Below are 144,179 nucleotides of genomic sequence, written 5' to 3'. Positions count from 1 at the left end.
GTCTCCCGCATTGCGGGCAGACACTTTACCATCTGAGCTAGAAGAGATGATTAAATAGAAACCAGACAGGAATCGGTGAGGGCAGGGCTGATGAAGAAATTTCAGATGAATTATGAACTCATTCCTGCTATGGGCCTGGCCTCACCTGAAGGGCAGTATATAAGTCCACTGCAGCAGGTTGAAACTCATGCTGTAGGGGAAAAAGAATCTGCAGTAACTGCAAACCTCTCAATGGGACGCGCTACCTCCCAAATAAAGCTGAGGCAGCCTGCCAGTGGGCATCCAGGCTGATAACCCAGCAGCTGACCCTACCAATCTAACTTGTCCTCAACCACAGTTCAGTCAGAAAACTCTCCTTCAGATGGCCGGCCTATCCGGGTGTGACTCATTTCCTCTTGGAAAATGCCCTCTAAAATGGCACAGTTCCCCTTTTCCTTCGGGGAGTGTTCTATCTGAACCGTCTGCAGAGTCTGGAACCATCCAGGCCACACCCACATGGTCTCACAACTGAGTCACAGGCTTCCACTAGGAGAATCCAGGAGCCCTTTGTGCTAACCACGCCCTGAAGAAACCTCAAGGGAGGGAAGCGGGTGGGGTTAACATATTCCAGAGTCTGGCCCAGGGCTCCGTGGTGCCTGGCACGGGGCTAGCTGCTCTGCTGGCCCCTCCACCCCTGCCCAACAAGGCAGATTCCAGGTTTCAGTGAGGTGGAGACCGCCCGAGGCTGGAGAGCGCGGTATTCAGGTCTGGGGCGAAGCACCAGTCCTTTGCCAGGCTCAAATTGTGTCCAGGTACCAACAGCTCATTCTACTGTGCCAGGTTAATCTGGGGTGTTAGATCCTTTATTAAACTTGCTCTTCCTCTATCTCTGTATGGTTCCACTTGTTTAACTAAAATAGCAAGAAGGGAACCCTTTCAGTACAAAACCCACTTCAGTGGTGGCTGAAGCTGGTGGCTTCCCCCCACCCCCTCAGCAAAACTGTGTTATAAGGAAAACAAATAGGACCTTCTTCCCTCCGTTGGTAGAGAGAAACTTCTCGTCTAGAATTCTTAATTTTCAACTCCAGCAAATGAAGACCCTGAAACAAAACTGAAAACCTCCTAGTGGTACTTTCCTGGTAGTCCTGTGGTTAGGACTCCTTGTTTGCCCTGCAAGGGGTGTGGGTTCGATCCCTGGTCAGGGTACTGACATCCCATATGTTGTGTGGCCAGGAAAAAAAAAAAAGACTCTCAAAAACCTCCTATTACTGCTGTTTTTATAAGAACCAAAATACTGAACAAAAGATTGTTACAAACCAGTCTAGCCAGTCTAATTCCCAAGACCTCCTCATTCCCATTGATGGGGCCTCCAAGGAGCTATAGGAGCTCTTCCCAATCCTCCCTCTTAATCAGTTTAGAGACACCACTCTCCAGATTGGAAATGTATCTCTCTGTCCTTACTGACCCAGAGCTACCCTCTCAGTGCTCAACCAACTACTATAAAGCAGCCCCTGCCTCAGAACACTAAGACAGTTCAAAGAGTGAGGATCCTTAGTAAACCTCCCCAGGTTCCCATCTCTAAACCTGGTCCCTTTTGTTGAGGTCTTCTGAGAGATACACACCTTTTTTCTTCTTAGTTCCTCTGCTCCTATTCATTTACTAGGCTGAGGCTTCTTAGAAAATTATCATGCTGGAATTTCCGTCTCCTAAAAGGCAAAAACAATGCTAGAATTTGACAGCAGCAATAGCAACCAAGTGAACTGAATGACGTTTCACCATCTTTTATTTGCTTTTATTTTTGTTGCCACTATAGCTGGATATGGGGATGCTGGTCATTTATCTCTATTGGATCAGCTACCACCCTCTTTATGGGAAAAATCTTCAAGGGATATTTGTAGAATCCACAGTGCACCTCCTGTCAAGATTCGAATAGATCCCCCAAAGCCTCTCTTCAGAATTAACACCCTATAAATAAAGGAGTCCTTCAAGGCATCAAGCCATAATAGAGGATTACAAGACTCAGAGCCTCATTACCCTCTGTTCTAGTCCCTGTGTGTGTGTGTATGTGTGTGTGTGTATGTGTGTGTGTGTGTGTGTGTGTGTGTGTGTGCGCATGCTCGGTGGCTTCAACTGTGCCCAACTCTTTTCTACCCTATGGACTGTAGCCTGCCAGGCTCCTCTGTCCATGGGATTCTCCAGGCAAGAATACTGGAGTGGGTTGTCATGCCTTCCTCCAAGGGGATCTTCTGACCCAGGGATCGAACCTATGTCTCCTGTACTACAGGCGGATTCTTCACCGCTGAGCCACGGGGTAAGCCCTCTAGTCCCTGTAATACCCATTTTACCTGTAGGAAAACTCAGTGGCCCCGATTAACATTCAACCAGAACTTACAAGCAATAAACAATTCTTTCATCCCTTGACACCCTGTTGTTCCCAACCTCCACACATTACTGACATCCAGTCCCACTGAAAGCACATTTTCACTATAATTAATTTATGGAGTACATTCTTTAGTATTCCAGTTGATAAGGCTAAACAACACCCTTTTGCGCTCACTTGGAAAGAAAGGCAATAAATTTGGACAGTAATGTCCCTGCATTTCACAGGAAGTTTGCCTTACTTTTCACAAATCATGAAGGTTGATTTGGATGGTGTAAAGTTTTCTGCAGGCTCTACTTTGTTATAATATGTGGGTAGTTTGCTTCTCTGCTCCCTTTTTCAAGCTTTTTCACAGGAAGACAACATTCATGTGTTAAAACTGTTGGCCTTAAAGGGACACAAAGGGACATAAAGTCTCCAATTAAAAACTGCTGTTTGCGCAAACTCAGGCTTGATATTCAGGCACTTCTCAGTCTTTTGAGCTAGTCACAGCACATCCAATGCACCTGGCCTCTGCCTCTGTTGATCAACAGCTGATAAAAAGGAGATAAATTTCATTATCATAGAGGCCTAATCGCTTGTGTTAAAAATAACCATGCTTTGGTAGAGCAATGCTTTCACAGCATGCTCCCAGGAGGCAAAGACCCTAAGCATCACACTTTGCAGCCTGCCTGTTGGAAAAGACGTCTCCAGAAAGACTCCCTTCAGCCTCGCTGGAAAGCCCCTGTTAGGTACTGCTAACCATTCCTTGTGCTGTCAAACTCTACGAAACAGACTCTTGGATTCAAAAAGCAATTCTTCTGGTATTCCCAAATAACCCCATTTTTGCTGCTAAAATATTACTGCTTTATTTTTAAGGTTCAGTTCAGTTCAGTCGCTCAGTCGTGTCCGTTTTAACAGTGTTTAATTAACTTCACTACAACTGAGATCTTATTTGTATACCATGTGTATCCATAGTCCCTTACATGTTAACATTTTTAGATAAACTTCACAGGATAGAAAAGGGATTCTATTATAGGGGAAAACTTTGTGAATAACTTCTTTTCCTTATAGTAACTGCATAAATGAAGATATAGCTGATCTACATGAATTAGGTGTTGCCGTGATATGGGAAATTGGGCTTCCCAGGTGGCTCAGTGGTAAAGCATATGCCTGCCAATGTGAGAGATGCAAGAGACACAGGTTCGATAACTGGGTCAGGAAGATCCCCTGAAGGAGGAAATGGCAACCCACTCCAGTATTCTTGCCTGGAAAATCCCATGGACAGAGGAGCCTGGTGGGCTACAGTCCATGGGGTCACAAAGAGTCGGACACAGCTGAGCACACACGCACATGATATGGGAAAGAACCACAAATTTTGACAGTTCAGTTTACTAACTAGATTAGGTTGGTTTCTTAGAAGCCTGTGATATAAAAAAAAGTCAATATTTATGTACCAAATGAAACACTACTTGATGTCAGTAACTATACCACAAAGTGTTACAACATTGGAAAGGCAAGAGATCCAGAATAGCCAAAATGATCTTAAAAAAAAAAAAAAGCCGGAGGACTCAGATATAGGTTTCAAAATGAAAGAACTGTAGTAATCAAGACAGTGTGGTACCAGCATAGGATAGACATGCAGGTGAATCAAAGAGAATTGGGAGTGAGAAGTAAAGGGTATCATGTATGGTGCACTGACTTGACAGAGGGGCCAAAAACCAGTTTAGTGGGAAGTCTTTTCAACAAATAGTGGTAATAGGACAACTGGATTCCACATGCAAAAGAATGAATTTGGACCCCTACTCCCCAACACACAGAAAAAGTAATTTAAAGTGAATCACAGGCATAAGCATAAGAGCAAAAACTACATAACTCTTAGAAGAAACACAGGAGTAAGTCTTTATGATCTCAGATTAGGCAATGATTTCTTAGCTACAACAGCAAAATCACAAGATTGATTAGCAGAACATCATTAAAATTAAAACTGTTTGTGCTTTAAAGGACACAATCAAGAAAATGAAGACCACCCACAGATAGGAAAATATTTGCAAATCATGTATCTGATAAGGGATTTGTATCTGGAATATATAAAGAACTCTTACAACTCAACAACACAAAAGTTGTTTGTGTCAAACAATAAGCACAGGAAAAGATGCTCAACACTTAGTCTTCACAGAAATGCAAATTAATATCACAGTGAGCTAACGTATCACATCTATTAGGATGCTATAATCAAAGAGATGGACAATAACAAGTGTTATTGTTATATTATTATTGTTATTATGGCAGAGAGAGATTGGAACCCTCATACTTTGCTGGTGGGAATGTAAAATCACACACCCACTTTGGGAAGCAGTTTGGCAGTTTTATCAAACTAGTCAAAGCTAAAGGAAATCAATCCTGAATATTTATTGGAAGGACTGATGCTGAAGCTGAAGCTTCAATACTTTGGGCACCTGATGTGAAGAGCCAACTCACTGGAAAAGACCTTGATGCTGGCAAAGATTGAAGGCAGAAGAAGGGGATGGCAGAGGATGAGATGGTTAGATAGCATCACTGACTAAATAGACATGAGTTTGAGCAAACTCCAGGAGATGTGGAGGACAGAGGAGCCTGGTGTGCTACAGTCCATGGGATCACAAAGGGCATACAACTTAGCAACTGAACAACAAGAACAAATGCTAAACACAGAGTTACCATATACAACACTACAATTCTATTCCTAGGTATTTACTGAAGATAACTAAAAACATATGTTCACACAAAGACTAGTACATAAATGTTTCTAGCAATATTATTGAAAATAATCAAAAGGTGGAAACAGTCCAAAAGTTTATCAACTGATGAATGGATAGACAAAATATAATATACCCATACAATGTGATATCATTAAGCCACAATAGGGAATGAAGTATTGATATATGCTACAATATAGATAAATCTCAGAAACATGCTAAGTGAAAGAAGCTAGTCATAGAAGACCACATACTGTGTGATCCTATTCATGTAAAGTGTCCTGAATAGGCTGCTGCTGCTAAGTTACTTCAGTCGTGTCCGACTCTGTGTGACCCCATAGATGGAAGTCCACCAGGCTCCCCTGTCCCTGGGATTCTCCAGGCAAGAACACTGGAGTGGGTTGCCATTTCCTTCTCCAATGTGTGAAAGTGAAAAGTGAAAGTGAAGTCGCTCAGTCGTGTCCGACCCCTAGCGACCCCATGGACTGCAGCCCACCAGGCTTCTCCATTCATGGGATTTTCCAGGCAAGAGTACTGGAGTGACTTGCCATTGCCTTCTCTATATAAATAGAAAGTAGATTAATGATTGCAGAAACCTGGGGAGGTGATGGCGGTCTTTTTGGGGGTGCTAAAAATGTTTTAACATTAGATTAGGGCTATTGGATAAACCTGTAAATATAGTAAAAACCACTGATTTATATACTTTAAATGAAATCTTAGGGAACTGCCTGGCAGTCCAGTGGTTAGGACTCTTTCATTGCATGGGAACACAGGTTCAATCCCTGGTCAAGGAAATAAGATTACACAAGTGGCGTGGCAAAAGTAAATAGATAAATGGGGGCACTTTATGGTATTTAAATTATATCCTGACAAAGCTGTTAATTTATGTTCTGCTTAATAATACAGACTTTTTCTGAGATTTAGAGACATCATGGTTATCTTAACTCTTCCCTAGGATTTTGGTGGTAAATTTTTATATACAGTAAATATCACTAAAGACAACTCCAAACCAAAGAACAGGGCTAAGAAAACGCCCTTTGTAAGTTCATCTGCTGTTGGTAGAGGAGTTAATTTTTAATCTCAGATTGATTTCTTGCTATCCAGAATGTTTTAATTTGCTGTGAGTTGCTTTCTGAAGTGCTCACCTGTCTACTGCCCCCACCCTCTCATTAAAAATAAGAAAAGATCATATAATTATTTCTTTAATATGTTCATTTTATATATTAGAATGAAAGCAGATTAAAGATCTGTTCCATAGCTTACAGCTGTTTATACTACAACTCATTACTTCTCAGAGTCACAAGTCTTAACAATGAGCTAGCTGTGCGTATCTAAAGTGTAAATTCCTGGTGTTTTTACACTTTTTACAGTGAAACTTACCCAGATTTGTCTACAGGAGCTATTTCTGTTTGTGGTACACTGAGAAAGAGCTACATAGGATGAAAAATGAAAGGTCTCTTGGGACTAAAAATGAAATATCTTTTACGGCAACTTAAAAACCTTACTATCACTACTTGGGCTTTCCTGGTGGCTCAGTAGTAGAGAAACCATCTGCCAAAACAGAAAACGCCGATTCGATCCCTGATCTCAGAAGATCCCACATGCTGGCAACAACTAAGCCCGGGTACCACAACTATGGAACTTGTGCTCCAGAGCCTGCGAACAACAATTACTGAAGCCTGTGTGCCCTAGAGCCTGTGTTCTGCCACGAGAGAAGCCACAGCAATGAGAAACCTGTGCACCGTGACTAGAGAGCAGCCTTTGCTCTCTACAACTAGAGAAAAACCCACGCAGCAACGAAGACCCATCACAGCCCCAAATAAATAAAGAAAGTTAAATAAAAAATGTTATTATCACTACTTGCAGTAATTACAAGTTTTTCTTCAGAAAAATATTTTGACTCACAATCAGTTTTTAACCTTGGGACAACTTCTTGTTATCAATATATGTCTTGTACCTGAACACACGGCTCAAGAGCCACTAGCAGCCACCCCACTGCAAGAGATGTAAACTAACTCAGATTTAACCTGATCAGAATTCAGAATCTGCCATTAAAATACATATTGTGTATTTTGAAGAAAAACAAGTCACTTTTAACTATATATGCTCTGGGAAATTATGGGTAGACTTGCTTATTCGTATATTTTTAAAGATTACCTTTTCTCCCCTGCATACCCAAGTCTCCATTTTAATCCTTTGCATTCAGTCCCATGGGTTTTTTTCTTTCTAAGAATCCAGGAATATTTGCAAAAATATTGTGTTTCCCTTTAAATTAACAAGATTAGGAGGTATTGAAGCTAAGTGATTCTAAATTCTATGCCACCCTCAGGTATTAGACATGCAAAAACTGTAAGAGGTACCAAAATTCACTAGGGAAGAGAAAAAAATACTTTGAAGTTTTTTTGACTATTTTTAAAATTGTGTTTAAGAATACTTTGCAAGCCAGTTTTGACATTATCCAGAACATAGCATCTAAATACTATGAGAGAAGTTTTTTTCCCCTGCATCTTCAGAAATCACCACAACTTTATAATCCCTTATCTGAAGCCTTATTTGGCCTGATATGTTTCAGAATTCAGAACATTTATCAGAAAAGTGTGTCAGACACATATTATATAACATCACTAGCAAGCACAGAAGATGCACTGCAACCAAACTCATTCATATTTTTGTAGCGAACTTACAAATACTCATTTGTATCCTCAGTTTCCTTCTGGTCAGATTTTACAGAGTTAGGAAAAGATTGGGACCTGGAACGGACATGTTAATTTGAAATACAGTTATTTATATTTGATATCTGGTTCACAGTCACTGTAAACTACTGGCCTTTTCTTTCACAAAAATGAAAGTGCATTTAAAATGAAAACTGAAACAGTCTATTCCCAGGAGTAAATGTAAAACAGATTTGCTTGTGAAGCTATGTTAATTGTATTATGATCTTTCTCTGCTGCTGCTAAGTCACTTCAGTCGTGTCGGATTCACCAGGGCCCCCCGTCCCTGGGATTCTCCAAGCAAGAACACTGGAGTAGGTTGCCATTTCCTTCTCCAATGTGTGAAAGTGAAAGTGAAGTTGCTCAGTCGTGTCCGACCCTTAGCGACCCCACGGACTGCAGCCTACCAGGCTCCTCCATCCATGGGATTTCCTAGGCAAGAGTACTGGAGTGGCTTGCCATTGCCTTCTCCGATGATCTTTCTCTGCTGCTGCTGCTGCTGCTAAGTCACTTCAGTCGTGTCCGACTCTGTGTGACCCCATAGACAGAAGCCCACCAGGCTCCCCCATCCCTGGGATTCTCCAGGCAAGAACACTGGAGTGGGTTGCCATTTCCTTCTCCAATGTGTGAAATAGCACTTGCCTAATTCCCTCTGATTAAAAACTTCGTTTCTTGGTGCGACAGTAGAAGGCATCAGGTCAGCCTGAAGCTTGCAGTGAGTCCCTGCGCGCTTCAAGGACCTCGAGCAGCAGGAAGACCTGTGGGAGGGTAGGGAAGCGCCGACAGCCCAGCGCTGCAGGATGTCTGCTGCTGCTGCTGCTGCTAAGTCGCTTCAGTCGTGTCCGACTCTGTGCGACCCCACAGACGGAAGCCCACCAGGCTCCCCCGTCCCTGGGATTCTCCAGGCAAGAACACTGGAGTGGGTTGCCATTTCCTTCTACGCTGGGCCAATTTCAGCCTCAGTGGATGAAGCAAAAGAGAGACCAAGCGGGGATTTATGTGGTTACTGTTCTCTTGGTAGGACATGGAGGGAAGGACAGTATTCCTCCTTAAGGCACTGCTATAAATTCTTCCTTGGGAGTTACAAAAAGTGACAAGGAGGTCCTCACTTTGGGAAGAGCGGCTGCTAAGTAGGAGCTGGGGCTAGAAGAGGAACAGTGCAGCGAGTCTTGCACAGCTTGCGTGAAAATGGGCCATTTGTTCTTACACTGGTTCCAGAGAGTCAGGTACCTGAGCGGAGAGCGGCCGGCCCTCAGCTCCAGCCACGTTCCGAGTGAGGCGCTGTGGTCCACCGGCTGCAAGCAGTAAACTACTGCCAGGCTGGGTTCGGACTGTGGCCCTTACGGCCCGCGCGCCAGGCCTGTCGGCGGCGGGCAGCCTAGAAGGCTGTCCGGGACCAGGAGAGCGCCAGAGGCGGGGCCAGGTCGCTAGAAAGCGCAAGCCCGGCCGGCCCTCCTCGCCTTCAGGGGCGGGCGGGACCCTCACGGCATCCCAGCCAATCCCTGCTTCCCGATGGCCGCGGGGCGGGACCCTCACGGCATCCCAGCCAATCCCTGTTTCCCGATGGCCGCGGGGCGGGACCCTCGCGGCTTTCCGTCCAATTCTCGCTCCTCTGGGCTTGAGGGGAGCAGGCCGGTGCAGCTGGGGGCTGCGGCGGAGTTGGTGAAGCGCAGTGCGGAGGTCGGGGCTACTTGGCTCGCGGAGTGCGCGCTCCCTCCCTTTCTCCCCTAACAGTTTGGGGGTGGGGAGAAGTTAAGGACAGAGTTAAATGGTGTAGAGCGGCAGAGGTGTCAGGACTCGGCGGAGACGACTTCGGGCATCTCGCTGGCCCGGGTCTGAGAGGTACTCCTGAAGCTGGGCCGCTGGGCTTGTCCGCGGTGGTGCTTCCTTAGACTGCTGTCACCTGATGGCTTTTAGAGTGTGCGGAGCTGCCTTTGCTTTGGTGGGGGGCGTCTCCGAGCTCTCATCGCCTTCTCCTCCTGTCTCTAGAGCCAGGCTTTGAACTTGCAGCCCTGCGATAAATCGCCAGCACCAGGTCCCTGGGCACCGGGAGGTACATTGTTGTCGGGGGCTTATCTAACGGAACTGAGTGCGGTTGTCTTAGCAGTTAACCTAGTTAATCCGTGTAGTAATTTTTATCTAGCTTTCTGGCAGATGGACTCTTTTGCGTGTGTTTGCTGTGAGTTCCGAAGGGATGAGACTTGGCGCCTCCCAACTCTTCAGTTGTATGTCTTCCACCCTCTTTTACTAGTTTTTGTTAATTTTTTACTCCTGCAATTGTTAAACTTGTTTTCGTCCTGCCCACAGTTTACCAGCTCAGTTCACACCCCTGTGGTTCCTGAACAGAATTGTTGCAACAAGCAGTTGGCAGTCCTAAACAACTCGTCTTGGTTTACCGGTATGCGGTAATCTGCTCCTTTTACTTGTTTTTCCTGATTCTGCTTTGTACTCAGAATTTCCATCTTACTGCTCCCAGGTGGCCCACTGTGATTAAGTCCGGCATCATCACTTTCCTAAAGCATTTATTTATAGGTTCTTTTGGAATTGTATTATTCAGTCTTTGTGATTGAGAGTTCAAAACAATCCTCCATGAAAGAATCTGATAATTCATATTTTTATTGTGTACCTCTTGCTGAGTTAAGACTGCAGTGAGTACGGAATTGATCATCGTGGTCTCAGATGCCTAGAGTCTAAGTGGCACAGATGTATACAGAGAATAGCTTGTTTTTCTACATAGGTGTATTAGTTTCCTATTGGTACATAACAATTTATCACAAACCTAACAGTTAAAAAACAAATTTATTAACCAGCATCTCTGTAGATGCAAAGTTTTGGTAGGTTTAGCTGGGTTCACTGCTTAGTGTCTCACAAAGCTGAAATGAATTTGTTGGTTTGGGCTTTCTGAGGGAGAATACATCTTAAGATTCGTCGAGGTTGTTGGTAGAATTAATTTCCATCAGGACCAAGATTCTCATTTCCTTACTGGCTGTCACCTGGGGCCTCTCTCGTTTCCATGGGAGCATGTGCATTTTCAAAGCCAGACAGCACCTTCAACCCTTTTCATACTTTTAATCTCCCTGACTCATCTTCTGCCACCTCTTGGAGAAAGCTTTCTGCTCCTAAGAGCTCAAGTGATTAGGCCCACCTGGCTAATCCCTCTCCTTTAAGGTCAATTTTGCAATAACACCATCACAGTCCAAGAAGTGATAATCTCATATTCACAGATTCTGAGTATTAGAGGAGGCAGAATCAAGAGGGCCACTTACAGAAATCCTGCTTAACATGATGTGGTTATCTCAAAATTAGATTATTTTTATAATTCAGTTTCAAAAAAATTAACCCTAACAACGACTCTGATTGAGTATCCTCTCTACAGATAAAGAAATTCAGGTAAAGTTGTTTGTCCCAGGGCATGTGAGTAGAAAATGATGAGTTGGCATTTGGACCCAGATCTGCATTTCCTTTAGTCCTAAAGCCATGTTTATGGATGGTCACGGTGAAGTGCAGTCAGTCATTTAGACAGGAAAAAGCTGAGGAATTGGGATATTTGTTGTATCTCAGTTTTGGATTATCTCTTTATGTTAGTGGTGTAGGCTAAGCTCTTCTTCCTTAACAAAGAAAGCCAAACTACAGTGGCATAAGTAAAAGGGTTTTTTTTTGTTGGTGTTGGTGGTGGTTTTTTGTTTGTTTTTCTTATACACCTAAAGGAAGGAGTCCAGGGCTAATAGGAAGATGCTAACAGCCTCAATACCTGTCTCCTATAAATGGGTCCAAAGTGTTAGTCCAGTTGGCACTTTCCTGCTTGGCAGTGAGGAGGAGAGAAAGCAGAGAACACCTGTAGTTCCTTACAGGGGCGTGATCTGGAGGCAGCATGTACATCCAAAAGCCATACCGAGCTCCAAGGGGAGTAGGGGAGATACAGCTGTGTGGCCTGCTACCCAGCTGAGACTCAGGATTCTGCTAAGAAAGGACGAGAATTGTACTGGCTTAAAGCACTCTTTGCCACACCAGTGTTTTTTTTTTAATGTTTTATGCTGTAACTTTCTGTGAGTGGGATATACTATTTGACTTTGCTATTAGTTTTAACAAGTAGTATTTGAAAGGAGAGGAAATTCTTAATCAATATTACTGTTCCTTGATTTCTCAGCTGCTATTTTAATATATAATTTTAAAGGCTTCTTTAAGGAATTTCTTTTTCTGTTCACATTTTGTGTTACTCTGATTTCTCTGAAAATTAATACATCTGGAAAACGTTCAAGATTGCTTTAGGATACTTGATCATTCTGTGTAGGCCTCACTGTCATATGACTTATGCATTCTGTTGATTTATGCATTCCATAATATTTTGTAAATTTATGGTTTAATGACTCTTCCATGCCTTTTCATACTTTCCTCTTGAAATTTCTTTCTCTCAGTCCATTTTCCTTTTCTACTCATCTGCATTCTACCTGCCCATTTAGATTTACTGTAAGTCCCCTCTCCCACTAGCAGGTATGGGAGGAAGATTATGGTCAGACAGATATGCATTTGAGTCATTGGTTTGATCTCAGGCAATTTACTAAATCTCTAAGGTTTGACTTCTTATGTAAAATGGCAGTGAATGCCATTTTTCATAGAATGAAGATGAAGGAGATGACATGTTTTCTATCACACTTACTGCAATACTTGGCCAGTATTCAGTGCTCAAAAAAATATAGTGATCTTGAGGATCACTCCTTGACCTCTAACAATTTGAGTCTTTGTTGTTTGTTTTCTTAATGATTTTCTCTCTCTGACAAATCTGTGAATTTCTAAGGCCTAGAGCCAAGTCTTAGATATACTGTGATCCCTAAATATTGACATAGTGGGTTGAAACTAGTACCTAAAAGAATACTTACGGGAGTTAATTATGAGGGCTTTTTTCTATAGTGTTCCTATTGTGACTGCATCATGGAAAATCAACTGGCTAAATCAACTGAAGAAAGGACATTTCAGTACCAAGATTCCCTTCCATCACTGCCTGTTCCTTCACTTGAAGAATCATTAAAAAAATACCTTGAAGCAGGTATGTTTGTGATCTTTTAATGTATGTTGATATTGCTAGCAGCTTAACTGTGAAATTGTCAGAAGTTGATGAGGGTCTAATTGTTTTGTCCTCTAGGCTCATGATAATGAAAAGTATCCTTAAAATGTCCAAAACATTTCTGTCTTTCTCTCATGTTAATTTTTCCATAGTTTAAAACGCCAGGTAGTACTATTAGGTTTACAATAAGTAGTAGTCCTCTGCCTTGTTTCCCCCACTGCATTTTCAAATATCTACTTCTGTGTTATCTCCAGATTTAAACTAACATTCGTATACAACTCTTTCTTAGATTTTTTTTTTTTTTAGTTGTAGATATTATATGTTAGTTCCTAAAAAGATGAAGATTTAGCTCTCCTACACTCATCTAACCTCCACCTTCATTTCTCAACATTTATGCAATCTAACGTATCACATTTTCCCTCTAATTTTCTCACTGTTGCCCAAAATCACCATTTGCAATTAAATTAGTGTTCACCTGATTTAAATCTGGATTTACCCAAAGTAATTTATCAGACCATTGAGGGTTTGGGGATATGCAGTTATTCACAAGAGAACCATTCAGTGTACAGTACTATAATTACCTTTTTGCTGCATTTTTAAATTTTTCCTCATTTTTCATTTGCTTGCTTTGCTTTGTATCCACAACTCATTCACTCCAGATATCTCACTACACCTAAAATCCCTGAATCCGCTTAAATACACAAGGTAGTCACTTGGTTTCATTTCTTCTTGGAGACGTCCCGCCTGGAGCCCCGTACCTTCTTGTTGAAATTAGTATTTACTTTTCTCAAGATGGCTGGAGGTTCTGTAGCCATCATTCTGGCAGTTCTCTTCACCTCTCTCTCCTGTATTTGATTCCCTGGTTCCTGGATTTTGTTTTCCTCTTTCTGTTTGCTCATTTTGAAGTGCATCTTTAGAGGCTACTTGAGAAAGGGTGTCTGGGAGGAAAAGAATGTTTTTATGCTACTCATGCTTGATTGTTTGGCTGAGTATAGAATTCTGGGTTGGAAATGACTTTTCTAAAGTTTTGAAGGGACTGTCTGTTTTTCTTGAGAAACCTGATGCTGTTCTGGTGTTTGACCCTTTATATGTGACCTGTTGTTTTTCACTCCCTAGATGTGTTTGGAAATCATTTCTTTATCTCTGTTATGCTGAATATCTCAGTGATGTACCATGATGTATAGGTATTATCATTATTTCTCTGAACATTCAGTGGGTCCTTTCTGTTTAAAAAGTTATGTTCTTCAGTTCTAGGAAATTATTCTTTTTTTTAATTAGAGGAAAATTGCTTTATAATGTTGTGTTGGTTTCTGCAATACAACAAAGCAAATCAGTCATAATTGTATGTATATCCCATCCTTCTTGAGCCTCTCTCCCCCCCCCATTCCACCCCAGAAATTTTTAAAGTACCACTTGTTTTGTAGTTTTCTCCTCTCTTTTTTTCACTCTCTTTCTGAGAGCAGCTCCTATCACTTGGATCTGGTTCTTCTGGGCAAAGCTTTTAATTAAAAAGTTGTTTTCCTTTCATTGTATTAGTGAAAGTGAAAGTATTAGTCACTCAGTCATGTCCGACACTTTGCAACTCCATTGCCTGCATCTCACCAGGCTTCTCTGTCCATAGAGTGCTCCAGGCAAGAATACTGGAGTGGGTTGCCATCCCCTTCTTCAGCAAATCTTCCTGACCCAGGGATTAAACCCAGGTCTCTGGCATTGCAGGCAGATTCTTTACCTGCTGAGCCACTTGTCCCTTTTTGGTCCATTTAATATTTGGTATCAGTCCTTTTTTGGTCTCCTACGTGAAAGGCTTTCCTCTAATATGTGGCAATCCTTTGTCATTCACATTTGAGTCAGATCCTGACAAGCTTATGGGGAGCTCTGAGTGTGTGGGTAGACCTTGGTGACGTGTGAGCCTTATAATGAGCCATGAAGGGTAATAGGGCAGAGATCTAGTGTTCTATTGAGACATATCCAAATGCCCAAACTCCTTTCTCTTGGATTTATACTTTCCCTGAAGAAGAATTCTCTCATCTTTTGTTAAGAAGGCAGAAGCCTCATGGCTAGTGTTTGGAGAGCTGAGTGGAGGAAGAGGCAGGAGGGATCATTGTTCTAGTGTGCACTTTCATTGTTAACCCTCTTTTTAAAATGTGAGCTGGAATCCATGTATTATGCTAGTTTGGTACAACTTCTCCTAAGGGTAAACCTTTATATTTCTAATGCTATTGGGAGGGAGGAAGTTGTCTGGCTTTCTGGAGTGTAGGAGATTCACAAGGACGAGTGTGGATGGGGTGGTTGTCAGCTGTTTTTACAGGCATTGAAGCAGTCATACTGTTTTCAGCCTCATATTGTCCCTTGTCTTTAGAAGATTGTCTTGAATTCTTGAACCTTCCTAGAGTTCCACTGCAGGACTTGGCTTGTTTGTTGGGTTTTCACCAAACCCTCCTTACCCTCCCACTTCCTTCTACTCCCTAGGCTATGGATACTTCGTCCATTCTGTGGTCAGTCGCCATTTCCCCACAAGTTTTCTAATTTGTAAAATGTTAACCTCTCTGCTGTCCTCTCCTTTCATGTTCTTTGTCCTTATAAACTTACACCTTTTTAGTAATTGTCTTTTAGTGGGTTACTAGAAGTGAAGATACATTTATGAACTTAGTTCCCTTTGTTTAACTGGAAGACCTCTGATTTTTTTTTTCTTTTTTTCTCACCTATTTTCATCTGGGAATTCTAGTTTCTTTTTTAAAAAAACTTTGTGATTATTCACTTGTGCTCTCTGAATGCAACTATTTAAATTAACTTTAAGATTTTGAGGAGGCAAAAATAAATCAAAAGGAAGATATTAATGTCCCTTGATTTCTAATTAATGGATTTCTACTTTCATCTATAGCTTAATTTTCAGAACACTTGGTTTTCATGGACTAGGCACCTTGTATTCTGTGTACATGTTCGTAAAGAAAATCGTTATTGGCCACAAGCGATCCTAAACTGCTTGGGGAAGGCTTTACACTTAAATCTACATATATGCTGCATTTACATTCATAGTGTTTAAGCCTCTGCTTGAACATTAATGGAAAGAAGCTTTAATTTCTCACAGTAATGGCTAAACAGGATTTACTTTCCTATTGGACTAATAACTAGGTGATAGTCCTACGTGTCATTTTAACTATCATTGTCTAGAATGATTTTAAATTAATTTTGGGAGAAATAGTCATCAGATTACATAGTATCCACTGTTTTATTTTTTGAAGTAGTTTGCATTATTGCTTTTCAGCCATTTTTATATTATAAACTCTAATTTAGTGGACTGCTCTAATATATACATAAGTGTTTTATGTAACTGAGTCAGGATTTGTGTAAGTAATAATAATTGAGGTGAGTTTGTGGTACTTGATGTCTAAATACTTTAATGCATATTTCTTCCTTTTACAGTAAAGCCATTTGCAAATGAGGAAGAATATAAGAATACTGAAGCAATTGTCTGGAAATTTCAAAATGGTATTGGAGCAAAATTGCAGCAGAAATTACTTCAAAGGGCAAAAGGAAAAAGAAACTGGGTATTTATGTTATTGAATTTATTAGAATATTAATATTCTAATATTCTTAATGAAAAGTAAATGCGTATCTAGCTTTCATTTTTAAATTATTACTGTAGAATATACTGTAGAATACTATTACTGTAGAATTACACTGTAGAATCCTTACAGTTACTGTTGTCTTTATCATCCAAAAGAATGAATGAATTGTTTAACTCTGGGGAGTTTTAAGTATTGTGTTTGGGTTCCTCTCATTATGTGGGAGAACTTGGTAAAATGCAGAATTCCTGGGACCAGTGATTCTAATTCAGTATCTCTGGAAAGGGTGCCCAGATATCCTTATTTAACTACCCTATGCAGTTCTGATGCAGGTCATCTTTAGACCATGTTTGAGAAAAACATTTTGTCCAGAGAAGCATGGTCTAAAAAAAAGCCCAAAATACTAAAATAGATATCACATTTATGGTGTGTAAATATTTATACAGTGCATAGGAGAAAAGAGCCATTAGAAAACTGGAGTGAAGAATGCTTATGAGTATTCTGTGTTTCAGTTGGATAGATTGAGGAAACATTGGTATAAGGATCTCAGTAATTTTTCACAAGGAATCTTGTTTGATTTTTCATCTTCACTACTCTACTTTTGTAGGATGAGTTTTCGTAATTTAAGATACTGCCTTAGTCTAGAAATAATGTTTGTAACTATCATTTGGTTTTAGAAATAAAAAGCAAGCTGATCTTTTTATTGTCCTTTAGATACCTATAATGGAGTAATACAAGTTTATATGTCTAGATTCCTTTTTTCTCAGTTTTGAGCCTTCAATGACTTTAAATTAGGGTAAAGGTTAAAGAAGTCATTATTCTGCCTGTATCTTTTTCACTTGTATTTTTCCAAATGACTGACTGTAGTTTGTAACATCAAATTCTTCAAAAAGAGCTCCAGGTAATTTGATGAGATCCACTTACTTACACATGAAATTCAATTGCAGTTGTGAACAGGTACTCTGAGAAAACACACCTAGAGTGCTTTGTTGGTTATTGGTAATTTTAATATGCTCTGTCTGAAGGTGTTTCTTTCAGTGCTTTCTTGTTTCACATTTTTGATAATGTAGTTAAACTTGAATAGTACTTAATTCAGATCCCATAATTCCAAAAGAAAGAAATGATCACAATAGCATTTTTACTATTTGTAATGATTTAAAATGAAACATGTTTTTAAGTGTTGAAAAGTAATTAAAGAAAAAAGAACAAATAGAGCTTTTTTTTCATTCTCAGCAGTTACACCTTCAGGTATTGATACTATCAATAGCATTAGGCTGATGTTCTTAATTTCTTTTAGCTGGAAGAGTGGTGGCTGAATGTTGCCTACCTGGATGTTCGTATACCATCACAATTGAATGTCAACTTTGGGGGTCCTGCAAGCCATATTGAACACTACTGGCCTCCAAAGGAAGGCACACAGTTGGAAAGAGGAAGTATAAGTCTTTGGCATAACTTGAACTACTGGCAACAGTTAAGAAAGTAAGGATAGTTGTGTCAATTCAGTTACATATTTGCCCAAAGTCTCTGGTGGCAAAATGTTAAGAAGCTTAATTTACTCATTTGGGGATGAATACTATAGGTGTGACTGTTTGGTTTAAAAGTTTTATAATGATTTCTTGGCCAATATACTTTTGTTTGTTTGTTTGTTTGTTTTAACAGAGAAAAGTTAGCTGTTGAAAAAGTTGGAAATACTCCTCTAGATATGAATCAATTCCGAATGCTGTTTTCCACCTGCAAGATTCCAGGAATTACTAGAGATTCAATTATTAATTATTTTAGGACTGGTAAGTAGAAAACGTTTGTACTTTTTCTGGTGGAAGCATTGGGATTTGGCCAGACTCTTGAGATTGATTTGTTTTCTGCATGGCTGTCCTGGGTCTCTGTTGCTGCACGCGCTTTCTCTGCCTGTGGCGAGTGGGGGCTTCAGTAGCTGCAGTGCACGGGTGTAGTTGTTCCTCAGCATGTGGGATCTTCCCGGACCAGGGATTGAACCCCTGTCCCCTGCTTTGGCAGATGGATTCTTTACTGCTGAGTCACCGGTGAAGCCCCAGGATTTGGGTAGTTTTGCTGCAGTTTTTCTGTGATGCTGTGGAATGTACTCTTTTTTTGGCTGTGCCATGTGCCTTACGGGATCAATGTTCCCTGACTAGGGACAGAACCCAGGCTCACAGCAGTGAAAGTGTCAGGTCCTAACCGCTGAGCTGCCAGGGAATTCCCATGATGTTATGGAACGTACTATTTTGAAGAATATTACTTACTGGATTTTGACTAGTTTTATTGGATTTTGACTTGGACTAGTCATAGAAAGACTAGACTTTCTATGAACCTTCTTTCAGCCATAATGATTTAGCTGGAAATAATTTATGGGAATGGATTTTTTTGAAAGTGTGTCTTACATGGTTCAATACAAACCTAATGCTTGCATTGTATCATTTCATAGTTTGAAATGGTCATTTTAGAAAATGGGAAAAGCACACATTCTGTGCAAACGTAGAGTACCTAAACAGTGTTGAAATGTGTGTTTATGAGTTTAAAGTTTTCTTAAACAGCAGCAGTGGAAGAGGGAGTGCAGGATTTTTTCAAGGGAAAAATTATAATATTGGATATGGAATCTACTCTGGTAGGAGAAAATTGAAGAAATTATGTGTTGATGGGGATAACAGCGTGCTAGCCACTGCAGCTAAGAGGCTAGTCTCAGTAAGGAAGCAATAATTAGGACTGGTTTGAGGTTTTTACTGTTTTTTGTTTTTTTGTGTGCATGCTAAGTTTCTTCAGTCATATCTGACTCTCTGTGATCCCAGAACTGTAGCCCTTCAAGCTCCTCTGTCCATGGGATTCTCCAGACAAGAATATTGGAGTGGGTTGCCATTCCCTCCTCCAGGGGATCTTCTGACCCAGGTTACTTACCCCTGAAGTGACAATTAAGGCTAATTCAGTTTTGCTTTTCATCCTGTCACCTCATTTTGCCCAAGAAGTTGAGGACTTTGAATGTCATCTCTTGTCATCTGGATTCATAGCGCAGTGCATAACCTAATTTGACCCAAGTTTCTCACTGCTGTGCCCCACCTTCCACTACTTCCCTAAACTCTTCTGCTGTACTTCATGGAACTCATGGTCAGCAAAATCCATTATATCCTCCTCCTTTTCTCTGAAAGCTCCCCTTTCCTTTTGAAAGCTGCTGTTTCTGAAACCTGGTTGTTTCTCTTTAGACTTTTGCTGTGACCATCTCAAATGAAGGCTTTGTTTTTCTCTCATGCCTTTGAAGGGCGAGCAGAAGATGTTGGTGTCTTTATTTCCCACTGCACTTTCCATTTTATCCTTTTCCTTACAGTTTGAGCTTTTGAAAAAAAGAAATGCTAGCAGGCTATGTCACCCCTGCGTGTTATTGTCCCAGTGATGTCCTTTTTGATCATTTTCCTTCATTCATTGATTGGTTTAGCACCAGTCTCACTGTCTGTCTCTCCATTACTACCTCAGTCACATCCTTGATGACTTCAGCCTCCATGTGTGGATGACCCATGGCTGCTCTTTTCCTTTCTTTCCTTCCTCTAGGAATCTGTACTCCTTCTCAAGCAGCCACCACTACCATGGCCATGCCCCAAACTTGCTTAAAATAAAAAACTCTCTCATCTCTGACAGTACAGTTGTAGGCATCTCACTCTGACCTCCACTTTCTCTTCACAACTCACTTCCTTTAGGTCTACCTCAGTCATTTTTTTGACATCTTGACTTAAAATCCAGTGACTCTGCAGTTCTTCACTTTCATTTCTCCCTCCCCACTCCCAAATCGTCACATCTTTCTGTGTTTCTTTACTCTTACCACTCCCTATCATATATTAAATACATTCAAACCTTTGCTCACCAGCTCCCTCCTCATCTCCAGCCCCACATCAACGCTGTGTAATTTTAGTCTTCTGCTTTTACTCCACATATTAAAGACGTCTACCCTAGTAGTTTTCTTGGCCAGAGGAATCCACGAAACATCACTTTTCTCAGTTAACCTCAAGTGGATCCAAAGCACTACCTTGCTGTATTTTGTCAGGATATTCTGTCACTTTCAGAGAAGACTGTTTGATGGCTTTCTCCATCTTTATTCCTAGCTAATGAACTCTCTTACTTCTCAACAAATGTAATGTTTCTATCATCAAAGTTGCTAACCTGTCTGGCAGGTAGACTAAATGATCTCCAGAGATGTCCACTTCCTAATACTTGGAGCCTATTGAATGTGTTACCTTAAATGATAAAGGGGAGTTAGATTGTGAATGAAATTAAATTTGCTAATCAGTTGAGCTTGAGATAGGGAGATTATCCTGGATTATTCACCTGGGCCCAGAGTAATGGCTCGAGTTCTTATAAGTGAAGAAAGAGAAAGCAGAGAGAGCCAAAGGGTAGAAGTGTGAGGAAGTTACGATCCTCCCTTGATGGCATCAAAGATGGAGGAATGGAAGGGATTCCCTGCTGATCCAGTGGTTAGGACTCAGCACTGTTACTGCCGGAGTCTGGGAACTAAGGACCCTGCAAACTGTGTAGCACAACCAAAAAACTTTAAAAATATATATTTTTAAAAGATGAAGGGATGGAGCTCTGAGTCAAGAAGGAATATGGGCAGCCTTTAGAGCCTGAAAAATCAAAGGAAACAGATTCTCCCCTACAGCCTCCAGAAGGAACCCAGACTCAGGGACAACCGTCATTTTAGCCCAGAGAGACACATTTCAGACTTGTAGCCCCAGAGCTGTAAGACAATAAAATTTTGTTGTTAGTGGTGATTTGCCACAAAGTTAGTGGTAGTTTATTACAGCAATCATAGAAACATGTTCATTCAAATGTTAGCCCATTTTGCAGCCCCCTTGCAGTGCACTATTACATGTTCATATACTTTGTCTTCTCTCTATAAAGATGGATGAACTGTTCTGATTCCTAAGGATAGCCCTTCTGCATGATGTCCTGGGCTCCACCACCTCTTGTTTAATCAAGGGCCTTGCTTTTGCATTATCTTTTTCTCTGTGCTGCATTACCAATTTTCCCTCTTTACTGGGTTGCACAGATTTGTAATATCTCCCATCTTGAAAAAATTGACCTCTTGCTTTCTTTCAGTGTCACACCCTAGTCAAAGCCACCATCACCTCTCTGGTTGTTCCCCACTGGACCACTTCAGTTACCTCCTAACTGATCCTGCTATATATTCTCTTCCCGCTTATAATCCCTTCTTCATATGGCAGCTGGAATGCCCTTTGTAAAGTATTAATTAGATGGCATTATTACTATCCTGCTTAAAACCTTCCATTGGCTTCTTTTCCATTATTTTTTAAATTGCAACCCCTTTCTAAGGCCCATAGGATGTGGCCCCAATTTTTTCTGCCATTCTACTCATTTCTCTCTGCTGCAGCTGCACTGACCTTTTTCTCCCTCTAAGCAGACCAGCTCATTTTGCCCTAATGCCTTTGCACTTGCTGTTTCCTTTGCCTGAAGCTCTCTTCCTACACATATTTCTGTGTTAGCTCTTTTACTTTACTTTGGTCTCTGCTCAAATACCACCTCTGATGCTCATCCTTAGGTAACACCCTCTGTCCTCCTCTCCCCAAGTATTAACTTGGCCTCAGGTTTATTTCCTTTTTACAGCCCCAAATTTTAAGTAGTAGAGGATAATAAAAGGTAGTGATGGTAAATGTGAAAGGATATGGAGGTTTGTGAAGGGGAAGAAATGGTTTGGAAATAGCCAGAGGGACACAGAAAATACATACCCCAGCTCCAGGGAAAGAGGACTTAAGGAAAGTGGATATAAGAGGAAAAATAATAGTGCTTTCAGGAAATAGTTCTTCCTCATAGCTAATGAGTAGATATCATGAGATAACATGTGTAAAGCATTTAGCACATTTCCTTGTACATATCAACCAATAAGTTTACTTCCAATGGCAGTATTTGTCTTTCCTAACTTCCTTCCTTCCTTTTTTGAGAGGGAAGAGGCAGAGATCGTATAGGAAGACGCTCGTCAGAGCCTAGTACTTGAAAAATGGGACTAAGTCAGAATAGTCTGTTATTTACAAATCTCAAAAACAAATAGTTCCTGGGTAATTAAGGTGTGCCAAATGAGTCATACAGTCAATTGTCAGTGGCTTACCAGGTGTTATCAGAGCCTTAGGTAACACTACAAATTGGGCAAAATTCTTTCTCCTTGCCACTCAAGCAAAAAGTACCCTTATTCTACTGAAAAATATTTTACTGAGAAATCCTAGCTAGATATTATTGCAGTTTAATAATCTGATGATCAATCAACAGTAATCCCCCAAAGAAACTTAAATAACTCTCCTCTTGGACTTCTCTGCAACCCTTTCCCCCTCCCAGCTTATCCATAAATTAAACTAGAAAGCTCTGTAGTAGTATGGAATTTATATGATTCTTAAAGTATACAGAATTTGAAACATGAAAATCTAGATGTTTTACATAGAGACATTTCAAGAACATGTATTTATGACATATTAACTGAAATTTTATCACCTTATTAAAGTGTTTTTATTCATGTGACATATTTGAATATATGATAAAATATTGGAGGAATGATTTTTTTCTATTGGATATAAATACGCAGTTTTACTCTTGCTTTCAGAGATTTGAGTCTTGTGTTTTCTTTTTTTTTTTTTCCAGAGAGTGAAGGACATTCCCCAAGTCACCTTGCAGTGTTGTGTCGAGGCCGAGTTTTTGTCTTCGATGTAATGCATGAAGGATATCTGATGACTGCACCAGAGATTCAGAGGTTTTCAAAATACTTTCTTGAGTCTCATTAGGTCTTAAACTTTTACTTGAATTAAAAAAAAAATGTTCAACATTGCCATTTAAAAAGTGACAGTAAGCTGACAAATAAGAATTTTATATATGCTAATTTTTAAAAGCCTATTTTTATTTTATTTTTAATTTAAATTAGTTTTTCATTTTACTCATTGTATATGTATATGAATAAACTCTCCTTGCAGAAAAGATAAGCATTACAAACATGACTCATCCCATTCACTGCCCCAAAATTAATCACTGTTGCTAGTGTGGTGTCTTCTGTCCTTCCAAACCTATTGCAGTGAATTTACATGCACGTACAGATTTTTTTAAAAGAACATGTATATGTATATTTTACATATAGTATGCAGTATAAGTGAGAGTTGCTTAGTCATATCTGACTCTTTGTGACCCCATGGACTGACTGTAGCCTGCCAGGCTCCTCTGTCCAAGGAAATCTCCAGGCCAGAATACTGAGTTGGTAGCTGTTCCCTTCTCCAGGTGATCTTCCCAACCCAGGGATCGAACCTAGGTCTCCCACATTGCAGGCGGATTCTTTACCATCTGAGACACCAGGGAAGCCCATAGTATGTATATTTTATATATATATATAGTATGTACATATAATAGTGTATAAGGAAATGGCAACCCACTCCAGCATTCTTGCCTAGGAAATCCCATGGGCAGAGGAGACTGGTGAGCTACAGTCTATGGGGTCACAGAGAGTTGGATACGACTGAGCTACTAAACAGCAAGCAGAGTATTATTTTGGATGTTTATATTTTTAAAGTTAGCATTATGGAAAATTTTCAAAGGTAGAGGGAATTATATAATGAAGCTACTCCATGTAGTCACCCCTAGATTCAACAGCTATTATATTAACTCCTAGCTTCAACAATTATAAATTCATTGTCTTATTCAGCTATACCTCCTTATGCCCCTCCAGTCACTCCCCCATAGATTATTTTAAAGAAAATCTCAGACGTGATATCCTTTCACTATAAATAGTAAGCTTCTCTAAGATAAAGGACTCTTAAAAATAATAAACATAAAAAAACATTATCACACCTAATGACTTGCTTCTCCAAAAATATTAAGAATTCTTTAGTATATTAATATACAATCAGTTATTCAGATTTTCTGATTTGTCTTCTAAAATTGTATGTGTATATATTTTAAATTATTTTTATTGAGCATTACAAACCTGTACACAAGCACACACAGAAGTCTACAGCTAAATATTCATGCATCTACCACCCAGGTCAAGATACAGAACATTTCCATTATACCCCTTATACCAAAATCCCCCTTCTCAAGTGTAATCACTTAGCTTGCTTGCAATTTTTATTAATACGAAAAGTGCTGCTATGAAGATTCTTGTACGAGTCTTTGATGTATACATGCATGCGTTTCTGTCTCATTACACTCAGGAGAGGACTTGGGGAATCATAGATTATGTGTCTGTTCAGCTTCAGTGGTCATGCCAGTTTTCCAAAGTATTTGTGCTGATAAACACTTCCCACTAGTGTAGGAGTGTTGGAGGAGTTCCTTATACATTCTCGATATGAGGCTTTCATTGATTTCAAAGTGTCTCTTTGATCATCAGAAATTCTTCATTTGAATGTAGTCCAGTGTATCAATATTTTGCCACATGGATTATACCTTTTGTGTACTGTTTATAAATTATTTTCTAATTTAATTTTTTTAAATTGGAGTATAATTGCTTTACAGTGTTGTGTTAGTTTCTGCTATACAGTTGCATGAATCTACTATATTTGTACATATATCCCCTCCCTCCAGAATCTCCCTCCCTACTCCTACCCTTCCATATCCTCATAGAGCACTAAGCTGAGCTCTCAGTGCTATGCAGCAGCTTCCCACTAGCTATTTTACACTTGGCGTGTATCTGTGTCACGGTTATTCTCTCAGTTCGTCCCACCTCTTCCTTACCCCCTCTGTGTGAGTAAGTCCGTTCTCTGTGTCTTTGTCTCTGTTCTTGCCCTGAAGATAGGTTCAACAGTACCGTTTCTCTAGATTCCATATATATACGTTAATAAACAATGTTTGTTTTTTTCTTTCTTATTTCACTCTGTATGACAGATCCTAGGTTCATCCCCATGACTACAAAGGACCCAATTTCATTCCTTTTTATAACTGAGTAATATTCTATTGTGTGTGTGTGTATATATATATATGTGTGTGTGTGTGTGTGTGTATACACACCACATCTTTTTTATCCATTCATCTGTTGATGGACATTTAAATTCCTTCCATGTTCTGGCTGTTGTAAATAGTGCTGCAATGAATACTGGGTCCATGTGTCTTTTTAAATTATGGTTTTCTCCGGATATATGCCCAGTAGTGGGATTGCTGGGTCATATGGTAGTTTTATTCTTAGTTTCTTAAGGGACCTCCCTACTGTTTCCCATAGTGGCTGTATCATTTTGCATTCTTACCAGCAGTGCAAGAGGATTCCCTTTTCTCCACACCCTCTTCAGCATTTACTGTTTGTAGATTTTTTTGATGGTGGCCATTCTGATTCGTAAGGTGTTACCTCATTGTAGTTTTGGTTTGCATTTCTCTAATAATTAGGGTTGTTGAGCATGTTTAATGTATTTGTTGGCCATCTATATGTCTTCTTTGAGGAAATGTCTGTTCAGGTCTTCTGCCCATTTTTTGATTGGGTTTTTTTTTTTCGATATTGAGCTGCATGAGCTGGTTAGTTTTAGGGGTTAATCCCTTGTCAGTTGCTTTATTTGCAAATATTTTCTCCTATTCTGAAGGTTGTCTTTTCATCTTGTTTATGATTTCCTTTGCTGTGCAAAAGCTTTTAAGTTTAATTAGGTTCCATTTGCTTATTTTGTTTTTGTTTTCATTATTCTAAGATGTGGGTCATAAAGGACCTTGATGCAATATATGTCATCTAGTGTTCTGCCTAGATTTTCCTCTATGAGTTTTGTAGTATTTGGACTTCCATAAAAAATTCTTTTTCCTAACACATTGTTAGAAAGATATTTTATTACATTGTGCTCTAAACTTTCATTCTTTTATCTTTCACATTAAAAGTCTGCCTAGAATTGATTTTTGTATGTGGAATGAGGAAAGGGGTAGTTTATGTATTTGAAAATAGTTTTTTAAAAATGATTAATTAGTCAATTTATGTTTGGCTGTGCTGGTCCCATTCTAGTGTTTACTTCACTTTCTTCATGGTTGCTTGTGAAGGGCCTACATTTTAATTTTGATAGAGTTTAATCTATCTATTCCTCAGTTATTTGTACTTTTAGTGTCATATCTTAGAAACTATTCCCTGATACATAGTCATGAAGAGATACTTATGTTTTCTTCTAAGATAAGTTTTGTCTTAATTTGTAGGAAGAGGTCACAGAGGTAATTTTTAAATGTATATTTAATTTGGAATGTTGGCAGAAATTGAGGTGGATATATCCAACAAGCATTTGGAAATTTGGTACTAGAAATTTAGAGAGAAAATAGGGTTAAAGTTAGGGATTTGGTTGCCTCTTTAGGTAAAGGTGATAATTGAAGCTATTCAAGTAGTGGATGAAATTACCAAAGAAGAAACTTGTAGAAGAGTTTGGGAGAGGCCAGTGAGGGGAAATTTGGGAAGACACACATTTGATGGTGGATAGAGAACAACAGTCAGTGAAAAAGACCAAGCAGTCAGTGAATTAGAAAGACCACAATGTAACAGTGCTATAAAAGCCAACTGAGAGAATTTCAAGATTGACTCCTGGGTGGTAAACGACTTTATAAAGAGAAAGACAAGACTGAGATAAAGCTGCTAGATCTTATGGGATGCCATTGCTAATACAAAACCCGATTACAGTAAATTAAAGAATGAGTGGAAAGTAATGAAGGCAGAAAGATTTTGAGGAAATATCAGGATAAAATATTTTAAGATATGTATGATTCTGAAATATAAATATTGTTAATACAAATTTTTGTGCTTTTAAATATCAAAAATTGCATGTGTACTGAAAACAAGTCCATAGATAGTCAAATTGAAGGAGAGGAGGGGTAATTACAGTTACCAAATCTATACCTCTTTTTACAATATGAATAGAGAAGTTATTTTAAACCATCTTTGAGGTATGATTGACATACAAAGCTGTGCATATTTTTTCTGTACAACTGGATGAGTTTGGAGATAAGTATACACTGATTAAACTATTACATAATGGATACCATAAACATATTTAGCACCTCCAAAGGTGTCTTTCCCTCTTTATTTTTAAAAAAAATTTTGGTGGTAAGAACACTTACCTTAAGATCTACCCTCTTAGCAAATTTTTAAGAGTACAGTACAGTATTATTAACTACAGCACTATGCTGTACAATAGATCTCTAGGACTGACTTATCTTGTATAACTGAAACTTTGTGTCACTTGACAGTACTGTGCTTAGTCGCTCAGTCGTGTCCGACTCTTTGTGACCCCATGGACTGTAGCCCACCAGGCTCCTCTGTCCCTGGGGATTCTCCAGGCAAGAATACTGGATAACTATGTAATACATGGTTGCCATGACCTCCTCTCCAGGATCTTCCCAATCCAGGAATTGAACCCAGGTCTCCTGCATGGTGGACAAATGCTTTACTGACTGAGCCACCAGGGAAGCCCAAGAATACTGGAGTAGGTAGCCTGTCCCTTTTCCAGGAGATCTTCCTGACCCAGGAATCGAACCAGGGTCTCCTGCATTGCAGGTGGATTCTAATGCCTCCTCATTTTCTCCTTAGCCCAGCCCCTGGAACCTGCCATTCTTTTCTGCTTCTAAGAGTTTTATCTATTTTAGATTCCACATATAAGTGATACCATGTAGTGTTTCTTCTGTGTTTTAGCATATTTCATTTAGGATAGTGTCCATCAGGTTCATTCACGTTGTTGCAAATAGTGGAATTTGTTTCTTAAAGCTGAATAAAATTCCATTTGTATATATATACCACATCTTGTTCATTCATCCATCATTAAATATTTAAGTTGCTTTTGCCTCTTGGCTATTGTGAATAATACTGCAAGGAACATGGAAATGCGAGTGTCTCTTTGAGACCCTGGTTTCAGTTCCTTTGGATATGTACACAGAACTGGGATTGCTAGCTCATATAGTATCTCCATTTTTAATTTCTTGAGGAACCTCCATAGTTTTCTATAGTGGCTGCACCAATTGACAGTTCCACCAGCAGTGCAGGAGGGTTCTCCTTTCTCCACATCATCATCAGCGCTTGTTACTGCTTGTCTTTTTGATAATAGTCACTCTGACAGGTGTGAGAGGATATCTCATTGTGCTTTTGATTTACATTTCCCTGATAATTCGTGATGTTGAGCACCTTTTCATGTACCTCTTGGCCATTTTCATATCTTCTTTGGAGAAATGTCTGTTCAGTTCCTTTGCCCATTTTTAAATCAGGTGTTTTTTTTTTTTCGAATTAAATTATGAGGGTTCCTTGACCTCTTACTAGATATATGGTTTGCATATATTTTCTCATATTCTGTAGTTTGCTTTTTCACTTCACTGTTTCCTTTACAGTGCTAAACCTTTTGGTTTGATGTAATCTCATTTGTCTATTTTTACTTTGGTTGCCTATGCTTTTGGTATCATATCTAAGAAATGATTGCAAAAGGTTAATGTCTGGCAGCTTTTTTCCCATATTTTCTTCCAGGAGCTTTATTGTTTCAAGTCTAATATTTAAGCCTTAAATATATTTTGAATTGATTTCTGTGTAAGGTAAAAGATAGGGGTCCAGTTTCATTCTTTTTATGTGGTGATTTTCCCAACACTGTTTACTTAAGGGGCTGTCCATTTCCCATGTATTCTTGGTCTCCTTGGCACCTCAGTTGACTGTAAGTGGATTTATTTATAGGCTTTCTGTTCAGTTCCGTTGACCCGTATGAGTGTCATTTGTGCCATATTGTTTTGATTACCATAGCTTTGTTTGGATTGGCCAAGATGTTAAAATCCCTAATGAAATTTTTGGTGAACCGAGTGTATTTTTGGAAAACTCAGCAGTGACTACAGGACTGGAAAAAGTCACTTTTCATTCTAGTCCCAAAGAAAGGCAATGCCAAAGAATGTTCAAACTACTGCACAATTGCCCTCATCTCACACACTAGCAAAGTAATGCTCAAAATCCTCCAAGCCAGGCTTCAACAGTACATAAACTGTGAATTTCCAGATATTCAAGCTGGATTTAGAAACAGCAGAGGAACGAGAGATCAAATTGCCAACATCCACTGGATTATCGAAAAAGCAAGAGAGTGCCAGAAAAACATCTATTTCTGCTTTATTGACTATGCCAAAGCCTTTGACTGTGTGGATCACCACAAACTGGAAAATTCTGAAAGGGATGGGAATACCAGACCACCTGACCTGCCTCCTGAGAAATCTGTATGCAGGTCAAGAAGCAACAGTTACAACTGGACATGGAACACAGACTGGTTCCAAATAGGGAAAGGAGTACATTAAAGCTGTATATTGTTACCCTGCTTATTTAATTTCTATGCAGAGTACATCATGAGAAATGCTGGGCTGAATGAAGCACAAGCTGGAATAAAGATTGCAGGGAGAAATACCAATAACCTGAGATATGCAGATGACACCACCCTTCTGGCAGAAAGTGAAGAGGAACTAAAGAGCCTCTTGATGAAAGTGAAAAAGGAGAGTGAAAAAGTTGGCTTAAAACTCAACATTGAGAAAACTAAGATCATGGCATCTGGTCCCATCACTTCATGGCAAATAGATGAGGGAACAGTGACAGACTTTATTTTTTTGGGCTCCGAAATCACTGCAGATGGTGACTGCAGCCATTAAATTAAAAGATGCTTGCTCCTTGGAAGAAAAGTTACGACCAACCTAGACAGCGTATTAAAAAGCAGAGATATTAGTTTGCCAACAAAGGTCCATCTGGTCAAGGCTATGGTTTTTCCAGTGGTCATGTATGGATGTGAGAGTTGGACTATAAAGAAAGCTGAGCGCCGAAGAATTGATGCTTTTGAACTGTGGTGCTGGAGAAGACTCTTGAGAGTCCCTTGGACTGCAAGGAGGTCCAACCAGTTCATCCTAAAGGAAATCCATCCTGAATATCCATTAGAAGGACTGATGCTGAAGCTGAAACTCCAATACTTTGGCTGCCCAATGCAAAGAATGGACTCATTTGAAAAGACCCTGATGCTGGGAAAGATTGAGGGTGGGAGGAGAAGGGGACGACAGAGGATGAGGTGGTTGGATGGCATCACCAACTCAATGGATATGAATTTGAGTAAACTCCGGGAGTTGGTGATGGATAGGGAGGCCTGGCGTGCTGCAGTCCATGGGGTTGCAAGCAGTTGGACACTCTGAGCAACTGAACTGAATAGTTTTTATAATGATTTTAAGTAACAATGGCACATGTGAAAATATTTAAAACTATATGGTATTTCTATTTTGGGGATTAAACTCAAGTATTAATTGGGTATAGAATAAGTCCTCTGTTAATATATTTACATAGTTTTTAGTTAGATAAAATGTATATGATATTTGTGAGATTATGTACCAGAATATTTTTAAACTTCTCCATTATGCAGGGCATTTACTTGGATCTTGGAAGTGCATGTACCTTTTGAAAGTATAAATTATATCAAACGGAAAATTTATTTACTTAAGCTCTTGTCAAGTGTATTGATATTAATAGGCACATAATCACTGCGGGAGAAAAAAAAAAAGGTGTAGGAGGATAACTCCATTGCTGTAGAGACCATAATCCCTTTCTTTAGATAATACAGCAAAACATTTAAATACTAATAAACTTTGTAACCTACGAAAGGCCAAAGTAGCTAGTGGTCCTGCCTGTGCTCTTTTTGAATCTTCCTTATTTAATCTTCCAAAGGCAACTGACATACATCCAAAAGAAATGCCACAGTGAACCTGACGGACCTGGGGTAGCAGCGTTAACTACCGAGGAGCGAACTCGATGGGCTAAGGTTATAATTTACGTTTTTCTTTTCTTTAGAGGTACAATTGACTTACAGCATTATATTCAGGTATACACATAAGGAGTCAGTATTTGTTTATACTGAGAAATATCACAGTAAATGTAGTTAACATCCATCACTGTACAGAAAATTTAAAAATATTTTTCTTGTGATGAGAACTTTAAGATCTACTCTCTAGCAACTTTCAAATATGCAGTACAGTATTATTAACTATAATTTAGACTTGGGGAGAGGATATACTATTATTTTGTTTACATTTAAACTTCAAACACTCAGCTCAAGGACATACTGGCCCTTTGTTCAGACTTTGAAATAAAGATAAATGGACAGGCAGGTTTAAGCTTTAAGCAGTTTTAAATACATTGTACACTATCGAACAATCAGAAAATCTAGGGGGTGGCATAACTTTATGTGTGCTTAGTCACTCAGTCATATCCGACTTTTTGTGACCCTATGAACTATAGCCCACCAGGCTCCTCTGTTTATGGGATTCTCCAGGCAGGAATACTGGAGTGGGTAGCCATTTCCTTCTCCAGGGGACCTTCCTAACTGAGGGATCAAACCTGGGTCTCCTGAATTGCAGGCATTTTCTTTACTGTCTGAGCACCTAGGAAAGCGGGCATAACTTTGTACCTTTATACATTTTGTAGCACAAGTGTAGGGACTAGACATGCTATTAGAGAAGAAAACCTGTTCAGGACTCAACACAGAGGTCCTTGAATTTACACTTTTCTTGATGAACCTTTTCTCTTAACTTTTCAAAAACCTGTTGAGCTTTCTGGCTATTTTATATTTAACTTTTAACATTTTATTTTTTCTCCTTGCCCTTTAGGCACGAGAATATTTGATTAGTCTTAATCCAGAGAACCTGACTCTGTTAGAAAAAATTCAGAGCAGTTTACTGGTATTTTGTTTAGATGATGACAGTCCACATGCTACACCGGAAGATTATTCTCAGGTATTCACTTATCTTGTTCTGTTATTTCTTTCTTTCTTTTTTTTTTTTTTAAGAATTTATTTATTTTTGGCTGTGCTGGGTCTTTGTTGCTTCGCATGGGCTTTCTCTCTAGTTGTGGCAAGTGGGATGTACTCTCCAGTTGCGTTGCGTGGGCTTCTCATTGCAGTGGCTTCTCTTGTTGTGGAGCACAGGCTCTAGGGGCATGGGCTTCAGTAGCTACCACTCATGGGCCAGACCTCTGTCCCCTGGGCTGGTAGATGGATTCTTAACCACGAGACCACCAGGAAAGTCCCTTGTTTTATTTCTTCCCACAGATTTTTCTGGATAACTGTTGTGTAAATTGAACATAAGAAGAATTTTGTTACATGCAGGCTTTTTTTTTAAAGAATTACTTTATTAAGTATAATTGACATGCAAAAAACTGTATATATTTAATGTATACAGCTTAGTTTGAAGTATACACCTATAAATACCACCTTGAAACATAATCGTGAAAACAATTGTTTCCTAGATTTTGGAAACATCTTTTATCTTAAAATGGGGCAGGTAAGTAAAGAAAGCACAAATACTAAGTCATAAAATATGAATATTTTGTGCAAACTTTTAAAACATTTTCTTAGCTACACACACACGTATTATAAGATTATGCATAAATAAATAATGCTTTGTAAATCCTTGCCACATTGTTCAGCTCTGTTTAGAAAGAAAGAAAGTGAAGTCGCTCAGTCATGTCCAACTCTTTGCGACCCCGTGGACTGTAGCCTCTGTCCATGGGATTTTCCAGGCAAGAGTACTGGAGTGGGTTGCCATTTTCTTCTCCAGAGAATCTTCCTGACCCAGGGATCAAACCTGGGTCTCCTACATTGTAGGCAGACGCTTTACCATCTGAGTGGCAAGGCTGTTTAGACAGGTCTTATATGTTATTTAAAGAAGTATGAGTATTACTTGCTTATCACGTGGCAGTGGTTCCCAACCTTTCCACTGATTATATATACAGAAAGTTTGCATAAGGCATGGGGCAAAATGAGCTTTTCACACCAAAGGAGACATGAAAACCTACCTATAGCCCACAGCAGTGGGCCTTGATACCTTAGTTGGTGAGGTCTGTCCTAAGAATTACATCACTCTTGTGATTTATTTTATCATTTGGTTTTATAGAACACACTGACGTTAGTGAGTTTTTTTTTTCTGGGACATTACCATTTCCTGGGGAAAAAATAAAAGATAAACAGTTGTATTTGTAGGAATCTTAGAATCCTTGCATCCATCAGTATTAAATGAGAGAAATAAATAATATTGGATTGAAAAATCTTGTAGCTTGAAAACAATTTTTCCATCTTTAGCTGCTTTTTTAAAAGTAGAATCAACAAGCTTCTTGAGGAAAAATATATTTTAATTAAATGTTGCTCAGACTTTTTTGCTGCAACCTACAGTTAGACATATTTTGATTGCAGCTCATTAAACACACACACATGTGCTCACACACACAAATACATACATAATAGAAGTTTCACAAAACAGTAATTACTTTGACTATCTGTGATATACTCTGATATTTATATTCTATTGTTATTCTTTTTGTAAAGATGTTTACAGTGATTTCCTGACTCACTTATTGCCAAAACCTACCATTTGAGAAACTGGCTTAGTGGGATATGAATTCTTGAAATATTTTGCTTGTAACTAGATTTTCATGACTAAACTTTAATCAGTGCTTCTTATCCTGTTAAAGTTGCAAATACCTTGTCCTTTCACTTTGATATTCTCTCAACATTCATGAGTATTGTCCCATCCTCTTTTCTGGTAGAATTTCTTGGATTTTGAGTATTTAAATAGTTAGGACCTGAATTATTATTTCTTGAGAATAGCTATTATTTTATTAAATTTGGTTTACCTGAAGAGAGGAAAAGTGGGTTCATGTGTGTTTGTGTGTATTTAAGATACAAACACTTAAAAACCAATATTAAGATTCTTTTAATTTGAAATGATAAATTTATTGTAGGTTTCTGCAAAGATTCTTAATGGAGATCCAACAGTACGCTGGGGTGACAAATCTTATAACTTGATTGCCTTTTCTAATGGAGTATTTGGCAGTAATTGTGATGTAAGTAAACTACTGAAATTACATTTTCCTTTTACTCTTTTCACTTAAATGAGTGGCAGTAATCTTCAATATTAGGCTGTCCTGTGGCAGGATAATAAATCATTTTTTAGCTTTATGGCAGTAGAGTAAAAGTTTTAGTTATGAATTCTCAGTGGAAACAGTACAGGACAAATTATTTTCATCTGTAGTTAGGCTAACAGTTTGGTGTGTGTCTGTAACATGGAATTTGCATGTATCTTTATGTAGTAGAAGCTCTTTTAAAATCTACTGCTTAAAAAAAAAATCTACTGCTACTTATTGAAAATTACAATACATTTAAAAAGATACAGCATTATGTATATGTTCTGTGCACAGAGAAATGTATGTAGCTATATTTGTACATTTACCTACTAATTTTGTAACCTTGTTAAAAAAATGACACATGATCTTTGAAACATTATTGACTTCTGGATATTAAAATATCTGATCCTGGATAGCATTTTTTTTTACCTTCTTTATAAAATATATATATACACAGAACTTGTTTCTCTTCTATTCTCCTGTGGTTGTCTTTATCATCTCTACCCTGCCATTTTCTGATGGACATTCAGGAGGTCTATGAACCAAGAAAATGAAGAAATCAACCTAAGTCAGAATTGCAATCTATACTTATAATCTTATTATATAACTTTTCATAAAGTATGTGACTTGGTATAAAGTAGTATGAGTTAGGTTTTTTTGTTTGTTTGTGTTTGGGGGCTTTCCTCCAAAAGATTTAGTGACTGTAAAATACTAAAAAGACCTGTAACGTTGATCTGGGTTCAGTAGTTGTATTAATCGGTAATTTTTTTCAGTTTTAGGTGATAGAAACCTAAATCAAACTGTCATTACCTTACGGAGATATTTATGGCATGGGGTACAGCTAAATTTGGGTTAGGCTGACTTGCAATGTCCAAAAGCTTTCATTAGAAATTTCTACATTTTTTGGCATCACTTTCCTATGCTCAGCTTTATTTTTAAGTAGACTGTACCATATGATGGTTTTACCTACAATGTCATGTTTTCACAGCTATCCTAGTAGGTGGTTGTTCTCCATGGAAATAGCCAGCTTTTTTTTTTTTAACTCCTCTGGTTCCAGCAAAAGACCTGAGAATAATGCTTGTTGGTTGTATCAGCCTGTGTGAATCTTGTGCACATTCCAGGGAGTCCACCTGGCCTGGGTCACGTGCCAAACCTTGGGACCCAGCTAGTAGAATCACTCACTCATTCAAACCACCACACAGATGTGCGCTGGTTGCCTAAAGAAAAATTAAGTAGTTGTTACTGCCAAAGAAGGTGGAGTGGTTTTGTGCAAGTAATAGAATGTCTGTTAACAGCTGTCTTTCTTCTTCCTTAAGAGTCCCCTGTTGACAAAAGATTTCTTGTTAATTGCCTCAGCTTTTTTCTCTTCAGCTCCTTGTTTGATTCTTCTTAACCTCCTCAGTCTGGTTTATAGCCTCACTATTCCCTGGAAACTGTGCTTTGTAAAGTAGTTAACAACCTTCTGGCTTCTTCCTTCCATCTCTCCGTGACTTGTCAGATGCAGAGGATCTCCCTCTTCTTCATGCGCGTCTCACATTGCCTTCATCCTCCTAAAAGTCTCTTCCTGTCTCCAGATTCTAAAACTGAGCTTAATATTATTCATAACCATTTTTCCCCTCTGCCTGCTCTCTCTTCTGGTTTGTTTGCACTTATATTTTTCCAGTTTTTACTTGGTACTCCCATTTTGAGAGTTTTGTTTCACTGTATGTTAAATTGTCCAAACCAAGTGTTACATTGTTATGTAAGGGTTAAGTTACTCTCATCATCAAGAGCTCATCTTCTTGCTTTCCTCCCTCACTCCCAGCCCCCTAAAATTACCACCTTGTACTACTTTGATTTTTACTGATGGCACCAATATCCTGCAGTTTGCTCAAATTCAGGAGAAAGTAACTTTAATCATATTTTCTATTTTGGGATAAAAATACTGGTCCTATAAAGAGCATGTGTCTTTGTACAACTGAGATGCTTTCTTGTAGTAAAGTGTGTGGACACATTTTATGTGTATGCATTATCCCCCATATATTTATAAAATTGACCTGATGGTCTTCACTAGATAATATGCTTTCAAAATTCCATGTAGGTTACTCTTGCAACCCAAAATGATTACCAAAAATACTATTTAACCTATATAAAACATTATTAGTAAAGCATATATACTGTAAAGTTAAGTTGCTCTTAATCTGGAGTCATGTTGCTGCTCTGTTACGTTGGTACTTAGAATAAAGAATATGTGCTTTATTGATTAGACTACATAATCGCATTTCCCTCTCGGGATTTAAAATCCTGGCATCAACTGTTCTGTCTTCTCTTTGTTAGAGGGTTTTGTGGAGATCACGTTTGTTGTTGTTCAGATGCTCAATCGTGTCCGACTCTTTGCAGCCCCATGGACTACAGCACGCGAGGCTTCCCTGTCCTTCACTCTCCCAGAGCTTGCTCAAACTCGTGTCCATTGAGTCAGTGATGCATCCAGCCATCTCATCCTCTGTCACCCCCTTCTCCTCCTACCCTCAGTCTTTCCCAGCATCAGGGTCTTGTCCAGTGGGTCAGCTCTTCGCATCAGGTGGTCAGGGTATTGGAGCTTCAATGCTGCTCTTCTTACTGCTTGCGTTTAACACGATTGTCTCAGTGAAATAATATATGCAATGCTTGTGAACATTCGTTGTAAAGCTACAGAATACTATGCAGCTGTGAGATGCAGTTAGACCCGTGAGTCTTGTTACCTGTGCTGTCACTGGCCCCTCCCTCTGCTTTTTCATAGTGCTCTCACCATTCCTTAACATTTTACCATTGTATATGTATATACCTCCTTTAACTTCCAATACAAATAGCAATTGTTTTCTCTTTATGATTCCTATTTACTTTACATCCCTTCCCATTACTTCAAGAGCCCTGATTAGGTGCTTCTGACTTTAAATATTCGTTCTTTCTCAGAAAATAAAATACATCAATTACTCACTATATTGTAGAATATCCCTATCTTTATCATCATGAGGTGAGGCATATGAGAATTCTGCTCATGTGTGTTAAGAGTGGGCCAGAAGTGAAAACAAAATACTGGGTCAAGTCTTAACTTACATAAAGTATTCAAAATCTTGTATGTTTTCATTTTAGCATGCTCCTTTTGATGCAATGGTTCTAGTAAAAATCTGCTATTACATTGATGAGAACATTCTTAGGAATGAAGGAAGATGGAAGGTATGTTAGAACAAATGATTTCCTGCCTTTTCGCCTCATATTTTTATAGATACTGTATTTTTAAGTTTTCCCTATTTTTAGGGCTCAGAAAAAGTACGGGATATACCGGTTCCAGAGGAGCTTGTTTTCACTGTGGATGAAAAAGTATTAAATGACATCAACCAAGCTAAGGCCCAGTATTTCAAGCAGGTAGATTTTTCACATTTCTCTTTGACAGTTAATACTTTATCTTTTAACTACTGTGTATGAATATTTGGCTATCATCCACGTATGATGGCATAAAACATTTAAAAGTTATAGCGTTTAACACCTTTATTTCTGTTTTATTCGTTTAATGCTACTGATAATTTGGTTATCTTTGGGGATATTCTCCTTGGGTATATGTTCACTCTTTCCATTTAATTCTGTTTGTTAGGCAGCCGATCTCCAGCTTGTGGTGTATGCCTTTACATCTTTTGGCAAAAAGCTAACCAAGAAGAAGCAGCTTCACCCTGATACATTTATTCAGCTGGCACTTCAGCTGGCCTATTACAGACTTCATGGACGGTGAGGACCAATCCTTCTCTATTTTCAGAGTCTGGAGGCCGAAGGGGATATCTTTACTTTAACTGTTCTACTGTAACTCCCCAGTGTTTCCTCTGAGGTTTTTTCCCCACTTGGCACTGTGCCCTAATTTGTACTTTGATCAGCAGTGTTGTTAGGTTTCCATCTGTGACACTTTGACAGTCTTTCCTTGTTTTTCATTACCTTGATACTTTTGAAGTACCTATTCTCATCTTACAGAGGTTTGCCATGCTTTGGAATTCAGATCACTTGGGCCTATTTTCAAATGGGTTCATGAAAAGATATAGTTTTATGGAGTCTAGTCTACTCATTTTTAGGATAAGAGAGATGGTATGTTGTAACTTTCTACATCCTAAGCAGAAGTGGAAGCTTCTTGATCTTTTTAAGATTTTATCTGAGAATATGTATCTTTATGTTTTTAAAATTTATTTATCTTTGGTTGAGCTGGGTCTTCATTGTTGTGCATGGGCTTTCTTTAGTTGCAGAGAGCGGCGGCTACTCTTCACTGCTGTCCACGGACTTCTCATTGCAGTGGCTTCTCCAGTTTTCAGTGTACATGTATTTTTGTCTCCTTGGGTAAACTTAGTCCTAAGTGTTCTTTATGATGCTATTGTAAATTGTTTTCTTGATTTACTTTTCAGATTACTTATTGCTAGTGTATAGAAATGCAACTGATGTTTGTATGTTGACTTCATACCCTAAAAAAACTGAATTCATTTATTAGCCCCAACAATTTGTTTGTGGATTCTTTAGCATTTTCCATATATAAGACCAGATATCTGTGAATAGAGATAGCTTCAGTTTTTCCTTTCTGATTTGGATGCCTTTTATTTCTTTCTTTATAGCTAGAACAGCCAGTACTATGTTGAATAGAATTGGCAGAAGCAGGCATCCTTGTCTTATTATTCATCTTAGCTGGGAAATTTTTGGTTTTTCATCACTGAGTATGGTGTTAACTGTGGGTTTTTCATAAATCTTTATCATACTGAGGAAATTCCTTTGTTCACTTTTTATTATGGGAGAGTGTGAGATTTTATAAAAAGCTGTTTCTGTATCAATTGTGATTATCATATGGGTCTTTTTCTTCATTCTATTAATGTGGTGTATTACATTGATTTTCATATGTTGCACCATCCTTGCATTCCTGGGATAAATCCTACTTGGTCATGGTATATAGTAAATTCCCTACATACAAATGAGTTCTGTTCTGAGTGCTCCTCTGTGAGTCCAGTTTGTTAGTAAGTCCAACAAAGTTAGCCTAGGTACCCAACTAACACAGTCAGCTGTGTAGTACTGTACTGTAGTAGGTTTATATATTTCACACAAATAATATATAAAAAACAAACACAAAAAATAAAACATTTAATCTTACAGTACAGTACCTTGAAGAATACAGTAGTACAGTACAACAGCTGGCATTTGGAGGCTGGCATTGAGTGAACAAGCAAGAAGAATTACTGACTGGAGGAGGCAGAGGAGATGGGGAGAGGGTGGAGCTGAAGGATCATCAGCAGTAGGAGATGGAGGGCAGTTTGAACAACCACTTGCAGGGGATGCATGCTCATGACAATGAACACCAGACACTTGAACTAACTTACATGATTGATGTGAACACACGTTCACATCTTTGAAAGCTGGCAACTTGAAGGTTCATTTGTAGGAGACTTATTGTATCATCCTTTTAATCTGCTGTTAAATTCAATTTGCTAGTAAATTGGAGAGGATTTTTGCATCTATTCCCTAATGGCTCAGCATGTAAACAATCCACCTGCAATGCAGGAGACATCGGAGACATGGGTTTGATCCCTGGGTCAGGAAGATCCTCCAGAGGAGGAAATGGCAATCTACTCCAGTATTCTTGCCTAGAGAATCCCATGGACATAGGAGCCTGGCAGGCTACGTTCATGGGGTCACAGAGTCGGATGTGACTGAGTGATAATATTTGGATTTTGGACATAAGGAATATTGGTCTGTAGTGTCTATTCTTACAGTGTTTTTGCCTAGTTTTGGTGTCTGGGTAATGCTGGTCTCATTTTATGAGTAAGGAAATTATCCCTCCTCTCTAGTGTTTTTGGAAGAGTTTGAAGAGTTTGGAAGAGTTTGGTTTTTTTAAAATTTAGAATTCGTCAGTAAAGCCATCTGGTCCAGGACTTAACTTTGTAGGGAGGTTTCTGATTGCTGATTCATCTCATTACTTGTTATATGTCCAGTAAGATTTCTGTTTTTTCTTGAATTAGATTTGGTCATTTATGTATTTCACAGAATATGTCCATTTCATCTAGGTTATCCAGTTTATTGTAAATGGTTGTTCAAAATGTTCTTACGATGCTTTTTTATTTCTGTAAAGTCAGTAGGAATGCCCTCTCTTTCATAGTTGATTGTAATAATTGATGTCTTCTCCCTTTTTTCTAGTCAGTACAGCTAAAAGCTTATCAATTTTGTTGATCTTTACAAAGAATTGACTTTTGGTTTAGTTCACTCTCTTTGTTTTTCATATCTGTATTTTGTTTATCTCTACTGTGATATTAATTGGTTTTTTTCGCTGGCTTTGGGTCTAGTTTGCTCTTCTTTTTCGTAATTCCTTAATGTGTACAGTTAATTTACTGACTTGAGATTTTCTTCTTTAATATAAATATTTAGAGCCATAAATTTCCCCCTGAACATTGCTTTTGCTTCATTCCATAAATTTTGGTAAGTTCTGTTCTGCTTTTCATTTATCTCAGTGTGTTTTCTGATATACCTTGTGATTTCTTCCCTAACAGTTGGTTAAGAGTATGTTGTTTTATTTCTACATATTTGTGAAATTTTCAGTTTTTCTTCTATTGCTTTTTAGCTTCATCCTATTGTCATTGAAGAAGATACTTTGTATGGTTCCAGTCTTTTTAAAGATATTCTATGCCCTAATATATGGCTATCCTGGTGAATGTTCCATGTGTACTTGAGAAGAATTTATATTCTACTATTTCTTAGTGGCATATTCTCTATCTTTTGCACACGTGCATGCTAAACTGCTTCAGTTGTGTCTGACTCTTTGTGACCCTATGGACTGTAGCCCACCAGGCTTCTCTGTCCATAAGTTTCTCCAGGCAAGAATACTGGAGTGGGTTGCCATGCCCTTCTCCAGGGGATCTTCCCAACCGAGGAACTGAACCTACATCTCTGCATTGCAGGCGGATGCTTTACCGTTGAGCCACTGGGGAAGCCGCTGTCTTTTAGGTGTAGCTGTTGTTCAGGCCTTGACCAGTGTCGTTCAGGCTGTCTCTTCCCTTGTGTCTACATATTTTACCCGTTATTGAAAGCTGGACATTGAAGTCTGTGACTGTTCTTGTAGAGCTAGTTTTCCCTTCAATTCTGTTAGAGTTTGCTTCATGTATCTTCGAACTCTGTTGTTTGGTACATATAATTTTATAGTTGTTATATCTTTCATCAGTATATAATGTCCTGTTTGTCTCATTCAGCTTTTCACTTAAAATACAGCTTGTCTGATGATAATACTGCCACTCCAAATAGAAAAAAAAACAAAATCTGTAGCCACACCAGCTCTCTTTTGGCTACCATTTTTTTCATCCTTTTATTTTTAACCTAATGTGAAGTCAGGTGGGCCTTAGGAAGCATCACTGAAAGTTAGTGGAGGCGATAGAACTCAAGTTGAGCTATTTCAAATTCTAAAAGACGATGCTATGAAAGTGCTGCACTCAATATGTCAGCAAATTTGGAAACCTCAGCAGTGGTCACAGGGCTGGAAAAGGTCAGTTTTCATTCCAATCCCAAAGAAAGGCAATGCCAAAGAATGTTCAAACTACTGCACAATTGCACTCATTTCACGCGCTAGCAAAGTAATGCTCAGAATTCTCCAAGATAGCCTTCAACAGTACGTGAACAGAGAACTTCCATATGTTCAAGCTGGATTTAGAAAAGGCAGATGAACCAGAGATCAAATTGCCGACATCCGCTGGATTATCGAAAAAGCAAGAGAGTTCCAGAAAAACATCTATTTCTGCTTTATTGACTATGCCAAAGCCTTTGACTGTGTGGATCACCACAAACTGTAGAAAATTCTGAAAGAGATGGGAATCCCAGACCACCTGACCTGCCTCTTGAGAAACCTGTATGCAGGTCAGGAAGCAACAGTTAGAACTGGACATGGAATAACAGACTGGTTCCAAATAGGGAAAGGAATACGTCAAGGTTGTATATTGTCACCCTGCTTATTTAACTTCTATGCAGAGTACATCATGAGGAATGCTGGGCTGGAAGAAGCACAAGCTGGAAACAAGATTGCTGGGAGAAATATCAATAACCTGAGATATGCAGATGACACCACCCTTATGGCTGAAAGTGAAGAGGAACTCAAAGGGCTCTTGATGAAAGTGAAAGAGGAGAGTGAAAACGTTGGCTTAAAGCTCAACATTGAGAAAACAAAGATCATGGCATCTGGTCCCATCACTTCATGGCAAATAGATGGGGAAACAGTGGAAGCAGTGAAAGACTATTTTCTTGGGCTCCAGAATCACTGTAGATGGTGACTGCAGCCATGAAATTAAAAGGCACTTGCTCCTTGGGAAAAAAGCTGTGACCAACCTAGATAGCATATTAAAAAGCAGAGACATTACTTTGCCGACAAAGGTCCATCTAGTCAAGGCTATGGTTTTTCCAGTATAAAGAAAGCTGAGTGCTGAAGAATTGATGCTTTTGAACTGTGGTGCTGGAGAATGCTCTTGAGAGTCCCTTGGACTGCAAGGAGGTCCATCCTTAAGAAGATCAGTCTTGGGTGTTCATTGGAGGGACTGATGTTGTAGCTGAACCTCCAATACTTTGGTCACCTGATGTGAAGAGCTGACTCATTTGAAAAGACCCTGATGCTGGGAAAGATTGAGGACAGGAGGAGAAGGGGACGACAGAGGATGAGATGGTTGGATGGCATCACTGACACAAATGGACATGGGTTTGGGTGGACTCCGGGAGTTGGTGATGGACAGATAGGCCTGGCGTGCTGCGGTTCATGGGGTCACAAAGAGTCGGACACGACTGAGCGACTGAACTGAACTGTTTTTGTATCTAAAGCAAATCTCTTGAGAATAGTATATAGACTATGTTTTGTTCATTTTGCCAATCTCTACCTTTGGAGAGTTTAATATATTTAAGATAATTACTGATGAGGGAGAATTCTGCCCTTTTGCTATGTATTCTGTGGATCTTATGTGTTTTGGTTCTTCAATTCCTTCCTTCCTGCCTTTTTTGGTATCTAGTTGATTTTTTTTTTTTTTTTTGGTAGTGTGCCAGTTTGATTTCCCTGTTTTTTTTGTCTCTATTTTTTAAGCTGTTTTCTTTATGGCTACCTTGGGCATTACGTTTAACATCTTAAATATATAACAACCTAGTTTGAATAATACCAGCTTAGTTTCAGTAGTACCCACTGTGCTTTTGTCCATCATGGTGCTGTCCTCTTTATTTTGTCACAGATTACATTTTTTTACATTGTGTATTCATTAGCATAAATTTTTATTACTATTTTATATATTTGTCCCTTAAGTAAAAAAACTGTTAAGCATTGTTGCTCTGTCTCCCATGTTTCCTATAAACTGATAGTTAGATTTGGAAACTTGAAAATAGTAATCAGTAAGTTTTATTATTTTTTTATAACAGTAAACCAAATAGTTCATCTTATTTGTTTCCTATCATATCCTGTTCAGTTGTTAGCCAACATCCATTATAAAGTTTCTTCCCTGATATTTTAACCTAATGGTTTTAGTGGCCATTGATGATATTACCAAGGTCTCTATTATTTCATTACAAGTTGCTGAGTAGTGATATTTTTTCATTCATTCTTACTGCCATTATTTTTAATTTTTTTAAAAGGTTTTTTATGTGAGCCATTTTTAAAGTGTTTGTTGAATTTGTTAGAGTATTGCTTTTGTTTTGGTTTTTTGGCCAGGAGGTATGTGATATCCTAGCTCCCCAACCAGGAATTGAACCCACACCCGCTACATTAGAAGGCAAAGTCTTACCCACTGGACCAGGAGAGAAGTCCCTAGATTGTTACTTACACTTTCTCATTCACATTTTGAAAAGATACTATTTCAGCTCAGGGAGATAGTCTTATAGAAACACTGAACAAGAGGAGTCCCAATAACTATTTGAGGGAATTTCTTGGTGGTCCAGTGGTTAAGACTCGGCGCTTTCACTGCCATGGACCCAGGTTTGATCCCTTGTCAGGGAGCTAAGATTCCACAAGCTGTGTGGCATGACCAAAATATAAAAAAGTGTTTGACCCCTTTTAGTGCCCACTTTCAGACCTTTTACTCTAATTCCATTTGATTGCTTTAACTCTGAATTCCTATCACCAGGAAAGAGAGCTTTGTACCGAAAAATGTTATATCATTTATATCATTCTCCAACCCAGGAAAATAGTCATCATCTTTAGGCAGCAGTTCCCAACCTTTCTGGCATCAGGGATGGGTTTTGTGGAAGACAGATTTTCCATAGGGGGAGGGTGGGTTAGTTTCACCATGATTTAAGCACATTACATTTATCATGCACTTTATTTCTAATATTACATCAGCTCTACCTCAGGTCATCAGGCATTAGATCCCAGAAGTTTGAGGACCCCTGCCCTAGGGAACTTATTAAATAATGCTTTTACTTAATTTTACAGTCATTCAAGCTCTATATGAGGGAACTAAAGGCCAAGCACTCTGTATTCTCTACTGCTGTGTAACAAATTACCCAATATCTTAGTAGCTTAGAACAACAAACACTTAACTGTCATCTCACATTTTGTCTATCAGAAATCTAGGCGCAGCTTAGCTGGATGCCTCTGACTTCAGTTGTTATAGTCAAGGTGTCAGCCAGCGCCATGTCCTCATCTGAAGGCACTCCTTCAAGAGGATCTGCTTCTAGTCTCACTCACATCGTTATTAGTAAGGTGCCTTTCCTCCCAAGATGTAGTCTAGAGGCCTCTGTTTCTTGCTACCTGGGCCTCTATACAGGGCAGCCCCCAGCACGGCAGCAGGCTTTCCTCAGAGTAAGGAAGTGAGAGTGCATGAGAGAGCTCATTTGTAACTTGATTTCAGAAGTGACTTCTCACTGCTTTTGTCCCGTTCTTTTTGTTAGAAAGAAGACACCAAGACCATCCTACACCCAACGTGAGGGGTTATACCAGGGCATTAGGAGCAGGAAGCAGGGACCACTGGAGGCATCTTAGAGGCCACCTACCACAGACCCCAAAGCATATAACCTGATGGCGGCCACGCCTTTGAAACATTTGTTATACCAGGCCTGAGTAGCTTTTGCTCTTGGCTGTTGAAAATAGCCTCTTTGTTGTTGAAAATCTCAACTGCAGTCTATATCATAGAACTTAATCTCTGACCAAAGCCAGCTTTCCTAGGTAAACTCTTTGTAGTAACATTATAGTGTTTTCTTTCATGATACATTCTCTTTCATTTTCATTTTCTCTTATAGTCCCGGTTGCTGCTATGAAACAGCTATGACAAGATTATTTTATCATGGCCGTACAGAGACTGTGCGACCATGTACAGTAGAAGCAGTCAATTGGTGCCAAGCCATGCAGAATCCTTCTACCAGTGTGAGTATTCAAAAAGAAAAAAATTAAGTTGTTTGTTCTAAAGGAAACTTGACCCTTGAATAACTAACTTCTTCAAATCCCTGAATCAGTAAAATATGTTCAAACCTTTTTTTCCTGGAAACTGTCAAACATTTCTTCATTTGCCAGTGACATATGTACTTGGAGAGAGTGAGAAACAGGGAAGACCTGATAAGCCCATTTGCGTCATCTTCTATGCATAGTAATTTCCCACACCTTGAGTATTTCACTACTGTTAATCTGCCTTTAGATAACACCCATACAATGCAGACTCTTCCCAAACGCCTTTACAAGGAAACTTTTCTTGATGTGGTCGAACATTTTTGAATTGAGTTTTTTAAAAATATTAGAACCAATATAGCTTTATAAGTTTTGTTTTGTTTTATAGTTTTAAGCATTTACCACAAAACGGTAGTACATTCTCACTGCTGTTTTGGTGTTGCATTTGCTTCTTTAGCCTTGATAGACATAGTTATATATTGTTGTTGTTTAGTCATTGTCGTGTCCGACTCTTTGCGACCCCATGGATTGTAGCCCACCAGGCTCCTCTGTCCCTGGGATTTCCCAGACAATGGAGTGGGTGACCCATTTCCTTCTCCAGGGGATCTTCCTGACCCAGGGATCAAACCCCTGTCTCCTGCATTGCAGGCGAATTCTTTACCACTGAGCCGCCAAGAAAGCACCTAGTTATATATGTGTTCAGTTCAGTCACTCAGTCCTGTCCGACTCTTTGCGACCCATGAATCACAGCAAGCCAGACCTCCCTGTCCAAAACCAACTCCCGGAGTTCACTCAAACTCATGTCCATCGAGTCAGTGATGCCATCCAGCCATCTCATTCTCTGTCGTCCCCGTCTCCTCCCGCCCCCAATCCCTCCCAGCATCAGAGTCTTTTACAGTGAGTCAACTCGTCACATGAGGTGGCCAAAGTATTGGAGTTTCAGCTTTAGCATCAGTCCTTCTGATGAACACCCAGGATTAATCTCCTTTAGAATGGACTGGTTGGATCTCCTTGCAGTCCAAGGGACTCTCAGGAGTCTTCTCCAGCACCATAGTTCAAAAGCATCAATTCTTCGGTGATCAGCTTTCTTCACAGTCCAACTGTCACATCCATACATGACCACGGGAAAAACCATAGCCTTGACTAGACGGACCTTGGTTGGCAAAGTAATGTCTCTGCTTTTTAATATGCTATCTAGGTTGGTCATAACTTTCCTTCCAAGGAGTAAGCGTCTTTTAATTTCATGGCTGCAATCAGCATCTGCAGTGATTTTGGAGCCCAAAATACAAAGTCTGACACTGTTTCCACTGTTTCCCCATCTATTTCCCATGAAGTGATGGGACCAGATGCCATGATCTTCGTTTTCTGAATGTTGAGCTTCAAGCCAACCTTTTCACTATCCTCTTTCACATTCATCAAGAGGCTTTTTAGTTCTTCTTCACTTTCTGCCATAAGGGTGGTGTTATCTGCATATCTCAGGTTATTGATATTTCTCCCGGCAGTCTTGATTCCAGCTTGTGCTTCTTCCAGCCCAGTGTTCCTCATGATGTACTCTGCATATAAGTTAAATAAGCAGGGTGACAATATACAACCTTCACGTACTCCTTTTTCTATTTGGAACCAGTCTGTTGTTCCATGTCCAGTTCTAACTGTTGCTTCCTGACCTGCATACAGGTTTCTCAAGAGGCAGGTCAGGTGGTCTGGGATTCCCATCTCTTTCAGAATGTTCCACAGTTTATTGTGATCCACACAGTCAAAGGCTTTGGCATAGTCAATGAAGCAGAAATAGATGTTTTTCTGGAACTCTCTTGCTTTTTCCATGATCCAGCGGATGTTGGCAATTTGATCTCTGGTGCCTCTGCCTTTTCTAAAACCTGCTTGACCATCTGGAAGTTCACGGTTCACATATTGCTGAAGCCTGGCTTGGAGAATTTTGAGCATGACTTTACTAGTGTGTGAGATGAGTGCAATTGTGCGGTAGTTTGAGCATTCTTTGGCATTCCCTTTCTTTGGGATTGGAATGGAGACTGACCTTTTCCAGTCCTGTGGCCACTGCTGAGTTTTCCACCTTTGCTGGCATATTGAGTGCGCACTTTCACAGCATCATCTTTCAGGATTTGAAATAGCTCAACTGGAATTCCATCACCTCCACTAGCTTTGTTCGTAGTGATGCTCTCTAAGGCCCACTTGACTTCACATTCCAAGATGTCTGGCTCCAGGTGAGTGATCACGCCATTGTGATTATCTTGGTCATGAAGATCTTTTTTGTACAGTTCTTCTGTGTATTCTTGCCACCTCTTCTTAATATCTTCTGCTTCTGTTAGGTCCATAGCATTTCTGTCTTTTATCGAGCCCATCTTTGCATGAAATGTTCCCCTGGTATCTCTAATTTTCTTGAGAATATCTCTTGTTTTTCCTATTCTGTTGTTTTCCTCTATTTCTTTGCATTGATCGCTGAGGAAGACTTTCTTATCTCTCCTTGCTATTCTTTGGAACTCTGCATTCAGATGCTTATATCTTTCCTTTTCTCCTTTGCTTTTCGCTTCTCTTCTTTTCACAGCTATTTGTAAGCCCTCTTCAGACAGCCATTTTGTTTTTTTGCATTTCTTTTTCATGGGGATGGTCTTGGTCCCTGTCTCCTGCACAATGTCACGAACCTCTGTCCAGAGTTCATCAGGCACTCTATCAGATCTAGTCCCTTAAATCTATTTCTTACTTCCACTGTATAATCATAAGGGATTTGATTTAGGTCATATCTGAATGGTCTAGTGGTTTTCTCTCCTTTCTTCAATTTAAGTCTGAATTTGGCAATAAGGAGTTCATGATCTGAGCCACAGTCAGCTCCTGGTCTTATATTTGCTAACTGTATAGAGCTTCTCCATCTTTGGCTGCAAAGAATACCAAGCACTGCATTTCAGACTCTTTTGTTGACCATGATGGCTACTCCATTTCTTCTAAGGGATTCCTGCCCACAGTAGTAGATATAATGGTCATCTGAGTTAAATTGACAGAATGTGGTCCACTGGAGAAGGGAATGGCAAACCACTTCAGTATTCTTGCCTTGAGAACCCCATGAACAGTATCAAAAGGCAAAATGATAGGACACTGAATGAGGAATTCCCCAGGTCGGTAGGTGCCCAGTATGCTACTGGAGCTCAGTGGAGAAATAACTCCAGAAAGAATGAAGGGATGGAGCCAAAGCAAAACAAATACCCAGTTGTGGATGTGACCGGTGATAGAAGCAAGGTCCAATGCTGTAAAGAGCAATATTGCATAGGAACCTGGAACGTTAAGTCCATCAATCAAGGCAAATTTGAAGTGGTCAAATAGGAGATGACGAGTGAACGTAGACATTCTAGGAATCAGTGAACTAAAAAATATGTGTTACATTATTTTAATTTCATGGAGCTGCTTAATTATCTTTTGTACAACTATGCTTTTGTTTTGAAATCGTAATTGCTTTTGTCTTTACACTTGTTAATATCACTTTAGTGCTATCCACAAGTTCCTATTTTCTTGTTCTGGAAAGGAAATAAGTTTCAGAGCATATAGGAAGGAAAAGGCAGTGGAAGGGGGTAAGAGTTAGGGGGAGGGATAGATTGGAAGTTTGGAATTGACATGAACACACTGATATATTTTAAATGGATAACCAACTAGGACCTGCTGTAAAGCATAGAGAGAGGTCTGCTCAGTATTCTGAGCATAATAACCTAAATGGGAAAAGAATCTGAAAAAGGATGGATAAATGTATATGTAGAACTGAATCACTCTGATGTGCACCTGAAACTAGCACCACATTGTTAATCAGCTATACCCCAACACAAAATACATTTTTTTAAAAAGGCAATAGAAGAAGTGCGGGAAAAGGCACAAAAATTATGTGTCTCAAGGTCTTTCTTGAAATCTTTCTTTTTTTCTAAATTACCCAATTTCTAATTACTTTGAGCTCAGGTTTTTCTGTTTGGTTTCTGTAAAGTTTGTTATTAAAGTATCTCTTGATTTTTAATACAGCTTCTTGAGCGGCAGTGCATGATGTTAGAAGCTTTTGCAAAACATAATAAAATGATGAAAGATTGTTCAACTGGAAAAGGTACTTACACTGGAATTATCACTCAAAAAAAAAATTATCTTGTGTAGGAAACTCTTCTAACTTCAAGTTTGGGGTTCTATTGCAGGATTTGACCGTCATCTTTTAGGCCTCTCACTCATAGCAAAGGAGGAAGGCCTCCCTGTTCCGGAACTCTTCACAGACCCCCTCTTCTCCAGGAGGTAACATAAAGCAGTGTCTTGTCACCTCAGCAATTCTTCTTCCTGGATGTTAAAAGCTTTTCAGAAACAACATAAGCCTCTGTAATCCTAGTAAAATATCCTTTCTTTGTGCCGTACAGTGGAGGAGGTGGAAACTTTGTTCTCTCAACCAGTCTGGTTGGTTATTTAAGAGTCCAGGGCGTGATGGCTCCCATGGTGCACAATGGCTATGGATTCTTCTATCATATCAGAGATGACAGGTAAGGCGGCTCTTTTTTATTCTTACTGTGCTCATTTTCGTTGTTTGAATGTCTTCCCTGAACTATGATTCTGATGTTATCATCTGTCACTTGCTCCGTGGGCAGTTATTTTTTACCACTTAGGTGTTTGATGCATAATCAGTCTCTCTTTCCTGCTTTTGAGACTTTTGTGAAATCAGTCCTTGAGGTGTTTTGTGCACAACACCGTTTCAAGATTGACTCGGTGACCATGTCATCATCATCCTCCAAAATCATCCTCAAAATATGATATATTACCGTACTTGTTCTTACCTTGATGCTAAGTTCAGGTAAAAACTGATGTTCTATACGTATGTGGTTGTTAGTACAGTCATAGATAATAGCAATGATACTAAGACAAGAGACAAGGTAAATTAATTTACATTCATAAAAGGATGGTTTACCCTTTCATATGCATTTCACTTTTGTTGTACGGGGTTTGACTTAAATTTTTGGAAAGAGTGAGAAAGAAAATACTAAAACCTGGCACGAGAAAGTGAGGTGGAGAACATGATAATCAAGAATTGACAGACTTGGAAGGTCCCTGTTCATAGAGTCTGGCTGTCTCTTCTATAAGAGCTTGGGTCAGGGAATTAAAATAATGGGGCTACATTTAGCACTGTGTGAATAAGAAGAGAGCAGGCTTAGAGGCATTTCAGGTGGAATGTAAAAAATGGAAATAATGGTATGTCTGACATCTTTCACTTTCTGAAATACTGTTTTTCTACTTTTCCTTTTTGAAAGAATTTAGTCAATATTATTTTTTCAAAATTTTATTATCTGCCTCCATATCAAGCGTGGTTTGTGTATACCCGAGGTGCTTGTGTTTGTTGACATCTAAGTCTTAAATGACATATTCCCATAGTCATATTTGCAGTTTCTATACATTAATTTATAAATTAATGATAAAGCTTAAACATGGATCTTATTATCCTTTTTTGTAATAGAAGTCAAAAATCATCACGTACAGAGAAAACTGAAGATTGTAACATATTCCTGGCAAGTCATGGATCTCACCTTGCATGCAGGGTTAAGAGTTTAGGCCAGATATGCCTCAGGTCTTTGACTTTTTGAAAAAATACATTTTTCATGATCCTGGGACAGAACTTCCATTCACTCATTCAGGAAATATTTAGTGAGAACTTACAATGTGCCGAAGATTGTTTTGGGTACTCAGGACACAAGACAGACGAGATCCCCTCTCTTGTAGATTGTACTTTTTACATGGGAAATAGGAACAAAAGGAAACAAATAAGTAGGGTGACTGCAAATAATGATGAATATTGCAGAGGAAATAATTGAGTCAGTGTGGTCATAGAAACAAACTGGCAGGGAGACAGAGCACTGCTTTGTATAGTGTGTGGTCAGGGGAAATGTCTGAGGGTGGGCTGATGAGGCTGAGATGTCGAAGATGTGAAGGAACTCATCATATGAATCGCTAGGAGGACAGCCCTCCATCTGGGCCCTACTTGCCCTGCAGCAGGGCCTCCGTGCTCTTCTTGCTTTCGCCTTTCCTTCCCTGCAGACCATTCTCTGCGCAGCAACCCTGATGGCCAAATGGAACCCAAGTTATAATCTCCTACTCAGAACCCTCCAAGGGCTTTTCCCTTCAGTCATACAAGATCCAGAGCCCTCCTGAGAGACCCTTATGATCTTGGCTCTCATCTGCCTCTCTGACCTTGTCTCCTGCAGTGCCTCTGATTGCCTCCACTCCAGTCACAGTGGTTACCCTGTACCTGCCAGGAAAGCACTGTCCTCGAGGCCCTCACAGTCATGATTTCCTCCCCTTAGTAGTCTCTTCCCTGCAATATGTGCAAGGGTGACCCCTTTATTTCAAAGGCTCTCATCAGAGAGGCCTTCCCTAACCACCTAAAATAGCAGTCAAATACACACCTGTTGTATTTTAACATTTATAAGCACCCAGTGTGTGTGTGTGTTATCTATCTTTACTTCCTAGAATATAAGCCTGCAAGAACATGATTTTAATTTTTTTGAATCTTCAGCTCAACATGGTGTGCTCATTCCTATTTTCCAGTGACTGTGGTTTAATAGAAGCACACAGTCTGAAGCTAGGGAAGAGCTTGGAATATTAAGGGGCAGTGTGGCTATACATTAACGATTGAGTGGGAAGGTGGTAGGTAGAAGAAGAGATAGAAGAGAGGGAGACCAGAGCTAAAACTGGTAGGAAGGGCAGTGTTCTCAGCCCTGAGTGCATCTGAGAATCACCTGGAGAGCTTTAGAAACAGTATTCCTGGAGGTACTGATTTGGTTGGGGTGCTCCATTGATGTAGGGCCTGGTAACATGATAAGGACTTTGGATTTCCTCTGAAAAGTAACGGGAAGCATTTGACCAATTTTAAGTATGAAAGTTACTTGTTTTATTTACTTGGCTGTTATATGCAATATAAATTAGGTAGATAGTAAAATGAACAAGAATGAGAAGAAAGAAATCAGAAAGCATGGATGGTATGTATGTTGAACAAGGCAGTTGATACTGAAGGTGGAGAGCAGTGGAGAGGTTTAAGAGATGTTTTGGAGGTAGAATCAGGAAGACTTATTGATGGATTACTGATTCCAGTGGTGGCATTTACTGGGATGGAGAAAAATAGAGGGGAAATGGGCATGTTAGGATCAGTTCAGTTCAGTTCAGTAGCTCAGTTGTGTCCGACTCTTTGCGACCCCATGAATCACAGCATGCCAGGCCTCCCTGTCCATCACCAACTCCTGGAGTTGACGCAAACTCATGTCCATTGAGTCGGTGATGCCATCCAGCCATCTCATTCTCTGCTGTCCCCGTCTCCTCCCACCCCCAATCCCTCCTAGCATCAAACTCTTTTCCAGTGAGTCAACTCATCGCATGAGGTGGCCAAAGTATTGGAGTTTCAGCTTCAGCATCAGTCTTTCCAAAGAACAACCAGGATTGATCTCCTTTAGAATGGACTGGTTGGACTTCCTTGCAGTCCAGGGGACTCTCAAGAGTCTTCTCCAGCACCACAGTTCAAAAGCATCAATTCTTCAGCGATCAGCTTTCTTCACAGTTCAACTCTCACATCCATACATGACCACGGGAAAAACCATAGCCTTGACTAGACGGACCTTGGTTGGCAAAGTATTGTCTCTGCTTTTTAATATGCTATCTAGGTTGGTCATAACTTTCCTTCCAAGGAATAAGCGTCTTTTCATTTCATGGCTGCATCTGCAGTGATTTTGGAGCCCCCAAAAATAAAGTCTGACACTGTTTCCACTGTTTCCCCATCTATTTCCCATGAAGTGATGGGACCAGATGCCATGATCTTTGTTTTCTGAATGTTGAGCTTCAAGCCAACCTTTTCACTCTCTTCTTTCACTTTCATCAAGAGGTTTTTTAGTTCTTCTTCACTTTCTGCCATAAGGGTGGTGTCATCTGCATATCTGAGGTTATTGATATTTCTCCTGGCAATCTTGATTCCAGCTTGTGCTTCTTCCAGTCCAGTGTTCTCATGATGTACTCTGCATATAAGTTAAATAAGCAGGGTGACAATATACAACCTTGACGTACTCCTTTTCCTATTTGGAACCAGTCTGTTGTTCCATGTACAGTTCTAACTGTTGCTTCCTGACCTGCATACAGGTTTGTCAAGAGGCAAGTCAGGTGGTATGGTATTCCTATCTCTTTCAGAATGTTCCACAGTTTATTGTGATCCACACAGTCAAAGGCTTTGGCATAGTCAATGAAGCAGAAATAGATGTTTTTCTGGAACTCTTTTGCTTTCTCCATGATCCAGCAGATGTTGGCAATTTGATCTCTGGTTCCTCTGCCTTTTCTAAAACCTGCTTGAACATCTGGAAGTTCACGGTGCACATATTGCTGAAGCCTGGCTTGGAGAATTTTGAGCATGACTTTACTAGCGTGTGAGATGAGTGCAATTGTGCGGTAGTTTGAGCATTCTTTGGCATTGCCTTTCTTTGGGATTGGAATGAAGACTGACCTTTTCCAGTCCTGTGGCCACTGCTGAGTTTTCCACATTTGCTGGCATATTGAGTGTGGCACTTTCACAGCATCATCTTTCAGGATTTGAAATAGCTCAACTGGAATTCCATCACCTCCACTAGCTTTGTTCGTAGTGATGCTCTCTAAGGCCCACTTGACTTCACATTCCAAGACATCTGGCTCCAGGTGAGTGATCACGCCATCGTGATTATCTTGGTCACGAAGATGTTTTTTGTACAGTTCTTCTGTATATTCTTGCCACCTCTTCTTAATATCTTCTGCTTCTGTTAGGTCCTTTCAGTTCAGTTCAGTTCAGTCGCTCAGTCGTGTCCGACTCTCTGCGACCCCATGAATCACAGCACACCAGGCCTCCCTGTCCATCACCAACTCCAGGAGTTCACTCAAACTCATGTCCAAGAGTCAGTGATGCCATCCAGCCATCTCATTCTCTGTCATCCCCTTCTCCTCCCGCCCCCAACCTTTCCCAGCATCAGAGTCCTTCCCAGTGAGTCAACTCGTCGCATGAGGTGGCCAAAGTATTGGAGTTTCAGCTTTAGCATCAGTCCTTCCAATGAACACCCAGGATTGATCTCCTTTAGAATGATACCAAAGATTATATTCTTTGCAGCCAAAGATGGAGAAGCTGTACACAGTTAGCAAAAACAAGACCAGGAGCTGACTGGCTCAGATCATGAACTCCTTATTGCCAAATTCAGACTTAAATTGAAGAAAGCAGGGAAAACCACTAGACCATTCAGATATGACCTAAATCAAATCCCTTATGATTATACAGTGGAAGTAAGAAATAGATTTAAGGGACTAGATCTGATAGACAGAGTGCCTGATGAACTCTGGACGGAGGTTCGTGACATTGTACAGGAGACAGGGACCAAGACCATCCCCATGAAAAGAAATGCAAAAAAGCAAAATGGCTGTCTGAGGAGGCCTTACAAATAAGTATGAAAAGAAGAGAATCTAAAAGCAAAGGAGGAAAGGAAAGATAGAAGCATGTTAGGATAGAAGTAATAATTTCGTTTTGTACATGGTCACTTCAAAATTTCTGCTAATACAGTAATAAATTATAATTTGTATTTATATACAAGATAATATGCCCGTAGGCAGTTGGATCTTTGAGTTTGGAGCTCAGAAAACAAGTCAGAGCTCAAGGTGTACTCAATTTCTGAGTCATTACTGTCTATATATCCCAAATACATGGAAATTCTCTGAAAGGAATTTTTCATTCATTGTTAAGCTTGAAAATGTATGACCTAGAGAAAGTTTATTTTTGAAATAGCATTTTATTTTATGTGTACTTCATGCTTATTGTTAAAAATATTTTGTAAAACATGGAAAAATATAAGAACAAATTTGACATTTGTTATGACATGACATTATCTTTCTAATCTATAATGTGTGTATATTATAGCGTATACTTTTTTATAAATGTAGATCATATTATAAGTATTTTAGCATCCTTTTTGTGAATTACATTCTCAATATTATTTCAGCCATTTCTCAGTGCCATTTTAAATATGCTTTGAGGTATTTTTGGTTGAGTAGTATTTAGTCTTGTTGTTTAGTCACTAAATTGTGTCTGACTCTCTGTGACCCAATGGACTGCAGCATGCCAGGCTTCCCTGTCCTTCCCTGTCTCCCAGAGTTTGCTCAAACTCATGTCCTTGAGTCAGTGATGCATCCAGCTGTCTCATCCTCTGCCGCCCTCTGCTTTTGCCCTCCATCTTTCCCAGCATCAGTGTCTTTTCCAGTGAATTGGCTTTCCGCATCAGGTGTCCAAAGTATTGGAACTTCAATATCAATCCTTCCAATGAATATTCAGGGTTGATTTCCTTCAGGATTGACTGGTTTGATTTCCTTGCAGTCCATGGGACCAAGAGTCTTTTCCAGCACAGTTGGAAAGCATCAACCTACTTTATGGTCCAATTCACACATCTGTACATGACTACAGGAAAAAAGACAGATTTGGCTATACAGACCTTTGTCAGAAAAGTGATGTCTCTGCTTTTCAATATACTGTCTAGGTTTGTCATAGCTTTCCTTTCAAGGAGCAAGCAAGCATCTTTTGCTTTCATGGCTCCATCACTGTCTGCAGTGATTTTGGAGCCCAGGAAAAGAAAATCTGTCACTGCTTCTACTTTTTCCCCTTCTGCTTGCTGTGAAGTGATGGGACTGTATGCTATGATCTTAGTTTTTCGAATGTTGAATTTTAAGCCAGCTTTTTCACTCTCCTCTTTCACCTTCATCAAGAGGCTCTTTAGTTCCGCTTCATTTTTAGCCATTAGAGTGATGTCATCTGCGTATCTGAGGTTTAGTCTTGTGGATTTCCATAATTAAACCACTTTCCTATTTCCGGTTTTTCTCATTACAAATGATAATATGATAGTGTTCCTTATTTTATCACATCATATGCAACTTTAGGCATTATAAAGCAGTCTGTACACATTTTTATAGGAAAATATAACCTAACCTTAATTCATATGAAGCAGAACATTTTCTCTTTGTTTATTGGCACCTGTGTATATTCTTTGGTGAATTATGCATGTAGGAATGATGGTTCTTTCTATAGTTTAAAAATATAACTGGATTTTTTAAAAAATTTAACACATAAATAGAAATTGTTACTCTTTGCACAGAAATACTTAGCTTTTGCTAAATATTTGAGAGGTGTATGTACAGTATAGCTGGAAAATGCCTACTGATCATGAATCACCAGTGAAAGCAAGGCAGGACTTTCTGTAGGTTCCTGTATATCTTTCAGCAAATATAATCCACTCAAACATTGGTTTCATTATTATATACTGGGCCAAAACATGTTTTTATTTCATTCTGCTTAATCTAAAGTACATGTCGAAGATACCTACTTTCCTGTCTTAATTTTCAGTGATGTGAACATCGCATGGTCATCCACAAGATTTATATTATACATTTTGACTTTAACTTGAGCATAATGCATGTTTTGGTGTAGAAAATTTGTGTGTCTGTAAAGGGGAAAGCTAGTTCCAAGAGAATTAATTAGTAGCCATGTTTCTGCTCTGAGCCCTCAAAGAGCCAGGCTTTCTTCCTATTTATTTCAGCTTCCTGGGGCCACCTTTATCAGCTACTACATAGGGGATTTCTTCGCCAGGAGCTTCTAGAAGAACATAGTGTGGAGGGCATATCTTGGCTTAAAGAAAGTTTCTCTGGCTTTTCTAGAAATAGCCTTTCTCTCCTTTTACCCTTCTTTTTCTATTTTATTATTTTTGTTTACTCTCTTCAAGTATTCTTTAAAAATAGTTCAAGTTTTATTGCAGACAGTGGCATGAATTCATTTAACTCATCCCATTTGTGGCATGTTAGGAAGGTTTTTTATAGGAAGAGGTGAGTTTATTTAGCACATTAAGACCTAACTCCAGAGCACCCTTGAGCTCTGACTAGTTTCTTGTTCCCTTTTGTCCTTAGGGTCTAGTTACAAGGTAAATTAGGTATTGTGCTATATCTCAGAATGTGGATTTACTTTCTGTTGTGTCAGGTTACATTTACCCATAGTGATCAGGCAATCCTGTTTCATATGTGAATAGCCAGGTGGAATAAAGGTCATGGCTTTCTTCACTGTCACCACTGGGAGCCTTTTCACATTGTGCTGTACTTAATCATTTATTATTTGTACTTTGCAGGTTTGTTGTGTCCTGTACAGCCTGGAAATCATGTCCAGAGACTGATGCAGAGAAGCTAGTTCAGCAGGTTTTTCATGCTTTTCATGATATGATGCAGCTGATGGAAACGCCTCATCTCTAGAGACTGATCATTTATTAAGCACTTACCAAAATATATAATTGGGTGCCGGGAGTGGGTGGTATTGTGAGATAGGAAGGGATATTGACTGAAGGAAACTTGTTAAATGTAGAGACAGTAGAATCATGCTCTCAAAATTTATCCTGACATAGAAAGTAGAAATATTTTTAGGCTTCCTCTGATGCAGCAGCAATGCAAATTACAATATGACTATAGAACTATGCAAAGTTTAATGTCAGCCTCAACAACGCAAATCTACAGATTTTAACAGTGCAAATCTAACTCTTAAATATCTTTGTTGGTACCTAAGTAGGTAATAAGTCTTCTCTCTGGACATCATCGCAGAGTCCATCTTTCAAGCACTTTAACATACTAGTTGCCAAAGGATATGAAATACATGATTGGATGCTAACTTCCTTGAAATCAGTGGTTCCACATTCACCACAGGGATACAAGCCTACTATGTTTGGTAAAGACCACTACAGTTTAATCTAAAAGTTTATGTTGAACAGACAGAATTAGGTTGTAGTAAGGAGGTTTACACCCTCTGACACATAGAAAAAAACCCTCACAAATTTATTATATCATTACATTGAATTGCCCAAAGTTTGTTTGGGTTTTTCCATAGCATCTTATAGAAAAACCCAAGTGAACTTTCTGGCCAACCCAATAATTAGTTTTGTGAACAAGAACTTAAAGCACTTATATTTAAACTTAATGACTTTAAAAGGATTGAATACGAAATCAGATTCTCAGGATTTCTTTTTCCTTTATCCAGTTTTGTAGTTTTTACCCTCAGAAAATAAAATTTTCAAAATCATAGCTTCCTGTTTTGTGTTTGAGTGATTCATTCCTCTGTGGCCTTCTACTTTCTGATCAGTTGCATATTTGTTGTCTAATAACCCCCCGTAATAGCTGTCTTACAACAGTTGGTCATCTCATGATGTGTCAGTGGACTGTGCCCACTCACATGGCTGTGCTGCTGTCTTGCCTGAGTTACAGCACTGCCTGTACCAGGCAGGTGGGTGAGGCTGCAAAGTCTGAGACAGCCTCACGCCTGCCTGGGGACATGGTGGCTGGGACTTGTCTGCATGGGCTTTGAGCATTCAGGATTCTAGCCTGGACTTCCGAACTGGGCAGTGGGAATGTTCTAGTAGGGAAGGGTGGAAGTTGAAAGACCTCTTGAGGCCTAGGCTCTGAAGTCACGTTGAAGTCACATGATGTCCCTTTTGTGTGCACTTGGCTGGAACGAGTTGCCGGAGCAGCCCAGGATCAAGTGGAGGGGGAAAAAGGTTTTACCTCACCGTAAGAGGAGCAGCAAAGTAATTTGTAAATGATTTGGTAAATGTAAATGAGTGGGCACAAGAGGGCATGGTTTTTTTGGGGCCATTTTGTAGCAACCTACCACAAATATTACAATACATTTAGTGCACTGGTTGTAGAATATATATCCTTTGTTGGTTACATTTTCATAGGTTCTGGTTTTGGTGACTGGTTGTCATTGTTATTCCTTTGTGAAAATATTCAGATTTGGTTTCTATGGCACTTGATGTATCCTTAAGAGTTAATATAGAGAAGCAAAAAGCAAAGGAGAAAAGGAAAGATATAAGCATCTGAATGCAGAGTTCCAAAGAATAGCAAGGAGAGATAAGAAAGCCTTCCTCAGCAATCAATGCAAAGAAATAGAGGAAAACAACAGAATAGGAAAAACAAGAGATCTCTTCAAGAAAATTAGAGATACCAAGGGAACATTTCATACAAAGATGGGCTCGATAAAGGACAGAAATGGTATGGACCTAACAGAAGCAGAAGATATTAAGAAGAGGTGGCAAGAATACACAGAAGAACTGTACAAAAAGATCTTCACGACCAAGATAATCACAATGGCATGATCACTCACCTAGAGCCAGACATCTTGGAATGTGAAGTCAAGTGGGCCTTAGAGAGCATCGCTACGAACAAAGCTAGTGGAGGTGATGGAATTCCAGTTGAGCTATTTCAAATCCTGAAAGATGATGCTGTGAAAATGCTGCACTCAATATGCCAGCAAATGTGGAAAACTCAGCAGTGGCCACAGGACTGGAAAAGGTCAATCTTCATTCCAATCCCAAAGAAAGGCAATGCCAAAGAATGCTCAAACTACCGCACAGTTGCACTCATCTCACACGCTAGTAAAGTCATGCTCAAAATTCTCCAAGCCAGGCTTCAGCAATATGTGCACCGTGAACTTCCAGATGGTCAAGCAGGTTTTAGAAAAGGCAGAGTCACCAGAGATCAAATTGCCAACATCCACTGGATCATGGAGAAAGCCAAGAGAGTTCCAGAAAAACATCTATTTCTGCTTCATTGACTATGCCAAAGCCTTTGACTGTGTTCAGTTCAGTCGCTCAGTCGTGTCCGACTCTTTGTGACCCCATGAATCACAGCACTCCAGGCCTCCCTGTCCATCACCAAATCCAGGAGTTCACTCAAACTCATGTCCATCAAGTCGGTGATGCCATCCAGCCATCTCATTCTCTGTCATCCCCTTCTCCTCCTGCCCCCAATCCTTCCCAGCATCAGACTCTTTTCCAGTGAGTCAGCTCGTCGCATGAGGTGGCCAAAGTATTGGAGTTTCAGCTTTAGCATCAGTCCTTCCAGTGAACACCCAGGATTGATCTCCTTTAGAATGGACTGGTTGGATCTCCTTGCAGTCCAAGGGACTCTCATCACAATAAACTGTGGAACATTCTGAAAGAGATGGGAATCCCAGATCACCTGACCTGCCTCTTGAGAAACCTGTATGCAGGTCAGGAAGCAACAGTTAGAACTGGACATGGAACAACTGACTGGTTCCAGATAGGAAAAGGAGTACATCAAGGTTGTGTATTGTCACCCTGCTTATTTAACTTGTATGCAGAGTACATCATGAGGAATGCTGGGCTGGAAGAAGCACAAGCTGGAATCAAGATTGCTGGGAGAAATATCAATAACCTCAGATATGCAGATGACACCACCCTTATGGCAGAAAGTGAAGAAGAACTAAAAAACCTCTTGATGAAAGTGAAAGAGGAGAGTGAAAAGGTTGGCCTGAAGCTCAACATTCAGAAAACAAAGATCATGGCATCTGGTCCCATCACTTCATGGGAAATAGATGTGGAAGCAGTGTCAGACTTTATTTTTTGGGGCTCCAAAATCACTGCAGATGCTGATTGCAGCCATGAAATAAAAAGACGCTTACTCCTAGGAAGGAAAGTTATGACCAACCTAGATAGCATATTAAAAAGCAGAGACATTACTCTGCCAACCAAGGTCCATCTAGTCAAGGCTATGATTTTTCCCATGGTCATGTATGGATGTGAGAGTTGGACTGTGAAGAAAGCTGATTGCCAAACTGTGGAGCTGGAGAAGACTCTTGAGAGTTCCTTGGACTGAAAGGAGATCCAACCAGTCCATTCTAAAGAAGATTAATCCTGGGTGTCATCGGAAGGACTGATCCTGAAGCTGAAACTCCAATACTTTGGCCACCTCATGCAACGAGTTGACTCACTGTAAAAGACTCTGATGCTGGGAGGGATTGGGGGTGGGAGGAGAAGGGGACGACAAAGAATGAGATAGCTGGATGGCATCACCGACTCGATGGACATGAGTTTGAGTGAACTCTGGGAGTTGGTGATGGACAGGGAGGCCTGGCGTGCTGTGATTCATGGGGTCGCAAAGAGTTGGACACGACTGAGAGACTGAACTGAACTAAGAGGTAATATAGACTACAAAGATGAAATCTGAGTCAAGACCTTTATACTCACTAGTACAAGTGTGGAGTTGATTGTCAGCAAACTTAGAATCATTTTTTTTTTCTCTTTTTTAAAAAAATATTTAATTGGGGGAAAATTGCTTTATAAGGTGTTGGTTTCTGTAGTACAACAACATGCATCAGCCATAAGTATACATATATCACTTCCCTCTTGAGCTGCCTTCCTCTCCCCACATAGTGGTTGTACCAACTTACATTTTCACCAACAGTATAGGAAGGTTCCCTTTTCTCTACACCCTTTCCAGTATTTGTTATTTGTAGAGTTTTTAATGGCCATTCTGACTGATGTGAGGTGATACCTCATTGTAGTTTTGATTTGCATTTCTCTAATAGTTAGCAATGTTGGGCCTATTTTGATATGCCTGTTGGTGATCTGTATGTCATCTTTGGAAAAATGTTTAGAACTTCTGGCCATTTTTTGATTGGGTTGTTTGTTTACCGAGTTGTAGAGCTGTATATTTTGGAAATCAGACCCTAGTTCACATCATTTGCATATATTTTCTCCCATTCTGTAAAAGCTTGTAAGTTTGATTAGGTCCATTTGTTTATTTTTGTTATTATTTCTGTTGTGTTGGGAAACTGACCTAGAAAACACTGGTATGGGGACTTCCCGAGTGGTCCAGTGGCTAAGACTCCATGCTCCCAATGCAGGGGAGCCCAGGTCCAATCCCTGGTTGAGGAACTAGGTCCCACATGCTGCAACTAAAAAGATGCTGCATGCTGCAGTGAAGATAGACGATCCCATGTGCCACAAGTAAGACTTGCTGCAGCCAAAAAAAAAAAACTGGTATGAATGATGTCAGAGTGACAATTACCTATGACCCCTTCTAGGGCATCTCACGGTATAATGTTTGTGTTTAAGCCATTTTATTTTCAATTACAGTGTGAGGGAGTATTCTGACTTCATTGATTTATTTACATGAAAGCTGATTTACCAGCTTTCCCAGTACCACTTGCTGAAAGAAACTGTCTTCTCTCCATTGTATATTCTTGCTTCCTTTGTCAGAGATTAATTGACTGTAGGTGTGTGGTTTTACTTCTAGGCTGTCTGTCCTGTTCTATTGATCCTTATGTCTGTTTTTGTGCCAATAACATGCTGTTTTGATTAGCTTTATGGTATTGTCTGAAGTCTGAGAGGATTAGGCCTCCTGCTTTGTTCTTTTTAAGAACTGCTTTGGCAATTCTGTGCCTCTTATGGTTCCATATGTATTTTAGGATTATTTCAGTTCTGTGGAAAATGTCATGAATAATTTGATAGGGATCAGATTACATCTTCAACATACAGTTTTATATACCTAAACTTTTTACTGTCTTTTTTTAATTTGTATATAGTTGATTTACAATGTTCCAGGTAGACAGCAAAGTGATTCCATTATTTTTCTATTTTTCAGATTCTTTTCCATTATAGATTATTTCAAGATATTAAATATTGTTCCCTGTGCTATACAGTAGGTCCTTGATGTTTATTTTTATATCTAGTAGTGTGTTTCTGTTGATCCCAGATTCCAAATTTATCCCTCTTCCCCTTTCACTATGTCTGGTTCTTTTCCTGTTTTGTAAATAAGTTCATTTGTATCATTTTTTTTTAGATTCCATATGTAAGTGATATTATATGGTATTTGTCTGTCTGAGAAACATTAAGATAATGACTGATTTTATTAAGATAATCTTTAGGTTGATCTATGATGCTGCTGATGAGATGGCTGGATGGCATCACCGACTCTGTGGACATGAGTTTGAGTGTACTCCGGGAGTTGGTGATGGACAGGGAGGCCTGGTGTGCTGTGATTCATGGGGTTGCAGAGAGTCGGACACGACTGAGCAACTGAACTGAACTGAACTGATGATGCTGCAAATGGGTGTTACTTTTTTTATGGTGAGTAATATTCTCTCCATACATTTTTGGTAACTCAGAGCCAGGCTGTTTTCATACTGCATCAAGCCAGATGTTACTTTTAACAACTAAATTTCAAAAGTTGTAATAAAAACCCCAAATTGGATGTTCCAAGTTGGAATAAGATATGCCTGCGTTTTATGGTGACTTATAAAAGAAGTCTCTAAATCAGAAAAAGTTGTCGGAATTTATTTTTAAGATACACTATAACAAGAGTTCATCAGTTCTGTGTCCCAGCCTGGACACTGACCATAGAGAAATAGATGCCTCGCTGTGCCAGCAGCTGCTGGTGTGTGCCGTGCTCCCTGACTCTGCCATTCTCAATCACCACTATCAAGTCTGCGTTCTGGATGGTGGACAAGCGGTGAGCAATCACGATGCAGGTGCGGCCTTCTCGGGCTTTGTCCAGGGCTTCTTGGACAATCTATTAAAAAATCAGAACAGCAGCCTTACCTTAAAAATTACAGAAATAAGTTTTAAAAGTAAAGGAAATCCAAATATTTTACCATCTATACAAAAGAAAGTTACCTTTCATTTCTTGTGTCATCTTTGAATTTTTAGCTTTATGTATTGAGTTTTACATAGTCCATCTTGCATACAGTTATGTTCTTTATAATAAAAATGTATTCTCAAACTAAATAATCTTCACAAGATTAAATAATTTTCAAAATCTTTAAATTTTCTAACCAGTCACAAAATAATTTTAACTGCTTCAATTTTGAGTGTTTTATTTCCCAGTTTTTCCATTATTAATATGCTAAAGCATTCAAACAAAAAGTGCACTAAAAGTACTTTTTGTGTATAAAATGTAATCATTTTAGAAAATTTGGAAAATTCTGGAAGGAAGGGATGAAATAATATTTTACCTCAAAATAACTGCTGTCTACATTTGTTTCCTTTTTTCTGTGCTTACCTATCTTTTAAAAATGTTATTGAAATACAGTTTACAGTGGTGTGTTAGTTTCATGTATGCAGCAAAGTGATTCAGTTACATATATCCTTTTTCATATTTTCCATTATAGACTATTACAAACTGTTGAATAAAATGCCTATACTATATAGTAGGTTCTTGGTTATCTATTTTATATATAGTAGCATATATATTTTAAAATCAAACTACTAATTTATCCCTCCCCTCTTTGATATGTTTGTTTTCTATGTCTATGAGTCTTTGTTTTGTAAATAAGCTCTTTTGTATTATTTTTTAGATTCCACATTTGCATGATATAATGGTATTTCTTTTCGGTAACCTCTAGGTCCCTCCATGTTGCTGCAAATAGCATTATTTCGTTCTTTTTATGGTTTATTAGTCCATTGTTTATATGTACCACATCTTTATCCATTCCTCTGTCAATGAACATTTAGGTGCTTCCATGTCTTGGCTATTGTAAACAGTGCTGCAAAGAACACTGGGGTGCATATATCCTTTCAAACCAAGTTTTTTTCCAGATACATGCCCAGGAGCGGGACTGCTGGATTATATGCAGATTTTACTTTTAGAATTCTATACTGTTCTCCATTGTGGCTGAGTTTACATCATTCACCACCAGTGTGGGAAGGTTCCTTTTTTCCACACACTCTCCAGCATTTATTATTTGTAGACTTTTTGATGATAGCCATTCTGACTGGTATGAGGTGATACCTCACTGTAGATTTGATTTGCATTTCTCTAATAATTAGTGATGTCGAACATCTTTTCATGTGTTTGTTAGCCATCTGTATGTCTTCTTTGAACAATATCTAGGACTTCTGTCCATTTTTTTTTTGCCAGAGTTCTTTAAAAATATTGAGCTATTTGTGTTTATTTTTTTCATGATTGCATGAAAAAGTTTTGTTTTATAAATTACATGGGACATGAAGTGGGAAGCCATACCTTCTCACTTTCAGTATCCAGTGCTGACGTAGCTTCATCCAGCAGTAGGATGCGGGGGTGTCGGATGAGGGCTCGGGCAATAGCAATCCTCTGTTTCTGTCCCCCGGAAAGCTGAGTCCCCTTGTCTCCCACTCTTGTTTCATATTTCTGCAAGTTAGCCATTAATAAAGTTAGTAAAGTTCTAGTTTATAAAAATCCTAATAGTATATTGAATAAACTTTTGCTTCTTAACACTTGACAGTTTTAATTATAGGGAAAAATACATAATAATAAAGTTTCTATAACTATGACGTTGTGCATTTACTTTTTTTAACATGACATTCATTTTCAAAATCAAACTAGAATGTTAATAAGCTTAGTTTTCATTTCATTTCATATCCTGCAACAAACTGTCCAATTCCTATCATTATCTGAACATCAGTTCCCTTCTCCAGGGGATCTTCCCAACCCAGGGATTGAAGTCTCTTGCATTGCATGGGCTTCCCTGGTGACTTGACGGTAAAAAATCTGCCTGTAATGCAAGAGACCTAGGTTCCATCCTGAGGTTGGAAGATCCCCTGGAGAAGGGAATGGCTACCAACTCCAGTATCCTTGCCTGGACAATTCCATGGACAGAGGAGCCTGGTGGGCTACAGCCCATGTGGTCACAAAGAGTCGAACACAACAGAGCAACTAACTCTCACTCCTGCATTGCAGGCAGATTCTTTACCATCTGAGCCACCAGGGAAGCCTCATCTGCTGTCACTGGAGTCCTAAAATGGTTATATGTCAATGTTCAACATTTTTAATTTAAAATATTCACATGACCCACACAGAGCCTAATTTATTCTTTTTAAAATTCATTCATTCACTTAAATATTTACTGACTACCTATTATGGTAGAACTGTGGGAAGTCTAAAAATGAATCTGCCTCTGTTCTTACCCTTAAGGAATTTGTAATCAAGAGAAAAAAATGCATATATAGCACACAATACAAGATTAAATTACTTGTAACAGAAAATTGTGTCAATGAATTCTTACCTTAGTTTTCAAATCCATATTCATCTCACTGCAATTTGGCTATAGTCACAGCAGCTAAAGTAAAGTGAAGTCTCTCAGTCATGTCTGACTCTGCGACCCCATGGACTGTAGCTTGCCAGGCTCCTCCATCCATGGGATTTTCCAGGCAAGAGTACTGGAGTGGGCTGCTGTTTCCTTCTCCAGGGGATCTTCCCAACCCAGGGATCAAACCCAGGTCTCAAGCATTGCAGGCAGGCGCTTTACCATCTGAGCCACCAGGGAATCCCCAAGGTTGTGTTGCCTGCCCGTTGGGGACTCGAACCCCAGTCTCCCGTGTGACAGGCGGGGATACTCACCACTATACTAACGAGAACGGCAGCTAACAAGGATATATACTATGCATATCTATATATACTATATATATACACTATATACTAACGAGGAGATAGCAGCTAAATGAGGTAATAAATAGGGAGTGTTGGGGACTGGAAATTGGAAAGTACAGATCCTCTCCAAAGAAATAAAACACTAAAGAAAAACAGTCTTATGACAAAGTTAAAGTGGCTAATGAAATTAAAACTAAATTGTAAAACCATAAATTTAGAAAATAAACAGTGGAGAAAATCGTTAGGACCAAGGCCTAGACAAAGAGTTCTCAGACTTGACATCAAAAGACAATCTGTAAAAGGAAATAAAGGATGAACTGGGACCTCATCAAAATTAAAAACTTAAGCTTTGCAAAAGACCCTGTTAAAAGCATGAAAAAAAACCTACAAACTGGGAGAAAATATTTGCAAGCTACGTTTCCAACAAAGGACTTACTAGTAAGTAGAACATATAAAAATCTGTCAACACTCAACAGTAAAAAACAATCCAATTAGAAAATAGGCAAAATACGTGAAAAGACATTTCATCACAGAGGAAATATAGATGGCAAATAACTATATAAAGTGTTCAGCATCCTCTGCCATTAGGAAATGCAAATTAAAATAACAAGATATCACCGTGTATCTATCGGGATGGTAAAAAAATATTGTTCTCATACGTATAGAAAAGCCTCCTTTATGGGTTTTCCAGTTTACTGTAATTATTATCCAGAAGACATAGTGGAAGTTTTCTTGGGTGTACATGTAGAGTACACCACAATGAGAAGTTCTTTAGAGAAAGACCCGTCATCAGCAATAACCCTCATTTTTGTAACTGTGAAAACTTGAACACGAGTGATATTCTTAAAGGTTTTCTAAAGTGAGAATCGTCTCATAAAGCCTTTTATGTGAAAGTTTAAAATTCTAAAGTTGTTAATTAAATGTCTAATATAGCCCAAACATGTTGACTTTAGAAAACAAACTGAATTTTGCAAAGGAAGGCAAACTTGAAAATAAGCCAGCATCTTAGGTGTGGAATACAATTTGACCTAAGTAGTTGTTTGAAAACTGGCCTCAATCAGTTTAAAAGCATTGTTAGGCCTGTTGTATAGAAGTACATATTGAATTTTACAAATTTTAATTTATTGGTTAAATCACCATGCATTATCCAGGTGATCTTATTTATTTTATATACTTCTGTCATTTAGAGTAGTTTTCATTTTACTTAATTGTGTTGAAATTATGCATGCCTCTATTTCAGTGCCTTAAAGTATTTTGAAAGCAATCTTGATAATGGTTAAAGAACTGTTGTCTTAAAGATGAAACACTGTTCATTAAAAGGATCTGTGAAATAAATAAAGAAAAAAAAAAACAGTTGCAACAGCAAATGCTGGCAAAGATTCAAAGAAACTATATCCCTCATCCCTGCTGGTGGGAATGTGAAAAGGCAACACCACTTTAGAAAACTGTTTAGCCATTTCCTATAAAATTAAACAACCAACCACCATATGGTCTAGCAGTTATACTCCTGGGCATTTATCCCAGAGAAATAAAATTCAGGTTCACACTGAAACCTGTACACAAATACTTATAGCAGCTTTCCTCTTAAAAGCCCAACTGGAAACGATCTCAATACATTTCAATAGGTGACTAGTTTAAAAGGCTGCAGGTCATACAGTAGCTTTAGTATAAGGAACCACCATACTGTTCTCCATAGTGGTTGCACCAATTTACATTTCCACCAACAGTGATAGGAGCATTCTCTTTTCTCTGCAAAACAGAAATAGAGTTACAGATGTAGAAAACAAACATGGTTACCAGGGAGGAATGGGGCGGAGGATGTTAAATTAGGAGACTGGGATTGACAGATACACTCCAGTATATATGTAAAAGAGAGAACTAATTATGACCTACTGTATAGCACATGGAACTCTGCTCAATATTCTGTAATGGCCTCTATGGGAAAAGAATCTTAAAATTGAGTGGATGTGGAGACACATATACATAATGTATAATCATATATATATATATATATGATTCACTTTGTGTATACCTGAAACTAACACAACACTGTAAACCAACTATACCCCAATAAAAAATTTTAAAAGTTGCAGGCCATCCAAACCATATATCCATCTGATTCAGTAATGAAAAGGCATGAACTACAGTTAACACACAAGAGCTTCAGGGAATTACGCTGAGTGAAAATGCTAATCTCATGTGGGTATATACTGTACATGTCTTTATATAACATTCTGAAAGTATGACAGAAATGGAGAAGTTATTTGTTGCCAGGTGTTGTGGAGTGTGAGGGTAAGGAGGAGGCGGGTGTGTACAGAAAGGTAACTTCAGGAATCTGTGGTGATGAAAAGTGGAGCAGTGGATGTGAGTCTACACATGCACTAAATACACATGTATACACACAAAACGGGAAAATTCTGAATAAGGTCAGCGGGCTGTATCAAATTAGTATCATAGTTGCAATACTCTATCACTTTTGCAAGATGTCATTGGAGAAAACTAGGTCAAAGGTACATATGATCTCCATATTCCTTATAACTGCACGTGAATCTACAATTACCTCAAAGTAAAATGTTTCATTAAAAAAGAAAGTGACATAGGGGATAAAGCCAACAGGGCTACAGTCCAAATGCAGCCCACAACCAACAGTTCGAGGTGACTTAACAATTGCCTCATTTGCTTCCCATGACCTTGGTACAAGATAAACACCACACCTCATAGTTCCATTTACCAATAAGGAAACGTGGTATCCTGGACTTCAGTGTGTAGTCCAAGGTCACAGTGCTAGTACAGAGGCCAACTCTGGGACCTGCTGGAGGAGGAACACAGTCTGCAGTTGATTCTGACCTCATCCAGGAAGTCACCAGCTCACTTACGTGGGGCAAGGTCTCAATGAAAGGATGGATGTTGGCTGCTTTGGCTGCGCTCACAATTTCAGGCATGGTTACGGGCCGACTGTTGTCCCCATAGGCGATGTTGTCGGCAATGCTGCAGTCAAACAGGATGGGCTCCTGGGACACGATTCCAAGTTGGGCTCTGAGCCACTGGATGTTGAGTTTCTTTGCTTCGTGACCATCTAGGAGCTGAAAACCAAACCCTACAAACTGTAAGAAGGACTTAAACAAAAAAACTGAACGGTATGTTACTAAGAGGACTGTGGCACATGGACGTCGGCAGCTTGTGAAATAGCAACCCTCACCGCCTGTAAGCTCTTACACTGTAAGAGCCTGTGAGACCCACACAGCCAACAAAAAGATTTTTTTTTATGGCGACTCTTTCTTGTTCTACCTGGGCCCTATCTTTCCACCTTACTCTCTCTGTTCCTCTCTGCCTTCATCCAAGCAAGTGTACCATCCTCTGCCTTCACCACAATATTGTAAAGTAATTAGCCTCCAATTAAAACCAATTAAGAAAAAGAAGCAAGCAATTCAGTGTCCTACTTGTATCTGCTGTCACCCGAACAGCTCTGACCTTTCACCTTGACACTGTGCCCCTTCTCCAGGCACACTAGGAAGAAAAGCAGATCAGTAGCAGGGCCCCACATTCTGAAAGCTGCTTATCTCCTGTCTTACCCCCCTCACCTCTCTTTCCCCTGAGAACTAGCAGTCTTCACCTACCCTCACTGTTGGCTAAGATGGCAAAGAATCTGCCTGCCAATGCAGGAGACTGAAGTTCAATCCCTGGGTCGGGAAGATCCCCTGGAGAAGGGAATGGGAACCCACTCCAGTATTCTTTCCTGGAAAATTCCATAGAGGAACCTGGTGGGCTACAGTCCATGGGGTCACAGAGTTGGGCAGGACACAAGGACAAGAGTTCAACTGAAAGTGGACAAGCTCAAGAGTAGTATCTTTATCTTTGGTGGTGGTTTTACTTTTTGTTTGTTGGAAGCAGGAGGCCTGATGCTTCTAGAGGTGCCTTGTGTTGTGCTAAGTGAGGATACAGCTTCCACAGTGCAAAGGACATGGTGAAGAAATACACACGAGTCCAACTAGTCTTGGCCTTTTAAGAAAGAAATCCCCACCAGAGGATTAGCACAGCATATCTGCAGAGCACTGTTGAGCTGGTTTCCCCATATTCATATCTTCATAGTAATTGCAATAGTGGAAACGTAAGATTTCCCCCCAAAGAAACAAGGTTTAACATTCTGGTGACTGTCTACATGGGGGTTGGCTCCCTGGGCCAGGTCGGTGGCTACCATCCCAAGGTAATGGGAGATGCAGGCATTATTGGTAAGAGCCACACTTCCGCTCGAAGAGGGCCAGGGGCTAGACACCAACAACATCAATGCTAAAAGTCAAATGTTAGAGGCCTGGAGGTAAGGATCAAAGAGAGCCTCGAGTTCAGGGTTAGAGAAATGGCCAAGCAGAGGGAGGGGAGGGAATCTGCTCAGAACTCTGGCAGGAGTGTGTGGTTACCTTTATAACCCAGGAAGCGAGTGTGTGTTCCACACAGGGGGATCCGGCTGGCACAAAGGGCCCAGGGTAGGGTGGAGATCAACGTCATACTCAGTCCTCTCTGAATGCCACTCAGTTCCAGATATTCTACCCGACTGTCCCCATATATTTGTCTGACTGTGGGCACCAGTTTGGGATCCACAGGATGTGGTCATATTTTCATTAAGATTATAGGTCTTGTCCGATAGTGCCTTAAATCAGATTACTGATCTCAGAAAGCATGCTCACCACTGTGCCAGCCAAGGGGTCATAGAACCGCTCCAGGAGCTGGACGACCGTGCTCTTCCCGCAGCCGCTGCTGCCCACCAGGGCCAGCGTCTGGCCCTTCTTCACCTCCAGGCTCAGCCCCCGAAGCACAGGCATGTTTGGCCGGGTGGGGTAGCTGAACATGACTTCATTAAGTGTCACATTCCCTTCAAACTTATCCTAAAAAATAGGTATGTTTATGTTGCTATTGGTCTGTTAAATCACTGGAATAAAAAGTATAATTTCAAGGAAGCTTTAACAGACACTTCAGCAGAGTAACATAAAATCCGTGTTCAGTACAAGTAGTGGCACCAGTTAGTATTGGCAGTAAGTTGTTATAAAATGAAGATGGGAACCAGGGCTACAGGTTAGAGTAAAGACAATCATAGCGTTGTTGTCTAAACTCAAAATTTCTGGGTCACTGAAGACAAACATTTAGTGTTCCAAAATGATAATTTTGCAGCAGGAGCCAAGTCAATGGCTCAAGGCCCAAAGGCGTGGGGATTTAGAGCAGTCTCAGTCTAAATTAAGGGTCGCAGCCCTTAACTCAAGCCCTGCAGCCTCTTTCACTCACTCACTTGGCACAGTAATTTTATCAGAACAGGAATTACATGATAAAGTCCCAAAAATGTTGCGTAAGTCCGCATCTCTTTACCCACGCTGCTTCACATTAGAATGTGCAGTGGCTTGTATTATACAAAGAACACCGAGAGCTAAGCCTGGAGACAGTAAACCCTTATTCCTCCTACACTGAATAAAGAGGCTGTCTTACCATTTATAATGTAGTCATCACACCAGGTAATGAAAGCCAAATTGCTAATGCTGTGACTCACAGAATTAAAGCCACATACCTTCCCTGCAGAAATGACTCAAAATTTTCATGGAGATTATTTAGTTCTAGTACATCTGGATATTTGTGGGTTTTTTTTTTTTTACTTTTGATGTGCTCAACTTCAGAATCCTTGCAACCCCCTATGAAATTTGAAAATGCCAGGAAAAGTTGGCCAAATATTATTAGCCCTGTAACTATCACAAAGCTGGTGAAGTCAATGTCCGCGTAATCACTACAAATTTATCCTGTGGTTACAACTGCCACTTGACATCTGCCTCTCATCTACAAGGGCTAAGCCACAAACTGCTGCAGCCTCTGACCTTCTACACCCCCTGAAAGGGGCTCAGGGCAGAGATCAGGGATGAGGCACCCTGAGATCTGGGAAAACCCTGGCAGAACAGGCCTGCAGATGGACATTTTCAGGAGAAAATTTTATGAACCCAGTTTCTTGCATCGTTTCATAACTAGAAAAGCACTAAAATCATTAGCAGAGACATCTGTTACTTGTGACTAGCAGAAAACCTCTGCCAAAATGTGTGCCTGAAGGCAGGTACCCCCTTCAGTAAAGTCAAATGGAACACTGACATTCCCCTCATCTCTTTGGAGCAGAGAGAGCTATCTCAGAGCTATCTGAGGTGCTGTCTCCCAGCTATTGGCCTCATTTTGCCCCAAATAAAACTTAACTCACAACTCTCACATTGTGCTTTTTTTCTTTTTTTCCAGTCGACATGATCTAGCAGACAGAAAACTTTGAGGAAAAAATTAACCAAGTGCTCATGAGACAGCAAGGAACTCACGGGCCTCAGGCCTTCTTCACTGTGGCTGTCAATCAAAGGTTGTCTTTCAAACAGCTGGAATAAGTGGGCTGCAGACAGCTTGGCTTTAGCATAGTCTGGAGCAAAGGAACTAGCATGTCCTAGAGCCACGGCACCCAACACAATTGCTGAGAACACCCTAGACGGAAGCAGAGGAATTTTGAAAATTAGTTTATTTAAGAGCTGACTCATTGGCAAAGACCCTGATACAGGCAAAGACTGAGGGCAGGAGGAGAAGGGGATGACAGAGGATGAGATGGCATCACCGACTCAATGGACATGAGCTTGAGCAAACTCTGGGAAGAGTGAAGGACAGGGAAGCCTGGCGTGTGGCAGTCAACAGGGTCACAAAGGGTTGGACACAACTAAGCATGCTCTGGGGAGAAGGCAATGGCACCCCACTCCAGTACTCTTGCCTGGGAAATCCCATGGACAGAGGAGCCTGGTAGGCTGCAGTAAATGGGGTCACAAAGAGTCGGACACGACTGATGTGACTTAGCAGCAGCAAGCATGCTCTGACTTCCTTCAGGACTTCTCATTTCCTCGATTTCATGGAACTTTGTAAAGTCCTTCTCTCTCCAGAAGTTGCTGATCAGAGAATCAGAGTTGTGATCTCAGGTAATTCTACTGATTAGCTGCATACCCTGTTTAGAGTTGAAGGAACTGGAGCTCTGGGTGCTGAAGGAACTTGATCAGGACCAGATCAGAAGTGAGACTTCCTCCTGACTCTACAGCCCTGACCTCCAGACAGTGGCTTCTACACCCCTACTCCCCACCTCTCCGCGGGGCAAACAATAATCCTTGGCACTATGCTTAAAGAATTCTTATTAGGCAAAATAAGCCTTTACTACAAACAGCTCTTCTCTTATAAATAAAATATCTGTTGCTACAACCCTCAAAAAGCAGTCATCTTAACTTAAAGGTCTATTCTCCGGTTAAAAGAATGGATATGGATGATAACATCTAGGAAGAACCAAAGATTCTGAGATCTGTGCGTGCATCCTCAGTCGCTCAGTCATATCCTACTCTGTGACTCCATAGCACACCAGGCTCCTCTGTTCATGGGATTCTCAAGGCAAGAACACTGGAGTGGATTGCTGTGCCTTCCTCCAGCGGGTCTTCCTGACCCAGGAATCAAACATGCGACTCTTAATGTCTCCTGCATTTGCAGATGGGTTCTTTACAATTAGTGCCATTTACAAAGCTATTTAGTTCTGGCATCAGAGCTCCCCAAAGAAAGAGGAGGGTAGGAAGATCTCTAATAATAATGGAGAACTTAAAAAAAAAAATTCCCCCAAACTTCTAAGGGTTTTTTCTTTTTTTGAAGCTGTTTATATTGTCTCTTTGAGCTACATTCAAATAAGTGAGACTAAAGTTTCACAAGCTTGAAAAAAACCTGAATCAAATTGAATCAAACTCCATGCACTGAATCTTCTCTGTTTTGCTACTGTACCCTGATACAAATTAGATAATTCTGGGCTGGGTATCATGGCACTCGGCTTCTTGTTTTGGTTTGTAAGTTAATTTTTTTCTATTTTTAAATTCTTTTTTAAAAATTGAAGCATAGTTGATTTTACAAGATTGCGTTAATTATTGCTGTGCAGCAAAGTGTAAACCTAATTATTAAAGTGTGTTTTAAGTACACGAGGCTGGGGATGGTGGGTGGAGTATTCACGTAAATACCTGAGAAGGTTGATTACCAAAAATCAAATTTTCAGAGCGAGATGAACAGTTCACCCGTAGCTAGCTGCCTGGCCTTCCTATAGAGCCTGCAATGCAGCCTTAGTATGAAAGACTTTAAAGGCTATCTTCCAATTACCCAGAATTTAACATTTTAAAGATAAAAATAAGACAGCTTTCAAAAGCAGGGCCAATTTCTTCAATGGTATTTTTCTAGACAGTATGTGGCAACCCACTCCAGTGTTCTTGCCTGGAGAATCCCAGGGACAGAGGAGCCTGGTGGGCTACCGTCTATGGGGTCGCAAAGAGTCGGACACGACTGATGCGACTTAGCAGCAGCAGCAGCAGCATGCATACTCCAAGTGGGAATTCCCAGTTGGCTGTTTGCGTCTATCTCTCTGAAACCACTTTCTACTCTCCAGCTCTACCCGACACCATCCTCCTTCCTCTGTGCCCCAGAGGCTAACCTACAGGGTCTGCATCGAAAGGTTTCCTGTTCCTCTGGCTCCTGATGGCGTCTGGCAAGGACCAGCATAGGAGGGATGGAGGCTGGAGGAGAGGGGCCAGGGCATTTGTTGTGTTGGCCCCTTTCCTGGTGGATAGTTGCAGTGTCCAACGCACACCGCATGCTGGCTTCTGAAAAGTCCTCCTTCTTCTTGCCCTTCAGCCTTAAGTAACATCTTGGTGGTTCCTAGCTAGGCACTGCTGACCTTGATACATCTCACACCTTTAAAAACAGACCCTTAATTTTTTTTAACTGGAGGATAATTGCCTTACAATGTTGTGTTGGTTTCTGCTGTACAACAATGTGAGTCAGGTCTAAGTATACTTATATCCCCTCCCTCTTGAGCTCCCTCCTCCACGCCATCCCACCCCTTGGTCATCGAGCTGAGCTCCCTGTGCTATATATAGCAGCTTCCCACTAGCTATTTTATACATTGTAATTTATTTATGTCAATGCTACCCTCCAAATTAAAGAGACCCCTTACTTTGCAAGATCATTTGTCCCTGCTAGGATCCTGACTGATGCAAACATACATATTCCTTTTTCATGGTTATTTTAATTTTGGATGAAAACAAAAGAACAGCATGTAAACTCTTTCACTTTGTCTGTCTCGACCCTGTTTTTTTTTTTTTAAGTTGTTTGCTGCTGCTTTAAAAATCATCCCATCACATCAGAAATATGCCAAGTGATCTTAAAAGAATAGCTTCCCTTTGGCAAGACTAGACTGTAACCTAATTGAATGTATTTGGCATATTTCTGAAAGACCATTGGTTAGCCTTGGAAACTAAGACAATAGGAAGGCTAAGAGGCAAGAGTGGGCAGGGTCATCCCAGGTCTGGTTAGGGAAGAGAGTCTTTCCCAGATTTCCGTCATGCATTCCTATCCCACTGGCAAGGCCATCTTTGCTTGCCCATAAATAGTAAGGTATTTAACCTCTCGCTGTTTTCTAATTATGTTTTATTTCCACATTGAAAATATCAGCTATCCTCCTGTCCTTCTATGTATTACTAGAAGTCTGGTTTATGATCGTGCTCACTAGCTTGGTTGACTTCAGTCCACTCAATAAATGAAACTATCCTTGGAGTACTCACAACATCCAATTTCTAGAGTAGATTCAACTCTCTGGCTTCATCATAAATTAGTTTTTCAGTCTACTACAAACTTTTGCATAGACCTACTGAAGCTCTGTTATGGAATAATCTCAATAAATTTTTAAAAATTACTTACAGAATAACATCTCTGAAGCGCATATGTCCATTTACGATGAGATAGGCACCAAATCGAAAACAACCAGCATAGGAAAAATACATAAATGCTTGTGAAATACTAAAACTAATCCCATAGACGTGTGCCTTCCGCACAGAATTCCTGAAAAGCAAATTAATATATCTGTAACCATCTCTTCAGCCTCTTTAACACTGGGTTATACAAACAGCACAGCTTCTTAGTCTACCCGTTAAATTCTGCTCCCAGTTATAACCAGAGGAGGTGACCTAACCTCTCTATATATCAGCTTTCTGATTTGTAAGAGGGGGATAACCAGGATATACAAAACTGCTTTGAGATCTAAATAGACAATATAAATGTCTAGTACAGTACCTAGCTCACAGAGGATGTTCAAATGATAGTTGCTATTCTTATTACACATGAATATCTAGTAACTCAGACATTCAACCCCTGATATAAACATGATTGTTGTGTCAAAAATAAAGAATGTCAGAGTTAAGACTAAAGTTTGAATTGTCTAAATTTGATTGTCTAATATTATCTCGTCTTCTGTGACTAGTTATAATCTCTTATGTTTTGGATTATAGTCTGTTCGTGTTTTGGATTCAGAAAAGTAGGGTCAGCGAGATCTACATGGGCACATCAGAACTTCTTCCTGGGACTGGATCCCACCAGCCCCAATGCAAGTTGTTCTACACCATTTCTAATTAGACCTCATGCTGTCCTCTACTAGTTTCGCTCCTTTATTACACTTCGTTATTCTAAATCCTCCCAAAGAATAGTAATTCATTTACTTTCAGATTAGAAGGAAGGCACTTGGCAAGAGGGAAAATTCAAAATATTACTTATTGGCTAGTTTAACTTATGTGCTGTAGAGATACTATCACAATACTTAATGTTACTGAACAATTTACAGTGCTACTGACATGCATGTCAAACATCAAAGGGACAGAAAAATGTCACTACATGAAGTACACATAACGAAGACGGTGGACACACTGAGAAATTCACAAGCATCTCTGTCCAAATATGCAAGTGTTCAAAACCACTGTTCTAGTGCACAAAGTTGTGATTCAGCTCGTGTTCGGTTCTGTTGGTGCTAAAATATATCCATTCATGAGAACAGGCCCAAGTTGGAAATAAGTAACAAACAGACGCTGGAGGCTTGTCGAGTTGCTCAAGAATAAAGGAGAGAAACAGACTGTGTGTCTTTGTTTTCAGGATAGGATGGATCTGGCCCTCATCCAGAGAATAAGGGAAACAGTTTAACCGCAAAGCAAGTCTCATCTTTGGTTTAGTCTTACACAATCCAAAGAAAATAAAGGCTTGAGCAACTGCCTAAAAGAATGTTCACCCTGAATCACCAGATGGGTTGTTTATGTTGCCTGCACTGGTTAAAAAAAAGTACTGGTGCAGCCCCCTGTTCCTGTTAGCTCTCAGAGATCCCATCATACTATTTTTATAAGAAATGTAAAAATCCAATCCTACAGTCCAACTGCATCAAAAAATTACTTGTTTTCAGTGAGATAATTATTGAAGAAAAGGTCATCCTTATAATCATATCACTGTTTGCAGCAGCAATAAAAACTGCAATCAAAAATTCAGCCCCAAAATTGCAAATCAATAATATTAGGTTCTTAGTAACAATCATTGGAGAAGGAAATGGCAACCCACTCCAGTGTTCTTGCCTGGAGAATCCCAGGGACGGGGGAGCCTGGTGGGCTTCCGTCTATGGGGTCACACAGAGTCGGACACGACTGAAGTGACTTAGCAGCAGCAGCAGCAGTAACAATCATATGCTCATTACCTGTAAGCTCCATACAATTTTTCAACATACATGGATTCAAATTTTCTTTCCTGGGTCAAGGACACAACTGTCCTAATATTTTCTATTGCCTCTGTTGCAATCTGTAACATAGAACAGACCTTGATTAGAAGTGGGGCTTTTACTTCTGAAATAATAAATACTTTTGAAATAATAATACTTCTGAAATAAATAAATAAATAGTAAATATACACATATGTATTATATATATAATATTTTATATATAAATAAGTCTCAGGGCTCTGTCCAAAGCTTCCATTGATGAGTTTTCAATTCCTTCAGTTTGTAGAGCATGGGCATAAAGTATTATTCATGACAAGCTCTGTGAGGAACCTGGGGCATCTTAAAAGCACCATTGGTTGTGCTATTATGTATGGTGGGTAAGCCTTCCTATGCCCTATATGGAGAGACAGATCAGCTTAGGGAAAGAACAGTGGTCTGGACACGAAACCTAATTCTATTCCCAGCCTTGCCACCAGGCAATTACTTGACTGGCTTTAGTCAAACCCCTCTGCGACTGCTTTCTTTATAGGGTAGGATCTTAGAAGAGATAATCATGCTAAGTCACTTTAGTTGTGTCCAACTCTCTGCGACCCCATGGACTGTAGCCTGCCAGGCTCCTCTGACCATGGGATTCTCCAGGCAAAAATACTGGAGTGGGTTGCCATTTCCTCCTCCAGGGGATCTCCCACACTCAGGGACTGAATCTTCTGTGTTGGCAGGCGGGTTCTTCACCAATGAGCCACCTAGGAAACCCCAAGTGATTTCTAAGGGCCTACTGAAGGTGCAATCATTTCTTCCCTAAGGTACACCGCTTCTTAGGAAAGAAAATGCTTATCCTCATTTGAGAACATTCCAACTGTTAACACTACGACCTGGCCTTAATGATGAAACCAGGACTTGGTTTCACTTGGATTTAGTTTCTGCACTCGAAGGCAACTCTGTGACTTGGGAGGGCCTGCAGATACAGAGTTAAGGTCACCAGAGCATGTGTAGGAAGCTGGCCTGAATATTCAGCAACTGAGGAACAAAACAAATGTCTAGACAGACTCAGAGACAAGAGAGCTAGTGGCTCTAAGAGAGGAGCTGCTGGGGAGCCTGCAGTTGCCATCAGCTGTCTGTGTTCCCCAGACTCCCGCATGTCCTTATAGCAAACCCTTTGACCCAAACCCGCCAGAGCGGTTTTCTGATTGTGACAGCTAAACCACCCCTGACTGAAGTTAATTGTCTGTCACTCTGCTATTTAGCCTAAATCAGAGTTCTGCAGTTGATTCATCTAAACCATTGGCACCAGGAGCATGAGACAGAAATCTAAAATGAAATCTTAGGTTGGAGACTTTTATCTCAGTTCTCAGCTTCTGGAACCCGATGAAGGAAAGATACTCAATACTTCAAGCTGAAGCGCCTTTCATCTTTATTATAAATGAAACATCTAACAGTAATCACAGAATTACTGTGAATAGAGAATGCGCTGGAATAGAGAATGTGCTCAGCCATGTCCGACTCTGTGAGACCCCATGGACTGTAGCCCGCCTGGCTCCTCTGTCCATGGGATTTCCCAGGGGCAAGAATACTGGAGTGGGTTGCCATTTCCTCCTCCAGGGAATCTTCCCAATCCAGGGATCAAACCCACATCTCCTGCATCTCCCAAATGGCAGGTGGATTCTTTACTGCTGAACCACCTTGGAAGCCCCAGAATAGAGAATACAGATTGGTTTTTACTCTGTGCCAGATATTACTTCATGTGACAACCCTGTGAGGTCCATGTTTTTATTCCTGTTTGCACAGGTGAGGAGCCAAGACACAGAGCAGAGAAGTGACTTGCCTAAGGTTCCAGAGTTCATGAGTAGGTGGGACAGGATTCCCTACCAGGCTATTTGATGCCAAGTCCCTGCTCTTAACCCATCATGCTCTTCTACTTTCCCTGCTTTGTAATTTATACAAGGAGAAACTAGTTGTTAGGACTTCCCACTCAACTTCTCATTTTCTGGTCCCTGGATTGTGCTTCGAGGGTTCATTCTGGTTCAGCAGGCCCCTTATCTCAGTCAGCAGGCAGGGCCTGAGTCAAGAGGGTGACTAAACAGCCTCCCTCCCCTCTTTCCAGTCCAGCAACCAACACCCTCATTACTAAGCCTTTTCTGAAAAATGAAAATGGGAAATTATCCTAAGTCCCCATGTTCCTGAACCATGACTAATCTGCACACAAGTCAATGAAAACTTTTAAAAAAACAAAAACCCAGTGATGTGGCAGTAGAGCAGAGGGCGGGGGGGGCGGTGCAGAGATTCCAAGACCTTTCTAACCCTCATTTTGGGTTAACAGAGTTGACAGAGTAAACCAAATTGACTGAATTGCTGATAATTAATATTTACAATTTCTAACCTCTCATTAAAAAAAAAAACACTCATTAGGTTAAAGTAGCTACTAAAAATATTTCAGACTGGTCAATGTGAGTTGTTCATCCTCTGACCCCTGAAACGACAGAGTAGTAGCTGAAAGGAACCTGGGACATTATCTGGTACAATTTCTCAAGTTATTTAAGTGAAAACTGAGGGCAAGGGAAGTGGGGGGTCTTCTCCAGTATGATATACTGAGCGGCTACAAGGCCAGGATGGATGATCCAAGATGGCGTTTTGTTTGTCAAGCTGTTCCATTCTAACAGCCCTACTCCTGCCAGAAAACTCTGGCAACTTTCAGTGTCATTAGCCATTTTTAACAGAAGTAAGGCTCTATTAACTAGATTCAAGATGTTTTCTTCCATGTAACTGGTCTAAGAAAAAATGATCTTCATTCTACCTACTGACAATTTCCCTTCTGAAATGTGAAAAGCAGTAGGGTTAGGGAGAAAGGAAACAAACACTCTGGGGTGGTTTTTAGTGGTGACAAACAAAATGATGCCATAAAGGAGCCACAGCCAGAAGCCAAGAGGGTCTTCCAGGACTCTGGATACCTGAGAGCTGAAGCCTGGGAGTCATGCTGACTGCTTTTCTTCCCCATGAGCTAGACATGCTATTTGCACCCCCTCGAGTAACCATAACTGTATTAAGGCTTAGGCAGTATTGTCTGTGAAAAGGCTTTGCAAATGCTGTGCTGTAGAAACTACATCACAATTTTCACTATCTCTTCACTTCTTAATGTTTCAATATAGCATTATATTTACATAAGTAAGGGTAAAAAATTCCTGGTTGTTGTCTACATTTAACATTTAAATACATGTACGTGTAAATAAAATGTAGGTTTAGACATATTTAAACCCATATGAAGAGGCTATATAGGAAAGAACTTTGAAATAGACCAGGACTTGAATCCCAGCCATGCCTTCAACTTGTTTCATTCTTGGGTTCCGCATTTATAAAATTGGCAAAACATTAGTACTTGACTCATAGGATTCTTGTGAGGATGAGTTGGGACATACAAATACTTAGAACAACAACTGGCTCAAAGAAAGGTCCAAGTTTAAGCGTGTGCCCAATTGCCATTACAATTAGAATCACAAATCTGAGCATTACTGCCCTCTGGTGGCTGCCTCGCTTAACTACAGAAATCACAACCAAGAAGAACAGGACTGACTTAGAACAATACACTTATATATTTCTCTGCCTTAAGGACTCTTCAACTGTAAAACAGGGGTAACCTTTGCCCTAACAATGGCATCAGTGTACAAAGTAAAAGGTGAAAGGAACTCTGAAAATTCAGAAATTTTCTGAATGCAGCACTTTCTATATGCTAAAAGTTTTACATTAATTATCCAATTTTCAAGTTCTAGGCATTGACACAGTAAGATATTTCATACTCAGTGTTGACCATTATTAATTGTAGGGAGCATTAACATTATTAAAACATGCATGTTGTAACAAAGCAATCAAATAAAACCCATGTCTTAACAACCATACTTATATCAACCGAAACCTTATTTGACCCACCTTTCCAGCAGTTTCCAGTTCCTTTTTATCTCTTTTGGCATTTCCAGCCATCAATTTCATTTCAACAATTCCTGATACAGCAATAATTGGAACAACCGATAACAGCAAAAGGGTTAATTGCCAACCGTAGATGAATGCTATGATAATACCAGTTCCAAGGTTAGCGGTATTCTGTGCAATCAGAGCCAACCTGGTCCCAGTGGCCTGGATGAGCAAAAGAAGAGAAGGAGCAGTATTTTAAGTTGCAGACCCGTGAGCTATAGCCTTCAGTCTCCTGGTCAGAAGCATGAAAAAGGGATTTATGCCTGTGCTAACATTTGCTCTCTTTCATTACAATAAACCCACAATTGTTGTTACTGTTTAGTCGCTCAGTCACGGCCAACTCTTTTGCGACCCCATGGACTGCAGCATGCCAGGCTTCCCTGTTGTCCACTGTCTACCAGAGTTTGCTCATACTCATGTCTATCACCCTCTTCTCTTCCTGTCCTTAATCTTATCCAGCATCAGGGTCTTTTCTAATGAGTCGGCTCTTCACATCAGGTGCCCAAAGTAGTCTCATGCGCCACTTGGGAGGCTCTGCAGGTTATTCTCTGTCTGTGCCTTTCAACTCTCACTCCTTTTCTGACCACGTGGATTCAGCATCACAGAACCAAGTCATCACTGTTCTGCTTTGGGGAGAGGCTGCGGGGCCTTTTTCCTGAAACCGATGTTTAAAGAGGAAATAAACCTCGGACACTGGTCATTTTAAAGCCTGTTTGCTTCCCATGTATAAGAGGGAGGCTCATGAGTTCCAAGAGACCATCAGTTGCAAAGGGTACAGATCCTTCATAAAGATGAAGTACTGTTTCCACCAATCAGAAAACAAGGGATGTCATAGGGATATCACAGGTGACATCTTGTATTGTGCAGAAGCAACGAGCTTTGCGTAATAGGCCTCAGCTCCAAGGCTGGGGGCGAAAGCCAGGGAGAGGGCGGCACCCTCCTTGGTTCAGGGTTGGGTGTGTGATCCAAATTAATCTAAATTAGATTAAAAGGAAGGGTGTTGGTTTGGTGATTGAGGTCCAGATATACCTTCTCTTTCATTGGATGAAAACCAAAAAAGCTTATAGCTCCGGTTACTCCCAGAAGCCACCTTGTGGCAACAAGAAAAGGAGCCTCAGGGTGACGCCAATTCTGAGGACTGAAAGCTGCTCAGAGTCAACAGAGTCCTGGGTCCTTTTGGACACTTGTGAGCCAATGGATCCATCAGCCCTGAAGTCTAACCTTCCTCTTTGTTGTTCACGCCAGTTTGAGTTTTCTGTTATTTGCAGCTGAGGCAGCTTAACGGTGGCAGCTATTCCATATGTTTATCCCAAACCAAGTTAAAGAAAACCAGTAGTAGAATGAAATCTACATACCCCTTGAACTTGGGAGGCATCCATCGCAAGTCTTGTAGAAAGTGCACCCGTACTATTTTTATGATCATCAAACCAGCTCATGTCCTAAGGCACAAAATACACCTTTAAATTAGTTGCAGATTAAAATCAGCAGAGAAAAATCAGATGAAACATCTCAAACTCTCAATGCTGAGGAAGTAACCACTCTGAACTTGGGTGTTAGAGTTCGGGGGAGACATCCTATGTGGTGGGGAGCCCTGGTCCCTGCCCTGAGCACACACTGGGAGCCCACAGGACCCCTCCCAGCTGTGCCCGGAAAGCACACCAGTAGGGACGGGGCTTTACCCAGATTTCAACCAAGCTCACTGCCAGCTTCACCTGAGACCATGGCACCTTCGGGTCCATCCACCCACTCCTCACAACCTGTGCTCCCAACACCTGCTCCCTGATGGGGCCACTCCTCTCACAAAGGGTGGCGGAGCCGGGCTGGACAGGGCTCTTTCTTGTAAATTCTAGGCACGAGATCATCAGCCCTGGTTTATCACCATGTTTTGCTTTGCTTATTTGAAGCAAGGATTAAAGAGTCTATCTTAGGGCTTCCCTGGTGGCTCAGTGGTAAAGAATCCACCTTCCAATGCGGGAGACGAGTTTGATCCCTGGTCCAAGAAGATCCCACATGCTGTGGGTCAACGCGAAGCCTGTGCACCTCAACTGCTGAGCCTGTGCTCTAGAGTCCAGGAGTCACAACTCCTGAAGCCCGTGTGTGCCCCAGAGTCCGTGCACTGCAACATGGGCAGCCCATGCACCGCAGCTAGAGTAGGCCCCTCTTGCAGCAACTCAAGAAAAGCCTGCACAGCAATGAAGACTCAGTGCCACCAAAAACAAATAAATAAAATTTAAAAAATTTAAAGTCTTAGGTATGATTTTAATTATATGCCCCTCATCCACAGAATCTTTTAGTTTCATATAATTTTCCCTACATAGCAACAGTTTAAAAGACACTGAAAAATGTCTTGCACAAAATATGATACCAGCCCCGTGCCTTCCTGTGAACCAGAATGTCATCAACTCCTGTCAACTACATGGATAATATTCTGGCCCTCTCTTAAGCCTTCTCTATAAGATAGAGAATTCATGCGTGTGTATCTTCCCACAAGTCCTGTATTAGGCTGTCACCCTCCTGACAGGGCCAACAATGCATGTGATAGCCCCAAAGACCAGCACACCATCTGGAACATACTGAGTGACGCTTGAGTGAACCAACAAGTGAATTAAAGTGGAAAAAGAGCTCAAACAAAACTCAATGATCAACATTTGGTGACGCCCATAGTAAGTTGCGTCAACTGTTGGGTAGAAACCCTGCCAACCACTGTTGCCTTTGTTGAAAGGCATCCTGGAGTCTCAAGTGACTCCTCAGGGCCTGCACAGAATCCAGAAAACACAGACAGATCCTTGAAGTGAGAGTATCCATGTGGATAGAGGGAGTTGCAAAATAAGCCCCCAAAGTAATACTAGTACTAGACCCTATTTATTACATTAACTAAGCCTATTCCCACAAAAACCCTAAGGGGTCTTTGGATACTGAAGGACTAGAACAACTAGCGGGGATCTGACCAATTCCTGCAGGAACACCCAGGACACATGGCACAGAGGGCAGCACAGCGAGGCTCGAAAGGAAAGGAAAAAACTGCTCCGATGCACACACCTACCTGTCTCAACATCGCTTTAAAAGCCATTGACCGAAGCCTCGTGGTGAGGATCTCACCAGCCTTCCCAAACGTGAAGCCCTGGGCAAGAAGAAAGGCTCTTGTCTCTCTTAACCATCACAAGCATTCTGACACAAGTGTGTGTATTCACATGGAATTCTATAATATTTATATATGACCCAACTATTCAAATAACAAAGTCTATGATCAGATACTAACTCAAAGTCCCAACTTCAAATTCATGTGCTGCTGCTGCTGCTAAGTCGCTTCAGTCGTGTCTGACTCTGTGCAACCCCATAGATGGCAGCCCACCAGGCTCCCCCGTCCCTGGGACTCTCCAGGCAAGAACACTGGAGTGGGTTGCCATTTCCTTCTCCAATGCATGAAAGTGAAAAGTGAAAGTGAAGTCGCTCAGTCATGTCCGATTCTTAGCAACCCCATGGTCTGCAGCCCACCAGGCTCTTCCGTCATGGGATTTTCCAGGCAAGAGTACTGGAGTGGGGTGCCATTGCCTTCTCCTCATGTGCTGCTAGATGTATGCTATTACAGCTGGAATAGATAAACAGCAAGGACCTACTTACAGCAGAGAGAACTATATTCAGTATCCTATGATAAACCATAATGGAAAAGAATATTTTAAAATGTTTATATATGTATACCTGGATTATTTTGCTGTACAGCAGAAATTAACATTGTAAATCAACTCCACTTCCATAAAAAAACAAAAAAAATTCATATACTGGTAAATCATTGGTACACAATAGAATCCTAAGACCAAAATCCTTAAATGTGTCTTAGAAATTGGCTTCTGACCCATTCTAAAGAGACTTCCTTTAACTCTCATGGACAATATCTCAGTGAGAATAATACCGTCTTAATTACAACCTTCACAGTGTTCCTAATGCTTGAAGCAAAATGGTCTTCAATGCAAGTAACAAAATTCTATGCCAGGATGCATTTTGGCTCCTGTAGTGCAGAGCATATTGAAAAGAAGAGACATTACTTTGCCGACAAAGGTCCGTCTAGTCAAAGCTATGGTTTTTCCAGTAGTCATGTATGGATGTGAGAGTTGGACCATAAAGAAGGCTGAGTGCCAAAGAATTGATGCTTTCAACTTATGTTGCTGGAGAATGCTCTTGAGAGTCCCATGGACTGCGAGGAGATCAAACCAGTGAATCCTAAAGGAAATCATCCTTAATATTTATTGGAAGGACTGATGATGAAGCTGAAGCTCCAATACTTTGGCCACCTGATGTGAAGAGCTGACTCACTGGAAAAGACCCTGATGCTGGGAAAGACTGAAGGCAGGAGGAGAAGTGGGTGACAGAGGATGAGATGGTTGAATGGCGTCACCAACTCAGTGGACACGAGTTTGAGTAAACTCTGGGAGACAGTGAAGGACAGGGAGGCCTGACATGCTACAGTCCATGGGGTTGCAAAGAGTCAGACATGAATGAGTGGCTGAAAAACAACAAAAATTGGTCCCCAAGATTTTTGGCATCAGGGACCAGTTTCACAGAAGACAATTTTTTGACAGATGGGGTGGGGAGATGGTTTGGGGATGATTCAAGAGCATGACATTTATTGTGCACTTTATTCCTATTATTATTACATCAGCTTCAGCTCAGATCATCAGGCGTTAGATCTTGGAGGCTGGGGACCCCTGGTGTAGACAGAGGAAGGATGTCTCTAGTGCTGGCTCCAAGTGAGTTTGCTGCTTCCCTGTCACAGCTCTGCCTGCTCTCAGATCAGTCAATGGTCAGTCTACTTGTCTTCTCCCAGCATCCTTGCCAGACACTGCCCTCTTTCTAATTATAGAGAGCAGCCCAGACGTCCACAGTTGGGCTTACTTCCGGGGCCCTGGGATGGGTCTCCAGCCACGTTGAGTGTTGTTGCAGGCCTGTGGGGTGCTCTTTGGGAGCATACATTACTAAACTGAGAGGATGTGTGGTCAGTGCCCCCGGAGTCCAGGCCTAGAGTTCGCTGATTTCCTAGAGTACCTTTGCTGGAGATTGCTCAAGGACCGGTCATCTACCCGGTGGTGCAACACGTGTTTGTAACTAGCTCCACTCCCTAACACACCAGGGCTTGTGGACATTGGACACTGAGTTGCCAGCAGCAAGGCAATCGCTCCTAAACAAAAAGTTTGGCTTACTTTTACCACTGGTTCAACAATAGCAAAAGAACACACTAGGCATGACTAGGAAATATTTTGTGGACTTAATGGATTGGACTAGAAAGGTACTGAGTTAAAGAGACAAAAAGCCACTGGTAAAAGTCTAGGTAGACAAGTACAATCAGAGTTTACTAGGTCATTTTGGCCAGGTCTATAATATCTAAATGCAGTATAGTGTGCATTCTTTCAAACAGTTCATCAATTAAGGAAGAAAAGATCAGAGAAGTTACGTTTTATTATGTAAAAAGTAAGGTGATTTAGACAGTAAAGAATCTGCCTACAATGCAGGAGACCCAGATTCGATCCTAGGGTCGGGAAGATCCCCCTGAGTAGGGAATGACTACTCACTCCAGTATTCTTTCCTGGATGATCTCATGGACAGAGGAACTTGGGCCACAGTCCATGGGGTTGCAAAGAGTCGGACACAACTGAGCAGCTAACACTTTCAGTTTCAAAAAGAGAGTACTGTTGTACTGATTTTTTTTCAGTTTATGTCTCGTTGCGTTTAAATGGGACTTATGTTGTCCTGTGAATTAAAGTCTCTTTTCTCCTTGGCAGTGAATGTCTGCAGAGGGCGAACCTGTAACATGATATAACTTAGCACCCAGGGAAGTCACAACATCTACTACTTAGGACTCTGTCCTCTCAAAGAGCCTTGTGCCAACTGAGTCTGTAATTCATTTCAGTCTGAGATTTGGAACCTCCAAATCAAAAATAAGGGTTTTTAAATTTTTTTAAATTTTAAATTGGAGTATAATTGCTTTACAATGGTGTGTTAGTTTCTGCTGGACAACAGCATTAAGCAGCTATAAGTATACATATAAGGATACATATCTCCCCTCCCTCTGGAGCCTCCCTCTTACTCAACACCCCCGCCCTGGGTCATCACAGAGCACCGAGCTGAGCTCCCCATGCTATACAGCAGCAAAGCTAAGGTTTGGATAACCTGTTTCTTTTACTGGATTTTGATTAATCAATAATTAATCTATATTAACATATAATTAATGAAAATCTAATAGATAACTAATCTATATTCCCTGCTTGAATATAGACTCGATAAAGAAGATCAAATTATAGGTACCTACCTGAAGGAAGAAAGTAAAAAAGGAAATAATTCCCAGGCCTAAGAAAAGCAATGAAAACGTGTTGCATTTCTGCTGCTTCACTTCATCGTCTCCTGGTCCAAAAATCTACAAGAGAACATTTACAATATCCACTTGGATTACATGAACCTTGTATATTCCTCCCAGAAACAATGGCTTGAGCATCCCATTTTAAAAACTAGGTTTTGAATATGTGTTGCTTTTTTTAACTGTGGTAAAATATATGTAACATCAAGTTAGCTGAATGTTAGATTTTAAGTGTACTACGCAGTGGTGTTAAGGATATTCAGAGTGTTGTGCCACCTTCGCCACCATCTGTTTCCAGAAGTCTTCATCATCCACAATGAAATCCTGACCCATTCAATAAGGACTTCCACGACCCCGCCCCTAACCATCTAGTCCCACCATTCTACTTCCTGTCTCCATGAATTTGAGGGACACAGTAAGTGCCCTACATATTAATGAGCTCAGTTCCAAGAGCAGATTCATAAGTCCAATTTTTTTTTTTGTAAATCCAACAAAGTTAGCCTAGATACCCCAACAAACACGATCGGCTGCATAGTAACAGGTTTCTAATACTTATCGCAAATGCATACATAAAAAACAAACACAAAAAATAAAGGAAATGTTTTTCATCTTACAGTACAGAACCCTGTAAAGTACAGTAGCACAACAGCTGGCGCACAGGGCCTGGCATGTGAGTTTGCGTCTCTGAAAGTTCACAACCTGAAGGTTCGCGTGTAGAGGACTTACTGAATGTGGTTATTGACTTGGGTTGAAACACTGCACATGGACTGTGTGTGGCTGCACACTGTCAGGTGTATTCCTCTTCTGCTGCACCTGCTGTTCCCTCTGCCTGAACTCCTTCTGCCCCTCTCCTGCCTCTCCCCAACCCCACAGAGCCTCGGCCCAAAGAGGTCTCTGCTGACCAAACTGCACGAAACAGCACCCCCATTGCCAGCCCCTCCACTGCCTGACTATGCTTTTAAAATGCCTGCTATCCTGTGACATGTAATATACCTGATTTGTAAGTGTGTGTGTGCTACGTGTCTGTCCCAATAGAAAGGAAACTGTTTGGGGGCAGGACTTGGTTTATTTTGTTTTCTACTCAATCTCCAAAAGCTCCATTTGACACCAAGGAGAGGCCCCCACATATAAATACAGCCCACACTGTTTTTGAATTGCAAGAGAGTCAGGGACTGCCTTATTCTGTACTGTAAAAAAAGTTGGCGGGTTCTCCCTAATTCATTTATTTTTTAATTTGTGGTCTTAATTGTAGACCAATATTCCAATTTAGAAGCATAATAAATACTTTATATGATGGGGAATAATTCAACTCTAACAAAAATTCTCTCCAATAACATTAGAGATTAACTAAGATTATAAATGTTGGATTTTATGGAGTCTTAGATATTTCTGATCACTTCTGATAAACATCCCTCAGGGAATTTAACAATCGGATTGTAGGAGTTTTCCTTCTGTGTCTCAGCCTCTCCAAGCCTTGTAAGGATTACTGAACAATGATGTAGCAGATAGCACTTCTTAATACTCACTTTGAGGGAGACACTCTTAAATGCTTTCTGTACATTAATTGTTACTTATCTGTCTTTTTAAAAATTTTTATTGGAGTATAGTTTTTATCATCTCTTAATCATCAGCCAATCCAGGAGGTAGGTTTGTTTTCCAGATGAAGAAACTGAGGTACAGCGAGGTGAAGCATTTGCCCGAATTTGCACAGCAACTGGGGGCTTCCCAGGTGGCGCTAATGGTAAAGAACCCACTTAAAATGTAGGAGACGTAAGAGACGTAAGTTCCCTCCTTGGGTCAGGAAGGTGCCCTGAAGGAGGACATGGCAACCCACTCCAGTATTCTTTCCTGGAGAATCCTGCTGCGCTCCACAGGGTGGTAAAGAGTCAGACATGACAGAAGCAAATTAGCACAGCAATTAAATGGCGAGGCCAGTCTGAGCCCAGAGCCCGACCTCGTCAACCCGAGACTTGAACTCTTCCCCAACTCCCACCACCCAATGACCCTGTGAGGTGAGCATCTCCTCTCCACAAACAGGGTGGGGATCACGGCCTGACACCAGTGACCCGAACGAAGAGAGTGAACAGAATGCCTCCTTCAGGGATCTTACAGTTTCTAATTTCCTTGATGCAAATCTGGCTGACTTTTTCTTTTGCCTCATGGCTTTCCTCAACAGGGAATTAAAGCCTTTGGCTTAGTTTCATTGGAGGCTGCCTTACTGCAGAGGGGACTGGTTGGCATGAGAACTGATTTCGTGGTTAAGTGATTTCACTCAGGCCATCCAGTGGTGTTTCGACACTCACCGCTATCATTTCTGAGAAGATGACCGAGAAGGCCGGCTGGAGCGCCCCGTTGGCAACGGCGCACAGGGTTCCCACCAGTAAGTAGGGCCACTCTGTCCTGTTCAGTTTCAGGATCTTCAGAAAAGACACCGGTGGCACAGATTCGTCCTAGAACACACACACATCAAGACAAACAGGCAGCAATACCACAGTCACCAGGGTGTGGACCCAGAGAGGGCCCGGCCTGCCCTCCAGGAACGCACAAGTTGGGCGGAGGGAATGACTAGGCCACAGCAGACCACGGGAGGGTCAGACAGGATGTGACAAGATGTTCACTGTGTCCCTGTCAATCCTAAAGGAAATCAACCCTGAATATTCACTGGAAGGACTGATGCTGAAGCTGAAGCTCCAATACTTTGACCACCTGATGTGAAGAGTCTACTCACTGGAAAAGACCCTGATGCTGGGAAAGACTGGAGGCAGAAGAAGGGGATGCAGAGGATGAGACGGTTGGATGGCATCACTGACTTAACAGACATGCGTTTGAGCAAACTCCGGAAGACAGTGAGGGACAGGGGAGCCTGGCATGCTGGAGTCCGCAGGGTTGCACAGAGCTGGACGTGACCGAGTGACTGAATGACAACAAACGGACTGCACAGCCTAAGCTGAGGGAGTCCACCACCCAAGCAGCAGTCCTCATGGTGTGACCAGCCTTCCTCTATCCCAACCTCAGCAAGTGAGAGGAAGCAGAATCTGGGAATCAGATGCCCTAATATTCAAGTCATGATGTTGGGGTCACACAAGGTAAGACCCACAAATAGATGGGTTCAGCGTCCTCACCAGCACAAGGCACTGAGATTCATCTGAGGACCTGGGCCTGGTCTCCTCACCCCAGAACCCTGCCGAGCACCTTATCCATGTCACGTCCTAACTCACAAAACTATAGTACCCACGCCCTTCTCTTTCACCGCTACCAACTTTACTCTGCATTCCCCGCAGACTTCTGCTTCATAGCTTCACTTGTTTTGTGATTTTTCCCCCCGTTTGTTTGTTTACACATCTCTGTGACTTTAAGATGTCTTGGTTTATGTCTTGGCTTTCACCATGGCTCAGATGGAAAAGACTCTGCTTACAATGCAGAAGACCCAGGTTTGATCCCTGGGTTAGGAAGACCCCCTGCAGAAGGAAATGGCAACCACTCCAGTATTCTTGCTGGGAAATCCCATGGACAGAGGAGCCTGGTGGGTTACAGTCCACGGCGTCGCAAAGAGTTGGATACGACTGAGACTAACAGAATGACCAACACTTCATCTCCTTAGAAACGGCCCGATGCCTGGCACACACCAGCTGCTCAGCAAGTGTTGGACCTGATGTTTGGTCAAGCATGAGGGATTTAAGTCACATAAAGGAGAATACTCTAGGGAATTCCCTGGCAGTCCAGTGGTTAAGACTCTCTCAGCACTTTCACTGCCATGGGCCCCGTGTTCAATCCCTGGTCAGGGAACTAAGATTGGACAGGCTGTGTGGGGTGGCCAAAAATAAAAATAAAAAGGAGAATATTCTGATTATAGAGTTGGTTTCACAGTAAACTAGATACCATATGTGGCAATGGAAACCCATGGCCTTACAGTTGTTTAAATAGGTCACGTTTGTGTCACTATGAAATACAGAACATAGGAATAGTTTCTATTCAGCCCTTTGCTTTCAAACCACCCCTATCCTCTGCATTTTAGGGGTTTTTTCCCTCCCTAGTTAGCACTATCTTTTAGATCTGGCCTCCAGCCTGATAAAGGAGCTCAGGCTGCTTTTCACAAGCAAACAGTCCTTCTAATCAGATTTAATCTCCCCTTCTCCCTGGGCATACCGTTTATCCCTCTATGATGGCACCAAGGACAGTTGTGTTGATTGTAGCATTTTCTGCCTACCCCTCTTTGCATTTCTCCAAGAGAAGTGCTCCTCTAAAATACCAGACTCTAAAGATGTATCAGTGTAACTATCCAGACAAATGAGAAAATGAGAAGCAAATACTTCACAGCCAAAAAGGGAGAAACTGTTTATCTTACTTACAATAATATTGCACCACAGTAATACAGTGTTATTCTCTTTCCATAAATACACCAAGATTGAGACTGCTAAAAGAGCCCTTCTTATCTTTGCAGTGAATAACAACACGGGCAGAGAAAAACAGACGCAACGAACTCTCAGGAGGATCAGTTTCTTCAGGCCAACACAAGAGGTAAAATACACTTATTAACTGCTGTTTAGTTGCTAAGGCAAGTCTAACTCTTTTGTGACCCCCTGGACTGGATGTAGCCCACCAGGCTCCTCTGTCCATGGGACTATCCAGGTAAGAATACTGGAATGGGTAGTCATGTCCTCCTCCAGGGGATCTTTCTGACCCAGGAATAAAACCCTTCTCTCCCACTTGGCAGGTAGATTCTTTACCACTGAGTCACCTGGGAGGCCCCAGATTTTATGAGTAAATAACATCAAAGTGAAGTGAAAGTTGCTCAGTCGTGTCTGATTCTTTGCGACCCCATGGTCTATACAAGTCCATGGACTTCTCCAGGCCAGAATAATGGAGTGGGTACGTTTTCCCTTCTCCAGGGGATCTTCCCAACCCAGGGATCAAACCCATGTCTCCTGCATTGCAGGCAAATTCTTTACCAGCTGATCCACAAGGGAAGCCCAGAAATACTGGAGTGGGTACCCTATCCCTTCTCCAAGGGATCTTCCTGAGCCAGGGTCTCCTGCATTGCAGGCAGATTCTTTACCAACTGAGCTATCAGGGAATAACATGAAAATATACTCCTAAATCGTTTCTTAAAGTCATAAAATATCTTTTCTTGGAATGTGTTCCCTTTCTATTATAAAAGCTTCTGTTCAGTTCAGTTCAGTCGCTCAGTCGTGTCCGACTCTTTGCGACCCCGTGAATCACAGCATGCCAGGCCTCCCTGTCCATCACCAACACCTGGAGTTCACTCAAACTCATCTCCATTGAGTTGGTGATGCCATCCAGCCATTCTCTGTTGTCCCCTTCTCCTCCTGCGCCCAATCCTTCCCAGCATCAGAGTCTTTTCCAGTGAGTCAACTCGTCACATGAGGTGGCCAAAGTATTGGAGTTTCAGCTTTAGCATCAGTCCTTCCAATGAACACCCAGGACTGATCTCCTTTAGAATGGACTGGTTGGATCTCCTTGCAGTCCAAGGGACTCTCAAGAGTCTTCTCCAGCACCACAGTTCAAAAGCATCAATTCTTCGGTGATCAGCTTTCCTCACAGTCCAACTCTCACATCCATATGTGACCACTGGAAAAACCATAGCCTTGACTAGACGGACCTTTGTTGGCAAAGTAAGGTCTCTGCTTTTTAATATGCTATCTAGGTTGGTCATAACTTTCCTTCCAAGGAGTAAGCGTCTTTTAATTTCATGGCTGCAATCAGCATCCGCAGTGATTTTGGAGCCCCCCAAAATAAAGTCTGACTGTTTTTCCATCTATTTCCCATGAAGTGATGGGACCAGATGCCATGATCTTGTTTTCTGAATGTTGAGCTTCAAGCCAACCTTTTCTCTCCTCTTTCACTTAACTTGAATTAATAACATCCCAGTTACTTCTCTTGAGGTCCTTTGCCTTTTGTACTGTAAACATGAGATTTGTGTAAAAATTTGTATTATACAGTGCTAGATGTTGATCTAAAAAAAAAAATCCCAAGGTTTCAGGTGAGAAATATTAAAGAATGTACACTCTATCTATTTCTGGTTATTCTGTCCTTTTTCCTAGTATGAGAATTCCAGTTTTACTCAGAGTAGCAATGCATATAGCAAAAAGGTTCAGTTTTCTACCCTCCCTGGTAGCTAAGTATGGACATGTGATTAAGTTATGGCCAATGACATTTTTTTTTTTTTTAAAGTACTGTATGAGGTGTCTGGAAAATCTTTGTTTCTTCTTGCTGCTTGGAACATAGATGTGATGGCTGGAGCTTCCAGAGTCATTTTAGGTTATTGAGAATGAAAGCTACGTGCCAGGATAATGAGAATAAATATGAAACGAGCCAAGTCCATGGTAACCATGGTGGAGTTATCATTGTAACCCTGGGTTTCTCATCTCTAAGTTTTTGTTTGTTTGTTTGTTTTAATGTGAAAGAGAAATAAAATCTTATTTTTCTTAAACTGATATTACTCTGGGTTTCCTAGCATAGACAATCAAAAGTAATTCTACATAATAGATTATGCAAATATTAGGGCCTCTTACTTTAGACCAGCTTTGTATTACTCAGGATCTCAAAAATGAATGGAATATCTCGTTTTAATTTTAAGCATCTAAGCACAAAGGCTATGTTTTGGGATCCCTTTTCATTGGAAATCCATTGTTAAATGGAATTGATTTCAATTTTTGACAAGTACAATTAATACTGGATATTTCCTTCTTTTAAGAAGAGTGTGGCTCATGATGGGAAACTTCTGTGCCTACAATATACTTGCAAGGCTATGGACTTCACCAGCAAAACTAAATAATGAAAGATAATTGAAAAACAACTTACAAGTTCACTGGTTTCCACATCAAAACCATTCTGATACCGTCGTGAACTCCTCAGGCTTTTATGAAGAGAACGCCTAACTATGGGATGAGTCAAACCCATGGCAGGCTTTTCATCAGCAAGTGCAACTTTAAATTCTTCTGACTGGATCTGACTTCCTGAAATCTAGAAGAAGAACAAAATGTTGAGTTGCGTTTCCAGATGGACCTTGAAGTTGAGAACCAGTAACTATCATTTGTCAAGCATCTATTTTGTGTTAGCTGCTTTAAAAAAAAAAGAGAGAGAGAGATATAATAGCTTTACGGAGACAAAACTCACACACCATGAAATTCACCCTTTAAAGTGCTTTCTCTAGCATATTCAGGTGGTGCTCATCACTACAAACAAAGCTAGTGGAGGTGACGGAATTCCAGATGAGCTATTTCAAATCCTGAAAGATGATGCTGTGAAAGTGCTGCACTCAGTATGCCAGCAAATTTGGAAAACTCAGCAGTGGCCACAGGACTGGAAAAGGTCAGTTTTCATTCCAATCATAAAGAAAGGCAATGTCAAAGAATGCTCAAACTACTGCATAACTGCACTCATCTCACATGCTAGCAAAGTAATGCTCAAAATTCTCCAAGCCAGGCTTCAACAGTACAAAACTGAGAACTTCCAGATGTTCAAGCTGGATTTAGAAGAGGCAGAGGAACCAGAGATCAAATTGCCAACATCTGTTGGATTATCGAAAAACCAAGAGAGTTACAGGAAAACATCTACTTCTGCTTTATTGACTATGCCAAAGCCTTTGTGTGGATCATAACAAACTGTGGAAAATTCTGAAAGAGATGGGAATACCAGACCACCTGACCTGCCTCTTGAGAAACCTGTATGCAGGTCAGGAAACAACAGTTAGAACTGGACATGGAACAACAGACTGGTTCCAAACAGGGAAAGGAGTACATCAAGGTTGTATATTGTCACCCTGCTTATTTAATGTCTATGCAGAGTACATCATGAGAAACGTTGGGCTGGATGAAGCACAAGCTGGAATCAAGATTGCTGGGAGAAATATCAATAACCTCAGATATGCAGATGACACCACCCTTATGGCAGAAAGTGAAGAGGAACTCAAAAGCCTCTTGATGAAAGTGAAAGAGGAGAGTGAAAAGGTTGGCTTAAAGCTTAACATTCAGAAAACTAAGATCATTTTATCCGGTCCCATCACTTCATGGCAAATAGAGCAGAAAACAATGGAAACAGTGGCTGACTTTATTTTGGGGGGCTCCAAAATCACTGCAGATGGTGACTGCAGGCATGAAATTAAAATATGCTTGCTCCTTGAAAGAAAAGTTATGACCAACCTACACAGCAGATTAAAAGGCAGAGACATTAGTTTGCTAACAAAGGTTTGTCTAGTCAAGGCTATGGTTTTTCCAGTAGTCATGTATGGATGTGAGAGTTGGACTATAAAGAAAGCTGAGTGCTGAAGAATTGATGCTTTTGAACTGTGGTGCTGGAGAAGACTCTTGAGAGTCCCTTGGACTGGAAGGGGATCCAACCGGTCTATCCTAAAGGAAATCAGCCCTGAAAATTCATTGGAAGGACTGATGTTGAAGCTGAAACTCCAATACTTTGGTTACCTGATGTGAAGAGCTGGTTTATTTGAAAAGAACCTGATGCTGGGAAAGATTGAAGGCGGGAGGAGAAGGGGACGACAGAGGATGAGATGGTTGGATGGCATCACTGACTCAATGCACATGAGTTTGAATAATCTCTGGGAGTTGGTGATAGACCAGGAAGCCTGGCGTGCTGCAGTCCATGGGGTTGTAAAGAGTCGGACATGACTGGGTGACTGATCTGAACTAAATAGGTGCCTTTTTCTTAACCTTGCAGCAGCCTCACCTGGTAGGTTTTGTATTTCATATGTGGAAACTGAGACTCGGAGTTAAATTACTTGTCAGAAAACAAAACAAATTTTTGACTTAATAATTTTTGAACCCATCCTCACCCCCCTCCCTGCCACGTGCTCCCAAAGGGCAATATTTAGAAAAGAGAATTACTAGAAACAAGCCATGTATTCAACTTTAGAGAAATGTCGAGCAGTTTATTACACATTAATGTAATTACTGCTGAGGACATATAAAATGATAGTATTTCGATGATGTGTTTCTGAAATGTGAAGAAAAAATAACAAAAATATGTACATATTAGTTACAGTTATCAAAGCAAATGTATAAACTTTTACAAAGAGAAGAATTGTGTTTACAGGATAAATATTTTTCGGTTATTTATTTTCAAAATTGCTCAAGTGACTAATTTCAATAACAAGGCCAATCAATAATTATCAATAGAACCTGCTTTAGGAAATAGAGTGAATAGTTGTTGTTGTTGTTGTTTTAAAGGAAAACCAAACTCAAGAATTCCCTGGAGGCCCAGAGGTTAAGACTTTGCACTTTCACTCCTGTGGGCCCAGGGTTTGATCCCCAGTCAGGGAACTAAGATCTCGCAAGCCAAAAACAAAAAACAAAACACTGAACCATTCACTTCCAAGAGCCATGAATCTTGCTATTGGTTTTATTAGGATGATCTGGGAAGTATTTTAAAGTCTCATAGGACCTCTCCCAACTACCAGAGATCCTGGCATCAGTCTCTTACCCCCACCACCACTCTGAACATCCCTAATCTACTGGGGGAAGGACCCATTAGTTTGAACAGGCAATTAAGAATCACTGTCCTAAACAACAAGTTCAAAATGTTTTTGGCACATTCTTTTATTTCCCTCCCTCCCCACCTTTCTCTTTCAAGATTCTTTCAACGACTCTGAATTAAAGTCTAAGATGTATTCTTGGCATCTTTCTGATACTTCTTATTTCTCAGTACAGCATTAGCTATGTGATATTTTAATAAAGAAAGAATATTATATTAAGGAAAAAACAACAGAAAAACTTCCCAAGAAGCAGATACCTGCGTGTTTACAAGCCTGAAGTATACCCCTTCTTTCTTCATTAGTTCTCTGTGGCTTCCTTGCTCCACAATGACTCCATCGTCAAACCCAGCGATGACATCTGCATTTCGGATGGTAGACAGTCGATGTGCTATCACTATGGTGGTCCGGCCTTCCCTGGCCTAGAGGGGAAAAGGACAGACATGAAGGGCAGCAGGGTTACACTGTCCTTGCGCTGCTGATTAGCACACAATGAAGCACGCAGATGGGGGCGTCTGTGGTTGATGGGAGAGCAGCTCACCATCCCTGTGTGATCAGGGCACAAAGGCATCACTCACATGTGAATGGACACAGTGGGACTTAAATTCTGGACCAGACAGGAGGCCAGTCCCCCAGGATGAAGATGGATAACTCTGGAATTTCTCTAATGTTTTCATACCATTGTGAGGAGCCCTGGTTCTGAGTTACATGATATGCTAAAGCATGTTTAGCAGAAGCATGTTCAGAAGTTGTTGCCACATAAGGCCTTCTCCAGAGCACTTCTGTATGATTTCTTCTGAAGTGCCTGCAATTCTGTAATTACTGTGATTGTAATTCTGATGGACTATGTGCAGGCAACCTTAGGCAAAAACATATCCTGAGGTCTGGATGGTTTAAACTATGGTTCAAAGACCATCTCAGTCACAAACTCTGGAGTGGGGCCAGTAACTGTGATTTTTAACAAATGCTTTGGGTGGTTTTTATGGATACTTAAATCTACAAATCATCCCCTAAGTAGTTCAGTGAACTCACATTTCATTAGCTTGATGGGTTTATGAATGGGCATTTATACCCTGGAAAATGTCCATCAAATTATTCACATTATGTCATTAATAATAGTTATTCTTTTTAATATTCATTACCCTATTAGACTAACAACTTCTTAAGACCACTCCTACCTACTCTGAGGCAATAAAACCACATTGTTAGGATGGTATTTAGGGTGTGGCCCAAATCACCTAAGCAGTTAAAAACATAAAAACTAGAGGCTAGATTCATAATAGCCAAAAAGTGAGAACAATCCAAACGTTCAGTTGATCAAAAGATAAACAAAATGTGGTATATCCATATAATGGAATAGCACTGGGCCAGAAAAACAAATGAGATTCTGATATGTGTTTCAATATGGATGGACCTTGAAAATATTATGCTAAGTTAAAGAAGTCAGTTAAAACAGACCATGCCTTGTATGAGTCTATTTATAGGAAATGTCCAGAATGGGAAAATCCAGAGAGAGAGAAAGATTAGCGGTTGCCAAGCACAAGGGTGAGGGTAGAATAGAGAGTGAGTACTACAGGGTACAAGGGTTGTTTTTCTGGGTGGGGGAATGATGAAAATATTCTGCAGTGAGATCATGCAGATGGTTGCAAAATCTTGTGAATATATTAATACTAAAAACCAATGAACTGTGCATTTAAAAAGGGTGAACTGTGCATTTAAAAAGGGTGAACTTCATGGTATATGAATCTTTTTAAAACATTCATCAATCTTTTTAAAAAGAGCATCCACAAAAATTCTGAAAAAGTTAATAAGTATCTGGGTAATAGCTCCACTAGATACTAAAACATAAAAAGCTACAGCAATTAAAGCAATAAAATCCAGAGGAAGCTATCATATGAACAGACAATTTGATAAACAGAACCATACAGAGTCCAGAATAGACATACATTTTTAAGAATTAGTGTGTGATAAATATGTATTGTCTATAAGTAGAGGAAAGGGAGACTATGTGATTAATGGTATTGAGTCAATTGTGTAGCCGCCTGGAAAAAAATAATGTGGCCTTTCTTCTTCAGGCCTTATACTAATAACCAGATGAATCAGGTATGTTTCGAAAAACATAAAACAGCCTGGTAGCTCAGATGGTAAAGAATCCACCAGCAATGGGGGAAACCCAGGTTTGATCCCTGGGTTGGGAAGATCCCCGGGAGAAGGAAATGGCAACCCACTCCAGTATTCTCGCCTGGAAAATCCCATGGACAGAGGAGCCTGGCGGGTTACCATTGATGGGGTTGCAGAGTCAGACACAACTGAGCGACTAACACACACACACACACACTAACACACACACACTAACACACACAAACACACTAACACACATGAAAGCATAAAAAGACAGAGACTAGAGCGTAACTCCACTGGACAGCGTTTAAGGCTGTTCTTTGGTTTTTAGCAATTGGGACCCAAAGGAAACCTTCATAAATCTTTACTGATACACTAATAAGGAAGTTGCACAGCTTTGTCCCTGTATGATAAGGTATATAGGAAATAATCTGATCAATCTAATTATATTCATGATACTAATAGTGATGAGTAACTGCTAACAGTGGCTGGGTTTATCATTATGATAACAATAGGTTAATGCTATGTCAACTTAAAAAAATAGAAACAAAGTAATTGGGAGTCAGACTTGTGAGGAAATGACTGGTGTGCAGGAGAAACAAAGTATGTATTTGTGAATTTCAAAGTTAGCAGCTGTCACACTTGATCAAGGAATTTTGGCCAGAGTGGAGGAGATTTGACACAAAAGAATATTTTCAAACACCCCCATCATGACAAGACACTGGCAAACAAATATCCTAGATTCAAGGAGACCAACTATTAAGAAATTTGAAACTTCTAATTTTGGATGTGCAGGTGGGCTTCCCTGGCACTGACGGTGAAGAATCCGATTGCAATGCAGGAAACCTGGGTTCAATCCCTGGGTTGGGAAGATCCCCTGGAGGACAGCTTGGCAACCCACTCCAGTATTCTTGCCTGGAGAATCCCACAGACAGAGGGGCTTGGCAGGCTACAGTGCATGGGTTCACAAAGAGTTGGACATGACTGTGTGATGAAGCACGCAGCACAGAAATGAAAGGCAGGCCCAAACAGAGGAAGTACTAATCTATCAGTCTTTTTGACTTCTGGGAGAAAAAAGCATAAACTCTAACTTTTAGGGATCATTTCATTAAATCACTATTTTCATTCTTTTCCTGCCCCTCCAGTATGGGAACACTATGAGTAGAAGAGGGACACAGGCACGAAACTTTGTGATTATTGACTTTCTCTAAAAAATCAAAATATCAAGTCTGATTTTCTATTCTGCTTTAAGATTTTTATATTGAAAACCTATTATTTATTTTGAAGAACAGTTGCTAGTGAGACAAAAGCAGATATGGTCATTAATTATTGTTTTCTAATATAGAACTGGATTATTCAATGAGCTATGCTATAGTAATCAATTCAGTAAAAATTTATTCAGGCTTTACTACATGAAGGCACTGGAGTAGGTGTTATAGAGTAAACATGAGCCATTTATTAGTTCTGCCTCTTAGGAGCCAGAAAGAGAGAAAAAGCATATAAATAAATAGCTAAGTACAATAACATGGTGCCAGACAAGAGACAGTGATAAATGTAGAAGGGGTCTACAAAAGGAAAATATTATGCTTCCAGGCTATGTAATCAGAGAGGAAAACCAGTAATAGTGTTATATCCTTATGCTCCTCAAAGGACAGAGAATTAAAAAACTCAACTGTTCATCGTTAAAAGAAAGTTGGTTTTTAACCAGATGGACCAGCCAACTGACTGACCAGTATCTCTGGGGGAGAGTGCAATAATGAAGGACTTCCCTCTTAGAGACATAGTTTATTGTCTGAAAAATTTTTCAGTTATTTTGCAATGTATGGAGTCAATTTGGTAGATTATAAACCAACTGTAGCAATTATGCTGCTAAGCTGCTAAGTCACTTCAGTCGCGTCCGACTCTATGTGACCCCATAGACGGAAGCCCACCAGGCTCCCCCGTCCCCGGGATTCTCCAGGCAAGAACACTGGAGTGGGTTGCCATTTCCTTCTCCAATGTGTGAAAGTGAAAAGTGAAAGTAAAGTCGCTCAGTCATGTCCGACCCTTAGCAACCCCACGGACTGCAGCCTACCAGGCTCCTCCATCCATGGGATTTTCTAGGCAAGAGTACTGGAGTGGCTTGCCATTGCCTTCTCTATGGCCACAAACACTTTGCAGCTATTCCCATTCAGACATGGGCTGTATTTTTCCAACTCCTCAAATTTGGGCAGGCCATGTGACGTAGTTTTAAGCAAAAGATGTGAAGGCATGAATGCTTGTTCAATGTCCGAAGCATAGACTTCAAGAGGACTTATAGCTTCTGTGTTTGCCAACACAAATTGCTAAAATTGGGATGATTTGAGAGAATGGCATTGTAGCATGTATATTACCATATGTGAAATGAATCACCAGTCCAGGTTTGACGCATGATACAGGATGCTTGGGGCTGGTGCACGGGGATGACCTGGAGGGAGGATATGGGGAAGAGGGAGGTGGGAGGGGGGGTTCAAGAGGGGGAACACATGTACACCCGGGGCAGATTCGTGTCAATGTATGGCAAAACCAACCAATATATTAATTTAAGTAATTTGCCTCCAATAAAAAATAAATTAATTAATTAAAAAGAAAGAAAGAAGTAATATATCCAAATATGAATTAAAACTTGCAAGGATACAACTTTGGCTGACAGAATTCACATCATGAAAAAACTTGTCAGTAATTCTGTTTGTTTAGCACAGCAAGGGCTACTATCCTGAATGTACACATCCTAGAAAGTTTTGGGACCTGGGTCCTAGGGCTGACTAGGACTTATTTCCCATAAATATCTCTTATCATATGTAACTTTATGCTAAAAAAAAAAATCTATATCGACACATTTTAAATCAATTGTTTAATGAATGCATGTATTTGTTTTTATGATTTCCTGATTTAAGTCACTTCTAATTAACCAACCAAATATAAGTCCCCTATGTATTATATTTCGGTTCCTTGAGACTTTATGTACATAAAAGCAATGTGATTCAGTACAAAAATTTATGAGGACTAATTATCATATTCTCATTAATTATTAAATTACATTATATAAATAAGGCAAAATGTTAATATGATAAACCAGAAAGCCTGAATTAACTACAGTTTATAGCACCCAAGGCAGTTGTGTTTATTTAGGATTCAAGTATAAATTTTCCTGAGAAAATAAGGTTCATGCAGCTCATCTGTATAATTTCAAGAGGACATATATATATATATATCAGGTATATATATAATACATACACACACACATATATATGTATGACTGGATCATTTTGCTGTACACCTGAAACTAATGCAACACTGTAAACCAGCTATATGTCAATAAAAACTGAGAAATAAAGTAGGTCAATTCAAAAAAACAAAATTGCAAGAGGCAATCTGGATAGACTGTTAAGCAGCTTGCACATTTTATTACTAAACTTTCTGAAGTCAAAAATGTTTATGATATTTATGTGCTTGAAATCTGTTTACATAGTGTCATCTGACTAGTTTTTATACTGTGTTGTTATGACAGATGACATCAGCACTAACCTTGAAAGTGTCCCAAGATAAGGTTCATCCTGTGAAGCTTCAGCTTAGTAAAGACGATAGTGAAAGATTTAGAAACACTGAGCCAGGCCCATGAGTTCAGCAGCCTTGAAATACACTCCTTACTTTTATGCTTAAAGAAACACACAAATTGAACTTCATTTCCAGAGAAGCACCCATTCGCTTTTACAAACAGATAAAGATGAGGTACTGCTACAAAACAAGGCAATTATTTTGAACTGCTTTTCAGATGGACCACTGGGTAAGTAATCAGAATTTTCTTTGCACATTTTACCGCAAGAACTTTTGATCAAAGTTCTAACCTATATGTAAAAAACCAAACAAAACCCCCAAAGCTAAGCAGTTCCCTGCACAGGCCTGGACTGGGGGATAACTGCACCTTGGTCAGACAAAGCAAGCCAGTAAATGGGCTGCCCACCTCTCTTTGCAATGTGCCCTGACAGAAAGGAGAAATCAAGACAGTCCCATGGCACTAACACGTACACACGGCTATATTTTAAATAGATAACCTGCTGTACAGCACAGGGAACTCTGCCCAATGTTATGTGGCAGCCTGGATGGGAGGGGAGTTGGGGGATAATGGACACATAGATGTGTAAATGCCGAGTCGCTCTGCTGTGCACCTGAAACTATCACAACATTGTTGATCGACTATACTCCAATATGCAATAAAACGAAAAAGAAAAAGCCCCATGGGGGAGCTTCATCTGCTCCCATGTTCAAACGTTAAAAAAAAAAAAAAGAAAGCCCCATGGGAGAGCTTCATCTGCTCTTATGTTCAAGTTTCTCAGCCTAGGCTTGCAAAGTATTGGTAAGAATTTCAATGAAGTTTCAGTTGGCTGGTCCTTCAGGGGTTGAGGATCCACCCACCTTATCCAGGGCCGCCTGAACCTCGGCTTCACTCTCCGTGTCCAGCGCTGAGGTGGCCTCGTCCAGCAGGAGGATCTTGGGGCTGCGAACCAGGGCCCGGGCAATGGCGATTCTCTGCTTCTGTCCACCGCTTAGCTGGACCCCTCTCTCTCCAACCAGGGTGTCAAATTTCTACAACAGAAAGCCTGGTAGAGCTCTTGAAATATTTCAAATAGGAAAAGCTATGGAGTCTAGGAATTCATGGAAGACAACAGGGCACTTCATTTTGACTAGTGTAATGAGTCACAAATCATAATAAATCATTTCACATTCTAAAAAACTACTAACACAAACTGTATAAAATTTCCTATGAGTCATTGTACCAAGCTACACTCCTTAACCCTCCAAATGGATAATTCAGGAGACTTACCTAGTAAAGCTGGACAACATGGAATCTCAAACATGATTAGCTTAAGCTTTGAAGAAAGAACTCAGTGGCATGAAGTGAAGTTCAAGGGCACTTAAATGAAGAGAGGCTTTACCTGTGGTAATCTCATGATAAACTCATAGGCGTTGGCTTCCTTCACAGCTTGCTTTATTTCATCCATAGTGACATTTCCACGGCCATAACGGATATTTTCAGCAATGGTGGTAGCAAAGAGCACTGGCTCCTGACTCACCACTCCAATTATTTCCCTCAGATACTTTACATTAAATGTCCTAATATCTTGCCCATCGATGATAATCTGAAGAAACAAGATACTTTCATTAAATATTTTAAACCATCTGACGTTGAAAGCATTTGTTACCAAAAAAGTGTTGGCTAATATGTGATTCACATTGTACAGCAGAAACCAAGAGAACACTGTAAAGGAATTATCCGCCAATTTTTAAAAAAATAACAATAAATGCAATGGATCCATACAAACAGAGTGAGCTATTTATTATTTTACCACATGACATGTAAATAAAATGGTGCTAATAAAATGTGTTCTTTTCCTTTTTTTGGCCATGCCACTTGGCTTGTGGGATCCTGGTTCTCAAGCAGGGAATCAAATCCAGGCCCACTGCAGTCAAAGTGCTGAGTCCTAACCACTGGACCACCAGGGAATTCCTGCTAATAAAGTTTCTTCATTAGCACTCACATAATATTAAAAGTCAGCACCAGTAATTTCTATCTTTATTCTTTTAAAAGACACTTTAATGGGATTATCAGCTATTGCTGCTTGCTGTGTTTACAAAGATCTTATATTTTGAATGCTTTAATCTTTTATTTAAATTATTACCATTCAATTTGTACATTGGAATCTATTATTTTAATTGGGGTGTTTTCAACATTGGTACGGAGAAGGCAATGGCACCCCACTCCAATACTCTTGCCAGGAAAATCCCATGGACAGAGGAGCCTGGTAGGCTGCAGTCCATGGGGTCGCTAAGAGTCGGACACAACTGAGCGACTTCACTTTCACTTTTCACTTTCATGCACTGGAGAAGCGACAGCAGCAGCAGCAGCAACATTGGTAAAATCATCTTTTATTTTTTTAGCTGGAAAACCTATGCTTGATTTATATTATTATTATTATTTTTTACATTATTGTATTGGTTTTGCCATACATTGACATGAATATGCCCCAGGTGTACATGTGTTCCCCATCTTGAACCCCCCTCCCACCTCCCTTCCCATCCCATCCCTCTGGGTCATCCCAGTACACCAGCCCCGAGCATCCTGTATCATGCATGGAACCTGGACTGGCGATTCGTTTCACATGTGATAATATACATGTTTCAATGCCATTCTCCCAAATCATCCCACCCTCGCCCTCTCCCACAGAGTCCAAAAGACTGTTCTATACATCTGTGTCTCTTTTGCTGTCTCACATACAGGGTTATCGTTATCATCTTTCTAAATTCCATATATATGCTTTAGTATACTGTATTGGTGTTCTTCTTTCTGGGTGACTTCACTCTGTATAATAGGCTCCAGTTTCATCCACCTCGTTAGAACTGATTCAAATGTATTCTTTTTAATTGCTCAGTAATATTCCATTGTGTATATGTACCACAGCTTTCTTATCTATTCGTCTGCTGATGGACATCTAGGTTGCTTCCATGTCCTGGCTATTATAAACAGTGCTGCGATGAACATTGGAGAACATGTGTCTCTTTCAATTCTGGTTTCCTCGGTGTGTATGCCCAGGAGTGCGATTGCTGGGTCATATGGCAGTTTTATTTCCAGTTTTTTAAGGAATCTCCACACTGTTCTCCATAGTGGCTGTACTAGTTTGCATTCCCACCAACAGTGTTGGTGGGAATGTAAAATCATCTTTTAAATCATCTTTATCAGAACTTTACATATTATTTTTAGAATATAGCTCAATAAAATCTGTTTGCTGACAAGACAAAAAAAAAAAACACCTTAGCTAATATTTAACTTATTTCAGTGGTTAGAAATGGGAATTGGAAATAAAGAGCAATGTGCAAGGCTAAAAATAAAGTCTCTTTTGATTTTATTACTTATGTATACTGTTTTTCATGGATGGAATATTCTCCATAAATGATTATATATTGAGTTATGTATTTTGGCATAACTAGGATTTTTGCTTACCATTATTAAATCTGAATTAAAATGTCCATTTACCTACCTAGTCTGCATATCACTTTGATGGCATTACGATGTTTTACTCTACGTAAATATATCAATACCATAATGTACTTCAGCATTTCCCACCTGCTGAGTATTTGGCTTTTTGCAAAGAGCACTGAAGGACAATCATTGTAGAAGGACAGAATTACCTGACTGAAGAGTATGTTTTATTTTTTCTTCTCCAATAATAATGGCTTAATTCACACAATGACTGGCACATGTTGGGTATTTATTATTTGCTGAATAAAGGTTGAACAAACTCTCTAAAAAGATTTTTAATAATTCACAGTGTCAGCAGGAATATATAAATATATATTTGCTTCACTGTAATTTACTGGCTTTTATCATATTAATCTGTCTTTTCTAATTAATAAGTGTATGGTGTAGCTTATATTTAATTCATATATAAGTGAAATTGAGCATTTCTTGAAGCTTTTTTACAAGTCTACATTTATTTTCAAAAGATATGCATATTCACAGCGTCTAATAGATTCATATTAATTTATAAAATAGTTATGTAATAGTTTACCATATATCATAAATTTTTCATTCCATTTCTTTCTTAAACTATAGCTTTACTGATTTTTATTGGAGAGAGGTTTAAGGGAAAATTCAATCGATCAACTGTACCATGGGCATTTTTTCCATCATTTCAGCAGTAAGCAAACTTAAATAACAATGTGAACAGTGAATATCTCTGAGTTACAGAATTCCTGAGGACTTTTTTTTCCTGCTGACATGTATTTTCTTTTAAAAATGTATTACTCCAATAGTAATTTTTAAAATAAGATGTTTTCAAATTCTTATCCTCAATGTAAGTATTTACTAGGTTCTTTTTTAAAAATGAAGAAAACTGTTTATACTTAAACCAACCTAGAGTTTGCTTTAGGAAATGAGAAGGGGCCCATATTCCTAGTTGGTCTATCAGATTTTCCAAAGAAATTTTGCTAATTTTATTAAAGAAAGTAAATAATCTGTGTATCCTAGAATCTCTGGCCTATATTAATGCTTTTCTGTTTTTTTTTGTTTTTCTGTGTAACTTGTAAACTTCTGTTTCCATAATTATAATACATTTCAAAGTCAGGTAAACTCAATGTTTGCAAGTCAGTACAACTGAGGAAATTTGAATATTTACTGTGGGCCCCTATTGTATTAATGTTAAATTTACTGATTTTGATAATTGTTTTGTGATTAAGAGAATGTTGTCTTCTCAGAAAATACATTCTGCTTTGCTATACTAGCCTGAAACGAACACAACATTGTAAAACAACCTATAATCCAATAACATTAAAAAGAAATTATATTCTAATGTATGTAAGGGTCAAGGGACATAATATCTTTAACTTACTCTCAAAGGTTCAGAAACAAACCGGTGTGTATGTTTGTGCTGTTTTATACACACAGTGTATGTTTGTGCTGTTTTATACACACAAACATGTAGTAAGAAAGAAATGACAACAAGGCAAGAAGGTCAAAATGAAAACAATGAATAAATCTGGGTGAAGAGTGTACGTGAGTTCCTTACTTGCAACTTTTCTGGAAGTTTGAATTTATAATAAAAATCTTAAAAGATCAAAAAACTATACCCTAGACCATTACTGTTTCTCATGTCCCCAGTTTCTTGGAGACTGTTCCACTTTCCCCTTCAGATATTCCAACACTGAAGAAAACTCAACTGTCTCTGATGAATTTAATTACTGTCCTAAGATTCCTGTGACCCTGAACACAAGCTTATTGACAATTACTAATGTGGAACATTTTTAACCAAACTCAGTAAGTCATTGAGAATAATCCTCCCAGTGGTTTGGATGACTGTTCTCCAGTGACATAGTGGATTATGAAAAGCTTAGTTGGAACAGAGGAGAGCAGTCTAGCTTCTTTGAGTTTTATCATCTTGACTACTTTTGTCAAAATAGCCCAAGGGTTTGAAGGTCTTATCCAGATGCACTGCAATTCCATAGCCTTTTTTTTTTTTAACCAAAATTGGATTCACATGCAAATATGTTACCAAAATAAAAATTTTTAAGGGCTATTTGATACCCAGCTTCCCGTTTTGAAGAGCGGGGTTCTTCCCACTTACCCTTCCCAGATCAGGGTCATACAGCCTCTGCACCAGCTGGACTACTGTGCTCTTCCCACAGCCGCTGTTCCCAACCAGGGCCGCCGTCTGCCCGCTCCCTACCCTCAGGTTGAGGCCCTTCAAGATCTTTAAGGGAAGAGAGAAAGAGTACACTTCACATCAAAAGCCTGAAAGAGAAGTAATCGGACTCCATTTTAAATTTGGAAAAATAGTATTAAATAAGGGACTATAACCCCCAAAGGAAAAGGCACATACATATGAAAATAATAGAGACTGTGGATTCCTGAAGATGATTAAACAATCAATCTAAATTAGGAATCCCTATAAATATAACTTATAATACCTTGACATCAGGCCGAGCAGGATAAGAGAAATGAACATCTTTGAACTCCAAATTCCCTTTGATGTTGTCTGGTTTGTGTCCTCTCTCTGAAAAACTGTCAATTTTAGGATCCTAAACAAAACAAAATTCAATGGCTATTCCATCATAGCATTTTTAAGGAATACACTTCAGCAATTCCAAAAACAGGACCCAGAAAAGCATAATTCCCTTCATGTGAGTCAGAACCCAAGTTGAAGACTGTATATGTGTGTGTGTGTGTGTGTTTGTGTTTATGTATTTAAGGAATTATTCCTTTTCTGAAAATAGGTTTCTCTTAAAAAGTACATAAGGGATATATTCTTTTCATTTCATATGATATTTCACTTTAAGTTTCTGGCATATCCTCATAAATTTTCTAAATGGACATTCCTACAACTGCAATTACAAAATATACTATAATTGATATATCCAGGTATTTCAGCATTTAGTGAAAATTAGCTTATTCTAGTACTCTTGCCTGGAAAAGCCCATGGACAGAGGAGCCTGGTGGGCTGCAGTCCATGGGGTCACTAAGAGTCGGACACAACTGAGCGACTTCACTTTCACTTTTCACTTTCATGCATTGGAGAAGGAAATGGCAACCCACTCCTGTGTTCTTGTCTGGAGAATCCCAGGGACGGGGGAGCCTGGTGGGCTAACGTCTACGGGGTCGCACAGAGTTGGACACGACTGAAGCGAATTAGCAGCAGCAGCAGCTTATTCCTAAACAATAAGTGTGATGGACTGGATTGAGAAGATTGAACAATTTAGGGACAACTTAGTTTGGAATGATGTAAATTTTCAATATATGCAGAAGCTGAACAATTTTCTCATGACTTAGATTAATGAAGCAGGAATTGCTTCGACCAGACAATTACATTTCAGTTAGCTAGTTAGCATTTTCTCTGTGTAAATGCAGAGACCACCTTTAATGTCTCAAAATGATTTTCTTTATTTCACTTCAGTCAGAATAACTACGCAATACAATTGATTCAAAATTATGTCATATATACAGTGATCATTTTTTTTTGAGAGAGGGAAACCCACAGCAAAACTTACTATCAATTTTGGTCCCACCAATCATTTTTCCACCCACTCATCCTGTCTACAAAGCATAATATTCTCAGTCTGGCTACAAAATGAAAGAGAAAAGGAGAAAAACTAGGAAGACAAACATCTTTGCTTTGAACTCTAATAATAACACACTAGTTCAGATGTACTTTCCCAAATGAGGTCAGTGCTATTTGATTAAAGATAAGCATTCAGAAATATGTTTTCTTTAAAATAAAGTTTATTAGAGAGAGAATCCTTCTCTTAAAAAAAAAAATCTGTTCTCCTTTATGAAAGTTCTTAGCACATTCTACCTTTTATTCCCCAATTGGCTAACTCAAAACTTAAATTTATTAAACCCTAACTTGAGGCAGGTACAGTAATAAGCACTCCTAACCTCATTTATTCCTCACTTGAAATCCCATTTCTATTATTTATTATTATTTTGTATTGATTCTTTAATTTGGAACCAGTGTGAATGTTACAAATAGTCAAGTCTAGGCTTAACCAAAAAAGTTTCCTCATCATTTAGAGCTGGTTTTGATTATTGATCTTGGGATCCTGTGAGTTCTCAGACTCAGAATATAATGCAAATAATTAACCTTGAAAAAGAGGTATTTTTTTCAAACTTTCACAAATATTCAAAAGAGGCATTTGGTTTTATTCATTAATAAGCAGAGGTTTTTCATGTCACTTGGGTCAGGAAGATCCCCTGGAGAAGGAAACGGTAACCCACTCCAGTATTCTTGCCTGGAGAATCCCATGGACGGAGAAGCCTGGTAGGCTACAGTCCACGGGGTCGCATAGAGTCGGACACGACTGAGTGACGGAACGGAACGGAATTTATACAGGACATTTAACATAAAGCCAGATTTAATTATCCAGGCCTCAAAAAATTTTTCAGCATTAATAATAATAAATGACTCACGCTATCAATAATAGCAAAGATCGCATATGCTGCTCCTCTTGCATTGGCAAAAGCATCAATACAGGGAGCAGCCTGTCCAATGCTGAAGGCTCCGATCAGGATTGAGAAAAAGACCTGAGCAAAAGAACACAAGGAAAAGTTACATGTCCCATTCCAGTCTCTACTGTCATCTCAAACACAATGTGTTTGGAACACAGGCTACCCAAAGGATCAAGATTAGGTCTATCCCTTGAAAATTTTTTCAGCACAAGAGCAAAATTTACAAGGTAACTACAGAATTTTGTTGCACAAATGGGTTTCTTCAACCTCAAAAATATTTCTTCATCTTGTCAAACTATTGGTTGTTCTTCTCCTGGTCTTAGACAAAATCAGAAGGATTTCTCTAGTTTTTCTCCTGTTGCCTTGATTCTGAAGCCATTGCCACCTAGGAAAACATTTTCCGTCAGTATTGTTATTCAGTACTAACCAGTCCATTCTAAAGGAGATCAATCCTGGGTGTTCATTGGAAGGACTGATGCTGAAGCTGAAACTCCAATACTTTGGCCACCTCATGCGACAAGTTGACTCACTGGAAAAGACTCTGATGCTGGGAAGGGTTGGGGGCGGGAGGAGAAGGGGACGACAGAGAATGAGATGGCTGGATGGCATCACTGACATGAGTTTGAGTGAACTCCGGGATTTGGTGATGGACAGGGAGGCCTGGCGTGCTGTGATTCATGGGGTCGCGGAGAGTCGGACACGACTGAGCAACTGAACTGAACTGAATTGAACTGATACATGGAATTACACAGAATGTTCAAAATGAAACAAGGTAGATGTTGGCCCCATATAACGTCCCTTAAAAAGTGCCATGTTATATATATTATACATTTTGATAAGATTTTTAACATTAAAAAGTAACGGTTCATACATTATAAATCACATCTGTGTGCATTAATTAATAATTCCTTTACACAATTAGTCTGTACTATGGCACACATATCTAGAGGAGATCAATCCTGGGTGTTCATCGGAAGGACTGATGCTAAAACTGAAACTCCAATACTTTGGCCACCTCATGCGACGAGTTGACTCACTGGAAAAAACTCTGATGCTGGGAGGGATTGGGGGCGGGAGAAGGGGACAACAGAGAATGAGATGGATGGATGGCATCACCAACTCGATGGACATGAGTTTGAGTGAACTCCGGGAGTTGGTGATGGACAGGGAGGCCTGGTGTGCTGTGATTCATGGGGTCCCGAAGAGTCAGACATGACTGAGTGACTGAACTGAACTGAACTGATGGCACACAAACTTAACACATTTCCCTTCATTTTTTTTTTTCACCAGGAAAACAAATTGATACAGAAAAGTCAAGATTGTAGTTTCAGGAATCCAGGTTATTAACATACATTAACTGAGAAAAACCTAAATGAAGAGAAATGACTCCTTTCTCTCTGGGCATGGTGAAACATCTACTTATAGTTTGGCTTTTCTCAGGAGATGACAAATAACAATAACACTTAACATACCAGAACTCAAATATCTATCTACTGTCTGCAATACAGAGAAAGACCAGCAAGAGAGCAAAAAATGTCCCTACCAGAAGCAATGCTATAAAGTTAACACACTCGAGTTCTTGGTCTTTATGAAGAGGGCATCACTGGGCTCCCTGCATCATGGGGGTCACTCTGCTCTCCTATTTGGGAGGAGTCACTGTCTACACCCAACACATGGGGAGACCAGGCCAGAGAGGATGAATGCCAGAGTCAGGGCTCAATCTCCCTGCTCTGCACAATTCAGCAAATGAGGAAGTAAAGAGAGGTGGAGAGCTTCCACACTGGCAAGGAGAGGGGACCCACATGAGAAAACCAGACTCGGCAGTGACGAAACCTCATCCAGCCAGACAGCCCTCAGCACTTCAATGGGGGTCTGAAGGTACCACTCTAGACAACATTCTGAAATGATAAATTTTCACAATGCCCCTAAGTCATCATCAAGGGGTCAAACTGTTCCAAGTCCTCGGTTTAGAAAGACAGGGAAGTACAGGTTTTAAAACATGGCTAGTTGAATGGTTACGTGTTGTCCTGACCACCACTGACATGGAAAGAAGGTCACAATATGTTGCTAGTTTATAAAAAAATTTACAAAAAGATACGCATAATACAATTTAGGTTTCAAGAGGAAAAAAACTCATATACAGAAAATAATCTGGAAGATATACACCAACAGTTATCATTAAGTGTATATGGATTTTTAGATCATAAGTAATTCTAATTGTAAGTAATTTCTAATTTTTAAAAGTATTCTAATCTTTTGTATAACTAGTATGTATAATTTTTCTAATCATAAAATGAACTTATTTTCATTTTATAAAAGAAAAAAAAGACTAAAATCACTTTTCATCTTGTATTTGGATAGCCAATATGATACAAATTTAATGTTCTCTCACACTATGACCCATGTATAATAATGTTTACTTTCTTATATAATGAAAATCACAGGCACAATGCAGATGGTGCCAATTGATATTTGTTCATTCATAAATTCTTTCCATCTTTCTTTATATGCTCCATATGTTTCTCAGTTGGTCTAACCACATGTTATGCTCTGTGTATTCTAGAAGGCCAGCTCTGCCCACAGGACTGAGCAAAGATTTGCCACAAGTAAAAAGGTTAGAACCATGGTTCATCCTTCAAGAAGGAGGAAAATGAAAGGAGAGGTAGATAGATAAACAGTATTTTCAGATTTGTCACAAATATTAGGAAAATGACTTACTGTAATTGCATTTCCAATAGTGTATTCTTTGGCTATAACTAGAGTGGATCCATACCAGAAGGCCAGCGCATACGATGCATATATTAGCAGGAAGGCAGTGCCCATAGAAATGTTCGCTGAAATAGCTTTTTTAATTCCAATCTTTTTGGCATTTTCTAGATGTTTCTGAAACCTACCAGAAAATGAAGGGGGAAATACGATAATAAGAATCCATGAAAGTGAAAGTGAAGTTGCTCAGTCATGTCCGACTCTTTGCAACCACATGAACTGTAGCCTACCAGGTTCCACCGTCCATGAAATTTTCCAGGCAAGAATACTGGAGTGGATTGTCATTTCCTTCTCTAGGAGATCTTCCTGACCCAGGGATTGAACCCTAAGAATCCATAATCTTAGCTATATTCCCCTCCTGGACAGCTAGAGGTTTAAGGGACAAAAATCACCAAACAAGAAACCCGTGGAGATACCCACCTTCCCAGGAATTGAACCAATGCAGGGTCAGCCTGGACCAGAACCCATCTGAGCCTTTTCTCTACTGGCCTGGACCCATCTCGCTGAGTCCCCACCAGTCCCACCAGTGTTCCCATAGCTGATCCAGGCCTGAACTCCCAATCCTGGGAGAACCTCACCATCAACCTTCATGGCCAGCATCACAAGTCAAGGTTAAGGAGGAAGAAGAGAAACCAAGCCCGCCAGGAATGACACCAAAATGTAAACTGTGAACACTATTTGGGACTCTTAAAGCAGTTATATTCTCAAGACAGGCTAATCTGTCTTCTCTGCTGTCCCACTGGATGAAAGTGAAAGTGTTAGTCACTCAGTAGTGTCTGACTCTTTGATCCCATGGACTGCAGCCCACCAGGCTCCTCTGTCCATGGGATTCTCCAGGCTAGAATACTGGAGTGGGTTGCCATTTCCTCCTCCAGGGGCGCTTCCTGACCCAAGGATTGAACCTGGGTCTCCTGCATTGCAGGCAGATTCCTTACCATCTGAGCCACCAGGGAAGCCTGACCCCATTGGGTAAGGGATGGGAATTTTACCCATTTGTGTGCTTATACTCCAGCCTTGGCTTTTTTGCTTCGCTTTGGTTTCTGTTTTGTTCTGTTTTTGATTAAGCCAGGGTACAGGGTACAAAGAAGTCACTACTTATGGGATATAGTTTCCTACTCAACTTTTTTAGATTATAGTTTCATCACTTGTAAAATGGAATTACTTTTTAAAAATTGAATCATGATTTACAGTGTTGTGTTAGTTTCAGATGTACAAAGGGATTGCAGCTATACACACACACACACACACACACACATACTTTTTCAGATTCTTTTACCTTACAGATTATTACAATATATTGCGTATAGTTCCCTGTGCTATACAGTAGGTCCCTGTTGCTTACCTATTTTATACAGAGTAGCGAGTATATGTTAATCCTGAACTCCTAATTTCCCCGTCCCCTCCTTTTCCTTTTGGTAACTATATATCTGTTTTCTATGTCTGTGAGTCTGTTTCTGTTTTGAAATAAGTTCATTTGTATCATTTTTTTAGGCTCTGTATTATCGTAGGCTATTTGTCTTTCTCTGGCTTACTTCACTTAGGATGACAAGCTCGAGGTCCATCCATATTGCTGACATGGCATTATAAAATGGAGTTACTAATAATGCCTACCTTGCTAGATGATTGTGAGGTTGACAGACAATGTCAGAAAGTTGTTAGAACAGTGCTGGCACATATTTGGCAAAATCTGATAAATCCTATTCTTATTATTATTGCTTTTGTTTTAGAATTTAATCTCTTCTTAAATACCATTTATTCTATTATTACCATAATTTTAAATATTAACTAAAATCCACTATTACTGGCTTCTGGGATTTGACATGACCGTACACATGTCTAGAATGGTTCTGTTAAACAACAATGTTTTTTTCCATCAATTTCAGTTAAGCTTTTCATTCCATGCTAGATGCAGAGAGTGCATAAAATTTAATTTTGGCTCCTTAAAGTCAGAAAAGAAAAAATCCACTGGATGTACAATGAAACTTTAGGGAAAATATCACATCCATTAGAATGTTTCTAACAAAAACAAGCATCATATCTTTTTTAGTTTAACCAAATAAGATGCTGAGAATTTATTCATTTTAAAAATGCATCCTGCCACCAGGAATTATATCTCTTAATTACTTAAAGCACCTAACTCTCCAGTGTTCTTTCCTCAGTGTTGGGCCATGCACTGACTTAGCAGAGCTGCGTCCCCAGGGAGACAGCTGGCACCCCACGGCCAGCGCTGTGCTGAATCCCAGGTGGTTCGGCTGCAAGGTGCGGGCAGGAGGTTTACATCAGCCCCAATGGGACACGGGTTCCGGGGACAGTGATGGACGTGTTGTAATTACCTTTGCTCAGATGGCCCGTCTTTTGCAGCTAATGGAGCGGCACTGATTACACTCACATCCTGAGGTGTGTGGGCTATTGTGTGCAGGAAGCAGCAGTGAGAGAGAAAAAGGAAGAGGTTAAGAACCAGGCACGGGTTGGCTGTCAAGAGGACTTAAGGAATAGAAAAACAGAAAATGAAAAAGAGGGGAGTGGGGAACCTTTGCTTTCAAGACTAGAGAATTTCCAGAGAATTTCTCTTTCACAGAGTCGTGGGTATCAGGAGTCCCTCAGAATGGCGAAAGAAAATATTTTACATGGAGTCATGCTTCAGTTATATTAGGGTATGTTATTATTTAAAGAAAACTGGTAGGAGAGTTAAGTAGCCTTTATTAGGGGGGTTTGTTCTGGCCCATACATTTTTGTCTGTCAACTCCCCTTAGAGCAGAGGTACTTGACCTGGAATCCCTGGTTAAGGAATTTAACCAGGGAAAATTTACACTTTTAATGTTGCTAACTCCTAACCAAAGTGCAGCATTTCCTTCGATTATAAGTGCAAGCAACAAACTTCTGTAGTGTCAGCAGTAACTGTGACTCTGTTGCCAACAGAAATCTCAGATCATTTTCATATCATGCTCCACTTTTTACAGATATCTTGATATACATTTTACCCACAGACCTACTTTGTTTTTTTTTTTTTTGTAATCACATATTTTGAGTTTATTTATTTATTTATTTATTTTTTGAACAGAGGAAAATTTATGCGTCGAACCTGGACTGGTCACTTATGATAATATACATGCTACAATTCCATTCTCCCCAATCATTCCACCTTCACCCTCTCCCACAGAGTCCCAAAGACTGTTCTAAAATGCCTATGTCTCTTTTGCAGTCTCTTATACAGGGTTCAGGTTACCATTTTTCTAAATTCCATATATATGCGTTAATATACAGTATTGATGTTCTTCTTTCTGGCTTACTTCACTCTGTATAATTGGCTCCAATTTCATCCACCTCATTAAAACTGATTCAAATGCATTCTTTTTGATGGCTGAGAAATACTCCATTGTGTATATGTACCAAAGCTTTCTTATCCATTCGTCTGCAGATGGACATCTAGGTTGCTTCCATGTCCTGGCTATTATAAACAGTGCTGCAATGAACATTGGAGTACATGTGTCTCTTTCAATTCTGGTTTCCTCGGTGTGTATGCCCAGGAGTGCGATCGCTGGATCATATGGCAGTTCTATTTCCAGTTTTCTGAGGAATCTCCACACTGTTCTCCATAGTGGCTGTACTAGTTTGCATTCCCACCAACAGTGTAAGAGGGTTCCCTTCTCTCCACACCCTCTCCAGCATTTATTGCATGTAGACTTTTGGATAGCAGCCATTCTGACTGGTGTGAAATGATATCTCATTGTGGTTTTGATTTGCATTTCTCTGATGATGAGGGATGTTGAGCATTTTTTCATGTGTTTGTTAGCCATCTTTATGTCTTCTTTGGAGAAATGTCTGTTTAGTTCTTTGGCCCATTTTTTGATTGGGTCACTTAGTTTTCTGGAATTAAGCTGCAGGAGCTGCTTGTATAATTTGGAGATTAATCCTTTATCAGTTGCTTCATTTGCTATTATTTTCTCCCATTCTGAAGGCTGTCTTTTCACCTTGCTTAGAGTTTCCTTTGCTGTGCAGAAGCTTTTGATTTTAATTAGGTCCCATTTGTTTATTTTTGCTTTTATTTCCAATATTCTGGGAGGTGGGTCTTGGAGGATCCTGCTGTGATTTATGTCGGAGAGTGTTTTGCCTACGTTCTCCTCTAGGAGTTTTATAGTTTCTGGTCTTACATTTAGATCTTTAATCCATTTTGAGTTTATTTTGGTGTATGGTGTTAGGAAGTGTTCTAGTTTCATTCTTTTACAAGTGGCTGACCAGTTTTCCCAGCACCACTTGTTAAAGAGACTGTCTTTTCTCCATTTTATATTCTTGCCTCCTTTGTCGAAGATAAGGTGTCCATAGGAGCTCCTACAGACCTACTTTGAATTACAGTAAGTATTAGACCTATAGTTAGTTCTTGATATTCAAAAGGTTAAAAACAGAGGCATGGATTTCAGTTCAGTCGTTCAGTCGTGTCCGACTCTTTGCAACCCCATGAACTGCATGCAGCAGGCCAGGACTCCCTGTCCATCACCAACTCCCAGAGTCCACCCAAACCCATGTGCATCGAGTTGGCGATGCCATCCAACCATCTCATCCTCTGTCGTCCCCTTCTCCTCCTGCCCTCAATCTTTCCCAGCATCAGGGTCTTTTCAAATGAGTCAGTTCTTTGCATGAGGTGGCCAAAGTATTGGAGTTTCAGCTTCAATATCAGTCCTTCCAATGAACACCCAGGACTGACCTCCTTTAGGATGGACTGGTTGGATCTCCTTGCAGTCCAAGGGACTCTCAAGAGTCTTCTCCAACACCACAGTTCAAAAGCATCAATTCTTCAGCTCTCAGCTTTCTTTATAGTCCAACTCTCACATGACCACTGGAAAAACCATAGCCTTGACTAGACGGACTTTTGTTGGCAAAGTAATGTCTCTGCTTTTTAATATGCTGTCTAGGTTGGTAATAACTTTCCTTCCAAGGAGTAAGCGTCTTTTAATTTCATGGCTGCAGTCACCATCTGCAGTGATTTTGGAGCCCAGAAAAATAAAGTCAGCCACTGTTTCCCCATCTATCTGCGTGGATTTACTGTATCACACTTTTAAAAATGTTTTGATGACGATGCCTCATTATAATTGGTTTCCTATGTAAGCCTACGTATTTTGTTTTATGCACTTAAAATCATTATTCTAAGGAATCCATAGGTTTCATCAGACTTTCAAAGAAGTTCATGGAATATAAGAAGTTCAGAAAGTGTAAGTGTTACTCACTCACTCATGTCCAACTCTTTGTGATCCCATGGACTATAGCCTACCAGGCTCCTCTATCCATGGGATTCTCCAGGTAAGAATACTGGAGTGGGTTGCCATGCTCTCCTCCAGGGGATCTTCCCAGCCCAGGGATCGAACCCAGGTCTCCCACATTGCAGGTGGATTCTGTACCATCTGAGCCGCCAGGGTAGCCAAAAATGGTCAGAACCCTGCTGTAAAGTCTGACAAACTCCAGCCATCAATAAAGGGTGCTATGTCTTGTGGGTAAGGGGTTTATATTAGGCAAAGGAAAGCAGTAGACACGTGTGCATGCCTTCGTGCTAGAAGTGTCTTCAGTTGTGTCTGATTCTTTGTGATCGTACGGACTGTAGCCCTCACACCAGAAAAGAATAAGTAACAAAATGTAATAAAAGCAAGTTCTTTTAGCCAGTGGACAAAGGACCTTCCTGACCTCTCCAGCTCTCTCTTCTGGCCCCCAAAAGCGATCACAGTCCTGATGGCCCCCAGAGCTTCTTCTGCCACGGCACCTGCTTTTGCGTATGCAGCCAGTTCTTTGTCACTAAATGCTGAGAGTATCTGGAAAGAAGAGAAACACATGACTTCAAATAGGGAAAAACGTTAAAAGACACTCTGATCAACTCTTCAACTTTTTCTTCCCAAACCCTGTCCTTTACCAAAAACTGTGGATATGAAGCAAACATCACTCAGTGTACCACACCCAACAGCTTCTTCCATTCCCCTACAAAGGCTAGATGTGATCTGCCTTAATGAACTCCTCCCCAGGGAAGCTGTAAGTAGCTCTGGGCAGGAAAAAGCTCTCACATCTACTACTATTTTCTATTGATTTCTCTCTCTCTTTGTCTGTCATGCCACTAACCTTAAACCAATCATCCCCATGCTCTGCTTGTCTCCAGCCCTAGCATAATTTTTTTTTTTTTAAATTTTTGGCCACATGTAGAACTTTAGTTTCCTGACCAGGGATCGAACTGGCACCCCTTGTACTGGACCACCAGGGAAGTCCCCCTTTCAAATCTTTTGATCACACGATACTTCACCTAACTTGTTGGTTCTTTTCATAGATCAAAGATGTAGTAATAAAGAATAAGTCATTAACAAATGACCAGGTCTCTTCCCTGGCTTCCCCTTCAGTAATCTCATGAATAAACTGTGTAAAGAGATAGCATTTAAAGAAAAATCACAAGAAGTTGACTAGCCTGCTCACAGGTCTGCACGATGGGGAGGACTGCCAACTCTGACCCTCTGTCACGATGATTAACTGAGATGCTTTCCTTTGCCCCTTTAAAATATTTCATGAGTGAACAGAATCTTTGGAGACGGTTTTTGGTGGACACTGAGTCCACCATCTCCCCAAGATTGCCAGCATTCTGATTAAAAACAACTTTCCTTTCTACCAGTTTTTGCAAGTGATGATTTTTTTCAAGCAGCCAGACTTGATTCAGTAAAAGAGTGAGGAAAAGGAAAGGCACATATAATTCACTGCTGCTGCTGCTGCTGCTAAGTCACTTCAGTCGTGTCTGACTCTTTGTGACCCCATAGACAGAAGCCCACCAGGCTCCCCCGTCCCCGGGATTCTCCAGGCAAGAACACTGGAGTGGGCTGCCATTTCCTTCTCCAATGTGTGAAAGTGAAAAGTGAAAGTGAAGTCGCTCAGTCGTGTCCGACCCTTAGCGACCCCACGGACTGCAGCCTACCAGGCTCCTCCATCCATGGGATTTTCCAGGCAAGAGTACTGGAGTGGGGTGCCAGTGCCTTCTCCCATATAATTCACTAGACAGTGTTTTTGGTAATAGTGTTGAGTTCCACATCTACTACCATTTTTTCTCTATTGATTGCAAACTGAACTAAACTAAAATCTTACTGCTTGGAAAGGATTCACCATCCTTATTATTCAGTTCAGTTCAGTCGCTCAGTCGTGTCCAACTCTTTGCGACCCCATGAATCACAGCACACCAGGCCTCCCTGTCCATCACCAACTCCCGGAGTTCACTCAAACTCATGTCCATCGAGTCGGTGATGCCATCCAGCTATCTCATTCTCCGTTGTCCCCGTCTCCTCCAGCCCCCAATCCCTCCCAGCATCACAGTCTTTTCCAGTGAGTCAACTCGTCGCATGAGGTGGCCAAAGTATTGGTTACTGTGTAATGATTTTTAATCACTTTGAAAACCGCATTTCCAGACCTACTCACGGATAGTCTACTGAATTATAAGGTGGCTAAACAAGATGCTTCAGGAGAAAGCTAAAGGAAGAATCGAAACACGAGAGACACCAGTCGTCTATTAAGTAAATCATCAACCCCAAAATGAGCAAAAATTGCCAGTAAAATTTCTCAACCCTGGAATGTTGGCTGAAATGGAACAGGTTATGTGGATTTTACTGAAAGGCAAAATTGGCAGAGTGCCATGTAACCATCACAATTAAACAGAGCAAATCCAACTTAATTAAATGTTTTATATTCATGCAATAGTTTGAAGTTATATTTTTAAATTGGGCTTCCCTGGTGGCTCAGATGGTAAAGAATCTGTCTGCAATGCAAGAGACCCAGGCTCAATCCCTGGATCAGGAAGATCCCCTGGAGAAGGGAATGGAAACTCACTCCAGTATTCTTGCCTGGAAAATCCCAAGGACAGAGGAGCCTGGCGGGCTGCAGTCCATGGGGTCGCAAAGAGTCAGACACGACTGAGTGACTAACTGAGCGATATAACTTTTAAATTATGTTTCCTTAAATAGGGACATAACGATTTATCTAATTTAAATTACTATGCCAGGAGATTTACCCAAAGTAATAACAACAGTGCAGGGACTTCCCTGATGGTCCAGAGGTTAAGAATCTGCCTTCCAGTGCAGGGAACATGGGTTCATCCCTCATCAGGGGACTAAGATCTCACATACCACTGAGCAACTGAGCCTACCCACCACAACTATTAAAAAGTCCATGCACCACAACTAGAGAAACCCATGCAGCACAACAAAAATCCCATGTGCCATAACTAAGGCCTGACGCAGCCAATAAATAATCATAAAAAATAAAAATAATCCATAATATTTTGTTGATTTTAAAACAAGGAAAAAAAAATAAGAGTGCAAAAACTGTAATTGAGGTAATAACTGTGATGTGTTCGTTTTTTGGATGTAACATGTGGGATCTTAGTTCCCCAGCCAGGGATCACACCCACATCCCTTGCATAGGAAACTCGGAGTCTCAACTACTGGTCCACTAGGGAAGTCCCATATCTGACATTTTGAATCATATTAAGAATAATCTTCCCTATTAGAGCACCATATTAACAACATCCTTCTGCATGCAGTTTCGAATGACATTTAACACAGATCTGCACAACATGTAACCAGAATCCTGCATCTTGAAAATAACTCTATCTGTGCCAGTTAACACATATGGTCATGCCCATGTTTTACTTACCTTTGCCCAAATAGCTGTAGAGAGTCCCAGGATAGGACTGATGGCCATTATCACAAGTGTGAGCTTCCATCCTCTGATAAACCCCACTATGAATCCTGCAAAAAACGTGGCTATTGCTTGAAAGAACATTCCAACCTTGTCACCAATTCCTTCACCGATTTTGGAGATGTCACTAAAAAAGATCACACCTAAGTGGTTACAGGCAGGAGATCTTCAGTCAGAAAGGCAAAGCAAACATCTAACCAACACAGACACAGGCAAAGCTTGTTCAGATGCGTGCAAGCCCCTCTCACAGTCTTAGCCTCTTGAATGACATTTTCCCCACCTAAAAACTGTATAAAGGAAGAAATTCAGGATTAGTTCACGCTTCTGGGAAGTCAGTATCATTAAAAGTTGATGCTGTTCATGTAGTTAATCCTATTAGAGAAGGATTAGCATTTTGAACATGTCTCAATTTGTCTGAAAGTAGGAATAAGGAAGGGCTCCTTCCTTCTACCTGTGGTGCTATTGTTAACCTACTCTGTTCTCAGTACAGCAGCCAGAGTGATCCTTTGGAGATGGAAGTCTGAACAAGCTACCTCTCAGGTCAAAAATGTCCAGTGTCAGACCTGAGGTCCCTATGGAGGTCAGCCAGGCCCAAAATGCCCTGATCCTCCTTCCTCTTGGACATTTGCTCACTACCCTCTCGCCAGGATCTCCAGCCAGAAAATGCTAATTATCTATCACCCTCTGCTGGAATGTAAGCAACAAGAGGCCAGAGATCTTTGCCTCATTCACTGTTAAATCACAAACATCTAGAACAGTGTTCAACAAGCCCTCAATTGTTTGTTGAATAAATGAAGAGTCAACAAGAACTAAGAGAAATCTCTTTATGAACTCATTCAATCCCTGATTCACTCATTCATCTGTTTTCCTGGAGTGCCATCTTAATATCTGTCAGGCCTGTGATAAGCTCTGTGAGAGAGAAACAAGTAAAGGATGTGAGTGTGTGTGTTAGTCACGTCCGACTCTTTGTGGCTATATCCTGCTAGGCTCCTCTGTCCATGGAATTCTCCAGGCAAGAATACTAGAGTGGGTTGCCATCTCCTTCTCCAGGGGATCTTCCCAACCCAGGGATCGAACTCAGGTCTCCTGCATTTGCAGGCACATTCTTTACTGTCTGAGATACCAGGAAGCCCCAAAGGATGTGAGCTCAGTACTGAAATACACCTACTTATGTAACTGAGTTTGAGTGAACTCCGGGAGTTGGTGATGGATAGGGAGGCCTGGCGTGCTGTGATTCATGGGGTCGCGAAGAGTCGGACACGACTGAGAGACTGAACTGAACTGAACTGATGTAACTGAGGCCAAAAAAAAAAAAAAAAATCTAACAGGTAAGTAAAATGCACTGTGACATAGGCTATAACTTCTAGAGATGGCTATCAGATCATCTATTCCCAATACACACCAAATGTTTAATTGAGCAAACATTTTTTTTTTAATTTAAAATCTTCCCTAGACAAGTTTGCACATAGCTAGTAGTTAATTTCTTTATGGATGTGTAGGAAACAATATACTTACTCTGTTAGCCGTGTATTGAGTTCAGTGATGTCACTGATGTCAAACCAGCCTATTTCCTGTCGTAGAATAGCATGAAAAAACTCTTGCCTAATTTTCTTAATCTGTCGGCCAGCTGCCAAAGTCCAAAATGAAACCTGTATATAGGCAGCAACTAGAACTCCAGCACCTAATCCTGAATAATAATATGCATATCTGGAAAACAATTCAAAAGTTTCTTTTAAATAGTCTTTATGTTTGGGAGAGAAATATTCAGAATTGGAAATTAATACATTTACTGACATCACAAAGACCATGTAGGACATTATAACACATACAAATTTTTTTTCTCTTTTCTTACATTATAATGAACAGTGGCCAATCTATCCACTTGAACTATCAGCCAAAGGTAAAGCTGTGTGGTTAACTGCAAACATACAGTGGTGGTCATGAATCATTTTTAAACTTATATTGATAATCTGTAGACACAATTTGACTCTTCCATAATTCCCATTCTAGACTTGCATATCTTTCTGTTCTGCAAAGCTTTCCCACATTGCAAATACAGGAATAAAGAGGCTGAACACGCAGAATGACTCTTAGCGTAAGGTTTTCCCATATTGTTCACCCAAAGAACAAAAAACCCTCTTCCTGATTGGCAGAAGTTGAAAGATTTTTTAAAACCAATGCTAAAATGTTATGAATTCAAATCAACTCAGAGTGTAATCTTCACTAAATTAGAGGGAAGTTGGTATCTTTAGAAATAATAAATTCAATTTCATTACTCTCAAATATATTTTCCTTGCAAGCCACTACGGCAACAGACAGTACTCATTTAAGTCAGCAACATTAATTGAAAAGTAAACATAAAAACATCATGTGACAGGCTTTGGGGATTTCTATTAATAAGGCTGAAGAAAGGGAAAAAATGCCATAAATGACATTATAAGATCAACAGACAAAACTGGAATTCAGATGGAAGACCAGGTCAAAGTATTGTATCAATATTAAATACTGAGGTCGATAGCTGTACTGTGGTTATAAAGAGAATGCCCTGTTCTTAGGAACCAATCTGAAGTATTTATGAGTAAAGGACCATGCTCTGGGCAACTTACGTTAAAAAAAAAATTTATTCATTTGGCTGCCCTGGGTCTTCGTAACAGCGTGTGGGATCTATTTCCTTGACCAGGGATCAAACCCAGGCCTCCTGCATTGGGAGGACAGAGTCTTAACCACTGGACCACCAGGGAAGTCCCCTGTGCAACTTACTTTAAATGGCAGGGGAAGGGATATAAAAGGAAACAATAGGATAAAGAGTCTAACAAAAGCTCGAGTATACAGGGATTCTTTGTACATGCTTGTAACTCTTCATAAGGTTGAAATTATTTTCAAATAAGATGTTTTTTAAAAGCACAGCATAAAGAAGTACATATGATATATACATATATTAGCCAATTACCTAGTCATTTCTTCTTCCAGAATTCTGCCTGGATTTAGCATTGCCAGTGAAAAATTCACTAAATAAAAACAAAATAAAAATAAGACATTTTTGAAAGGCACTGCCAGGTTTTTTAAATCTTTTTCTCTTTCCCTGTCACTCTCAATCACTCTTATCATCTGGCCCATGTAAAGGGCCCTAGCGTTTAGGTGCATCGACGGTCCAGTGGGGAAGTAAAGCCCCACCACCCAGGTACTGCCCCCCCACACACACCAGAGGCCTTGGGCCTTTAGCAACACAGCTTCCTAGAGCAGCAGAGAGGAGCTGACGGAGGGCATACAGAAGGTAGAAAAGAAAAAAGAAATGGTCCACATAGACACACAGGATTTAACAGGCACTTTTTTCTTAGTGGTGCAAAGCCCTTTACGCATACTTGCTTCTTTTGGTTCTACGTTACTATGTGTTTCCCTTACATGCTTCCTCACAACATAAATAATGGAAAGTCTGAATTACATTCATGGCAAAGGAGAAAAACTAAAGACAAGAAAGATAACTGAGTTGCTCAAAGCCAAGTCAGTGGGTTACTGGTGATCCACCAGGGTCTTGCATTCCTTGTCTTGGTTATTAGCAGTCCTGTAAATTGGTATTTTTAAAGCAGTATTAACTGGAAAGAAATGGTCTTTTACTTTGAACTAATTTTGATAAAAGTGTCAATGTGCCTTTTCTGGTTCACATGTTTTAGTAACAGCTAGGATCCAGTGAGCATTTACTATATGCTGGGCATTGTTCTGAATATCATACACGCATTACATGGTTTAATTTTCACAGTTCTATAGACAGGACTATACAGGCAGGGCTATATCATAAATTTCTGTTTTACAGATGAGGAAACTGAAGCACAGGGATATAAAGTAACTAACCCAAAGCCACTCAGTTAGTACAGTGAGTAGGCTGAGAGTCCCAACACTGTCTCATACGGCACCTGACACTACACCACACCACACCATCGATTCAGGTGGCAATGACTCATTTCACTTCTTCAACAAACACAAAGTAAAAAAGAAAAAGAAAACAGCCCATGCCCACTGCATTCACAGAGTAACAGGATGAAATGTTACCACAGCACTGTTGGGAAACACATCTACCGTGATGCTGGGAGAGAAACTAGGCTTTGTTCCTTTATCCCGTGCAAATAGCCCCGAGGTCACATTTTCTGGGTGCTGTGTTATCACTTATCTTCTTCCAAAGGAAGATGAGGTAGAAATTTATTTTAAACTTAACCTACCAGGATCAATTACCAGGCCTGTAGCCCCGATGGCGGCATAATTTCTCCCTCAGGATTGTTCTTTCTGTAGATGTTCATAGCAAAGTGTTTCTGCTTATTAATCTAGCTCTTTATCAGCTACTAGGTCCTTGAGGAAGCAGACCCGACTCTACTTCTGTTCTCATCCATTCAGTTCTGTGCGCTCATTTGCTTCCTGAGTTCATAAATCTGGTACCTTCGATAGCTACGTTGGAAGTGTGTTTGGAACGAGAGGCAGACAAGCTATGCGAAAGCTGAAGTATGTGCAGAAATCATTGTTCGAAACCACAGGAAACCTGCAGATTATGCGCACAGGGCTATTTTCCCCCTGAACTTAGAAAGCAGGTGAAATCTTAAAATGACTTTTTCTCTCCTCCAACACCAATATTATAACTCAAATTGATCTTTCCTCTACAAACATTACAAACTTGACCTGCTCCTTTCTCAGAGTCCCAGGCCAAGAATGGCAATCTAATTCTGGGTGAGTAATCCTAGAAACCCTAAAGCCCCGAGGAAACCAAGTTTCTGCTACGTGAGGACCAAGGTGTTACAAATGTGTATGAATGTGTTCCTTGAAGGGTCATGTGATGAAATCTGGAATGCTAGATCTGGAAATTTCAACAGGATTCGATCTGGAGAAGGCCGCTACCTGGTCTTCCCAGACACTATCTATTAGGCTTCAGCCTCATAAACAATCTTCAAACAGTTATCTGGTTGAGTGGTTAGCAGCACTGTCTGCCTGTTAGAATCACGTGGGGTGGGTGGAAAAAAATACAGATGTCCAATAGGGACGACAGACGATGAGATGGTTGGATGGCATCACCGACTTGATGAACTTGAGTTTGAGCAAGCTCCAGGAGTTGGTGACAGACAGGGAAGCCTGGTGTGTTGCAGTCCATGGGGTCGCAAAGAGTCAGATATGACTGAGCAACTGAACTGAGGCTCCATCCAAGACCAGCTGAATCAGAACCTCTAGCTGAGTCTAGATCATAATCTAAAAATTGCTTCCAGTTGAAACTTTAATTTACCAGGATGGAGAACTCCTTCTCTATTCTGCCTAAATGCCTCCCATGGCAAAGAAATGGGAAATTCTAAAGCTGCCTTTTCATTTTAGAGAGCTCTCATATACTCCATGTATTTTATAGATGAGGAAACAGAATCTCAGAGTGGTTGTTGCATTTCCAAGTTCTTACAGCTAGTTTCCCCTCAATATTTATGTTCCAGACACTTGACATACGTCATCTCATTTAATTCTATCAGCAAGCCTACCTTTCAAAGGTTGTAACAGTAGGGATTATAAAGGTTACGTAGTTTGCCCCAAATTCAGGTACAGGTCTAAATAATAAATGTATATCTTAAGGAACACTCAAAGAGACATTAAATAAGGAGTGCTGTCACTTTGCGTCCCAAAGTAAATCGATGTCTGCCTCCCTTGATTCGGTCCGGGACTTTTTTCTATTAATATTACAGAGAAACACTCAGCACAAGACAGAATTGGTGGATATCCAGGCAGTTTTAGCAGTATGGGTAATAAATCAAGGTAACTGGGGCTCAAAAATGTCTTTTCCTTTCATCTATGTGGCAATGCAAGGGCACACAGGGTGTATCAATTTCTCCACACAACCTCCTACATTATTACAGCCACATAGACCTGGCATAAAGTATCAAGTTCCTCATACTCTGTAGAAACCCTGTTTCCTATGACTCCGTTCTTAAGGTTTGGATGTGGAATGTTTTATGCATAGTTTCTGCACAACTGAGTCATTGTGAGGGAACAACCTTGTCACGGAGACTTTATCCTGTTGACAAGGATGGACTCTGTTCACAATAACTCACTGTCAGATCCTCTTGTAATTTAAACGCCCCCTTTTTTTTCCTAACATTCTTGTCTCATTTGGCTCCATTGAGTCTTGCTGTCCAAGAATCCAACAATTCTAAAGAACAGACTCTAAACAAACATCATCTCACTGAGATGAGCTAGTGAGCTCAGCTAAGGACACCTGAGGACTCTATCGTCTCTCAACCCCCATGACTTTGGCTAAACTCTACAAACCTAAACATATCAATGAGCTCTCTGGATTCAGAGTGAGCATGAAATGTAACAATTCGTTTTCTCCAAAGAGCCATGGGAATATTATTTGTACAAACTTAAAGAGTGGACGCTGGCATTAATAACATTTGAGGGACTTCTCATTCCAAACCCTCCAAGACAATCAAGTTGCCTAATGACAAACGTGCCTGTAGAGAACCAAGTGTCATTTAATTCGGAGGTCACTGAAACTAAGCTGGCAACTCTGGTGAGTGTATCACTCCAGCAGTCACAGGTCTGCAAGTGACTTGCTCGTGCCATTCCCCAGAAAGACCTTGAATTTGGCCCTGGGCACAGTCCGTGGCACCTGTCTGCCATTCCAGCTTCAAAGCAATTCGGTTGAATAATTAGAAACACCTTAAAAATAAGCAGACTGCTCCAAATAAGAAAGCTGTGGAATTATTCTGGTGTTAGCAAAAACAAAAACAGGACTAATAAAACTGGACCAAATGTCAGCTTCCCTGGGATAAGTACATTGCATCCAATTAAAAAAAATTAACTGTGATAAAATATACATTACCATCTTAACTATTTTAAGTGTATAGTTCAGTTCAGTTCAGTTCAGTCGCTCAGTCGTGTCCGACTCTCCGCGACCCCATGAATCACAGCACGCCAGGCCTCCCTGTCCATCACCAACTCCCGGAGTTCACTCAAACTCATGTCCACAGAATCGGTGATGCCATCCAGCCATCTCATTCTCCGTCGTCCCCTTCTCCTCCCGCCCCCAACCTTTCCCAGCATCAGAGTCTTTTCCAGTGAGTCAACTCGTCTCATGAGGTGGCCAAAGTATTGGAGTTTCAGCTTTAGCATCAGTCCCTCCAATGAACATCCAGGATTGATCTCCTTTAGAATGGACTGGTTGGATCTCCTTGCAGTATAAGGGACTCTCAAGAGTCTTCTCCAACACCACAGTTCAAAAGCATCGATTCTTCGGCGATCAGCTTTCTTCACAGTCCAACTCTCACATCCATACATGACCACGGGAAAAACCATTGCCTTGACTAGACGGACCTTGGTCGGCAAAGTAATGTCTCTGCTTTTTAATATACTATCAAGGTTGGTCATAACTTTCCTTCCAAGGAGCAAGCGTCTTTTAATTTCATGGCTGCAATCAGCATCTGCAGTGATTTTGGAGCCCAAAAAAACAAAGTCTGACACTGTTTCCACTGTTTTTCCATCTATTTCCCATGAAGTGATGGGACCAGATGCCATGATCTTTGTTTTCTGAATGTTGAGCTTCAAGCCAACCTTTTCACTCTCCTCTTTCACTTTCATCAAGAGGCTTTTGAGTTCCTCTTCACTTTCTGCCATAAGGGTAGTGTCATCTGCATATCTGAGGTTATTGATATTTCTCCCAGCAATCTTGATTCCAGCCTGTGCTTCTTCCAGCCCAGCGTTCCTCATGATGTACTCTGCATATAAGTTAAATAAGCAAGGTGACAATATACAACCTTGACGTACACCTTTTCCTATTTGGAACCAGTCTGTTGTTCCATGACTGGTTCTAACTGTTGCTTCCTGACCTGCATACAGGTTTCTCAAGAGGCAGGTCAGGTGGTCTGGGATTCCCATCTCTTTCAGAATGTTCCACAGTTTATTGTGATCCACACAGTCAAAGGCTTTGGCATAGTCAATGAAGCAGAAATAGATGTTTTCCTGAAACTCTCTTGCTTTCTCCATGATCCAGCGGATGTTGGCAATTTGATCTCTGGTGCCTCTGCCTTTTCTAAAACCTGCTTGAACATCTGGGAGTTCACGGTTTACATACTGCTGAAGCCTGGCTTGGAGAACTTTGAGCATGACTTTACTAGCGTGTGAGATGAGTGCAATTGTGCGGTAGTTTGAGCATTCTTTGGCATTCCCTTTCTTTGGGATTGGAATGAAGACTGACCTCTTCCAGTCCTGTGGCCACTGCTGAGTTTTCCAAATCTGCTGGCATATTGAGTGCAGCACTTTCACAGCATCATCTTTCAAGACTTGAAATAGCTCAACTGGAATTCCATCACCTCCACTAGCTTTGTTCCTAGTGATGCTTTCTAAGGCCCACTTGACTTCACATTCCAAGATGTCTGGCTCTAGGTCAGTGATCACATTATCGTGACTATCTTGGTCGTGAAGATCTTTTTTGTACAGTTCTTCTGTGTATTCCTGCCACCTCTTCTTAATATCTTCTGCTTCTGTTAGGTCCATACCATTTCTGTCCTTTATCGAGCCCATCTTTGCATGAAAAGTTCCCTTGGAATCTCTAATTTTCTTGAAGAGGTCTCTTGTTTTTCCTATTCTGTTGTTTTCCTCTATTTCTTTGCATTGATCACTGAGGAAGGCTTTCTTATCTCTCCTTGCTATTCTTTGGAATTCTGCATTCAGATGCTTATATCTTTCCTTTTCTCCTTTGCTTTTCGCCTCTCTTCTTTTTACAGCTATTTGTAAGGCCTCCTCAGACAGCCATTTCGCTCTTTTGCAAAAGCAGTGCTAAATATATTTACACTATGGTAAAATCAATCTCCAGAAGTTTTTCAGCTTCCCCAACTGAAACTATGCCCATTAAACAACTCCCCACTTCCTTATCCTCCACCCGCAGCTACCACTATCTTCTTTTCTGTTTCTATGAATTTGGCTACTCTAGGCACGTTCTATAAGCAGAATAATATGATATTTGTCTTCTTCCACTTAGTGTAATGTCCTCAAGATTCATCCATGTTGCAGCAGGTGTCAAAATGTCCTTCCTTTTTAAGGCTTTTTAACACTCCATTGTATGTATGTAACAACTTTTGTTTATCGAGTCATTTATCTGATTTTTTTAAATCCTAAATTGAAACCAGTTTTGATTGATATATTCTAATATGGGCATCCTCTGTTCTCTGTGTGTGTATTACACATCTATAACTCTTATAAGAAGTAAAAGGAAAATAAATAAAAAATTCCTAGTTTCCTTAAAGATTTTTTAAACTATCCTATCTTACTCTTTACAGTATTCGTGTTAAAGTTTTGGCCACTGGTCAAATACAAGTAATCCAGTTAAAACTTTCCCAGACATAATTTTTAAAGGAGAATGTACAGTTGCTGACATTGGCAGTATAATGAGCATGGTATGGATGGTAGAAAGACCTGAGTCTGAATTCTGCCCTAACACTGTGTAATTTTGGGAGGCTATTTATTCTCTCGAAACCTCAGCTGTCTTCATGTGTCCCTGAGAATAAGACCTAGCACATGATACACACTATGAAAGATTTCTATTATTTTTGTTATAAAGAGGTTCTTCTCAGAGACAGTAGTACTAGAGAATAAATAAACAGTTTTTGTAGGAGTGTGCTTTAACTATTCAAAGGATGCTTCTACTGGACATCTAAAAGGTATTAATATTCATCAATATTTATGTACGGAGATCCTATTGTATAAATTAAGCAATCATGTTCTTAGGTAATTACAACTAAGCCCTACAATGCTAACCAAATATGTAGTTCTCAACAATGAACACTGATAACTCTTTCTGAGTGTCATCTGAATACAGTCTACTGCTTCTCAGGTATCTTTACTATGAAAGCTGCCTCTCCTTTACTAGCTGTTTCCTTTATACTCCCCTGTCTGTGTGCCAGTACAGCTTCACTCGTTCTTCTCCACCTCATGCCCACAGGTCTCTAGGGAGGAACTGAGCCATCGTGCTTGGTAGAAAGCATGGACATCTTCCTTTCTATGTTAAGTCTCTCTAATATGAAAATAACTTTGTCCATTGGAACCTCACTCCAATGCAGCTGACATAGCCCCTCGTACAGCTGGCATTAACTTCTGTGACTCCTTTGGCACTTCAGTAATTTTAGTCCTTTGGGCGAGTTTCAAAGCACATCATTCTCATACTCAATCCATTCACTCTTCAGTAAAGTGTTCTGTTAAGGAACAGTCAACCCTGTTGATCCAAATATTAGAGACAGAAAGTAGGTGTAATTTTAGGAAGAAGGATGGGAGAGAGAGGGAGGGGAAGAAGAAAAAATAAAAAACAGACCTACAAGCCGAGGACAGCTAAGAAGTATTGCCATGCTAACTGATGCATTTTGAAGCTAGCTCATCAACAGCCATTAATTGAATGGACACTGTGTAGACATGCTCTGCTATGGTTCCACCATCCTCAAGCAGACTGACTTCCTTACTTTACTGAAATACAAAGCTTTCTGGAAATTTCCTTATTCTGTACTTAAAGTCCAATAGCAGACACTTATTTGTTGAAATTTAACTGATTATTTGAGGAATTTTACTGAGAATTTTAAACTCCTTCTGTGATATCTGAAGCTACCCAGATGTCCAAACCATGAAGCAATCAGATGATGAATAGAAAAATCAATTTCTAATCTTTCACTCAGTTAAATAAATGAATACATCTATACATCTACATATCTGAATTAAAGATGCTTACCTGGAAGTGAGAAATTTCCTCCAGTATTAACAAATCTGTCAGTCATTTCTCCAAATACTATCATCATGAGGGGCAGACCTGATCCATGAGTTATGGCCATGATAGTGCCAAAAGACATAAATAATTTATCCTGCCAATCAGAGTATCGAAACTAAAAAAAAACAAAAAAGAAAAGATAAGAATACTTAGATTGTATAACAGAATTTCTCTTTTTTCACAATGTATGTTCTTTGGATTTTTCTTTAAGGTCAGTACTTTTATAATTGTTCCAAATAAATGTATTAGGGAAGAAAGAGAATTTCAATTCAAATCATTGACAGAGTAATTTCGAGATTCTATTTATTTTGTATCTGTGTGGAAAAAATTCTAATTTCATTGAATCAGTGCCTTATTTGGATAAGTGATTGCAATATAATCAGGAGGGACTAAGATTTGGTTTCATTAAGAAACACTGTTTGATCTTCCAGAGCTCCTGAGGTAGTGAATTAGAAAGAGCTAGGGGCTGATGTCATTTACATACACACACATAATACATCCTTTAAAAAGACATTCAGAATATTTCAGAGGGAGAATTATAAAGGGCAGAGAGGGAACAGATATTCTGGGTTTTGAGGATAAGGCCCCTTTGAGAGGCTTACGTTAGCTTTTGGAAGACAGATCAATAGTGAAGGGCAAGAAACTTAAGGAGTGCCTGGGTGTGTGCTTTGGGGAAGTCTTGCTTATGGAGATGATACTCATTGTAGAATCTTGAAGGACAAGGAGGAACTAGCGAAGAAGAACTGGGGAGTGCAGAGAAAGTGGGGGGAAGTGGGGGCTTAGAACAGCAGGGTGACTGGAAACTACACGAGTCCTCAGGGAACTCCATGTGGTGGAATTTCTAAGCACACAGTACAGAGCATGGAAGACGATATTAGAGAGAGTCTAAAAGGCCTGGTGGCCACACCAACTGTCTCGGATTTAGTACCGTCTATAGAGGGCTTTGGGGTCACACAGAGTCGGACACGACTGAAGTGATGCGGCAGCAGCGGCAGCAGTAGCAGCATAGAGGGCTCCCCTGGTGGCTCAGCTGGTAAAGAATCTGCCTGCAGTGTGGGAGACCTCGGTTCGATCCCTGGGTTGGGAAGATCCCCTGGAGAAGGGTAAGGCTACCCACTCCAGTATTCTGGCCTAGAGAATTCCATGGACTGAATAGTCCATGGGTCACAAAGAGTCAGACATGACTGAGCAACTTCCTCTTATCACTTATAGAGGGACGTGGTTATACCAGTAAAGTGCACAACACCCAAGAGCTAACCAGCGGATCAGTGTCATAATACTCCAAGACCCTTTGTCCTTCACCACCTTTTTTAGTTCTCTCCAAATTCCCACTTTTCCTCCCCATTTCTGATTGACTGAAACTGCCTCTCTGTTCTTCTTTCGTCCTCTGCCTTCCAGACTACATCTCCCGTCTCTAAGTTTTCCATTTCTGTACTTTCCCCTCTGTCCCTCACATCTCTCTCATCTTTTTAACCCTTATCTTGCCCATTTCCTCACCCCACTCCCGCTGGGGGACAAAGAAGGAACAGTCATCAAGAGAATGGGTGATGAGTCAGGCTGGGCAGAGTGGGGTCCTTGAGAGTGGAGGCTGAGTCAGAGGGAGTCACCATGGAGGGGCACCCTGAGGTTAAAGTGCAAAGTGGTGGGGGGGTAGGCGGTGTGCCAACTGTTCTCAAGTATTTCTAGAAGTTCGGTCTGGGAGACCAAATTCCATCATTAAACACAGATGGCAAGCAAGAGTGTTGAGAGAGACAAAGGGTGGGAAGCCAGGTAGAGCTTGGAATGAAACAAGGTGGGCAGGTAAAGCCCAGAGCAGGTGGGGAAGGGCCCCTAAAATTGCCACAAAGGGACCAGTGTCCCCAAGGTTCACCTTAGTGGCCGGAGGGGAAGGGAGATAGAGCACCTGAGTTTCTGGGTCACAGCTCAAGCACAGGAGCAAGTTGACATGCAATGTTGTCTTCACCAAACATTTACGTGAAACTGCTGCTGCTGCTGCTAAGTCACTTCAGTCTGTGCGACCCCACAGACGGCAGCCCACTAGGCTCCCCCGTCCCCAGGATTCTCCAGGCAAGAACACTGGAGTGGGTTGCCATTTCCTTCTCCAATGCATGCATGCACGCTAAGTCGCTTCAGCCGTGTCCCACTCTGTGCAACCCTACAGACAGCAGCCCAGCAGGCTCCTCTGTCCACGGCATTCTCCAGGCAAGAATGCTCGAGTAGGTTGCCATTTCCTTTTCCATGTGAAACTGAGGAAAGTTTTAAATGCTTTTCATAGTACATTTGAAACTCATGAAACACAATATATTCACTGCACCTCAATTTAAAAGTTTCTCATATTAATGAAACAAAATTTTATTGTCACCAAGACAGGGAGGTCTGGCGTGCTGTGATTCATGGGGTCGCAAAGAGTCGGACACGACTGAGTGACTGAACAGAACTGAACTGAAGCTTCAGTGAAAATTCCAGGAATTTCACAGTAATATCCTAAGTAACCTAGATCTGTTTTCAGTGATTTTTCAACAAAAGAATGCCTTTCTGTGTTGTGCTGTACTTAGTCACTCAGTCGTGTCCGACTCTTTGCCACCCCACGGACTGTAGACCGCCAGGCTCCTCTGTCCATGGGAATTCTCCAGGCAAGAATACTGGAGTGGGTTACTCCATGCTCTACTCCAGGGGATCTTCCCAACCCAGGGATCGAACCCAGATCTCCTGCTTTGCAGGTAGATTCTTTACCATCTGAGCCACCAGAGAAGCCCGAATGCCTATCTAACTCCTATTAAAATGCAGTTTTATCCTGAAACTCAATCAGAACAGCAGCAAAAAAAAAAAATCTATTAAGAGAGTGGAAAAGATTACATTTATATTTAAGGTTAAACTTAGAAATTAAAATTAAAATTTCTGTTTCTACTTTAAGGTTTGTGACATTTTGTTTTCTGTAAGAGGCAGATTTAAAACCTTTGCATTAAAACCAGATTTAGTTTTATAAACAATTTATTCTCTAAAGCACTGAACTGGAAAAATGTTACCCTTACTGAGATTTTTAAACACAGAAGTCACAGGCATAAGCGAGAAGAGAATGAAACTTAATAAGCTGGAGATTTCAGATGACATGCTTTTTTTTAAACAAACTTCTTTGCTATCAAATAATGGCTGTCATAGTTACATATCATATTCACCAAAAGTGGGCAGACATTTTCTTGGGTCCCCTCTCTAAGACATATTACAAATGAAAAACAGATCTGACTTCTTCTAAAAATATGTTGGCTTGCCCTGGACCAGTGGAAAAACCACTGAGAATTGTCATAAACATATCTGAATCTGTAATAGTAACTTCATATTTAATAAATTTTCCTGGAGACCAACGTGAACATAGATTTCTTAAGCATTTACAATTTTCTGTAGTTAACAATCTCCTTATATGCAAGTTTATTTTAAGGTAAATTTGTGCTTGTGTGTGAAACAAGTGCAGAGATGTATTTTTATGAAATTAATTGGTTTGTATGGTGCTTCAAACACCAGTCCTAACTACAATTTCCCTGTACACCAGTTAGCTCTGCTCTCCCAGCCAGCCTACTCCTACCTGTTTTATCATCCACCTTGAGAACGTGGGCCAGTAAATACAATGAGCCAATCCAGAACATCTATCGCTGCCCGCAGACAATCTTAAAGTACTTCTCACTACAGATCCAAGACATCAAACTTAAATGAAGGTAGAACTGATTCAAACTTAATATTTCACAGCTTACCAATGTTAATGGTCCAATCAAATTTTCTTTCTTCATTTTTTCCTTAGCTTGGCTGCTGTAAAAATACATATAGATAATCGAATTTAAAAACTGTTACAAAATATTTCACAGTCAACTGAATATAAATTTAAGTCGTTACCATATTTGAATATTATACTACCAAATGTAAAAGTGTGATGTCCACAAACTGTCAAAATTATCCAGTTTAAAGCACGGTGTAAGGCAATAACCAAGTGCAAAGGAACTGTCCAAGGTACTATAGGAATCTCTGGATAACCGGGGAATGGTGCAGCACGCATGCACAGAAGGAAGATGACCATGTCAACAATGTCTGCAAGATCAGTTAATTCTTCATGTGCCAAAAATATACATATTGATCTAAAATTAGTAAAGGCCACTCTTCTGAATGATTATAGGGAGTGGCGTCAGGAAATTCTGTTGGCTCTACATTCAAAATAGATCTAGAGTTCAATCACTCTTCACCACTTGCATAACTATCCTAATAGCAAGGAGAACTCCTACCTTGTTTCTCCACTTTTGCTTACCCACTTTAGTCTATTCACAACACAATACTCAGAGTCATTACTTAAAAACACAAGTCACACGCTTGCTAAAGAGGAGGAAGAGGCGAGGGATACATTGGGGGTTTGGGATTAGCAGATGCCAGCTATTACATATAAGATGGATGAACAACAAGGTCCTACTGAAGAGTACAGGGAACTACATTCAGTATCCTGTAATAAAGCATAATGGAAAAGAACATGAAAAAGAATGTGTGTGCAAATATATATATGTATGTATAGCTGATCATTTTGCTGTATAGCAGAAATTAACACAACACTGTAAATCAACTGTACTTCACTAAATTAAAAAAAAAACTCTCAGGTCATATTATGCTGCTACTCTGCTCAAAGACTTACAAGTGGCTCCACTTTTCTCAGAGTAAAAGCCAAATCCTTACATTGGCCTCTAGGGCCCCACATGATTATTTCTTTGTTACCTCTCTGCGCACAGTGCCCACTCCCACTCCTGCTAGCTCTGCTCCAGTCACCTAGGTCTCTCTGCTGCTGCTGTCCTGTGAACACTCCAAACATGTTCCCACTGCGGGGTCTGCATTTCCTCTGCCGGGAGTGGTACATATATGCCACACAGCTCTCTTTTTTTCTTTCAAGTTCTTGCTTAAATATGGCCTTCTCAATATGACCTACCTTAACTACTCTATTTAAAATTGCTTTTTTGCACTCCTGATTTCTTTACCCTTAATTAATGTGATTCATGGGGTCGCGGAGAGTTGGACACGACTGAGCGACTGAACTGAACTGAACGTGTTCCCAACAGCATTTATTACTTGCTAACAACTGAATTGATGCTTTTGAACTGTGGTGGTGAAGAAGACTCTTGAGAGTCCCTTGGATTGCAAGGAGATCCAACCAGTCCATTCTAAAGGAGATCAATCCTGGGTGTTCATTGGAAGGACTGATGCTAAAGCTGAAACTTCAATACTTTGGCCACCTCATGTGACGAGCTGACTCACTGTAAAAGACTCTGATGCTGGGAGGGATTGGGGGCGGGAGGAGACGGGGACGACAGAGAATGAGATGGCTAGATGGCATCACCAACTCGATGGACATGGTTTTGAGTGAACTCCGGGAGTTGGTGAAGGACAGGGAGGCCTGGTGTGCTGTGATTCATGGGGTCGCAAAGAGTCGGACACGACTGAGTGACTGAACTGAACCGAACAGAACAATTGTCTGCCAGACTAAGTGCCCCTGGGAAAAGGGTTTATGGATGCTTCTTTTTCACCAGTGACCACATATTTGCATAGATCTAACTTTATATTACTTAAAGCTCAAGAGTGCCCCTGGTTCCCTGTTCTGGGATATCTGATGCCCTTTGGTGATAATTTGTCTCAGAAGCCACAGGCTATTAATTTGGTTTTAGGTTGGAAATGCTGTTGCTTCCTCACAATCTGTTTCTCCCCTTAGGCAGGAAGATGGAATTTGATGTAATATTTTTCTTTTATGTATTTTGGGCTTTAATTCCGTGGCATATAAAGACTACTTGCAAGATTTTAGCAATTACATATTTAGCATATGTATTGTTTACATCTATTCTCAACAATAAATAAATGCTATGAGTGAACTCCGGGAGTTGGTGATGGACAGGGAGGCCTGGCGTGCTGTGATTCATGGGGTCGCAAAGAGTCGGACACGACTGAGCGACTGAACTGAACTGAACTGTAGGAGAGCAGACTTTTTTTTACCTAAGTGCATTTATTTAAATTTCCAGGTGAAGTTTTATTCACAGGACTTGATCCCAAATTATCTGGAACATTTTCTAAAATCAAAAGACTGACATCTGCAGTGAAATATGTTCACAAGAATGTGACAGGCAAAACTGCATGATCGGAACAACCACGTAACTCTCAATTTTCCCTAGACAACTGAAGTGAGCTGAACTTCCTTTAACACACAAGGTTTGGTCTATTTTTTATAAAAATGTGTCTCATTACACTTCATTTCATAATCTTAACTTTTTCTTAGTCTTTTGTACTCTTTGAACTGTCTTCTTCCCAGCACAAGGCTGTGAGCTCCACTTCTGAGAACTTCCTTGGGTTCTGGTGTGTCACTGCATCCTTTGCAGGGGTAACAGCTCTGTATACTCACCGATGTTTAGCCAGTGCAACACAGAAATAGACTTCTTGGAGAAAATGCCATCTATTTATAGATTCACAGTCAATTCCAGCCTAAATTGCCAGCGAATGAAAACCACATTTTTCTAGAAGAAAAAATACCATCCATGGGTTTTCCAATTTTATTGGGCAAACTAGATATTCTGTGGATGAATACCATGGTATGTAGAAGAAACAAAGCAAGATCATTGTATGAAGAAATTAACAGACTAAAATAATGCCCCGGTTTAACCACCAGATAGGCATGTTCTCTGTTAACTAATCAGGCCACTTGCAGCTTGAGGACCCACTACAGAACCTGATAAGTTTCTCCCTCTGAGTGATCACTGGATGACACAGGTCAGTTGGTTCTGGGTGCCTTGGCATGAGCTCAGAGACCACAACAGCCTCATAAATTTTGAGGCTGAAGGCGAAAATGATTCACTATCCTCAAAGTGAAAGAGGGACAAAGACAGCATGCCTCTTACTGATTGTTTACGGCCCTACTAAGGTGGAGAAGTGAGAGCGACAAGGGCCCTCGGGAGCCAAAGAGCCAGCACAGGGAGAGAGACAGGCAAGCAGAGAAAGGCGAGAGGTTTCCCCCTCGCATTTGAGCAACAATTTCTCTGGAAGTGCAGGTAACCCGCCCCAGGCTGCTCAAGGCTACCCTCTCTACCTCACCCCTCATCCCCAAGAGGGAACTGGAGAGCAAAGAGGAGAGTGGGTAAAATGAGGAGGAAGAGGAATAACGGGTGGAAGGAAGGAGCTGCCTGCTTCACTGCTGCTGCTGCTAAGTCACTACAGTCGTGTTCGACTCTGTGCGACCCCACAGACGGCAGCCCACCAGGCTCCTCCGTCCCTGGGATTCTCCAGGCAAGAACACTGGAGTGGGTTGCCATTTCCTTATCCAGTGCATGGAAGTGAAAAGTGAAAGTGAAGTTGCCCAGTTCTGTCAGTCCTGTCTGACTCTTAGCGACCCCATGGATTGCAGCCTACCAGGCTCCTCCGTCCACAGGATTTTCCAGGCAAGAGTACTGGAGTGGGTTGCTTCACTACACTTGTTCAAAAAGCACAACCATCAACAGCAGAGGTCTGATGCTCTTTAAGCCCGGAAGATCAGACGATGTTTATGAACGTTTTCTGGAAAAGTCATGAGCTACATAATGCAAGGAATGTTATACCACACATATTCATCGAAGGGCCCTGCACAAAGAGAAGAGGGCACTTCAAACCCATGTTCTGTTTCCTGTTGATTATTGACTAAGTTGTGTTTAAGTCTTTGCCACCCAGTGGACTGCAGCCCACCAGGCTCTTCTGTCCACAGGGACTCTCCAGGGAAGAACACAGGAGTGGGTTGCCTTGCCCGTCTCAAGGGGATCTTCCCAACCCAGGGACTGGACCTGCGTCGCTGAGAGATTCTTTACCACTGAGCCACCAGGAGGGCCAGCCTGTCGCAAAAGAAGCCTCAGTAACATTCCTTGGGTAAAGTCAGAATCACAGAAAAGACTTTAAGGAAACTCCAAGACAAAGGCCAAAGGCATCATCAACTCAACTTCTTTGCTCGGCTACATGTGGCTCTGCTGACTCGCGTGTAACGAGAAAAGCAGACCAGCGGGGGCCGAGGGTGATGTACCTGCTGACGCCCAGTTCAAATCCGTCCTCCCTGGTCTCGGTGATTCGGAATGTTGCGATCCTTCCCACCTCTGGATCCATCTCAGCCTGGGGAGAAATCAGTCTCAGGTACAAGGGCACCAGCCCCAGCTTGGGGAGGTCGCCCAGCGTCCTCGCAACACCCGCCTCCCCACCCCGCCCGGGGGTCGCGGGGACCCGGGAGGACCCCACGGATGCCACGCTGCCCCCCGCCCGGAGCCCAGCTTCCCGAGCTTCCCTCACCTGGGACCGCGCCTGACTCTGGCCAAGCCGCCGGGCGCGCCGGGACTGCGGCCGCGGGGCCGGGGACTTTGCTCGCCCCGCCCCCAGAACCAGACCCCACCCCCAGAACCAGACCCCGACCCCGCCCCCCGACCCCGCCCACCCCGCGAGTGTCCGGCCCCCGCGACGCCTCCTGAAGCCCTGGGCAGAGGAGGCGCTCCGGCCGCCAGGCTCGCTCTGCACAGCCGGCGGGGAAGGGTGCCCGGGCGCCGCCCTCCGCTGCCGCCCACCCCGGGAGGGCCGCCAGCCCCGGCCGCGCCAGCTGCGGCCGATAAGCCCCGCGACCAGCCTGGTGTCGCTAGGTGTTCCAAAAGAGTCCTCCAGAGTGACTGTCGCACTCCTTCGGTGCGGTTTTCTTTTTGAAGCCTTGCGGGGGACAGTTTGTACGTGCTCACCAATGACGGGGCAGCTGAGAGACCCCTAGGCTCACCTCCCGCTGCTTCTGCATCCCGGGGTCTGCTGCCCGGGGGCACCGAACCCATCCATCTCTAGGGATGCTGAGAACAGGGCAGGGCCGCCCAAAAACATCGCATTAAATTCTTCGCAGGATAATGTGGTCGGTGCCTTCTTAACACTTAGAGTCACAGAACTTTAGGGCTGGAGGGGGCTTTCAGTTCAGTTCAGTTCAGTCGCTCAGTCGTGTCTGACTCTGCAACCTCATGAATCACAGCACGCCAGGCCTCCCTGTCCATCACCAACTCCCGGAGTTCACTTAGACTCATGTCCATTGAGTCAGTGATGCCATCCAGCCATCTCATTCTCTGTTGCCCCCTTCTCCTCCCGCCCCCAACCCTTCCCAGCATCAGAGTCTTCCAGTGAGTCAACTCCTCGCATGCGGTGGCCAAAGTATTGGAGTTTCAGCTTTAGCATCAGTCCTTCCAATGAACACACCAGGATTGATCTCCTTTAGAATGGACTGGTTGGATCTCCTTGCAGTCCAAGGGACTCTCAAGAGTCTTCTCCAACACCACAGTTCAAAAGCATCAATTCTTCGGCGATCAGCTTTCTTCACAGTCCAACTCTCACATCCATACATGACCACGGGAAAAACCACAGCCTTGACTAGACGGGCCTTGGTTGGCAAAGTAATGTCTTTGCTTTTTAATATACTATCTAGAAATCGCCAAATTCAAAACCGCTTCTCCTCCACTCCCTTTCCAATAGGAAACTAAAGCCCAGAGAGTCGAGTCTCACCTGTGGCTGCATCCTCAGGACCAGGGTCCCGTCTCCAGTGTCCTCTCCTGGCATCCTGTTCTGATCCTGGACTTCTCCCTGGGCTCAAGTGTCTCTAAACCTTGCGCTCACGGGAATCCTCTTTGTGGCTTTCTCGTCCCTTTTCATTAACCTCGCGCCACACTCCTTCCTAAAGGAAAAATCTAAAACAGGGAGCAACATGTTATCATAGCTTTGAAGCCAGTGGGATTCAAACTCAGAGCTTCCTATCTGCCTAGTTACGTCATCTGGGACACTTTCTCGCTTCTCTAAGCCGCAGTTTCCTCATATGGTAACATGAGGATAAAACACCCCCCTTACTAGGTCACCGTGAGGAATAAATGAACTAAGAAGGTAAAAGGAGCTAGTACTGAGCCTGAAACAATGCACTCCATAAACATGGCTTCCCTTCTTCCCAACCAGGTAGCAGGGTTACCTGCTGGTCCTTGCTCCTGCTGTCTTGTTAACACAAA

The 144,179-nt window shown here is 40.6% G+C and overlaps 2 protein-coding genes and 1 long non-coding RNA gene across 10 annotated transcripts in view; 1 reads left to right on the top strand and 2 right to left on the bottom strand.

The window, feature by feature from the left end:
* Window positions 1-9,181, bottom strand: part of LOC148778314 (uncharacterized) — a 74,538-nt gene extending 65,357 nt beyond the window's left edge. For both annotated transcript variants that reach the window (XR_016036915.1, XR_016036916.1), the window contains exons 1-2: window positions 9,018-9,181; window positions 1,602-1,685 (exon numbers count right to left, since the gene is read on the bottom strand). This is a non-coding gene — a long non-coding RNA (uncharacterized LOC148778314). The remainder of the gene's footprint in view (window positions 1-1,601; window positions 1,686-9,017) is intronic.
* Window positions 9,182-9,400: 219 nt separating this feature from the next.
* CROT (carnitine O-octanoyltransferase) lies at window positions 9,401-58,750 on the top strand. 4 transcript variants are annotated; one of them, XM_055420617.2, is made up of 19 exons: window positions 9,401-9,629; window positions 9,942-10,012; window positions 10,095-10,185; window positions 12,696-12,831; window positions 16,273-16,397; window positions 17,713-17,894; window positions 18,075-18,199; window positions 23,058-23,166; window positions 31,054-31,147; window positions 31,992-32,117; window positions 34,120-34,221; window positions 37,393-37,476; window positions 37,558-37,665; window positions 37,892-38,022; window positions 45,502-45,625; window positions 49,655-49,733; window positions 49,819-49,912; window positions 50,032-50,151; window positions 57,811-58,750. In XM_055420617.2, the coding sequence occupies exons 4-19, from the start codon at window positions 12,717-12,719 to the stop codon at window positions 57,929-57,931; spliced, it is 1,839 nt and encodes a 612-aa protein (XP_055276592.2). In that variant the 5' UTR covers window positions 9,401-9,629; window positions 9,942-10,012; window positions 10,095-10,185; window positions 12,696-12,716; the 3' UTR covers window positions 57,932-58,750. The 4 variants fall into 4 exon arrangements, with proteins under 4 accessions (XP_055276592.2, XP_055276591.2, XP_055276593.2 ...); XM_055420616.2 differs by having other exon boundaries at window positions 9,931-10,012; XM_055420618.2 differs by lacking the exon at window positions 9,942-10,012 and adding an exon at window positions 9,777-9,822.
* Window positions 58,751-61,592: 2,842 nt separating this feature from the next.
* LOC129552321 (phosphatidylcholine translocator ABCB4) lies at window positions 61,593-142,484 on the bottom strand. Of its 4 annotated transcripts, XM_055420609.2 has the most exons (28): window positions 142,456-142,484; window positions 142,196-142,281; window positions 137,892-137,946; window positions 134,110-134,260; window positions 126,331-126,388; window positions 124,896-125,087; window positions 123,336-123,507; window positions 120,348-120,472; window positions 114,627-114,798; window positions 111,870-111,983; window positions 109,874-109,984; window positions 109,531-109,656; window positions 105,349-105,552; window positions 104,828-104,998; window positions 98,533-98,694; window positions 95,590-95,751; window positions 91,071-91,217; window positions 88,723-88,827; window positions 85,465-85,542; window positions 83,777-83,860; window positions 82,380-82,583; window positions 78,441-78,541; window positions 76,634-76,774; window positions 73,204-73,360; window positions 71,557-71,754; window positions 69,751-69,957; window positions 65,489-65,635; window positions 61,596-64,039 (listed from the first exon to the last, which is right to left on the bottom strand). In XM_055420609.2, exons 2-28 carry the CDS (start codon window positions 142,273-142,275, stop codon window positions 63,836-63,838), a joined length of 3,828 nt encoding a protein of 1,275 aa, XP_055276584.2. In that variant the 5' UTR covers window positions 142,276-142,281; window positions 142,456-142,484; the 3' UTR covers window positions 61,596-63,835. The 4 variants fall into 4 exon arrangements, with proteins under 4 accessions (XP_088689939.1, XP_055276584.2, XP_088689937.1 ...); XM_088833813.1 differs by lacking the exon at window positions 69,751-69,957 and having other exon boundaries at window positions 61,593-64,039; XM_088833811.1 differs by lacking the exon at window positions 85,465-85,542.
* Window positions 142,485-144,179: the final 1,695 nt, after the last annotated feature.

The sequence above is a fragment of the Moschus berezovskii genome, chromosome 3, assembly GCF_049115385.1.
Source record: "Moschus berezovskii isolate FMDL1 chromosome 3, NW_MosBer_1.0, whole genome shotgun sequence".
In the NCBI taxonomy this organism is placed as follows: domain Eukaryota; kingdom Metazoa; phylum Chordata; class Mammalia; order Artiodactyla; family Moschidae; genus Moschus; species Moschus berezovskii.
The sequence above is the reverse complement of the archived record's forward strand: the minus strand, read 5'-3'. Positions and strand labels throughout refer to the sequence as shown.

Excerpts from the sequence above, each read along its gene's own strand:
- CROT (XM_055420615.2), top strand. The coding sequence starts at position 12,717 with ATGGAAAATCAACTGGCTAAATCAACTGAAGAAAGGACATTTCAGTAC. Across the intron at positions 49,734-49,818 it reads AGATTGTTCAACTGGAAAAG|GATTTGACCGTCATCTTTTA; the intron begins GTACTTACACTG and ends GTTCTATTGCAG. Across the intron at positions 50,152-57,810 it reads TATCATATCAGAGATGACAG|GTTTGTTGTGTCCTGTACAG; the intron begins GTAAGGCGGCTC and ends TGTACTTTGCAG.
- LOC129552321 (XM_055420609.2), bottom strand. The coding sequence starts at position 142,275 with ATGGATCCAGAGGTGGGAAGGATCGCAACATTCCGAATCACCGAGACC. Across the intron at positions 85,543-88,722 it reads TTTTTACTTTCTTCCTTCAG|GGCTTCACGTTTGGGAAGGC; the intron begins GTAGGTACCTAT and ends CTTCTTGCCCAG. Across the intron at positions 71,755-73,203 it reads GTGAAGAAGGCCTGAGGCCC|GATAAGTTTGAAGGGAATGT; the intron begins GTGAGTTCCTTG and ends CCTATTTTTTAG.